This window comes from Hemiscyllium ocellatum, chromosome 17, assembly GCF_020745735.1.
Source record: "Hemiscyllium ocellatum isolate sHemOce1 chromosome 17, sHemOce1.pat.X.cur, whole genome shotgun sequence".
Taxonomy (NCBI): Eukaryota; Metazoa; Chordata; class Chondrichthyes; order Orectolobiformes; family Hemiscylliidae; genus Hemiscyllium; species Hemiscyllium ocellatum.
The window spans coordinates 70,390,312-70,534,490 of NC_083417.1; the positions used below are offsets into that span (position 1 = coordinate 70,390,312).

Genomic DNA, 144,179 nt, shown 5'->3' on the forward strand with positions numbered 1-144,179 from the left:
AACAAGGCCACACTGACCCTCTGAAGAGTTACCCACCGAGACACATTCCCCTGCCCTATATTTATCCCTGATAATGGGAAATTTAGCATGGCCAATTCACCTGACTGTGGGTGGAAACCAGAGCACCCAGAGGAAACCCACACAGACACAGGGAGATTGTGCAAACTCCACACAGACAATCCCTTGAGGTGGGAATTGAACCCGGGTCCCTGGCGTTGTGAGGCAGCAGTGCTAACCAGTCGGTCACTGTGCCACTCACAAGCCAGGAGGTCACATCTGGACAGGAAGATGCTTGGGCCATGATTCGACCAGACACACACAAACTGGGAGCAGGAAGAGTCCACTTGTCTCTTTCAGCCTGTTCTGCCACCCAGGCTGACCATGGCCCATGGCTGACCCCTCGATCTCAATGCCACTCTCTTCCCATATTTTTTTGTCAGACTCAGGAAAAGTGATTTTCAAATAAGTCCCAGGCTGTGTGAGATATGGATAGCTGTTGTAATTATTCAATTTTTTTGTTTGAAAGTCGTGCTTATTAGGAACCTGAATTTGGAGCAAACGGTGTTGAAATCTCTTAAGTTCTGTTTCCTTCAATGAAGCATCTCATTTCACTTCGATTCCGCCCTGGATTGTGATCCCTTGGGTGATTCGGTTAGTGCAGGGAAGGCTGGTCTTTGTGCTAATGCCGTGTCCATGTATTTGCACAATACCATGGCCTCAGGCCCTAGCAACAACAGCAGGGTAATAGGCCTGGCCTCAAGATAGGCCTTGCAGCTGCCATTTTGAAAAGCACACCCTGTGTTAGCAGCACCCTGCTGATCTTTGGAGTGTCTTGAGATGGAGACCTCATTCATGCTGTGGGTAACTGTTGGCACCTTCCTGAAGGTCAAGGGACACTTTGGAGGGAGCCAGGCTGCCTGGGGTGCTTTGTCTGTCTCTGTCTCTCTCTCTCTCTGGTCCCTTGTCACTGACACTCCTTCTTGCGGCTATAGTGATGGATGCCGATCTCAGCAATCTGGATGTGGACCTCCCCAAGGTGACCACGACTACTTCCAGAGCGGCAGCTACATGAATCAAAGATTAGAAGTATCAAAGGGTATGGGGAGAGAGCAGGAGCAGGGGATGATCAGCCAGGATCCTATTGAAAGGCAGGACAAGCTCAACGGGCTGAATGGCCTCCACCTACTCATATTCTCTAGGTTTCCAAATGTGTTACAGGAAGGTGGTTAAAAAGGTGTTTAGCTTGCTTGCCATCATTGCTCACATCTTTGTGTACAGTTGGGTATCGTTGTACAGGATACTCTTGTTCTGGCCACCCTGTTTAGGAAGGATATTATTAAGCTGGAGAGCTTTCAGCAAAGATCCATCAGGATGTTGCCATGAGTTAGGGTTCGAGTGATAAAACCTGGATGGATGGGCTGGGATTTTTTTCACTGGGTGTGTAGAATGCTGAGGGGTGAGTGTATAGAGGTTAATAAAATCACGAAGGATATCGATAAGGTGAAATCCCGGACAGTGGGGGATTTCCAGACTGCCGGGAATTGGTGAGGTGGAGAAAACAATTTACGAGCTGGAGAAAATTCGTCCCGAGGTGATGTCCCAGTGCAGTAGGTAGAACTGAACGAGTGTCTCTCAGCCAAAGATTGACTAGCTCAGTCTGGTATAACTGCTTTGCCTCTTTCATTCTTGTTGTTCATAAAGACCTGCAATAATATGGTGCCTTTCACAACCTCAGAGTATCCCAAACTTATCTGTTGCCGATTAACTTCTGTTGGACAGTGGTCAGTGTTACAATGTAGGAAACATAGCCAAACTGTGCACAGAAAGCTGCTACAAATGGTGAACATCTTTAAGCAATGATGATTAAATGGTCTGAGTTACAAAGAGATGCTGGGCAGGCTGGGACTCTATTCACTAGACTGTAGATGGTTGAGAGGTGACCTTCTGGAGGTTTCTAAAATCATGAGGTGCAGAGATAAGATGAAAGACAGGGGGCCTTTTCCCCAGGGTGGGGGAGTTCAAGACGAAGGGACGTATGTTTAAGGTGAGAGGAGGAAGACTTAAAAAAGGACACGAGGGACAGTTCTTTTAAACAGAGTGGTTTGTGTGTGTGGAATGAACTTCAGAGGAAGTGGTGAATGCAGGCACAGTGACAATGTTTTCAAAGACATTTGGACGAATAAGTGAACTAGAAAGATTTGGAGGGATATGAGCCAAACGCAGGCTGGTGGGACTGGTTTAGTCTGGAATTCTGATTGATGTGAACTGGTTGGACCAAAGGGTCTGTTTCCATGCAGTGCGACACGAATATGAATTCTTTCCAAGAAATCGTCTCCTCTTCCCTCGATATCGAATGAATATTTCATAGGTGGGGAGTCCTCACTAACCATGTTCCAACATTTGAATTCACACAGCCAGAAGGGAATTCATGACAACACGTGAATAATCTCAGGTCTGAATTTCCCTACATCTGTTGCAGTAAGACACTAAAATCCATGATATAGTCCCTGGTGGTGTTCGCTGTGATGATTTTTGTCTTTGGTGACTTTGATGGTTTTTTCTGTGCACACTTCAAACGTTGTCTCCCATTGGGATACTGACAGTTAGGGTTGAGTTGGAGACAATGTGCAATTACAAACCAGGCTGTCCCACTTTCCCACAGCTCTAGCAGTCAGTATTACAGCAAGGAATTAGAAATTCACCCTCAGTAGGAATCTTTAATCACCACATCATAGAACAGAACCTTCGCTTGAATATCGAAACTCGTATTCTTCATTTCCCTTTGCTTGTTCACCCCTCCCTATCTCAGTAATTCTCTACAACCCTGTACATCGGCGATTTTCCATGTCACACTATTGGTTTCTGTGGTTGCCTCTGGATTTCTCTCTTTAAATGTTTCTGCCTCGCATTACATGGAACCAACCATCGAGTCCACACTGACCCTCCAAAAAACATCCCACACTGACCCTCCAAAAAACATCCCACACTGACCCTCCATTAAGCATCCCACACTGACCCTCCAAAAAATATCCCACTCTGACCCAGCCCTTGACACTATCCCTGTAACCCCCATGGCTAATTCACCTAGCTTGCACATCACTGGACACTCTGGGCAATTTAGCATTGCCAATCCACCGTAACTTGCACATCTTTGGACTTTGTGAGGAATCCGGAGCACCCAGAGTAAACCCACACAGACACGGGGAGAGTGTGCAAACTCCACACAGACAGTCACCTGAGGCTGGAATCGAACCTGGGTCCCTGGTGCTGTGAGGCAGCAGTGCTAACCACTGAGCCACTGTGCCACCCTTTTCCCCTTATGTGCAATTCTGTTTGGAACAATTTCATTTTTACTAAGTTCAAGGAGCTATTTTAAAATTCATTCAGGGGATGAGGACATCTTGAGCTAGGCCAGAATTTATTACCCATCCCTAATTGCCCAGAGGGCAGTTAAGAGTCAACCACTGTGGGTCTGGAGTCACAGGTGAGAGGTTTTAGTGAGCAAGTTTAGTGACATTAGTGCACCAGATGGGGGTTTTCTGCCAATCAATTCACGGTCAGCATTAGAATCTGAATTGGATTCATATTTCGTCATCATTCATGGTCTCCAGAACATTCCCTGGATCTCTGGATTAACAATCCAACAATAATATCACAGGCCACTGCCCCCCTCGCCCCAAGGTGTGAATTCAAGATGCTGAAAAGGACGTGTGCTGGCACCTTTCTCTCCTCGCTAAGTACCAAGGTGAAAGTGGCCTTGCTGATTAATTGCTGCATTTTACAGACTCAATTAAGAATTGCTCCAAACCCCTTTGTGTCAATTACTCAGCAAATAACAGCTGCCTGGAAATCAGCTCCCATTCGGTGTAAATATTGATTCTCATTCAGTGCTACACCTTATTGTGTGGATTTGACCTGTTAATGCATTGAGGTGCATCTAAGCAAGACAATTTGTGCTTTTTATCCTTAGAAAACAAATTGAGCAAAAGCAAGTGAGGAAGAACTCAGAATGGCTAGAACCTGTTTCAAATCCAAGTACCGTGCCTAACTAATTAATGGCAAACTAAAAATAGCTGAAAAATGTGTTGCTGGAAAAGCGCAGGTCAGGCAGCATCCAAGGAGCAGGAGAATCAACGTTTCAGGCATGAACCCTACTTCAGGAATTCCTGAAGAAGGGCTTATGCCCAAAACGTTGATTCTCCTGCTCCTTTGATGCTGCCTGACCTGCTGCGCTTTTCCAGCAACACATTTTTCGGCTCTGATCTCCAGCATCTGCAGTCCTCACTTTCTCCTGGCAAACAACTAATAGGAGAGTTGGGATTAACATTAATCACTGAACAGTAAAACACCACTCTCTCTCAAAGGAGCTGAATGAAGTCCAGGCAACTCACAATATTAAGCAATTAGCTAAGATAGACCTGCTAAGTAAAAGGTATTTGCATTATAATAGATTAGCTTTACAGTAACTCAGCCTGGGAAAAGCACTGGAGCAGGGCCATTAGCTAACCGTGAGATATCATCAGTGAATGAGTCACTTTACACAGCACAGAATTAAAAGAAGGCCTTTCAGCCCCTCAACCCCGTTCGGTTAAACCCTGGCTAGTCAGTATTTTAACTCTATCCACACAATTTTGTTCCATAACCCATTGCCAAACAGAAATCGTTCACCGTCGGTTTTGGTTTTAGTATTTGCCTCCAGCAGTGACAGAAAGACAGCAGCAGATGTCCACCAGGCCTCGTGTCATAAAAGATTGTCGCAAGAACTAGGCCATTTGACCCTTTGAGCCTATTCTGCCATTCAACACGATCATGCCTAATCATCGAACTCAGTCCCCTAATCCTGCCTCCTCCCTCTGCATTCCTTAGCCACATCTACCTCCTTCTTGAAAACACACATTTTAGGCTCAACCAGTTTCTGTGGCAGTGAATTCCACAGACTCCCCACTTTCTGGGTGAAAGAATTCCTCCTCATCTCATTCATAGTGTCATAGAGATGGACAGCACAGAAACAAACCCTTCGAGCCAACTCATCCATGCCAAGGAGATATCCTAAATTAATCTAGTCCCATTTGCCAGCACTTGGTCCATATCCCTCTAAGCCTTTCCTATTTATATACCCACCCAGATGCCTCTTAAATGTTGCAATCGTACCAGCCTCCACCACTTCCTCTGGCAACTCATTCCATACACGTACCACCCTCTGCGTGAAAAAGTTGCCCCTTTGGTCTCTTTTATATCTTTCCCCTCTCACCCTAAACCTATGCCCTTGAGTTCTTGACTCCCTGACCCCAGGGAAAAGACCTTGGCAATTTATCCTATCCTTGCCCCTCATGATTTTATAAACCACCCCTCAGCCTCCGACACTCCAGGGAAAACAGCCCCAGCCTATTCAGCCTCTCCCTATACTCAATTCCTCCAACCCTGGCAACATCCTTGTAAATCTTTTCTGAATCCCTTCAGGTTTAACAACGCCCTTCCCAAAGCAGGATTGAATGAGCTTTCCAAAAGTGGCCTAACCAATGTCTGTACAGCAGCAACATGACCTCCCAGTCCTATACTCAATGTGCTGACCTATAAAGGCAAGCCTACCAAATGCCCCCTTCACCACTCTGTCTACCTGCAACTATGAACCTGCATGCCAAGATCTCTTTGTTCGGCAACACGCCCCAGGATTCCACCATAAAGAGTTTTAAGTCCTGCCTTACCAAACATGCAGCACCTCAGATTTATCTAAATTAAGCTCCATCTACCACTCCTCGGCCCATCTGATCAAGATCCCATTGTACGCTGAGGTAAACTTCTTGGTTAGCCACTGTGCCAACCAATTTTGGTATTATCTGCAAACTTACTAACCATACTTCCTTAACCTTACACTATAATAGCTATGAATAAAACAGCCCATCTCAATCTCCTGAGAAGTGATAGGCTTCAGGTTGTTTCCACAGGTCGGTGCAACATCGAGGGCCGAAGGGTCTGTATTGCGTTAATGTGTTCTATGTTCTAAGTGGTTGATGGATGATTGGGATGATTTGATGGGGTTATGTTGTTCCAAGGAGTAACCATAGCAACAGTACATGATTGCTGGAAATGGGACCTATATTGCATTCTGCACCACAACACCCAAGGAATCAAAGGACAAGATTCACTGAGATGTTGTGTATTTAATGATCGGAATGTGTCTTGTCTTTTAGTCAAAATGCAGATCACCAATTCATTTGGAACTCCATCAGAGATAGTGCCCACTAAGGAAGCCCCACCTCTCCACTTGGATATTTCTGTTGTTTACCTTTGGAGGGGCAGAATTAAAGAGCGAGAAAGCTGTGCTGAACTTAGAATCATAGAATCCCTACAGTGTAGAAGCAGGCCATTTGCCTCATTGAGCCCATGCTGACCTTCTGATGAGCATCCCGCACCAGATCCACCCCACTCCTGTAACCCTGCATCTCCCATGGCTAACCCACCTAGGCTGTCCATCCCTGGACATTATGGGCATGGCCAATCCACCTAACTTGCACACATCTTTGGACTGGGAGAGGAAATCAGAGCACCCGGAGGAAACCCACGCAGACATGGGGAGCATGTGCAAACTCTGCACAGACAGTGGCCCGAGGGTGGGGTCTAATCCAGACCCCTGACGCTGTGAGGCAGCAGTGCTAACCCCTGAGCCACCGTGCCACCCATTAAGTTGCATTGAACTTTGATTTGACAACACGTGGGGCAGGGCTCTGAAACGCTGGTAGAGTTGAGACCCTATTGGGGTGCGATTTAAAAATGGTGATCTCACCTATCGCCTCAGAATCCCGGCTGAGGAACTCTGACTTCCCTTTAGTGCCGGGTTAAGGATTTTCTGGAGCTTGTTCATCGAGCAGCAAAGGCCAGGGAAAGATTTTCAGAGAACTAGCCCTCAGGTAATTTACTGGGGGTGGGAACCGAAAGCTTGTTTTCGACAGTTGAAAAGTGTCTGAATTTGAAGCAGGCCACCTTGATTTTGGCAGCATGGTCATTTCCCTTTTGCTTTAACACTGCTGGCCCTCTGAGGAACTGCTCTGTTTGGATAGGCAGTAACAGGCCCTATCATGGCTGCCAACCACCTTTCCTGTTCACATCCTTCAGGAAGTACCTGCAGGCACTCAGTGCTCCAAAGCTCATCCCTGGCCAATTAGGGCTCTTCCTTTTTGGAATGGTGTCACGTGGGATCAAGACCTTGCCATTCACCTGGCGGTTATGTTCCAGGGGAGATAGGTGGGGCTATAATCATAATGGAGGACGGAGCTCCAGCTCCCTTGTTGCTGAACTCAATGTTGTCCTCAGAGCTGCAGAGCGTCTAAGTGGGGCGTGAGGCTTTGTCCCTCCAGCTTGTGTTGTGCCTCATTAGAACATTGTAGCTGGGCCAGGACAGAAATGTTAGCCCGAGAGCAAGGAGTCTTACTGAAAATAAACTGGGAGGTGAGGGTTGTAGTGATTGTAATGAAGTCAGCCAAGTGGCCCTCAGGGAATATGAGTTCCCTGATTGGGGCTGTTAATCTACTCCAATCAGGGAGCCCTGGCTGACAGAGAGGAATAGGAGTGTCAAAGGTTCTGTTCATTCTGAGGGTGGCACTGTGTGTCAGTGGTTAGCACTGTTGCCTCACAGCGCCAGGGATCCCGGTTCAATTTCAGCCTGGGTTAACTGTCTGTGTGGAGTTTGTACATTCTCCCTGTGTCTGCGTGGGTTTCCTCTGGGTGCTCCGGTTTCCTCCCACAGTCCAAAGATGTGCAGGTTAGTTGCTCATAGTGTTCAGGGACGTGTAGGCTAGGTCCATTAGTCAAGGGCAAACTCAGGGTAGGGAAATGGGTCTGGGTGGGTTAGTCTTTGGTGTGGACTTGTTGGGATTCTAAACCTTAGGGATTCTAATTCGAAAACAAACTGACTGTGATGGAGCTGGACCAGTAAGAAGGACTTCCCACCTGGAAATAAAGGGTGACTTGGTGACAGAATGCAGCCCTCTGTGGAATTATTTCATGGGTCATTCCTACTGAGAGAGTGGAAGGGTTCTACAAAACCATTCTGTCAGTAGGAATGACATTTGAAATAACTCCTCAGAGGCGTTCATCCTGTCACCAAGTCACCCTTTAATTCTATGTAGCGAATGATCACTCAGTCTGCACTTGGTAAAGGAGATTGAATTGTGAGCAGTAAATACAGTGGACTAAATTCAAAGAAGTACAAGTGAAATACTGGAAGGTGTGTCTGGGGCTCAGACAGTGTGGAGGGAGGAGGTGAATGGGCAAGTGTTACACTTTCTGCGGTTGCAGGGGACGGTGCCATAGGGGGAGTGAAGAAGCATTGAAATAGAGGGAGGAGTGGGCCAGACTACCAAGGAGGGAATAGTCCCTGTGGAATGCTGGGAGTGGAGGGGAAGGGGAAGATGTGGTGGTATCCTGCTGGAGGTGGTGAAAATGGCAGAGGATGATCCCTTGAATGGGGATTCTGGTGGAGTAGAAAGTGAGAGAAAGGGAACCCTGTTGTCATTCAGGGAAAGTGGGGGAAGGGGTGAGGGCAGAGTACAGGAGATGTATCAGACATAGCTGTCAAACATGGCTGGGATCTTGCTGTGCGTACATTGTTACATTTACCCACAGGGCAACAATGACGGCACTTTCAACAGAATCCATTAGCGGGAAAACCGCAGGGTCTTGGCAAGGTTGTAAGGGTTTGCCCATACTGTAGTGTGGAGACAGAACCCATGGGCGCCATCCTCTACCAGTTCACACTGGCACTCTTAGAGTCAGAAAATAAGACACAAAGGAAGAGACCATTCAGCCCATCAAGTCTTTTAAGGTGCACTCTAGCAAGTCCTACACCCCAATTATTCCCCTTATCCCTGCATTATCTTCTTCATCAATATTTATCCAATTTACCCTAATAGGCTCTGTATCCATCGTTCTGTAAAGGCTGTACATTTCAGTGAATAGAATAGAATAGAATCCCTACAGTGTGGAAACAGGCCCTTCAGCCCAACAAGTCCACACCGAGTCTCTGTAGAGTATCCCACCCAAACCCTATTCCCTGCCTTACTAATTGACATTTACCTCTGATAAATGCACCTAACCTAATCATTGCTGACCACTCTGAGGCAATGTAGCATGGCCAATTCACCTGACCTACACATCTTTGGCTCATGGAAGGAAACCCACATAGATATAGGGAGAATGTGCAAACTCCACACAGACAGTTCGACAAGGGCTAGACAGGATTGTTCCCAACACCATCCCCATCACGAGTGCTGATCAGACTGGCCTGTGACTACCAGTTTTATCCTTCTCCCCTTCACCCACAGTGGCACCAGTGGTTTAACAGCTCATAGCTCCTCCAACAGCACCAACCGAACCTGCAACCTTTCCCATTCAGATGGATGAGGGCAGGAGAAACTTGGGAATGCCACACCTGTCTCCTTCCCACTCTCCCCAGCAAATTCCCTTCCAATCCACTCATCATCCTTTACGTGATTGTTTTAAAATTTAACGTTATTATTGTCACATGTACTGAGATACAGTGAAAAGTGTTGTTTTGCGTGCTATACAGGCTTAGCATGCTTACATAATTACATCAGGCTATTGGAACAGAATGCAGAATATAGACTGAAGAGGTGCAGAGGAAGATCAACTCTAAAATATGAGAGATCCGTTCAGATAACAGCGGGGAAGAAGCCATCTGTTGGCACATGTTTTCAAACTTCTGTATCTTCTCCCTGACGAAAGAGGGTGGAACAGAGTATAACTGGGGAGGGAGGGGTCTTCGATTATGGTGTCTGCTTTCCTGAGGCAGCTGAAATATATGATTTGGAAATATATCGCCATTCCTTCAGGTTTCTGGGGTTTGACACTAACTCCAAGGACTGCAATTCCGGAAGACAGCTCCCTACTGCAGGCCAGCTAGGAATGAGAACAAATGCAGCTCCAGCCAGTGACACCTACACCCCATGAACAAAAAAATAAATGTAATTCTCGAATCTGTTTGTACCATTTAGTGTCTAAGAATTGGAAAATTGTGACCAGGAGCTCAGGTCTCTCCAAACTCCATTTCCTCAGCATCCTATCAGGGACAGATAACATTGTCTCCTCAGCACATACGTTCACTCATGTGGGAACTTCCTGCTGGGTGCTGCTGTACTCACTCATCTTCCCTCATTTCCTGTTTGTGCAGCCGCTCTTCTCTGACCTCACACCTTCCCGACGCTGATGTCGCTCCTGTGGGATCTCACTGTGCATGGGCCGAAAGCATGACGTTGTAGCTCTGTCGCAGAACTCTCTGCTAACTCTATTCTTCGAGTTCACTCCGTCCTTGTCACATTGAGGTTTCAGCACAACGCTGTTTCCAGTCAAAGTCACAGGATGTCACAGAATAATCACACTGATGTTCGATTTAATACAGTCTGATACACAATCCTATCTGTGGAGGGTGAACGGTCTGTGCCAGGCTTGTGTCAGCGTTTCTTTGATCTTTACCTCATTGTGAAAAACGACAGAAGAAAGTCCTCTGTAAAAGTTAATGAAGAGAAGGATAAGGCAGAGGTCCTCAGTGAAGATTCTGCTTCTGTCTTTACCAAGTGACAAAATGGTGGCAATGGTCCAGTTGAAAATGTGGATGTGGAGCAGTATCGAGATAGATAAAGAAAAGGCGCTAAGAAGACTGGTAGCACTCCAGGTACAGACGTTACCGGGACGAGATGAGGTGCATCATAGATTGCTGAGAGAGATAAGGGAGCAAATTGCAGAGTCACTAACAAAAATGTTCCAGGCCTCTCTGAAGACCAGATTAGGCCTGGATTCTGGACAATTGCAAAGGTTTGTTTCAGAAAGTGGCAAAAGTTAACCCAGGAAACTGCAGACCCATCAGCTTGACATGAATAGTGGGAAAACCGACAGATCCCATAAAACAGAGTACGGTATAGTATACACTTAGAGAAAAATAGTCAGTCAGTATGGTTTTGTCAAGGCCAGACCATGTCTGACAAACTTAACTGAGGTGATGGATGAGGGCAGTGCTATGGATGTTGTACATTTGATTTTCAGAAAGCATTTGAGATGGTGTCACATTACAAGTTGGTTAGAAATGTTCCGGGATTGCTGCATGGATTAGAAACTGGCTGGAAGGTAGGAAACAGAAAGTTTGAGAAATGGACATTTCTCAGACTGGAGACGAGTTGAAAGTAGCGTTCCCCAGGAATCAGTGTTGGGACCCTTGCTTTTTTCTGATTTATATAAACGATTTAGAGATGTGTGCTGAGGTCAAAATCTCCAAATTTGCAGACAATACTAAGCTATGGAGAATAGTGAATTGTGAGGATGATTCTGAGTGACTTCAGAGGGACATCGATAAGTTGGCCAAATGGGCAGATACTAAGCAGATGAATTCCAATGCAGGGAAATGTGAGGTGATGCATGTTGGTCGAAGCAACAATCCAGACTCAATGCGACACCTCTGAGGGGAATACAGGAACAGAGGGACCTCGGGGTTCACGTTGACGATTCTCTGAAGATGGCCCGGCAAGTTGAATTAGTTGCTAAGAATGCTTCTAAGTTCCTTGGATTGATGGATAAGAGGCATGGTGTATGAAAACAAGGGAGTGATGCTACATTCTCCAAACCATTGGCCAGACCACACTGGAGTATAGTGTTCCATTTTGGACACCTTATTTAAGTAAGGGCATGAAAGCCCTGGAGAGAGTGGAAAGGAGATTTTCTCAAATTTTACCACGAATGAGAAATTTTAGACACAAGGAAAGATTAGAGAGTTTGGGCTTATTCTCCTTGGAAGGACAAAATTAAGAGGTGACCTTATGTGGTGTTCAATATTCGGATCAATCTGGGCAGAATAAAGAAGGGTATTCTGTTTCCGTTAGTAACTAGGGGGTCACAATTTCAAGATTGCTGGAAAGGAATGAGATGGGAGAAACTTCTTTACTCAGAGAGTTGTTAGGATTTGGCATGTGCTGACAGGGAGGCAGGTGGAGGCGGATTCCATTGGAGAATTCAAAGAGAGCTAGGTATAGATTTGAAAAGGGATACAGAGATGGCACTGGAGAGTGGTACTAGCTGAGTAGCTCCGTTGGGAGCCAGTGCAGACACAATGGGTCAAATGGCCTCCTTCTGTACTTCTATGGTTTTATGATGTTACAAGAGGTGATTCTGAGTGAGGAACTCCCCTGCCGTGGGGAAGCTGATTGGCTGGTGTGTGGCGTTGACCACAGGTGAACAAGTTTTGTGGTGAATCAGGTATTATCAGCAAGTCAAGGTTTACTGAATAATGAAAGAAAAAATCAGGTAGGTGGCAGTCCTTGAAAGATCTATCTAATTGGTCCCATCCCCATTCACCTCCCTCCGCGCCCCCCACCAACCCCCACCTTCCCCATGACCCTAAAAATATTTGTTTCCCAGTGTTTTCTCCCAATGACAATAAACGCAAACACCGCGGATGGTGGGAAGCTGAAAAAAGAAACACAGAACCCTGGAGAAACTCAGGGGGTTTGGCCAAGTGTGTGGAGAAAGAAAGCAGAGTTAATATTTTGCGTCTAATATAATTTCTTCAATGTGAACGTGTCCAATATGACTCTTCTGAAGGAGAATTTGAATTGCAAAGTACAGAGAAAAATTGGCAAGTTGCCACATTACAGCACCATCTTCTATACAAAGGTACCTAGGTACAGATTCTCTACAATGAGTTCTGTAAATATATATATATAAAAAACTTACCTGGAAACTAAATTGTCGAGTCTGAGGGGCGTGTCCTCCGCGCTCGGAGGTCACGTGGTCCTCTGATGCGCGCGCAGAGGATGATCACATGATGCTCCGAGACGCGGGCGTGGTCACGTGGTCTCCCTGTTTCGCGCTCCAGGAGGTCACATGATCGGCCGTTTCGCGCCCCGGAAGTGGGTGAGACTGCCGTTTCGCGCTCGAAAGGAGACCGCATGGTGGTCCTTTGTCTCCGAAAAGGGAAGGTCACGTGAGGTCGGACAGCCGGAAATGCGAGGAGGCGGGGAATGGAGTCGGAGCAACAGCCAATTAGAAGACAATTTCACTTGAGTGATGGTATGATGTTTTCTATGGTATAAGAGACTGTGTCAGGGACAGATATACGTCTTTTGTTCTTTCTGAACTGACTGACTGAGTAGTTTGTCAGGGACAGAAAGGTTTAGACCCAGAGCTTTATCCACTTACTGCTAGAATAAAACTAAAAGTGTAAGATTAGATATTTTTTTCCTATTGCTTTATTTAAAGAGCACGCAGGACTTGGCTCACACATAAAAGATAATAAGTTTGTAGATTGAGCCTAAAGTCCGTTAGTTCTTAGGAAAGAAAATTAAAAAAGAAATAAATGGTCCAGTATGGTAGATCATTGGAATAAATTAGAAAAATGAAGAAAATGTTCAGAATAGCAGTCTCTCCAACCCAGTCCACCTCGTCTCCAGTAAATGAAAGAGAGACCTCTACTGCTTGTGTGGACTCAAGATAGTAATCCTTTTTCTCTCTCTACAGACGCTGCTGGACCTGCCGAGTTCTTCCAGCAATTTCTGTACCGATCCCTCCCAATTCCCACATTAAATTACCTCAGGCAGGGCATTCCAAATTGTAATGACTCACTATGTCAAAGGCATTCTCCACATACTCCAGTCACCAATCCACCTGCCAGTGGTAATAGTTTCCACTGATTTGCTCTTTCAAAACTCTTCTCAATTTTGACAATTTTTCTCTATTAACTTCCCTCACAACCTTCCCTGCTCTTAAGGAGGACAATCCAAGCTTCTCTAGTTCCCGGTCTCTCACCGCAGTCTTGTGCTCACTTTGTTCATGTTGTCTGAGCTCTGATTTGTGGATTGCCTTGTCCTCAAGGTGTGCAAAGACTGTTGGGAATCCTGAGGGAAGACCCCACGTTGTAGACTGCAGCTGTACCCGTTTAGAAGTTAGCAAAGTGAAGCAAAAATGAGTCTTTAACTTCAGACATTCAGGCCCCAATCAATGGCAGACTAAATTGTTCATTATTCCCAGGGGCTCCTTCAAACTATTATGAGATACGAGGACACTACAGCACTTAATTAACCTGCTCATTAACTTATTAATCTATTACATGTTTCAGCATAAAACATTCATGTGCATCGTTCTGATAATAACTAGGAAAGGGAGACATGCAGCAACTGAAGTGATGTGATAAGTCCTGCAAATGTGTTGCATTCTCTCCTGCTTGCACTTTGCAGACAGCCTTGGCTGTGTTTAGAACATGGATCCGGGTCACGTTTGAATAAAGAAACAGTGAGACTGTGATGGAGGCCCAGAAAATGCTGGAAGAGCCCCTGTGATCCTCCAGAGGAAGGAAATGGCACAGAGTGCCTGCACAGTGAGTGAATTGGGTGGCTACTTACAACTGGTTGACTGGTTAGCTTGTCTCAGGGTCTGGGAAATTTTTGTCAAGATCAATATGGGTTTTCCTTCCATGCAGAGTAATTATCCCAAAGTTAACTTGATGGAAGGCTGTGGCAACAGCATATTCATATAAATTGAGGAATTCACTAGATGGTGATTGGTATGTGACATCTCCTGTGTGGCTCATTGTCTAGGTCCTATAAAATGGACTGAATATTTGATGGAGACAATTGTGGGGTGGAGGAATTATTTTGCAATGGACCAGGATTCTCCTGGGATCAGTGAGGCAGGAGATGGTCCCTGACAGACATAACTAATATTGTCCAACTCATCCCCAGCTCCCTCCCTTGTTTCTCAATCGTTGCCCTCATGGGTTGTGGATATTGTGGGCTGTCAGTGTGGATGTCTGTCTCTAAGGAGCAGGTTTATCTGAGCAGAGGTCACTGATGTAGTGCTATCAGGCAGCAACTGTGATTCCCATTATCATCCCATTCAGTTTCCACCAGGGGCTTAAATCAGGGTCTTTTATATAGAAAGTACAGGCCCTTGATGTGCTGCCCTGTGAAACCAATCTGAAGCCCATCTAACCTACGCTACTCCATTTTCATCCGTATGACTATGCAATGACCATTTAAATGCCCTTAAATTTGGTGAGTTTATGACTGCTGCAGGCAGTGCATTCCACGCCCCTACTACTCTCTGAGAAAAGAAACTACCTCTGACATCTATCCGATATTGATCACCCCTCAATTTAAAGCTATATCCCCATGTGCTCGCCATCACCATCCGAGGAAAAAGGCATCTAACCCTCTGATTATCTTTAATGTCTCAAAGGGCTGTGTTAGCTTCAGCGGGAGAGTCTGATCCTCCTGCATCTCACGTTCAGTATTGACATGAGATGAATGAGAAGGCATCAGTTTGCTTGCTTTGTGAAGTTGATGGAGGTTAATGCAGCCAAACCCATTTCTGAGAGGATCAAGCTGTCTTTGTGGTTCTTTAGGCTGCTCAACTGACTGAACGCTTTGGGTCTAATGGACAGAATAAAGCCTTTTAACTGATGACAAAGCACTATCTATGTAGTCAGCCATGCTTTCACAATGGTCACGTTAATTGTTTGCCGTAATGGAATTGGAGTAATCTCTCGATGCCTGCCCTCCTTTAGTACTGAAGCCTTGTTTTCATCTCCCTCACCAACGGAGGGGCTTCCTTCATGTCTACGCCCATCAAAGCCTTTCACAACCCACCATTCATCAATTCAATGGCTACCCATTTCCCAGAGAAAAGACCCCAGACCCATTTCCCCAGGTCATTGCCTTCACTGGGCGACTCTCTGTGTTGTCTTTATCTGTTCAGATGTTGTTGCCACCATGGCCTTTTAGGGCAGGGACCTCCAACACTAGCCAGGTCTAGTGTGGTACTGGGAAATGACTCACTAGTCTGACCAGAAAAGACCCTTGGTCTTAAACAAGCTGGAGTCTATTGAATGTCAGCATCTGTCACACATTACATTGAGATAAAGCCATTGGTACAGAGACTGAGGACCACCAAGGGTGCTCTCACTCCTCACGTGTTCTCCCACATCCAATTGGCATCATCATGATGTATCTGGAGTATCAACCCTATTAATTCATCACACAACATCTCCCCTCAAGCATTTTTTCCATTGTTAATGTTTTAGACTTGTGCATATAATTATGCTTAACACAGCACCATCTCCCCCAGTTCTCTGAATTCGCAAATATTCTGGAGGTTTCGCTATACTCCGAGTGCAACTCTTCCAATTTGGAATAGTGGTCAATCTCTGGGTTGAGACCATTCCTGACAGTCTGAGGACAGAAAGTTATTTTTGACCAGAGGACCATTGGCCTCTTTGAGTCCCGTCAGGGAGGACGGCTTCCTTTTGAAATGGGTGGCAATTTTGCTTGAACCAGGCAATTCTGACTTGATCCTGTCATGGATCTCTGAGCATTGGTCATCCCCTCCATCATGGATCCCTGAGCATTAGTCAGCCCCTCCATCATGGATCCCTGAACATTGGTCATCCCCTCCATTATGGATCTCTGAACATTGGTCATCCCCTCCATTATGGATCTCTGAACATTGATCACCCCTTCCATCATGGATCTCTGAACATTGGTTATCTCCTCCATCATGGATCTCCCAACATTGGTCATTCCCTCCATCATGGATCTCTGAACATTGGTTATCCCCTCCATCATGGATCTCTGAACATTGGTCATCCCCTTCATCATGGATCTCCCAACATTGGTCATTCCCTCCATCATGGATCTCTGAACATTGGTTATCCCCTCCATCATGGATCTCTGAACATTGGTCATCCCCTTCATCATGGATCTCCCAACATTGGTCATCCCCTCCATTTTGGATATCTGAACATTGGTCACCCTTTCCATCATGGATCTCTGAAAATTGCTCACCCCCTCCATCATGGCGGTGGTTTCTGTGGAGTGGAATACATCATGTAGTGGAAGATTGTGTATTGAGTCGGAAGAGATAGGAGAGGTCTTGAATGAGTACTTTTCTTCAGTATTTACGAACGAGAGGGACCATATTGTTGAAGAGGAGAGTGTGAAACGGACTGGTAAGCTAGAAGAGATACTTGTTAGGAAGGAAGATATGTTGGACATTTTGAGCAACTTGAGGATAGACAAGTCCCCCAGGCCTGACGGGATATATCCTAGGATTATGTGGGAAGCAAGAGAGGAAATTGCAGTACCGTTGGCAATGATCTTTTCGTCTTCACTGTCAACGGGGGTGGTACCAGGGGACTGGAGAGTAGCGAATGTTGTGCCCCTGTTCAAAAAAGGGAATAGGGATAACCCCGGGAATTACAGGCCAGTTAGTCTTACTTCTGTGGTAGGCAAAGTAATGGAAAGAGTACTGAGGGATAGGATTTATGAGTATCTGGAAAGACACTGCTTGATTAGGGACAGCCAGCACGGATTTGTGAAGGGTAGGTCTTGCCTTACAAGTCTTATTGAATTCTTTGAGGAGGTGACCAAGCATGTGGATGAGGGTAGAGCAGTGGATGTAGTGTACATGGATTTTAGTAAGGCATTTGATAAGGTTCCCCATGGTAGGCTTATGCGGAAAGTCAGGGGGCATGGGATAGAGGGAATTTTGGCCAATTGGATAGAAAACTGGCTAACCGGTCGAAGTCAGAGAGTGGTGGTAGATGGTAAATATTCAGCCTGGAGCCCAGTTACAAGTGAAGTTCCGCAGGGATCAGTTCTGGGTCCTCTGCTGTTTGTAATTTTTATTAATGACTTGGATGAGGGAGTCGAAGGGTGGGTCAGTAAATTTGCAGATGATACGAAGATTGGTGGAGTTGTGGACAGTGAGGAGGGCTGTTGTCGGCTGCAAAGGGACCTAGATATGATGCAGAGCTGGGCTGAGGAGTGGCAGATGGAGTTCAACCCTGCCAAGTGTGAGGTTGTCCATTTTGGAAGAACAAATAAGAATGCGGAATACAGGGTTAATGGTAGGGTTCTTAGTCAGGTGGAGGAACAGAGGGATCTTGGGGTCTATGCACATAGATCTTTGAAAGTTGCCACTCAGGTGGATAGAGCTTGTAAGAAGGCCTATGGTGTATTAGCGTTCATTAGCAGAGGGATTGAATTCAAGAGTCGTGAAGTGATGTTGCAGCTGTACAGGACTTTGGTTAGGCCACATTTGGAGTACTGTGTGCAGTTCTGGTCGCCTCACTTTAGGAAAGATGTGGAAGCTTTGGAGAAGGTGCAGAGAAGATTTACCAGGATGTTGCCTGGAATGGAGAATAGGTCGTACGAGGACAGGTTGAGCGTTCTCAGCCTTTTCTCGTTGGAACGGCAAAGGATGAGGGGTGACTTGATAGAGATTTATAAGATGATCAGAGGACTAGATAGAGTAGACAGTCAGAAACTTTTTCCCCGGGTACAAACAGAGTGTTACAAGGGGACATAAATTTAAGGTGAAGGGTGGAAGGTATAGGGGAGATGTCAGGGGTGGGTTCTTTACCCAGAGAGTGGTGGGGGCATGGAATGCGCTGCCCGTGGGAGTGGTAGAGTCAGAATCATTGGCGACCTTTAAGCAGCAATTGGATAGGTACATGGATGGGTGCTTAATCTAGGATAGATGTTCGGCACAACATCGTGGGCGGAAGGGCCTGTTCTGTGCTGTATTGTTCTATGTTCTATGTCTGTGTCTTCAGTCTGTGTTGAAAGGTTGGTGAAGCAGCTGTGTTCCCTTCCTGTTACTTGAGGATTGCTTCTTGCTGAACATCATTGTTCCGGAAGATTCTCATTGGAATGAAAAGGAAGTGGTAAGGACTCCGAAACGAAGTGGAAAATGGATGTTGGGAATGCATTACGGCAGAGAATGAGCGAGCTGTGTTTTACAACATGTACCAGATGTGGAGTGTTCACTCACTGGTCGCATGTGAACTACAGATGAGCTCGATTGGATTCTTTTGTGAGAATGGCTGGCACCAGAGGAATTTACTTTAAAACAAAAATGCCCAGTGAAGAAGCCTACAAATGGGTTTCCTCTAGGTGCTCCGGTTTCCTCCCACAATCCAAAAACATGCAGATTAGGTGAATTGGCCATGCTAAATTGCCCGTAGTCTGGGCGGGTTGTGCTTTTGCGGGTTGGTGTGGACTTGTTGGGCCAAAGGGCCTGTTCCCACACTGTAAGTAAGCTAAACTAATTTTAAAAAAATATATAGACTATCCTCAATAACAGGGCAAATAATTGGATGATTTCACCCTGGAGAGACAGTCGACTGCTTCTCTCTTCAAGAATTCCCCGTAGTGTTAGGTAAGGGGTATATGTAGGGGTATGGGTGGGTTGCGCTTCGGCGGGTCGGTGTGGACTTGTTGGGCCGAAGGGCCTGTTTCCACACTGTAAGTAATCTAAGTAATCTAAGAAGAAAGTGTTAGTTGAAATGGTTTTCGGAGGCAGTAATTAGATTAGATTAGATTACTTACAGTGTGGAAACAGGCCCTTCGGCCCGACAAGTCCACACCGACCCGCCGAAGCGCAACCCACCCATACCCCTACATTTACCCCTTACCTAACACTACGGGCAATTTAGCATGGCCAATTCACCTGACCTGCTCATCTTTGGACTGTGGGAGGAAACCGGAGCACCCGAAGGAAAGCCACGCAGACACGGGGAGAACGTGCAAACTCCACACAGTCAGTCGCCTGAGGCGGAAATTGAACCCGGGTCTCAGGCGCTGTGAGGCAGCAGTGCTAACCACTGTGCCACCGTGCCGCCCATATTAAGGCCATGACCTGGTCAATTAGTGACCACATTGGGCTCAGGCCAAATTGTCAGAAAAATGACTAATATGCACAATGAGGAAGCAGGGTGCCCTTCCTGCTGGATTGGGAGGTATGGAATGCCTCAATATAGCCCACCCTGGGGCCAGTAGGGAGTCCGAGACGGTCAAAGGGAAACAGTGCGCGGTTCCCAAAGCTAATGCTCTTCCCGTGCTTCCCAACCTCAGCCATGGCCAACGACACCTAGGAAACGACCAACCTTCTCACCATTGGATCCCCTCAGGATTTGACCTCCAGCACCAATCCCTGAAGATTCCAGATTCTCAGTAGTGCAGTGGGCCTTGACTGTTGATGCTTGTGATTGGCCGAGGAGCTCACCACCATCCCATTGGAGCTTGATCTGACAAGCTTTCCCTTTGGTGAGGGCGGACAGTCAGTCAAGTCAGTCCGCAGTGAACATGTCTGAGGCTACAGGACACAACCGCTCGGCCAGTGTTTGAGTGGAAAGTTCTACTCTGAATGGAATTCTTAGCTTCATCAGCAACACACTATCACGGAGTTGTTAAGTTGTTGTAACGAGTGATTTAAACAAATTCACTGAGAAAAGCTCATGTAAGTATTTCGACTAAGCCCATTTGAACTGTGCCTGCCTTTTCTCTTTAAGAAGCCGTATGTCTCCAGAAAGTTTTGTTCTAATTCCATGTTGTAATGTCTGGAACTCCCCCCTCTCCTCTTTGCTCCGAGCAGATGCTCGATGCTGCTAGCCCTGAATGTCTCAGCAAGTTCTTTCTGCCCAGAACCTCCTGATTTTAGCCAGTTGCCACCAGTCCACACTGCCCTGGATGGAGAGCAACAAACCGCTGTGCATCATGGGATCCCCACCCACCAGTGACATTGTCCGCTGCTCTCTCTGACCAGCTCCCCTGGATCACATCTGAGGCTAGCAGGTACAGCTTCCAGTGTGGGACACCCAGTAGTCTGTTTGATTGCAGGGTTGCGTGGAGAGGTTGGAATTCTCAGACACCTAACAGGAGTGCCCGAGAATAGGCATCATGCCAGGCAGCTGAGCACACCTCGGTGGAGTGGTTTTCCCTCCCTGTGGATGAGAGTCAGTGCCTGGCATGTGTGTGCTTCAGCGACTAAATGGGTGCAGTCTATCCCCGGGGAAACTGGCAATGTCCCTGAATTCTCACCTCCTCTCCAGACTGGATGAGTGTGAGCCCAAATTTATTGAGTGGCTGTCCCAAGGAGAACAACTCTCACCAGCTCGATGTAAATGATGTGCAGCTCATTGGGAGATGCCAGCCATGCCCCTAGTTGGTTCCTGGAATGAGTTAGAACTGCCTGTGGCATGAGGTGAGCACTGGGACTCACTCTGATCTGTGCCAACCTCTTAGGACACTGATTAGATTAGATTAGATTACTTACAGTGTGGAAACAGGCCCTTCGGCCCAACAAGTCCACACCGACCCGCCCTAGCGCCACCCACCCATACCCCTACATTTACCCCTTACTTAACACTACGGGCAATTTAGCATGGCCAATTCACCTGACCCACACATCTTTGTGACTGCGGGAGGAAACCGGAGCACCCGGAGGAAACCCACGCAGACACGGGGAGAACGTACAAACTCCACACAGTCAGTCGCCTGAGGCAGGAATTGAACCCAGGTCCCTGGCGCTGTGAGGCAGCAGCGCTAACCACTGTGCCACCGTGCCACCTGCTGCTCTGAAATCTAGAGTTAGCTCATTAAGTCACAGCACTCATGAAATAGGGGTATAAATGGGATTTCTAATGTCTGATTTTAATACCTGGGACTTGCATAGACTGAGATGATTTCTGAAAGGTATTAAAACAAACACTAACTTTCAAACAGCACAGTAATCACCTCACTACAGGTTGCATCGTGCATCATAAAACCATCGTTAGACAAGTACTAGTCTGAACTGAAATTGATGGGTTTTTTTCATCAAGAAATTCACTTGTTGGAGCCAAAAAAAAAACACTTGAACTTATCCAGTTTAGAGCCAAGGAACCCAGACACAGGAATGCATGAACAAATTGCATTTCAAACAACAGCTTTGGGGAGGTGGATTTGGGAATAGAACTAGAAAGGGCTTCCTCTCCCTCTTGTGAAGGACAAAGCCACTGCTGACAAAGTAAATTGGAGAAACATTCAAACACAGAGAGTTAAAACCATAGGTATAATCTCCAAGGCTGCTAATGATCTTGGATATCCAGAACCAGTCATAGTCTCAGGTTAACATATAACTCCTCAAGAATATCATAATGACTGCGCACACAGATAATACTTTAAATAAAAGTGAACATTGTGTATGAATCTGAAAGTGTCAATATCTGGAAGAGTGTGATAAGGACTCCTCACTATAACAATGTCAGAGTGTCCAAAAAATAGAAACCTACAATATGACCAACAGCATTGACAGAAGTACACTTCTTGCTTATTGCCCAACTCTTTGATATCCTAACTAGTTATACAAAAGGCTCATTCCTTACCAAACCACAACATCGGGATGACATTAAAGTGACAGAGGATATCAATGGGAGCATTCTCATGAGTAAACAATGCAGTGAGCCTGAGGATGAGGTGAAAGGTTATTGTCACTGAAGGAACAGGGGACTGACTTGCAAAAGACAGCTCAGATAGGTAAAGCTCAGTTCATCTCTTGCAGCTGTCAGGGAGAAACACACATGAGTTAGATTGTCCCAAAACAGCTCTTTGGAAAGTTGGTCAAGCTGGGGTCCTTGGCTCTAAGAAAGGGAACAATGATTAAGGCCTCAAGGCTATGAAGAGCCTGACTCCATTAATGCGGGCCGAAAAACAAAAAGTACTGGAGAAACTCAGCAAATCTGGCAGCGACCATGGAGAGAGAAGCAGTGTTAACATTTCAAAATGACCCTTCTTCAGAACTGGCATCCTGGGCACACACGCAAGCACGCACACACACATGCACGCGCGCACACATGCATGCACACACATGCGCATGCACACACATGCATGCACACACGCACAAGCACACACACACGTACGCACATGCATGCACACACACGCACACATGCACTCACACGCGCATGCACACACACGCACATGCGCACGCACACGCGCACATTCACACACACGCGGACACTCACAAACACAAACGCACACATGCACATACACAAGCATGTGTGCACACACGCACGCGCACACACAAACGCACATGCACAAATACACACACGTGCACGCACACACAAATGCACGTGCACACATACACACATGCGCGCGCACACACGTGCACATGCACACACATGCATGTGCACACTTACACATGCGCACACACAAATGCACATGCACACACACGCACGTGCAAACATACACACACGCGCAGACACAAACGCACGTGCACTCACATGCATGTGCACACATACACACACACACACAAATGCATGTGCACACACATGCACGTGCACACTTACACACACGTGCACACACACATGCACACACACGCACATATACAAACTCGCACACGCGCGCACACACACGCGCACGCGCATACAAACACACACACCTTTTTTGGCAAGTTCCACGTTTGCCCTGTACAGGACAATGTTGGAGAGATTATCTGGGGAAGAGGGGAGAGGTTTAGGCTTCACCCCTGTGTAGAACTCCAGGGAAAGAGTGGGCAAGAGAGAGAGATAGGGCGGGAGGTTGGTCAGTTGGAGACGGTGCCTGGACTATCCAGGACTGTTCTCTGCAGCATTTCAGTGAGCCGAGTTCGTTTCTAATCATTGTACCAGTAAAGAAAAAGACGTGATCAGTGTTGAAACAGCACTTTGATGTAACGTTTCTATCAGGTTTTGAGATCCCCTTCAGATAATCCGATAATTGATATTCGGAATATTGAGGTTCCTCTGTATTTATACCCCGAGCCTATGAGCATGTTGAGAAACGTTGTTGGGAATACACATGGGCCATGTGAGGTGTTGCATGGAATGCACAAACCACCAAACAACCAATGGACATCAGCCTTCAACCACCATCCCCCAAACACACACATACTCACACAGACACACACACTCACACACAGAAAGACACACATACACTGACACAGGCATACGCACAGACACATACACTCACACATATACACAGACACACGCTCATACACAGACACACATACACAGACACACATACACACACTGCCACACAGAGACACACATACATTGATACAACCACACACACACATTGATACAACCACACACACAGATACACATACACACACACACATACACTGACACAGACACACACACACACAGAGGCGCACATACATACACATACACAGACACACACACACACTCACATATATTGACACAGACACACACACACAGACACACATACACTGACACACACACATTCATATAAACAGACACATGCATATACTGATACACACAGACACACTCTCACACCTCAACACTCAGGCACTCAAATACACACTCAGAGACTCACATGCGCACACTTACACAGAGAGACACAAACACACACACACACATACACATAGTCTTCACACTTTGTTCTTGGACTTATCATCATCCTGGAGCCCATCAAAGCTGAGTGATAGCAATATGCCTCCCTGCCGAGGGTCTGCCTGAGAAAGGAGACACATCAAACAGCAATGCATCATTTGTAAAAGTGCTTTAAAGTGTTAGTTGCAAAAAAGTGCGATACAAATGCAAGCTTTTCTCAGTAGAAACTTACTTGTCCTTTATCTCCAACAATATGTTAGAAATAAATAATAATTATCTTGCAGACTTATATTAATCTTAGTCTAAAATACATATATTAGAAGCAAGATGGATGTGGAATTGGACAACAGTGGTGATCAAGACAGAATCACTTGGACCAATCAGTATATTCCACATTATTGTGTAATCCACAGTCAACAGTCAATGGGAGTGAACACTGGGCCAAGGTTATCAGCAGGTCAGCCCAGCAGGGGCAGGGGAGGAGCTTATCAGATGGAGGGAGGATATAAAGAACAAGCAGGGCACAAAGTGGGTGGGTGTGATTAGGGACCAATAAAGTATATGCTGGGTAGGTGGATGGGAGAGTAGGTGTATGAGGAGAGAATGGGGAGATGGGATTATAATAGTAGGTCGGGGTACTCAACATAGTGGGTGAGGTTCATCCACTGGATAGGGTAAGTGTCATGTGAGGTGGGGTATATCAACTGGAAGTGGTACATTGGCAGGATGGGGATTTTAGCACATTGACTCTTTGGGGCACTGCTGCCTGACAGGGTCAGAGTTCGAATCCAGCCTGGGGCGACTGTCTGTGTGGACTTTGCACATTCGCCCCGTGTCTGTGTGGGTTTCCTCCGGGTGCTCCAGTTTCCTCCCACAGTCCAAAGAGGTGCAGGTCAGGTGGATTGGACATGCTACATTGCCTGTCAAGTTCAGGGATGTGGAGGTTAGGTGGGCTGGCCAGGGGAAATACAGGGTTACAGGGACAGAGTGGGGGCAGGGAGAGTGGGATGCTCTTTGGAAGGTTGGTGTGGATTTGTTGGGTCAAATGTGGACTGTGTGCTTTGGCATGAGCTGGACTGTCTAAGACAAGTAGTCTGGTTGTCGATTATCTGGTGTGTACAAGGACAAGCGATTTGACTGTGTATTTTGCATCCTCCCCCACATCCGATCTTACTCCATGTTTAGTAATAATATTATTGCTACAGCGTCCTAGGGAAGAGTGGGCGGTGCTACGTTCAGTCTATCTTCGCCACCAGGTGACTGATGAGCCTCTGCAAGGCCTCAGCCCGATCCTTCGAGGTCTGCAGCACTTCCTCGTGGTTGGCTTTCTGCTGGCTGCTGTAGTCTGTCACGACCTTGTTGGTGATGAGCGAGATGCCAAACACTCGCAATCCGCAGTGACGGGCAAGGATCACCTCGGGCACTGTGCTCATTCCTACAGAGAGAGAGAGAGAGAGAAAAACACACCTTCCACATGAGTCCCTACTGAATCCAGGCTGAACATCAGAACGAGGAGCCAGGAGTAGGCTGTCCAGCCCTTCGAGCCTGCTCCACCATTCAGTAAGAACATGGCTGACCTTTTCATGGCTTCAGCTCCACTTACCCACCTGCTCATCAAAACTCTTAATTCCTTTACCCCCGTTCAAAAATCTATCTATCTTTGCCTTAAAAGCATTCAACGAGGCAGCCTCAACTGCTTCACTCGGCAAGGAGTTCCAGATTCTCAACCCTTTGGGTGATGAGGTTCCTCCTCATCTCAGTCCTAAATCTGCTCCCTGTTATTATGAGGCTATGCCCCCTAGTTCTAGTTTAGATTACTTACCGTGTGGAAATAGGCCCTTCGGCCCAACAAGTCCACACCGACCCGTCAAAGTGCCACCCACCCATTCCCCTACATTTACCCCTTTACCTAACACTACGGGCAATTTAGCATGTCCAATTCACCTAACCCCCCATAGTGGAAACAAGCTCTTTACTTCTATCTTATCTATTCCCTTTATAATTTTATATGTTTCTATAAGATTTCCCCCTTAAATTCCAATGAGTACAGTCCCAGTCTAGTCAACCTCTCCTCATAAGCCAACCCCTCAACTCCGGAATCAACCTCTGCACCCCCTCCAGTGTCAGTACATCCTTCCTCAAGTAAGGAGACCAAATCTGTACACAGTCCTCCAGGTGTGGCCTCACCAACACCTTGTACAGCTGTAACATAATCTCCCAGTTTTTAAACTCCATCCCTCTAGCAATGAACGCTGATCTGAGTTCTGATTCCCCCCGCCCCACATCTCTCTCTCTCTCTCTCTCTCAGACAGCAGCAGCAAGGATAATGTCAGAAATTTCAGGCTGTCTGTTATAAGACAACACCACCATAGTAGAGTAGGAAACAATTCAGCCCACTGTTCTGGTGTTGGCTATTTGGCACATCTTTCCCAGTTCCCCATAGCCCTTTATCAATGACTTAATCCAATTCCCTTTTGACAGTTCCTATGGAACCTGCTTCCACTCCATTTTCTCATCACTAACTTGACTTTGTTAGAGCCGAGAAACTTAGCTGCAGCAGTGTGGTGGGTTTGTTGCTTGGGTCAGTCCAAACCTGATCTAAGAACTGAGAGGAACATGAGCTTCAGTCCTCCGTATGAGTCTGATTGAGTATTAACGGCCAAGTGAGCCAGTTTCTCATTCGGAGGGACAGGGCGTGCTGGGTCAGTGGAATTCTCCAGGGAATTGAAATGAAGGCACCCATAGAAAGGGAAGGGACTAGGGGTCAGGACAGATCACTGGAGCCTATCCCACTGACATCCAAGTCCAAACACCAGAAGCCAAGATGACTCAAGTGTTAGGAGATCTGAGAACTCTCGCCTGGAACTTTTCACATTTGAACCTCGGAGTAAATGGATAGTTTGAATCTATGACAGCTGCAGACCTGTCATTGGGGAATAAATCAGTTCAGTTTCTGGGGGGTGCCTTTCTTTGTTTGTGGTGGAGAAAGGCACATTCTGCAGAGATCTCACGAACATCGGGCCCCCTGTGCCTGTTGAATAAGGTCACGGCTCTGAAAGGGTCAATGCTAATGTAGCATTGGCTCCACCCATTCTACTGATGCCATGCACACATTGTGGTTGGAGATGTGGAGCTCTACCCGAGCTTTCAGAGGGGGCAGATGTATTTGCATTAACTCACTAAGATCTTAGTGATCATATCTGACCAAACAGGGTGGCGGTTTGGCTCAGTAGTTAGCACTGTTGCCTCCCAGTGCCAGGGACACGGGTTCAATTCCACCCAAAGGTGACAGTCTCTGTGGAGTTTGCACATTCTCACAGCTTCTTTGGTTCCCCACACACTCTGAAGATGGGCAGGCTGGGTGGGTTGCCCAGGGATGTGCAGGCTAGGTGGATTGCCCAGGGATGTGCAGGCTAGGTGGATTGCCCAGGGATGTGCAGGATAGGTGGATTGCCCAGGGATGTGCAGGCTAGGTGGATTGCCCAGGGATGTGCAGGATAGGTGGATTGCCCAGGGATGTGCAGGCTAGGTGGATTGCCCAGGGATGTGCAGGATAGGTGGATTGCCCAGGGATGTGCAGGATAGGTGGATTGCCCAGGGATGTGCAGGCTAGGTGGATTGCCCAGGGATGTGCAGGCTAGGTGGGTTGCCCACAGATGTGCAGGCTGGGTGGGTTAGCCATGAGAAATGCAGTATGGGAGGGGTGGGTCTGGGTGAGATGCTCTTCAGAGTGTTGGTGTAGACTCAATGGAATGAGTGGCCTGCTTCCACACTGTGGGGATGCTATGAACTAAGTTGTACTTAATGTTATCTTTCAACTAATCTACCTTTTATCTCAGAATAATGCCTCTTCTCGAGATACTCATTGGCTGTAGATATTCTAGGGTGATGCATCCTCTAACACTGTTTACGAGATGGGTTCAACACAAAGCAAAGACAGAGAAGAATCTGTGGCAGTGAACTACCACAAACAGCCCCCACCCAGTTTCACAGACTGGTACAGGGGGCAAATATCACAAGGAACTAGGAGTGGTCAGGTGGGACCATTTTGCAGCTTTATCTTTTTCCTCTCATTTCAGCTTTACTTTTGATCATTAAGTCTCGAATTCTTACTTTGTAATCAGTGTTTTAAACTTAAGAATGGTTGTGCTTTGATTAAATTGCAGCACTGTGGCTCAGTGGTTAGCCCTGCTGCCTCACAGGACCCAGGTTCGATTCCACCCTTGGGTTGTGTGGAGTTTGCACATTCTCCCCGTGTCTGCGTGGGTTTCCTCTGGGTGCTCCGGTTTCCTCCCACAGTCTAAAGATGTGCAGGTCAGGTGGATTGGCTATGCTAAATGGTTCACAGTGTACAGGTGAGTTAGTTATGGGAAATGCAGGGTCAAATAAGATAGAGAGGTGGGTCTGGGTTGGATGCTCTTTAGAGGGTCAGTGGGCTAAATAGCCTGTAGGAATTCCATGAGTCTAAGGCAAAATTATGTAACTAGTAGCAGTATTTTCCAACCATTGATTTTGGCCATGTTCCCAAGGATATTATACACAGTTGTTGCTTTGACTGGTTACTATTTTATCTCAGACGTTTTCAAAGTTGTTTAAGGAGAGAAATTGGCTCTGTTGCATTAACCTTAATGACCTTTGAACTACACACCAAGGTACTGAGTTGCCTCACACGGGGTTCAATGAAGTGGAGATTGACTGATGGACAATTTACTGTACACTTGAGGGACGCCATCAAGGATGGGTCAATATCCTGAGTTTTATGAAACAGTAGGTTTTGTCAAGTCAGTGAGAGAAAGTGACTCACAGTTTGCTCAGAGATTTTGTTTTGAGAAATTCTGAATGGAACCAGGAATCCTTTGACATTACCGGGTGTACAAACAGAGGTCAGTCAGTCGTGCTGAGGCCAGGGGCCAAGTCTCAATATCTCCCTGAGAAATCTGCAGTAATGTCGGGTTGTTTCATTGGAAATACCCTCCTATCATCACGGCAGACAGATCAGAAGTTAAAACTTTGCAAGGTTTGTGAAAAAGAGCCAAAACTAATAAAAGGAATGAGCAATGCAATCACTTGAGCTTATTCAGGAATCTTTTACTAATGTGGTTTTGAACACTTAGCCACAAGACTTGACACAGCAGAATTGTCAACACCAGTGATAAATATGGTGTGAGATAAACAACCTTTCTCGGCAATGTTAGAAGATCCACTCTCTCAGTCGAATAGGCACAGAGAAGGACTGAAAACCACCAGACTCAAGGGAGATGGGTGGCACGGTGGCACAGTGGTTAGCACTGCTGCCTCAAAGCGCCAGAGACCCGGGTTCAATTCCTGACTCAGGCGACTGACTGTGTGGAGTTTGCACATTCTCCCTGCGTGGGTTTACTCCGGTTTCCTCCCACAATCCAAAGATGTGCAGGTCAGGTGAATTGGCCATGTTAGATAAGGGGTAAATGTAGGGGTATGGGTGGGTTGCGCTTCGGCAGGTCGGTGTGGACTTGTTGGGCCTGTTTCCACACTGTAAGTAATCTTATCAGATAAAGGGGGTTAGTCTTGGCAGGACTACAGTTGGAGGACATAGTCAAAAAGAAGAAATCGCCTGGTTTCAGCATCTTCCAGAATACTATGAGAAAGATAGTGTCTGTTTTAATCAGAAAATGATGTATGGTCCAGAATTCCAACAAGAAAGAAAGTCCATACTTCCACACAGCAGCCTTCCGGGAAGAAATTCAGGAGATTAAGGATCCTCTAGGAAAGCTAACAGATAAACAACAATATCTAGAAAGCAGGGTATCTGAAAGATAAATGATACTCCAGCAAGAAAATCGTCCACAAATGAGAAGCAAAGTCAACAGATTTAGATCTCTCTCAGTTTGAAGAGAGTTTTTCTCAGCGGAGTAACATGGGAAGCTGTTCAGTTATGTACTGGCCACAAAAAAACCCACAGACCAAGTCCTGTCCTGTCAATCTGCTCTTGATCTTCAGCAAAGTAATGGAAGGCAATAGTCCTGTACAACCGCGAGGTACTGCTGTCTGATGTTCAGTGCCAGTGCCACTCAGCTCCTGACCTCATTATAGTCCTGGTCCAAACATGCACAGTAAAACTAAACTGGTGAGGATTTGCCCAAGTTACAGCAAACACATTTGGCAAAAACTGGATCCATGGTAATCAGGGCAGTGTGGATCCCGTCACTGCTTGGTATCACATCTAACAGAAAGGAAGGTGGTCGTGGTTGTTGGTGGTCAGTCATCTCAGCTCCAAGGACATCTCTGCAGGAATCCCTCAGGCCCAACCACCTTCAGCTGCTTCATCAATGGCCTTCCATCCACCATGAGGTCAGAAGTAGGCATATTCGCTGATGATCCCTCACAATGTTCAACCCATTCGCGACTCCTCACGTATTGAAGCAATTTGTGTTCACATAGATCAGGATCTGGACAATATCTAGGCTTGGGCTGACAAAGTGACAAGGAACATTCACACCATACAGATGCCAGGCAATGACCATTTTAAAACAAGAGAGAATCTGGAGATTCAAGATGGCGGCGACTCAGCAAGTCTGAGCCTACAGTGCTCCTTCCAAGACTTGGGCAAAGTGGATCTCCCACCCCCACCACACTCACCAAATCATCTAAAATAGCTCTTATTTAATATAATTAGTTGCTTGGTAGTGTTAGTATTAAATTTAAATAATCTAATCTCTTAGGAAAAATGGCTAAAGGGAAGAGAGCCCACAGCTCTCAGCAAGCAGGACCCCCTCCCCCATCCTCTCCCTCTCCAGCTGCAGCTGAGGCGTCCATAGCCGCCCCGGGGGACTTACCAACAATAACGAGCCTTGTGGAGATGATTACCAAGCTGGATGCGAAGATCGGCGCATTTATCGAAGAGTCCCGACATCGCTGGGAATCACTCTCGGCCGAGCTGCAGAAGCACGGCCGAGGCATCCAGGAACTGGAGCGCCGAGTCGGAGGGGCAGAGTTAAAGGCTGCAACCTCCGAGACTGCAGCTCAATCAGCTGCGGATCAGGTCCGGACTCTCGAGCAGCAAGTCCGGACCTTAGAGAATTACATCGACGACTTCGATAATCGAGGTCGCCGAAAAAATATTCGTTTGCTGGGCCTTCCCGAACGGGAAGAGAAAGGCCAGCTCACAGCATTCCTGGAGCAGTGGTTGCCACAATTTTTGGATCTGGAGGCTGGATCAGGCCAGGTGTGGGTAGAATGGGCCTACCAGGTCGCAATACGCGGGCCTGGCTCGAACCAGCACCCACGCCCGGTCCTGTTCCGGCTGCAGAGCTATAGGGAGAAGCAGATACTCCTAGATGCCTCTAGAAATCTTGGAAAAGATCCTAAAGCCATGATCTATAAAGGATCCAAGATCATGTTATTTCAGGACTTCTCCCCGGCTCTGACCCGAAGGAGGAAGGCGTTCGATGAGGTGAAGAAGTGTTTAAGGGACTTAAATATTCAATACACCCTACGCTACCCAGCGACGCTATGTTTTAACCACGAAGGATCCGGGTATAATTTTAGATCGCCAGAAAAGGCTAAGGAATTTTTGGACTCTCTTAAATAAATCATAAGAGACAATGCATGTTGGCGTGCCTTTCCCCCACTCCGATTTATATCCCCCCCCTTTTTTTATCTTTTTCTTATCTTACTGTTTATTATTATCTTGGGGGGGGGAAGAGGGAATTATTTATTTGCTCTCCATTTAACGATTTTCTCCCTCCCCATAGGGTTTTTTAAAAATTTTATTATTATACGTATGTATGTGTGTATGTACATATATGTGTGTATGCATGTATGTGTATATATGTATATATATAAACCGGGGGGTTTAGTTAATGTTGGTGGGGAGAGGTGGTTACCTTATTCTATTTTATTTTTGCCTCTAGGAGCGGGGTTATTTTCCCTTGCTATTTTATATTATTATATTTAATTATAATTTGTTGAAGTTGTAATTTTATAGTTATATATGTTTATACATGGTATTGATACTACCAAATATACTCAGGTGTGGGTGGGGGGGGGTGGTGGTGGGGGTAGGGTGCTCACTGTTAACTCTAGTTCGGTATTATATCTGAATTCTCCTCATCCTATTAAGGTGCGCCTGGGTCAAGGGTGGGGCACTGGTTGGGAGAGGATATGATGGACCGTTGGAAAAGAAGTGATACCCCCTGGGAATAAGGGGGATAATCTCCATTCAAATATGTTTTATAGTTTTTTTATTATTTAGAAATAGTTTCCTTTTTATCATACTGTTATGAGTGTATTAGAGAACCTTTATTTTTGTAAATTCTATATGCTCTTTGCTCGGGATGTTTTAGATAGGGTCTCCCCTCCCGGGGGGTCTCGGATTTACCCGGATGATTATGGTTGATCAGTCGGTTAAGTGGTGCACCTGGAATGTCAAATAGGAAGAGATTATTTTCTGTTCTCTCTTTCCATATAAGGAAAAATATTTTGGTAAACTGGGTGGTTGAAGGTTCCCCTGGATTTTCAAATTGGCATAGATTAATCATGGAATGTATTCCCCTTGACTTCCTTATAAATATGGTGCACCGAAAGACCGAATTATTTTTTTATAAAATATGGCAGCCCTTTTATATAGATATTTTGGCTATCCTAACAAGGGCTTTTATTTAATTGAGATTACAAACATGGCTGGTCCGGGGCCCCTTGGAAGAGGAATCCCATACAAATACGGGTTTTGTTATATATGATGTTAACACATTCCGAGCAAGTATTTTAATATCCAACTTCTATGTTAATCGTTGGGGTTTTTCCCCCCCCCCCCACTTCTTTTTTCTCTCTCATTTTCTCTTATTTGAAAGATGTAAGTGACTCAATTATACACTCTGGCTAATTGTAGGTTAGATTAGTAGTTAATTGAGTTTTGTTTTTTCTCTTTCGGTATTTTTCTTCTGTTATATTTTGATTATTGTATATTTAAGATTTATTTCTATATCAATGTTTGTACTTGAGCGTTTTGTTTATTTTTGTAAATTTGTTAAAATGTTAAATTTCTAATAAAAATATCTATAAAAAAAACAAGAGAGAATCTAATTTTCAATCCTTAACATTCAATGGCAAAACCATAGCTGTATCTCCCATTGAGTGGGAGTTTACCATTGACCAGAAACTGAACTAGACTAGTTCCTGAAGAAGCGCTCATGCCCGAAACGTCGATTCTCCTGCTTCTTGGATGCTGCTTGACCTGCTGCACTTTTCCAGCAACACATTTTTCAGCTCTGATCTCCAGCATCTGCAGTCCTCACTTTCTCCTAGCCATATAAATATTCATGACTACAATTGTGGACTGCAGCTGGGCATTCAGGGGCAGGTAATTCATCTTCTCACTTGCCAAAGTCCACAAATGCACAATAGCAGCAGCGTGTACCATCTACACGATGCACTGTAGAAATTCACCAAGGTTCCTCAGACAGCATCTTCGAAACCCATAACCACTTCCATATACAAAGACAAGGGCAGTAGACCTATGAGAACGATACCATCTGCAAGCTCTCCTCCAAGCCACTTACCACTCTGACTTGAAAATACATTGCCACTCCTTCACTGTTGCTGTGTCAAAATCATGGAATTCCCTCCCTGAGGGAATTGTGGATGAACCTATAGCAGGTGGGCTGCAGCGGTTCAAGAAGGCAGCTCACCACCACCTTCTGAAGGGGCAACTAGGGATGGGCAATAAATACTGGGCCCATCCTATAAACAATTAAAAAAACAAGAAGTAAATTATTATATATCCTCCAGGATAGAAAATTAAAGGGTGGTCAAACTGAACTGTTTAATATGATTAAAGGATTGAGTGAAACTGGTGGAAGGCCATGAGGAGATAAATTTGGAATTAGTTCAGGGTGATATTGGGATTCATTTATTCACATCTAGGAAACCTCTTCCACAGAAAGAAAAGCAGCTGATGGTAGGGGTGAATCATAAAGTTCAAAACTGAGAATAGTGTTCAATAAATTTACTAATGATCAGAGAATCCATGTGGGAAGACTGAGCTAAGACAGTAATCAGCCAGGATCAAATGGAATAGCAGAACAAGGTTGTGAGGCTGAATGTCAATAAGCCATGCTTTCTGTTCCATTATTCTGGATTGATGATCGAATATTCACGGAGATCTCAAGGAGAAGACTGTACCTCTCTATGGTGTGTGATTTTGGGACTCACCCACAACAGTGATGACCTTCGACTCTCTTACTCTGCCAAACATTGACCTGGTTCCTTTGACACCAGCTAACAAATAGGTTTAAAATTAACAAGTCGCAGACAACATTATGGATAAGAAGCATTATTCCGTCACATTCAGGAGCAGGCTTTCAACAAAAGCAGATGATGAGGAACTCAAGTCGGGAAGGGATAAATGTCAGGGCCGGATCTGGATTGGAAAATCAAGGATTTGCAGTGCACTGAGTGAGATGACAATGCAGAGACTCCATGTTGCTAGGTGCTGGGACCGCTCGGTGTTTGAATGGTGGACTGGGTCGATATGATTGAGGATTTGTTGAGAAGAGTCTGTAATCTATTAATCTTCCAGCGCAGCAAGAGGCCATTCAGCCCATTGTACCTTTGAAAACACCCAGCCAACCAGTCCCAACATTGCTGCTTCCCCACCCATGGACCTGCAAATTTGCGAGTTTTTGAAAATCTAATTATCTTTGGAAAATTATGATCAATCTGCTTTCAACAGAGCATTGCAGCATCCCTTAGGTTATACTGAGTGTGTATAAACTTGACGGGATGAGGTTTTTTTTTAACATTAACTGCTTTCTCATGTCTTCAAAGTTAGATGCAATCCTCAGGCCAGTTTGACTCATGCTGTGGTTTATCATAAAGTTTACGCCCTGATCCACTGTTCCTCTGGAGCTGACACAGGTCTGGTACAGCACAAATATTATACTCTTTCATGAGTGATTCTGATTTCATTTTTTTATCTCCTTTGGTCTTTCTCATCCCTTGCCTACGATCACTAATGTAACCAAGCTGTCTTCAGTGAAACCCCACATGTAATAGACTCAGAGAGTGACAGAGCTGTACATCATGGAAACCGACCCTTTGGTCCAATTCATCCATTCTACATTAATCTAGTCCCATTTGCTAGCACTTGGCCCATATCCCTCTCAACCCTTCCTATTCATATACCCATCCAGATGCCTTACAAATATTGTGTTTGTACCAGCATCCACCACTTCCTCTGGCAGCTCATTCCATACACGTACCCACCCTCTGTGTGAAAAGGATGCCCCTTAGGTCCCTTTTATATCTTTTCCCTCCCACCCTAAACCTATGACCTCTAGTTCTGGACTCCCTACCCTGGAGAAAAGACCTTGACTATTCACCCTATCCATCCCCCTCATGATTTTGTAAATTTTATAAGGTGATCCCTCATCCTCCAATGCTCCGGGGAAACTAACCTCAGCCTTTTCAGCCTCTCCCTATACAGAGGAACCTCGGTTATCTGGCATTTGATTAACTGAGTTTCAGAGTATCCAAACAAGATTGCAAGGTCCTGATGCGTGGCTAACTTTGTTATCCAGCATCGATTATCTGAACGAAAAACTCCCTGCCCGTGTCCTTTGGATAATTGAGGTTCCTCTGTAGCTCAAATCCTCCAACCCTGGCAACATCTTTCTAAAACTTTTCTGAACCCTTTCAAGTTTCACAACATCCTTCCGACAGCAGGGAGACCAGAATTGAATGCGGTATCCCAAAAGTGACCTAACTAACGTCCATTGATCCTTCAAAGTTGCCACCCAAGTTGATGGGGTCGTTAAGAAGGCGCATGGTGTACACAGATTAGATTAGATTACTTACAGTGTGGAAACAGGCCCTTCGGCCCAACAAGTCCACACCGACCCGCCGAAGCGCAACCCACCCATTCCCCTACATTTACCTAACACTAGGGCAATTTAGCATGGCCAATTCACCTGACCTGCACATCTTTGGACTGTGGGAGGAAACCGGAGCACCCAGAGGAAACCCACGCAGACACGGGGAGAATGTGCAAACTCCACACAGTCAGTCACCTGAGTCAGGAATTGAACCCAGGTCTCTGGCGCTGTGAGGCAGCAGTGCTAACCACTGTGCCACCGCGCCGCCCTACCGTGTGTTGGCTTTCATTAGCAGGGAGATTGAGTTTAAGAACCACGAGGTTATGCTGCAGCTCTCTAAAACCCTGGTTAGACCACACTTGGAATACTGTGTTCAGTTCTGGTCACCTCATTAGAGGAAAGATGTGGAAGCTTTAGAGAGGATAAAGAGGAGATTTACCAGGATGCTGCCTGCATGGGAGGGCATGTCTTATGAAGAAAAATTGAGGGAGCTAGGGCTTTTCTCATTGGAGCAAAGAAGGATGAGAGGTGACTTGATAGAGACATACAAGATAATGAGAGGCATAGGTAGAGTGGAAAGCCAGAGATGGTTTTCTAGGGCAGAAATGGCTATCATGAAGGAACATAACTTTAAGGTGATTGGAAAAAGGTTTAGGGGAGATGTCAGAGGTAGGTTCTTTACTCAGAGAGTGGTGGGTGTGTGGAACGCACTGCCAACAGTGGTAGTAGAATCAGAGACATTAGGGACATTTAAGTGACTCTTGGATAGGCACATGGATGATAGTAAATTGGAGGATATGTAAGTTAGTTTGATCTTAGAGTAGGATAAAAGGCCAGCACAAAATCAAGGGTTGAAGTGCCTGTATTGTGCTGTACTGTTCTATGTTCTATGTTTATTTAGAAAGGGTCTGGAAGGGTATGTGAAGAGGGAGGGTTTAGAGGGATGTGGGCAAAATGCTGGCAAAAGGGATTAGATTCATCTGGGATATCTGGTCAGCATAGACGAGTTGGACCGAAGGGTTATATGGCTCCTATACTCAATATATTGACCAATAAAGGCAAAACATACTAAATGCCTTCTTCACTACCCTGTCTACTTACAACTCTGCTTTCAAGGAGCTACGAACTCGCCCTCCGAGGTGTCTTTGTTCGGTAACACTACACAGGACCTTACCATTAATGGTACAAGTCCTGCCCTGATTTGCCTTTCCAAAATGCAGCACCTCACATTTATCTAAATCAAACACTATCTGCCACTTTCTTGTTAAGTAGTTGCTCCTAAACTGTGAATGAAGCCAACAGGGACATTAATGGACTCGGTGGTATCCAAGTAGGCCCTGCACATTTGGCATCCAGCCGCCAAACTATCAGCAATGTTTGCCAAAGGTCTGAGGCCTACTCTGCTCCTCATGTTCCCAGTGACTAAGAATGTCAAGTCAGGGATCGATCTGAGAGCAGATTGTCTCATAGTAACCATTAAACCTTGTTTTTATTCAGACTCAGGCGATTGCAGCTGGAATACCTGAAAAAAAAGACATTAATCATTGAAACGACAACCTGCTTCCAGAGGCCTGTAATCAAAATGTCCCTCTTTCCTGGAATGGTCCCTTTCACTTGGGGTTCACAGGCCCATCCCAACTCATCATCAGGCAAGGTCAGACCCTTGTCAATCAGGCACACTTGCTGCCTGAGGCTGTGGGAAGACAGGGCGGTATTTATGGTTATACTGAGATGCTGGCAAACTGTGGTGATGGCTCTGCCAAATTGAGGCCCGGTTTCTTTTCCTGATTCTGGGATCAGGAGAAGCTGCTGATGAAAAGGGGTAGGAGGTAACACGCATACGAATAAATCTCAGGCTGTCAGGGTTATAAATAAAGGCAAAACACTGTAGCTGTTAGAAACCTGAAACAAGCATGGGGAAATGTTGGAGAAGCTCAGCAGGTCTGGTGGCATGTGTGGAGAGAGAGAGAGAGAGAGAGAGAGACAGCGTTAGCCTTTTGAATCTGGTATGTGATTTCTTCAGAACTGGTTAAAGGTAGGCTAGGGCTGTTTGTGTGTATGACCTCAGTCCCCAGCCCAGCGACGCTGAGACTTACTGTGGCACCTGTCACTGGTGCAGCAGTGAAACAGGCCATTTGGTCCATCAGATCTCAGGCAGCTACTGCACTCCAGTCTATCCTCACATGTTTACTAATGAACCAACTCAGTACAGGGCACGGAACCTTCAGTTTCCTTACTCTGCCTGACACCGTGCCACACAGTCCACTGGCATCTTCCCACCTTGGGAGCTTGGAGGAAGATTTATCTCGAGATAGTATAGAGGCACAATGACCTGATATTGACCTCTTGAAGGCATACCCACTGGGATGAGCAAGGGAGACCAGGCTGAGAGTAATGCTGATGAAGAGCTTATGCCTGAAACGTCAACCCTCCTGATCCTCGGATGCTGCCTGACCGGCTGTACCTTTCCAGCACCACACTTTTTGACTCTGATCTCCAGCGTCTGTGCTCCTCACTTTCTCCCAGTAATGCTGGTGTGCAGTTGATAGGTATGGAGTTGTGTTTGGGTGGGAGGTCTGGGTCGGGGTGTGGTCTTGTATGTGTCTGGTTGGTCAGGTGTCAGTGTAGTTGATGGGTGGGGGGAGTGTGCCTGGGTGCAGTGCCGGAGTAGAGTTGGATTAGTGGTGAGGAGTTGTTTTTTTCAGACTGGAGGCCACAAGGATTGGGGCTGGGTCCACTTTTGTTTGTTATTTATGTAAATGATTTAGATGAGAATATAGGAGGCATGGTTAGTTGGTTTGCGGATGACACCAAAATTGGTGACACAGTGGACAGTGAAGAAGGTTAGCTAAGATTACAAAAAGATATTGATCAATTGGGGTGACACAGCGACTCAGTGGTTAGCACTGCTGCCTCACAGCGCCAGGGAACCAGGTTCGATCCTGCCTCAGGCGACTATCAGTGTGGGGTTTGCACGTTCTCCCTGTGTCTGCATGGGTCTTCTCCGGGTGCTCCAGTTTCCTCCCACAGTCCAAAGATGTGCAGGCTAGGTGAATTGGCCATGCTAAATTTCCCATAGTGTTAGGTGCATTAGTTAGGAGTAAATGTAAGGGAATGGGTCTGGGTGGGTTACTCTTTGGAGAGCCAGTGTGAACTTGTTGGGCCGAAGGGCCTGTTTCCATACTGTAGGGAATCTAATCTAAACTGAGTCAATGGGCTGAGGAGTGGCAGATGGAGTTTAATTTGAATAAATATGATGTATTGTACTTTGATAAAACAAACAAGGGCAGAGCTTGTACAATTAAAAGTCGGGCTGTGCGTAGTGCTGTAGAACAAAGAGACTGAGTGGTTAAGGTATATAAATCTTTGAAGTTTGCATCACACACAGATGGTGTGGTCAAGGAGGTGTTTAACACACTTGTCTTCATTTGTCAAACCTTTTGAGTATAGGAGTTGTGAAGTTGTGTTGAGGGTGTACAGGACGCTGGTGTGTCCATTATTGTGTCCAGTTCTGGTCTCTCTGTTACAGGAAGCCATGATGTAGAGTTGCCGTGACGGACTGGGGTGGACAAACTCAGAAGTCACATGGCACCAGGTTATAGTCCAGCAGCTTTATTTGGAATCACAAGCTTTCGTGGTTCTGCTCCTTCACCAGGTAAAGCAGCAGCGCTCCGAAAGCTTGTGATGTCAAATAAACCTGTCGGAATATAACCTGGTGTCAGGTGACTTCTGACTTTGTGACAGGAAGGATATTAAGAAGCTGGAGAGGGTTCAGGAGAGATTTACCAGGTTGTTGCCAGGAAATGGAGGGTTTGAGTTATAAGGAGAGGCTGGATAGGCTGGTATCTTTTTCATTGGAGTGGAGAAGGTGGAGGGATTACCTTATAGAGGGTTAATAAATCATGAGGGGTAGAGTTAAGGTGATTGGTAGATGCCTTTTCTCTATAGTGGGGGATTTCAAGACAAGGAGGCATATTTTTCAGGTGAGAGGAGAAAGATTTTAAAAAGTCATGAGTGACAATTTTTTTTTTAATCATAGAGAATCGTTCATGTGCAGAATGAAAGTCCAGAGGAAGTGGTGGATGTGGGCACAGTTACAACATTTAAAAGACATTTGGATAAGGACATGAATAGGGAATACTTGGAGGGATATGGGGCAGACGCAGGCAGGTGGGACTTGCTCAGTCTGGGATTATGACCAGCATGGGCTGGTTGGACCGAAGGGTCTGTTTCCATGCTGTACGACTCGGGGATTTGGAGGGCTAGACTGCTCCTGGTTCACAAGAGAGCTTTGCATTTTTTTTTTGTCAAGTTAGACGAGGATCTCACCGACTGCATCAGCTCCCAGTTTCTTCAGGAAGTGGCATTCGGCAATGGTCTCGTACGAGGGGCCGGCCAGCATGCAGTACACGCCGTTCCGGATGAAATCCTGGTAGCCCAGCTCCTGGGCACATTCAAAGGCCATCTGCCGGAGACTCTTGTCGTAGGCATCTGACATGCACGGGAAGCGTACACCAAACCTGCAACAGTAACAGCCAGGAGGGAGGGTCAGTACTGAAAACCCTGCAGGAGGCTCCCAAAACACATCAAACAATACACTCCCCAATAAACTGCAACATTCCAGGAAATTGACTTCAAAATCCTCCTCAAATAACTGGCTCCCAAATTCAGAGGGATCCCTCAAAAACAGACTTCGATAACCCCCTAAAACTCACTGAGATATTCCCCTAAAAATACATTGATATCAGCCCCCATTGAAATGTCTGTTGAAAATACACTGAGGCATCCTCCACAATTACACTAAAGATATACTGAAATATCCCCCTAAAATACGCCAAGATGTTCACTAAAGTACACGGTGATATCCTCGTAATGTGTTCTAGAAGTTTACATGAAGTTTGAAAATGATATGCTTTATTGCATAACAGAGAAAGAGAGGTGCCTTATCGACACTGTGAATTGAGAGTCTGAAGAGTTAATTTTTAAATCTTGACTCCAGTATTTGCCTTCATTCAACAATGAGCTAAACAATACACTTTGTACTTTAATTGCAGCCTTAATTCGCAGTGTTCACAGTAATCTTCAGCCAGATGTGTCAAGTGGATGATCCATCTTCTAGAGATCCCCAGCATGAGAGATGACAGTCTTCAGCCAACTCAATTCACTCCAAGTGATATCGAGAAATGGTTGGAAGTGGTGGATACTGCAAAGGCTAATGGGCCCTGACAACATTCTGGCACCAGTATTGAAGATTTGTGCCATTCCCCTATCCTAGATGTTCCAGAAAAACCATAACATTGGCATCTACTTGACAATGTGGAAAATTGCCCAAGTATGTCCTGTACACAAAAAGCAGGACAAATCCCCCACTATCAACATCCTGAGGGTAGACTACTGACCAGAAACTCAACTGGACTCACCAGATAAACACAGTGGCTACAAGAGCAGGTCAGAGGCTAGGAATACTGCAGCAAGTAACTGATCTCCTGACTCCCCAAAGCCTGCCCACCATTCACAAGACATAATTAAGGGCGGCACAGTGGCACAGTGGTTAGCATTGCTGCCTCACAGCGCCAGGGACCTGGGTTCAATTCCCGCCTCAGGCGACTGACTGTGTGGAGTTTGCACGTTCTCCCCGTGTCTGCGTGGGTTTCCTCCGGGTGCTCCGGTTTCCTCCCACAGTCCAAAGATGTGCGGGTCAGGTGAATTGGCCATGCTAAATTGCCTGTAGTGTTAGGTAAGGGGTAAATGTAGGGGTATGGGTGGGTTGCGCTTCGGCGGGTCGGTGTGGACTTGTTGGGCCGAAGGGCCTGTTTCCACACTGTAAGTAATCTAATAACTCAGGAGTGTGAGGGAATACACCCCACTTGTCTGGTTGGGTGCAACTTCAACAACACTCAAGAACCATCCAGGACAAAGCAGTCGCTTTATTGGCACCACATCCACAAACACCCACTCCCTCCACCGCCGACACCCAGGAGCAGCATTGTGTGCTATCTACAAGATGCCATGCAGAAATCCACCAAAGATCCTTAGGCAGCACCATCCAAATCCACAACCACTTTCATCGAGAAGGACAATGACAGCAGAGTTATGGGAGCACCACCCCTTGCAAGTTCCCTTCCAAGCTACTCACAACCCTGACTTATATATCATTGTTTCTGTACTGTTGCTGGGTCAAAGTCCTGGAATTCCCTCCCTACAGGCATTGTGGGTCAACCCTCAGCGGTTTCTAAAAGCACCTCACCACTACATTCTCAAGGGCAACTAGGGATGGGCAATAAATACAGGCCCAGCCAGCAGTGCTTATGTCCCACAAGTGAATCAATAAAATTAGTGTCTGGATTCATCTGGTCTTCGAACATTGTCAGTTGCTTCAGCAAAGTGTAAATAGAGACCTTCCTCGGTGCTACCTTAGCTGCACTGAAATTAGCATTGCAAATGGTGTATGGGAGCATTCTGATGAATTGGAAAGAATTCCATGAGGTGTGGAAGGGTTGTTCTTTCTCTCTTCTATTGTTTTCAGTCTCTAGCAGTCGGTTCTTAGTTTGATAAAGAGAAGAACTGATCAGTGAGGGCTGTTAAGATTTCTACTATTCTAACTGAAATAAATAGTTTTAAACAGTGACAGATGGCAGGTCAGCTCAGCTGTGTGGAATGCACATCCTGTGATATGAAGTCTTAGCCACACCACGATGAACACATCTACATGAAGTATCACTGGTTACATAAGCTTTATAGAACCTGAGCAGCAGCTGGAGATGCCATTGTGTATCCATGGATAGGGAACTACATGCATAACACATTCAAGGAAACACTTATACCACAAGTTCAGACTCCATTTGCACCACACAAATGCCAGACAATGGCTACTTCCACTAAGAGAGATTTTAATCACTGCCCCTTGATATTCAATGGTATCACCATCACTGAATCCTCCACTAACAACATCCTGGGCGTCACCATTGACCAGAAACTCAACTGGACTAGCCAAGTAAATGCAGTGGCAACAAGCGAAAGTGAGTAATATTAGTGAGGAAATTAGATTATATGAAAGAGAATTGTGTGGTGGAGGTGAAGAACTTATTAACAAATGGCTGATTGTGCTCCCTACATAGAATGGATGGTCGTCTCTAACTCACCTCTCCTCATTGCTGCCTCTCAGTGGGTTCAATCCTGCAAAGCCGGGCAAATTGATGTGGTCATTAATGAACATGATATCACCGACATTAAATTCTTCATTCAGGCCTCCCGCAGCGTTGGTTACTATCAGAGTCTTGATGCCCATCAGGTGGAAAACACGAATAGGAAAGGTTACCTGTGAGCAATCAGTGAAGATAATTATAATCCCAGAGTGAGAATCTCTTACCATGCTGTTAAGGGAATGTCCCCATTGTAATGGTGGAAGCTACTACAGTCCTAGTAATGGAGGAAACTATTACAGTGCTGGCTATGGTGGAGTCTGTTATAGCCCTGGTAAATGTGGAACAGGGTAAAGTCTGGCAGTGGTGAAGCTCGTTGAAGTTACAATAATGGTGGAATCGATTGGAGTGTATTCAGTGTTGGCAATACACATATGGGGAACTGGAATATGGAACAAAGCAGAAAGTGCTGGAGAAACTCAAGCAAAATGTTTTACAGGAGCACCATGATAAGGTTTGACACTGAGCCATTAGGGAGATGCTGGTCAAGTGATAAAAACCATGGTCAGAGGTCACAAGCCTGACAAATGCCTTTAAAGTGAGATGGAGAGGTCAGGGCCCAGGCAACTGAAAATCATGACTAGCAATGAAAGGTCAGAACTCCCTCGGGTGGTGGTGGGACTGGACTGGGTCACAGACACAGGCAAGGGCAAGGTCATCTGAGGTTTCAGAAACAAACGAGGTCAATCTTTGTAAAAAGCTCGATGCAGGTCAGAGAGCACGAGGAGAAAGGGGGGGAGGGGGAGCAGGAGTTGGCATGAAGCTGGACCTAAGCCCCAGAGTTTTCGATGAGCTCACATTTGTGGAAGATGGACAATGCATTGGCATGTGTTAGAGGACTGTGCATTTCCGCCAAACACTGAGGGACCGGCCAAACTGACATTGTGATATTCTGGGCACAGTGGGGAGGTGGGGGTCATTGTCAATGATCGAGTGGCAGGGGACAGTGATGACAGGGCGGGGGTCAGTGATAAGGGACTGGGCGTCAGCAATGAGAGGATGGGGGGTAGTGATGAGGGGGCAGGGGGGTAATGATGAGGAGCCAGGATTCAGTTATGAGGGATTGGGAGGTAGTTAGGAGGGGCCAGGGAGTAGTGACGAGGGGCTGGGGTTCAGTGATGAGGGGATGGGAGGGAGTGATGGTGGGGCAGGGGTCAGTGATGAAAGGGCGGGGTCAGTGATGAGGATTTGGGAGGGAGTGATGAGGGGACGGGGTCAGTGATGAGGGGATGGGAGATAGTGATGAGGGGCTGGGGGGAGCAGTGGTGAGAGGATGGGAGGGAGTGATGAGGGGACAGGGGTCAGTGATGAGGGGATGGGAGATAGTGATGAGGGGCTGGGGGGAGCAGTGGTGAGAGGATGGGATGGAGTGATGAGGGGACAGGGGTCAGTGATGAGGGGATGGGAGATAGTGATGAGGGGCTGGGGGGAGCAGTGATGAGAGGATGGGATGGAGTGATGAGGGGATGGGAGATAGTGACGAGGGGCTGGGGGGAGCAGTGGTGAGAGGATGGGATGGAGTGATGAGGGGACAGGGGTCAGTGATGAGGGGATGGGAGATAGTGACGAGGGGCTGGGGGAGCATTGGTGAGGGGATGGGAGGAAGTGATGAGGGGGGGTGGGGTCAGTGTTGACAGGGAGGGGCAGTGATGAAGGACCGGAATAATGGCCTGGCCTCTAGATACCTCTAAGAAGAGTGAGAGATCCTGCCATACAGCTACCTAGACAGGGCTGGGTGGTGGTGTTTCTGGGTGGTTGGCTAGTGGAGCCAGGCCTCTGACACTGACAGGAGGTCCCTGGGCTACGCCTGTCCCTGTTCTCAGGACCTGAATCTGCAGTGTTTCTGATTTCACCAACTGGCCACCACCGGTGAGTACAAAGTGGGACAAACACTTACCTCATTGATCGGGTAACCCTCGTAGAAATGGAAACGACCCTGCATACAGACACACTGCTTCCCACGGAGCTCCCCAAACACCAGCCTCCCAGCATGACCTACAACTAAAAGGGTTTCGCCAGATTTAGTGCATAGAATCAAACATTACCTTCAAACTCCAAGTGACTGTTGTTAAACATGACAGGGTGCAGAACAGATTTACAAGGATGTTGCCAGGGTTGGAGGATCTGAGCTACAGGGAAAGGCTGAACAGGCTGGGGCTGTTTTCCTGGCGCATCGGAGGCTGAGGAGTGACCTTATAGAGGTTTATAAAATCATGAGGGGCAATGATAGGGTGAATAACCAAGGTTTTTTCCCTGGGGTGGGGGAGTCCAAAGCTAGAGGGCATAGCTTTTTCACGCAGAGGCTGGAGCGTGTCTTGAACAAGCTGCCAGTGGAGATGGAGGTACAACATTTAAAAGGCATCTGATGGGTATATGAATAGGAAGGGTTTAGAGGGATAGGGTCCAAATGCTGGCAAATGGGACTAGGTCAGTTTCAGATATCTGGTCGGCATGGACGAGTTGGACCAAAGGGTCTATTTCTGTTCTGTCTGTCTTTATGACTCTGGCTCTGACTGGACTGGACAGTAGAATCCATACAGTGTGGAAACTGGCTCTTCGGTCCAACAAGTCCACACTGACCCTCCAAAGAGTCTCCCATCCAAACCCATTACTCAATATTTACCCCTGGCTAATGCACCTAACCTACACATCCCTGAACACTGTGGGCAATTTAGCATGGCCAATCCACCTAACTTACACATCTTTGGACTGTGGGAGGAAACTGGAGCACCCGGAGAAAACCCACACAGACGCGGGGAGAATGTGCAAAATCCACACAGAAAGTCGCCTGAGGCGGGAATCAAATCCAGGTCCCTGGTGCTGTGAGGCAGCAGTGCTAACCACTGAGCCACCGTTCCATGCACAGAGTGTAAAGTTTGCCCAATGAGGGAAAATCCCTGAAGCCACTTTTACTCCCTCATCCCACTCCGACAGTGTCTGGGTTAAAATCGAAGCCAGTTCCTGACCCCTGAAATGACAGCAGGGATTGGGGGGTAATGGGATGTTGGGTGTGTGTGCTGCCTGACTCACAGTGTGTCAGTAACAGTGCTGATCACACCCTGAACTGACCTGTACTTTTTGGGAAGCGGGGGATCTTCTCATATGGAATGATGGTCTGGTCACTCAGCAAATTAGCGAGGCCCCCGAGGCCAGACCCACAGATCACTGCTATCGTTGGCTGGATTGGAATCTGGGCCATCAACCAATCAGCCGTCTCCTTATACTCTTCATAGGAGAACCTGGGTAAGGGAAGAAAGAGAAAAGGTCAGAGGTGGGGACTCAGTGAATCCTCTATACCTCGGGTTTCCTCATCAATTTAGATGTGTGTGCGAAATAACAGGTGTCAACGGTACTGAAAATATCTCCATGACAACATCAAACTCTCCCAAGACAGGTACAGCATGGGGTTAGATACAGAGTAAAGCTTCCTCTTCACTGTCCCCATCAAACACTCCCAAGACAGGTACAGCATGGGGTCAGACACAGAGAAAAGCTCCCTCTACACTGTCCCCATCAAACACTCTCAAGACAGGTACAGCATGGGGTTAGATACAGAGTAAAGTTCCCTCTACACTGTTCCCGTCAAACTCTCCCAAGACAGGTACAGCATGGGGTTAGATACAGAATAAAGTTCCCTCTACACTGTCCCCATCAAACTCTCCCAAGACAGGTACAGCATGGGGTCAGATACAGAGTAAAGCTCGCTCTACACTGTCCCCCGGACAGGGACAGCACAGAATTAGATATAGAGTAAAGCACCATCTACTCTTTTAAACTGAAGGTAAACTCCCTTTACATTGTCCCCCATCATATATTAGGCTAGGTAGAGTAAAGCTGTATCTTGTAGATAGTAGAAAGTAATGAGGGAGCATGTCCTAGAAGAGCCATCAAATGAGGTTATTTGAGTTTAAAAATTTTTAAAAAGCCAATTGTCATGCTGAGATTATACTGTAGGCCTGCTAACAGTCAGAGAGAGAGAGAGAGACAGACAGACAGATAGACAGAGAGAGAGAGACAGACAGACAGAGAGACAGAGAGAGAGAGAGAGAGAGAGAGAGAGAGAGGGAGAGGAGTAGATATGTAACACAGACAGCTGTGAAATGAACAGGGCTATAGTTGTAGGGGATTTCAACTTTGCTAACGTCAACTGGAGTTGTCGGAGTGTGAAGGGATTAGGCAGGCTTGAATTTTTGAATTGAATCCAGGAGGGTCAGTATGTAGATAGTCCAACTAGAGATGGAACAGTGCTTGATACAGTCCGAGGAAATGATGCCAGTCAAGTGGTCAAAGTTATCTGTGTCCCTCATGATTTTATAAATCTCTCCAAGGTCACCCCTCAACCTTCTATGTGTCAGTGAAAAAGGTTCCAGCCTATCCTCATAACTCAAATCCTTCAATCCTGGTAATATCCTGGTAAATTATTTTTCTGAACCCTCTCTACTTTAATAACAGGGCAACAAGAATTGCACACAATACTCCAGAAAAGACATGGTAAAATGGGTTATGGACCGAATGCATGTGAGTGGGATTAGTGTGGCCTGGTGTTGTTTGGTCAGCATAGACATGGTGGGCTGAAGGGCCTGTTTTTACACTGTCTGACTCTATGTAAAGCTCTCTTGACACTGTCCCCAGTAAACACTCCCAGGACAGGGACAGCAGTGGGTTAGATACAGAGTAAAGCTGTTTCTACTCTATTAAACTGAAAGTGTTCCACAGAAACACTCCCAGGACAAGGACAGCATGAGTATGGGTATAGAATAAAGTTCCCTCTATGCTCTCCCAGATCATGTGTTTAGACTAACTAAGGTATCAATATTAGATCCAGCTTTTATTTTCACCCTTGGCAATATTATGGTCTGGTAGGGAAGACCTTCACATTTACATTCCAGTTAGCTCACCGATACTCTTTCACATTATTTCTAGGTCTCTGTTTGCAGTAAGTGGTCTGTCAGGAAATGCTGTGGAAAAAGGAGACTCCTGCAGTAACTGAGGATCGGGAGTTTGTGTGGGACTGGTGGATGCAGCCAGAGTGATAATCGAGCTTCTCGGCTAAATCTGTCTCGTGCTGGGAGCTGCAGCTGGATGTCCCACAGGGCCTAACTGCCTGTGACAGTTAGTCTCATTTCAAACGTTATGGCTCAAGTCCTACTCCAAGGACCTTTTCATAAAAAGCTAGGCCGTTGTTCCAGTGAGCCATTGAGGGTGTGCTGCACTGTGGCTCAGATGAGACATTAAACTTTGCTGTCAAATGATTCTGAAAGGTGCTACGAATGCCGTGTCATTGTGGCTGGAGTACGGGTGAATATTTATCCCTCAGTCAACATCACGGTGACTGCACTCTAAGTATTTCATCAACTATAAAGCAAAAGTCATCACAAAGCCTTCTGTGTGGCCCATAGCCAAATCCAAGACAGTTTGTCCCACAGGAACGAGCAATCCTGCAGGACACAGATTTCCCTGGCGACAGATCCTTCTGAGGCACATTAGAGGGCAGGCAGGCAGACTCTAGTTCCTGTTATATTTACACAGGCCATCACTTCTCCCTTGGCCTCAACACACAGCTCACCCTCAGCATTTCCTTCAGTGACTAGTCCCACCTGCTGCCTGTTCACACATCAGCTCCATCCCTTCCTATCAACCCACTGAGATAAGAAATCTCTCCTCGTCTGAGTCTATATTGGTGCCCCTTTATTCTGAGACTATGCTGCTTTGGTTCTAGACTGTCCCACGAGGAGAAACATCCTTTCAGCATCTACTCTTCAGGGTCCTATGTCTTTCAATGGGATCACCACACGTTCTTCTAGACTCCAAGAAGTAGAGTCCCAACTCATTTAGCCTTTCCTCATAAAGGCCAGACCAGGGATCATCCTGATGAACCTTCTCTGAACTGCCTCCAACAAAATTAATATCGCTCTTTAAATAATGTGACCAAATCTGCTCACAGTGCTCCAGCGGTGGTCTAGGAGAAATTGAGAACTGCAGATGCTGGAGATCAGAGCTGAAAATATGTTGCTGGAAAAGCGCAGCAGGTCATGCAGCATCCAAGGAGCAGGAGAGTCGATGTTTCGGGCATGAGCCCTTCTTCAGGAATGCTCCTTGGATGCTGCCTGACCTGCTGCGCTTTTCCAGCAACACATTTTCAGCTCTGATCTCCAGCATCTGCAGTCCTCACTTTCTCCTAGAAGATTTTAACCGACTACGAATCCTCTTGCAAGGATGCCTTCCTTGAAGAAGCTCTCTGCCTCCCTCTACAAGATTCCTGAAGAAGGGCTCATGCCCGAAACGTCGACTCTCCTGCTCCTTGGATGCTGCCTGACCTGTTGCGCTTTTCCAGCAACACATTTTCGGCTGCAGCAGTGGTCTCACCAGCTCTTTGTATAGTTGCAGTAAGATTGCCCTACTCCTATACTCCAACCCCCTTGAAATAAGGGGCCAGCGTCCCAATAGCCTTCCTGATTACCTGCTACCTCAGTGTGCCATCTTTCTTTATTTCATGCACAAGGGCCCACCTAAGTCCCTTTGGGTTGCAGCTTTTCTCCATTTAAATAACATACTGTTCTTGTCATTTCCTGTGGTGACATCATTTCCTATGGTGATGTCATTTCCTGTTCTTTTCTCAGGGGTTGGTAAATAAGCGAACAACTTCACATTTTCCCATGTTAAACTCTTTTTTTGTTCACTTAAAAACGTGTGAGCTGTTTGTATCCCTCTCACAACCTGCCTTTTACACCTATTTACTGTGGTCCAAGTCATTAGTATATATTGTAACCATTATGAAATGCTTCCAGAGGTTAGTAATGACACACATCACCTCTAGCCTCCCAGACTGCTTTCATCCACCACAATTCACCTACTGTCACAACAGGTCCACGGCAGACACCATCTCCCTGGCCCTCAACTCATCCCTGGAACATCTGGATAACAAGGACACTTATATCAGACTCCTACTTATTGACTTTCACTCCACCTTCATCACCATAATTCCAACAAAACTCATCTCCAAACTCCAAGACTTAGGACTCTGCTCCAACCTCTCCAACTGGATTCTTGACTTTCTGATCCACAGACTGCAATTAGTAAGGATTGGCGACAACACCATCTGCACCATGATCCTCAACACCAGTGCCCCACAAGGCTGTATACCTGGCCCCTTCCTATCCTCTCTTTACATTCACAATTGTGTGGCCAAATTCAGCTCCATTTCCATTTCCAAATTTGCTGACGACACCACCGCAGTGCATCGGATCTCAAACAATGACGAGACAGGATACAGGAAGGAGACAGAGCTTAGTGACATGGTTGTAAAGACAACAATCTCTCCCTCAATGTCAATAAAATGAAGGAACTGGTCATCGACTTCAGGAAATGGAGTGGAGGACATGCTCCTGTCTGTATCAATGGTGCTAAAGTAGAGGTGGTTGACAATGTCAAGTTCCGAGGAGTTATTATCACCACCAAACTATTCTGATCCATTCGCGAGTTTTGAGAAGATTTGCAGCTCAGGTTGAGGTTCTGGATGTAGGTTTGCTCGCTGAGCTGGAAGGTTCGTTTTGAGGCGTTTCATCACCATATAGGTAACATCTTCAGTACGCCTCCAGTTGCAGCACTGGTGGTGTCGCCTGCTTTCTATTTATATGTTTGATTTCCTTGGGTTGGTGATGCCATTTCCTGTCGTGACATCATTTCCTATGGCGATGTCATTTTTTTTCTCTCTGGGGGTGGTAAATGGTGGTAAATAAGCAAGTAAACCTATAACCAGGATTCTGATCCATCCTGGTGCAGGCATTCAGCACACCAGTGCCACTACCTCCTCAGGAGGCTAAGGAAATTCAGCACGCCCACAATGGGCTCTTACCAATTTTCATAGACGCATCGTAGAAAGCATCCTATCTGGATGCAATACATTTTGTGACAGTAACTGCTCTGCCCAAGACAACAAGAAACGACAGAAAGTTGTGAACACAGCCCAGTCCATCATGCAAACCGGCCTTCCTTCCAAAGACTCTGTATATACTTTCCACTGTCTTGGAAAACAGTCACCATAATCAAAGACCCCTCCCACCCTGGTGGTGCTCGCTGATGCTCTCTTTTGTTGGGCAGAAGATATAAAAGTTTGAAAAACACGTACCAACAGATTCAAGAACAGCTTCTTCCCTGCTGTTATCAGATTTATGAATGGGCCTGCCCTATATTAGAGTTGATCTTTCTCTGTATCTTCTCTGTCACTCTAACACTATATTCTATTACCCTGATGTACTCATGTAAGGTATGATTTGTCTGGTGAGTGCACAAAACAATACTTTTCGCCGTATCTTGGTACATGTGACAACAATAAATCAAACCAAATCACACCACACAGTTGTGTTCCCAGCAATGATCGCTGTGGGAACCCCTCCCGTTACAGGTCCCCAACCTGAAGAAGAGCCCCTTACACCACCTCACTGCTTCCTGCTCAATGGCCAATTTTCTACCCATGTTAAAGTACTACTCCCGACATCATGAGCTTTTATTTTAAGACTTTTGTGAGGTCAAACCCATTTGGATGTCTAAATACAATACATCTGGTTCCACTAAGTGTTTACTCAGCTTGTTCAGAGGATGATTAACAGTTAACCCACTTGATGTGAGAACTGGAGTCATCTTTGACCAGACATATCAAGCCAGAACTTCATTGAGGTACCACCCACCCTCCACCCCTATCTCACACTGAAGGAGTGAAGATAGATCACCTCGGCTCAGTTACTTCACCAGCTCTCCAGCACTGCCACCACCTTCTAGAGAAGCGTGTGTACATAATGTGGGCACAGTAAGGGAGTATAAACACCCCACCCCCCACACACACCCCACTCTTACACATACACCCCACACACACACACACACACACACACCCCACTCACACATACACCCCCCCACACACATACCCTAAACACTCTCACACACTCCCCCCACACCCCCATACCCCCACACACTCTCACACACTCCCCCCACACCCCCACACCCCACACACACTCTCACACACTCCCCCCCCCCCCACACACACACCCCCCACACACACACACACACCCCCCCCCACACACACACACACCACACACACCACACATACCACACATACCACACACACACACTCCCCATACACACCCCACATTTGTATGGCTCCTCAAAGTCAGTTGTCAGTGAGGGATTCACTGATGGTAATGATATTAATGTCAAGGGATAATGGTTAGATTTTCTCTTGTTGGAAATGAACATTGCCCGATATTTCTGTGGCACATGTTTTATCTGCCACTTGTCAGCCCAAGCCTGGATATTGTCCAGATCTTGTTGCATTCGAACATGGGCTCCTTCAATACCTGAGGAATTGCAAATGGTGCTGAACATTGTGCAAACATTGGTGAACATCCCACGTCTGACCTTATGATGGAGGGAAGATCGTCGATGAAGCAGCTGAAGATTGTTGAGTCTAGATTAGAGTGGTGCTGGAAAAGCACAGCAGGTCAGGCAGCATCTGAGGAGCAGGAGAATCGACGTTTCGGGCAAAAGCCCTTCATCAAGATTGTTGAGCCGAGGACACTACCCTGAGGAATTCCTGCAGAGATGACCCGGAGCTGAGATGACTGACCTCCAACAACCACAACCATCTTCCTTTGTGTGAGATATGACTCCAACCAGCGGGAAAGTTTTCCTTCTTATTCCCAGTGATTCCAGTTTTACCGAGGCTCTTCCACGCCACTCGATCAAATACAAACTTGATATCAAAAGGTGTCCCTCTCACCTCAGCCCTGGAATTCAGCTCTGCTGTCTATCTCTGAGTGGTCCTAGCACAATTAATGATACCTTCCATCTGATGATCGAGGGAAGAGTGAGTTTCTCACAGGGTAAATGTGGAGAGGATATGCTACTCTTGTGGGAGAATTTAGAATTGGGGTCACTGTTTAAAAAGAAGTGTCCTTCGTCTAAAACAGAAATTAGGTGACTTTTATTTGGTGGAGGCAGAGTCCTAGAAGACTTCATCTGACAAAGGAGCAACGCTCCGATAGCTTGTGATTTCATATACACGTGTTGGACTATAACCTGGTATTGGGTGACTTCTGACTTCGTCCACCCCAGTCTAACACCGGCACCTCCACATCATGAATAACTTTAAGGCAGAGATGGATAGGTTCTTGTTAAACTAGGGGGTGAAAGGTTATTGGGGATTGCAGATGTAAGGTTATATTCGGATCAGCCATGCTCTGATTGAGGGGGCCTCGAGGGGTTGACTGTCCTCCCCGCTGTTTCTTGTTCGCATGTTTGTAACATCTCGTTCTCATGCCACAAGGATTTGGGCACATGCCTTTGCTCAATGGCCACCTCTGCCCCACAGGCTGCCAGCTATGCTGCCAATAGAACATGGAACACAGTACCTAGAACGCTGAACATGGCATGTTGAACCTGGACCATGAGTCCTGCGCCTCCTCCACCGCCAAATGCAAGCCACCCGATGCCTGGAGGAAGAACACCTCACCTTCCGCCTTGGGACCCCCATATCCACACGGCATCAAGGTCAATTTCATCAATTTCCTCATCTCCCCTCCCCTCCACCTCATCCTAAATCCGACCCTCCAACTCGGCACCATCCTCTTGAACTGTTCCAACCTGTCCATCTTCCTTCCTGCCTATCTGTTCCACGCTCCCTCCAACCTATCACCATCACCTCCCTCCTTCATATATCTGTCACCATCCCAGGTACCTCATCCCCAACTGCACCCTCCTATTTATCTCACAGTATCCCCCCAGCCCCCGACATTCCTGATGAAGGGTTTATACCCGAAACGTCAATTCTTCTGCTCCTCAGATGCTGTGCTTTTCCAGCACCACACTCTCGACTCCAATCTCCAACATTTGCAGTTCTCACTTTCTCCCAGAACATGGAACATTGAACCTGGAACGTAGAACACAGAACAGCACAGGAACAGGCTCTTCAGCCCACCATGTCTGTGCTAACCATGGTGCCTGATTAAACTAATTCTATCAGCTTGCACATGGTCCATATCCCTCTATTCCCAACCATTCACGTGTCGGAATGCCTCTTAAACAGTGGAATTATATCTGCTTCTACCAGCTCTATCCAGCAGCATGTTCCAGGTACCTACCACTCTCGATGTAAATCCATGGAGGATGCCTTAAGATCTTACCACCACCACCCCATTCATTTTTTTGTACCTTCTCCAGCAAGACATCTCACATGGATCCATATCCCCATTGCAAATGACCTGCTGACCCTCACACCTTCCCTATTTCATACTGAGTGTAGCCCTGACAGAATGATATCCCTGGTTTGGATCATATCGCCTGAGAAATCGGCCAAACTGGGTATAATCTGCCCTTCTGTGCCAAGCGGAGGATCAAGCAGGTCCAGCGCAAATGGCAATAGCTGCTCAAACCAGCTGGATGTTTCACAGAAGGTTTAAAGGTTTGGCTTGGAGTTGAATGTCAAATTTAATGTCACAGCCGAAGTTTTATTCCAGAGTTAAAGGTGCCTGACATTTTGCAGGAACCTCAACTCCACACTTAAAGGGTTATGTAACTCACACGCAAAGTCTGACATTTTGAATTTGACACAGGGGTTAGGCAGTTTGCTGAATATTTCATACCAGCTCTTAACAAAAGGTTTCTGTGGTATTATTTCAGGGCAATGTAACATGGGGATGTATAAAGGGTCGTGTACACTTGCCCAGGGGATGTCACTTGCTGGGTGAATTACAAATAAAATCTGCACTGGTATCCCTCCCAGAGTCACAGCCTGTGAACAGAGAGCACTTTAAAACATTAACTGTAGTGTTTCCCAAAGGGTAAGGTGCTTTTCATAAAGTATAACATCCTTCTCAGTGAAAAGGACACCATTTTGGTGAAAAAGCGTTTGCTGTACCTTGCAAATTTTCATTGATAGGCAATTCATTTGAATGCATATCACGCATATGACATTAGCTTTAATGAGCTGGACATGCTCTCACCCTGAGTACTTAAAAGGTTAGCCAAACACTTTTCTCATGCAGATGGAGTCTCATTTATAACTGATGCCATATAGAAGGACCTTTAATGTGCAATTAACCATCTTCCATGTTCTGTTGACCCTGAGTTACTAAAAAGGAATGTTTCTCATTCTCTATTAAAAGTCCCTAAATTTGATGTGGTCATAATTCAAAGTCAAAAACACACACTTTCGTACAGACACATGCACTCATTTGCACACACACATATTCACAAACAAACTCATTCTCAGACACACACACACACACACAAACTCTCACACTTCCACATTCGCACAGACACACATTCACACAAGTTCACATACACTCACAGTCACAGATATATCCAGACACAAATTCACACACACACACTGCTCATTTTTACACATTCACACATGCTCACTCGCACACATTCCACACATATTGACTCTCTCACACATTCTTGCGAGCGAGCGCGCGCACACACACACACACACACACAACAGGGCATGGTTAGGAACAGCATTGACAATGAGATGGGCGCCATGCTTTCAGCTAACACAGCCAGAAATTCCGGGATCCACTTCCTAAACCTCTTACAGCTTTATGCTCACTCTCCTTATATGATCCTTAAAATCTATTCTTTGGCCATTTCCCTTCCTTGTGTAAGTCAGTCTTTTTTTTTGACATTTTTGGAATACTGCATACAATTCTGGTCACCCTTCTATAGAAAGTATGTTGTTAAACTTGAGATGGTGTAGAAACGTTTCACACGGATGCTGGGACTGCCTGAGATAGGCAGAAGGAATCTGGCAGCTAAAGAATTGAAAGAAATGAACAATATTGTCAAATAAAACAAAAATGTTCATGAGGGTAGCTTAATTTTCCCTTTGCGATGGACGGGGGAGGGGGTTGAGGGGGGTGGGGGATGGGGGGGCGGGGGGCAGAGGTGCTTCAGTGGTTAGGACGGCTGCCTCAAAGCATCAGGGGACAAGGTTTCATTCCAGCTTCAGGTGACTGACTGTGTGGAGTTTGCACGTTCTTCCCGTGTCTGCATGGGTTCCCTCTGGGTGCTCCGGTTTCCTCCCACAGTCCAAAGATATGCAGGTTAGATGAATTGGCCATGCTAAATTGCCCACAGTGTTGAGGGATGTGTGGGTTAGGGGTAAATGTAGGGGAATAGGTTTGAGTGGGATACTCTTCGGAGAGTTAGTGTGGACTTGGGCCAAAGGGCCTGTTTCCGCACTGTAGGGATTCTAATTCTATTTGATGTATCTATTCACTGTTTTAAAATAAGAATAAAATGTTAACCAACACGATGTGCATTCAGTTCGAAAGGATCGTCGGGCTCAGTCTCCACCTGAAGGTTTTTTCATGGCATGTGAAATGGGTTTAGCATCCATTTTAATTTTGGCCATAACATCATCCAAATCAGCCTCCAGAGTACTTGGGAAAGAAACAGAGAGATAGAGAAAGAAATAGAGAGAGAGAGAGAGAGATCGCGAAAGAGACGGACAGAGATATTAGATTAGATTACTTACAGTGTGGAAACAGGCCCTTCGGCCCGACAAGTCCACACCGACCAGCCGAAGCGCAACCCACCCATACCCCTACATTTACCCCTTACCTAACACTATGGGCAATTTAGCATGGCCAATTCACCTGACCCGCACATCTTTGGACTGTGGGAGGAAACCGGAGCACCCGGAGGAAACCCACGCAGACACGGGGAGAACGTGCAAACTCCACACAGTCAGTCGCCTGAGTCAGGAATTGAACCCGGGTCTCAGGCGCTGTGAGGCAGCAGTGCTAACCACTGTGCCACCGTGCCGCCCACAAAGATATGGAGAGGGAGAGAGATAGAGACACAGATTGAATGAGATAGAGACCAAGAGAGACAGAGACACAGAAAGTGATAGAGACAGACACAGACTGAGAGCGAGAGAGAGACACACACATATAATAAGAGAGAGAGAGAGAGAGAGAGATAGGCAAACAGTGAGAGAGATAGAGACAGAGAGAGATAAAGAAACAAAGAGAGAAAAACAATGAGAGACATAGAACCAAGAGAGTCACAGAGAGAGAGACAGAGACAGAGACAGAGACAGAGAGACAGAGACACTGATTAAGAAAGACAGAGAGATGCAGGAAGACAGAGAGGGAGAGAATGAGAGTGATAGAGACAGAAAAAAGGAGAAAGGACAGAGAGGGAGAGACAGAGTGAGAGAGACAGAGAGAGAAAGAAAGAAACAGAGACAGAAACTGAGTGAGAGTTACAGAGACAAAGACGGATTGTGAGAAAGGAGCAAGAGAGATAGATATTGAGTGAAAGAGACGTTGACAGACAAAGGGAAAGAGAGAGAGAGCTCCCAATGTTGACATCTGTAAGGCGTTCATTTACTTCTCATCAATCTTCATGAGGTTGGTCAGGCTGGTTTGCTGGAACATTCCAGAAAAATCTATTTTCAAAGCTATCAGACTTCACAGTGTCATAGATGGGTTTAAGTGGCTTGAACTGTGTGTGGTGTGTGTGTGTATGTGTGTACTGTGAGAGCCTGTTGTGTACAGTACTTGTATAGTGTATACATGCAGTGTGTGTAGTGTGTATTGTTTGAGAGACAGAGAGAGTGATAGAGACAGAGAGAGATGGATGGAGACAGCGAAAGAGAGAGAAAGAGAGAGACAGAGAGATAGACTCTCTCTTATTTTTTCAGTACTGAAAGGCCAATATCCTATCAGCTGTATGCCCCATATACATCCAGATGACAGACCCTGCCATATTTACCACTTGCCAACAGAGTGTAAACATGGGACCTGGTCTTGAAACATCCTAAGCATCGCTTCAGCATCCTAACTGTGCTCCTCTGAAATGGGCCATTTCTGACTGGATGGCTATGCAACAGATAAGGTCGAGTCATTTCCAAAGAATGGGATTTCTGTGAAGTGACCATGGGCTGTACAGAAATTGTCTATTTACACAAGATGAGGCAGCACAATGCTGTGGAATGTAAAATGATGCAGAAATATTGAACCCTAGGTTTACTTCACTTACCAGCACAGAACAGCAGAGAGTTAATGAAACAACAGTTTGTGCTCTTAAAACCAACAGCCAACAAGATAGTGTTGTCAAAAGCGAGTGGACTCTATGTGCAGCAGTGAAATTCTTTCTGTCTCTCCTCACAACATTTAAATTCTCCCTTAAAACACTGACTCTCAGGTGAAATCTGGAGCCCATGAACATGGTGGGTAGCGGGTGGGGAGGGGGTACATGATAACTGATGATAATGTCAGTGCAGTGGAGCCTGTGGGTCCTCTTTGCACTTTAAGGTCAGTACATTCAATCAGAAGTTGGATAAACATGGAGGAAAGAAAGAAATGGAGACAAAGCTGATATGGAGCATAAACAGCAACTAGTTAGATGCAATGTGAATGTAAGTTTGCCTCTGAGCTGGAAGGTTTGTTTTCAGACATTTTGTCACCAAGTTAGGGAACATCATCAGTGAGCCTCCGGTGAAGTGTTGGTGGTACGTCCCGCTTGCTATAGGTTTCTTTGGGTGGGTGATATCATTTCCAGTTCTTTTTCTCAGAGGATGATAAATGCGATCCAAGTCAATGTGTTAGTTGATAGAATTCCAGTTGGAACGCCATGCTTCAAGGAATTCTCATGTGCTTCTCTGTTTGGCTTGTCCTAGGATGGATATGTTGTCCCAGTCGAAGTGGTGTCCTTCCTCATCTGTATGTGAGGTTACCAGTGAGAGAGGGTCAGGTCTTTTTGTGGCTAGTTGGTGTTCATATATCCTGGTGGCTAGTTTACTGCCTGTTTGTCTAATGTAGAATTTGTTACAGTCCTTGCACAGTATTTTGTAAATGACATTAGTTTTGCTTGTTGTCTGTATGGGGCCTTTCAAGTTCATTAGCTGCTGTTTTAGTGTGTTGGTGAGTTTGTGGGCTACCATGACGCCAAGAGGTCTGAGTAGTCTGGCAGTCATTTCTGAGATGTCTTTAATGTAGGGGAGAGTGGCTAGGGCTTCTGGGCACGTTGCGTCTGCTTGTTTGGGTTAGTTGCTGAGAAATCGGCAGACTGTGTTCAGTGGGTACACATTCTTCTGGAATGCACTGCACAGGTGATTTTCTTCTGCTCTCCTCAGTGCTGCAGTGTGTGGTGGCTCATTGAAATAGTGTCCTAATGCAGCTCCATTTGTGGGTGCTGGGATGATTGCTTCTGTAGTTAAGCATTTGGTCTGTGTGTGTCGCTTTCCTGTAGATGCAGACTTGAAACTCCCATTGATTGGTAGTGTGGATGAGCAGAGGGATCTTGGTGTCCATGTACACAGATCTCTGAAAGTTGCCACTCAGGTAAATAGTGCTGTGAAGAAGGCATATGGCGTACTGGCTTTTATTGGTAGAGGAACTGAGTTCCAGAGTCCTGAGGTCATGTTGCAGTTGTATAAGGCTCTGGTGCGGCCGCATCTGGAGTATTGTGTGCAGTTTTGGTCGCCATACTATAGGAAGGATGTAGAGGCACTGGAATGGGTGCAGAGGAGGTTTACCAGGATGTTGCCTGGTATGGTAGGAAGATCGTATGAGGAAAGACTGAGGCATTTGGGGCTGTTTTAATTGGAGAAAAGAAGGTTTAGGGGTGACTTGATAGAGGTGTACAAGATGATTAGGGGTTTAGATAGGGTTGACCATGAGAACCCTTTTCCACGTTTGGAGTCAGCTATTACGAGGGGGCATAGCTTTAAATTACATGACTTGGAAAGGGTAGATGCTAGGAAATTGTTTCCATTAGGTGAGGAGACTAGGACCCGTGGACACAGCCTTAGAATTAGAGGGGGTCAATGCAGAACAGAAATGCGGAGACATTTCTTCAGCCAGAGGGTGGTGGGCCTGTGGAATTCATTGCCACGGAGTGCATTGGAGGCCGGGACGCTAAATGTCTTCAAGGCAGCGATTGATAGATTCTGTTGTCTCGAGGAATTAAGGGCTACGGGGAGAATGTGGGTAAGTGGAGTTGAAATGCCCATCAGCCATGATTGAATGGCAGAGTGGACTCGATGGGCCGAATGGCCTTACTTCCACTCCTATGTCTTATGGTCTTATGGTCTTATTAAGGGGTGGTAGGTATAGGACTGATGTTAGGGGTAGATTCTTTACTCAGCGAGTCATGAGTTCACGGAATGCCCTGCCAGTAGCAGTGGTGGACTATCCCTCTTTATGGGCATTTAAACGGGCATTAGATAGGCATATGGAGGATAGTGGGCTAGTGTAGGTTAGGTGGGCTTGGATCGGCGCAACATCGAGGGTCAAAGGGCCTGTACTGCGCTGTATTTTTCTATGTTCTCTATGTTCTATGATTGCTCACTCAACTGTGGCATCCTTACTGGCATAGAGTTCACAAAACAGGCGCATAACAATAACAAACCACCATTCCTAGATGTCATAGTCGAGCAGACAGTTAATGAGGAACTTCAAACCAGCACCTACAGGAAAACAACACATAGGGACCAAATACTGAACTATAGAAGCAGTCATCCCAACAGTGAAAGGCGAATGCAGATTGGTACTGAGAATATTACAGTTGATTAATGTCCTTGATTTGAATGCCAGGAACAGTGTTCCTCGGTGTAAAAAGAAAATAGTTTGCTACACTACATCAACTTGCAAGGACAAACACGTGACATCTTCACTGTTTCTGCATACTTGTACAAACGTATGATTAAAAAGGCTCAAAGATCACCAGCGGATAGTTTAACATCCTTCTCCAGTTCACTGGGAACAGTCACTGCTCAGGAATTTTATTTCATAGAATCCCGACAGTGAGGAAACAGCCCTTTGGCCCAACAAATCCACACCGACCCTCTGAAAAGCATCCCACACAGATCCATTCCCCTATTACTCTACATTTCCCCAACTAATGCACCTAGTCTATACTTCCCTGGACGCTTCAGCATGGCCAATTCACCTAACCTGCACATCTTTGGACTGTGGGAGGAAACTGGAGTGCCCGGAGGAAACCCACGCAGACACGGGGAGAATATGCAAACTTCACACAGACAGTCGCATGAGGCTGGAATCGAAGCCGGGTCCTGACACTGTGAAGCAGCAGCGCTAACCGCTTATGGTGACACTGGTGTTCAGTGACATTGGCTTTTATTGTACCTTTAGTTTGACAAAAATCCAGACATCGACAGTCTTATATTGGGAACACTGGCTTGGGTATTTGTATTTAATGACAGATCCAAGTGAAAGGCCAAGGCAAATACTGCAAGACTGGAAGGGGTTAAGGCAACAGAAGCTTTTACAGCACTGTCAATTTCACAAAATTCCCAATGTGTTTCCTATTGGGGATGGGGGAAATGCATAGCAGGATTGGATTTAGTGTTAGATTTCCAGTTTGGTATAGATTTCCAGTTTGTGGAGGGTTTATGGGTGGCACGGTGGCACAGTTGTTAGCACTACTGCCTCACAGTGCCAGGGACCTGGGTTCAATTCCTGACTCAGGCGACTGACTGTGTGGAGTTTGCACGTTCTCCCAGTGTCTGCGTGGGTTTCCTCTGGGTGCTCCGGTTTCCTCCCACAGTTCAAAGATGTGCGGGTCAGGTGAATTGGCCATGCTAAATTGCCCATAGTGTTAGGTAAAGGGGTGTGGTTGTGTTGTGGGTTGTGGGTGGGTTGTGTGTCGGTGTGGATTTGTTGGGCCGAAGGGCCTGTTTCCACACTGTAAGTAAGCTAATCTAATCAGGTTCGAAAAACAAGGAGAAGTTTAGACTGAAAATTTCAAGAATGCGGCAATGGTGGCTGAGAAGGCCCAGAATACCCTGGAATAATGTCACCAAGTTTGGCTTTTCAAAATTGGATGCACTGCAGGAGTGTCAATGGGTTGGCGAGGGGAGAATTAAAGTAAGAAGATAGAGAGAAAGAAAAACAAAGGAATCAATAATGGGGAGACGGATAAAGTTAGAAAATGATGCGGAAAATCATCCCAGGCAGTGGAATATATTTGTGGCACTTGATGTTTGCTCAACCCAGAAGATCTAGCGTTTTTCTGATGTGATTTGCTTTATTATTGTCACATGTACCTAGGTTTTGTTTTGTGTGCAGTACAAGCAGATCATGCCATATAAGGTGCAATAGGACAGAGCGTGGAATACCATGTTACAGCTTAAAATCTGATTGAAGATTTGTAGCTCGGGTGTCCGTTGTTGTGGTTCTGCTCGCCGAGCTGGAAGTTCGGAAGAGCTGGAAGAGAAGAGGAAAAGGATAGCCAACTCCCATTCCTAGGCGTGTTAGTAGAGAGAACACCCAACGGAAAATTCACCACAAGGGTACACAGGAAACCAACGCACACAGACCAAGTCCTAAACTATGAAAGTAACCACCCCAACACACACAAACGAAGCTGCATCAGGACACTATTCAAAAGGGCCACAACACACTGCAGTACACCAGAACTGCGAAAAGAGGAAGAGGAACATCTATACAAGGTATTCGCCAAAAACGGATACCCACGCAACTTTATCACCAGATGCCTAAGAGATAGACCGAGGAACGAGGACATGCCACAACCAAAAGGACTAGCCACTCTACCATACGTCAGGAGCGTCTCAGAACTGACAGCCAGACTACTGCGACCCTTAGGACTCATAACAGCACACAAGCCAACATCCACGCTCAGACAACAACTCACTAGAACAAAGGACCCAATACCCAGCATGAGCCAAACTAACGTAGTTTACAAAATACCATGCAAGGACTGCACAAAACACTATATAGGACAAACAGGAAGACAGCTAACAATCCGCATCCATGAACATCAGCTAGCCACAAAACGACACGACCAGCTATCTCTAGTAGCCATACACTCAGACAACCAGCAACATGAATTTGACTGGGAAAACACCACTATCATAGGGCAAGCCAGACAGAGAACAGCCAGAGAATTCCTAGAAGCATGGCATTCATCCCCAAACTCCATCAACAGACACATTGACCTGGACACCATATACAAACCACTACAGCTGAAACTGACACCCGGAAACGGCAAGAACATCCATCAACAGACACATCGACCTGGACCCCACATACAAATCACTGCAGCTGAAACTGACACCCGGAAGCGGCAAGAACAAACCACTATAAATACCGGAAGAAACATCAAAGCAGCGCTTCACACGAGGCTCCAACAGCACTGATGATGTTCCCTAGCCAGGGAACGAAACGTTTGCAGCAAAAACTATGCAGCAAAAACTTCCAGCTCGGCGAGCAGAACCACAACACCATGTTACAGCTGCAGAGAAGGAGCACAAAAAAAATGAGAAAATTTAAATTGAAGACATCTATTCAGAAATCCAATAACTTGAATCTGTTGGTATGTGTGTTTAAGCTTTTACATCTTCTCCCACCCCAGTTATAATCGCTTCCAACCTATTCCATCAGGCAGAAGGGTCACAAAGCTAGTCCTTTTTTTGTCTAAAAGCTCAAGCAGACTCAGTCCTTGATTTTTTTCAGAGGGGTAATAAACCAGGCCGGGGTCCCATCAGTCTGGTTTGGTACAGAGGTGAAAAGGATTTTGAGAGGCCTTTTGTTTATATATAAACAAATGAGACTTCAGGCCAAAGTGGTCATGTTTAAGAAGTGACCTGTATAATGAAAGGGGAGTGGTCAGCTCTCTAGCTGAGCTGAGCAGTTTAGTTCAGTCCAGAACTGGTTGAGAGTTCAACAGTGAGCTGTGTGGAAACTCTCTCTTCTGCCCTTCTAACTTCAACCTGTAAACATCTGACCCTTTTTTTTTGTACTGTGTTTTAAAGGGGGTTTGCTTATTGGGATGATTTTGTATATTCAGAACAGCATACTTAAATCTAGTTTGGATAGACTGAGTTCTGTAGGGGCTCTTTATTCTGTTCTTTGTATTTCATTGTGTAATTCCATGAATAAATGTTTTGTCTTTTTTAAACCTGGTAGTCAACCTCACTAACTTACTCTGGGTAATTTTCACTTTTCACTGTACATTTACAGTGAAATTGCAAAGTTATGGTCTGGGCTGCCTGCTTAAGAATGTTTTGAGTGGTCTGGCTTAGTCCGTAACAGAAGATACAAGAGCTGCAGCACATGTACCAACAGATTCAAGAACAGCTTCTTCCCTGCTGTTATCAGACTTTTGGTTGGGCCTCTCAAATTTTAAATTTAATGTTGACCTTGCACTTTGAGCACCCTTTTCACAGCTGTGAGATTGTATTCTTCACTCTGGACCTTGGTAACTACGAGGTTCTTGATTGGGGTTGTTCACGTGGACTAATCAGGAAAGCCTTGGCTGACCAATGTGTAACCAGGAGTTAGGAAAGCGGCCCAGGGTAGTCCGGTCAGTACACAGGGCGACTGGGAGCTGTCAACCAGCATGGAGGAAAGCGGGCCTGGGGAGGGCCGGTCAGTATGCAGAGTGGACGGAGACCGGAAGGCCAATGACTGTCCTGCAGGAAGGCTAGCTAAGGATGGTCTGATCAGTATGTGGTGTGGATAGGTGCCAGGTGTGGTTTTGTTTTGCTATGTTGGGTCCGTGTTCTATGCACTGTTTCTCATTTACTAGACTGCCTTGTCTGTGCTTGTCATTGTTACTTTGCTGATGACTGAAAGTGGGATTTAAGGTTTGTCTTCATTTTCCTGTAGACTGATATGAACGGTGGTGTTTGGCCTCGCTGCCCCTTCCCCTGTAAATAGTGGCTTTTTAAGAACTACTGCTTTCTGCTTATTATCAACTGTCGGTATTTTGTACGGTTTCATAAAATAAAAAAAAGAAACGTAGCCAGGTGATTAGAATCTCCTCAGTTGAGGACTGACTCTGAGCTGGCTGGTCATAGCCTGTGGACTGTGCACTAATTAATAAAGGGTGATGGGAAACTGGCCTCTGTACATGCATTACCCTCTAACGTTCAATACGATGGTATGACCAGAGATATGATAGGATATAACTTGTAACAATGAAAGCACTTGTTAATTGAACTGTAGACTATAGCATCTTCCACATTACATCACTTCCGTTTCTGCTTTATCACATAAAGTAGGCAAATCATTATTTCAATAGAACAAAGGTCAATTGAAACCAGTGCAATGATTTATTGCAGAAATATTATTTGAAGGGACAAAGTAACATTTATAATTCATTTGAATCAATTCCTTCTCATGCATAACAAAAAGCATGACACTTCTGTGGGCTAGATGCACTTATCTAACCATTAACCTCGCTAAAACTGGTCAGCAGAAACAGTGGAATTCTCTTGAGGGTTGACTGACTTCAGTTCACGCTAATTAACTGACTGTTTCTCAATTTCTTTTCTGGAGAAATTGGGTTTTAATAAGTAGCAGACCAGATATGGTCTGACATAACCTGTGGTCTCAGTTGTCACGTGAGAGAGACTGTGCTAGAAGTTTGGAACGAGAGCAGCGGAGGGTGGCGATGCCTACTGCCATATCAGCATCTCGATGGCATTTAGAAATAATGCTTGAGTGCGTATCTGAACAGAAGATCCCACACTCAAACGCTGTCCCCATTACTGTGCAGGGAAAGGTGGACTCTGTCCCCACCCACTCTGGTCAGGTATTGGTGAGTGGAGCTGCTCATTAAACCCACAACTGCCTTCCTAGGATGTGCTCTGTCCTAACGATACTTATACAGGATCACATCATTCAATCAGTTACATGATAATATCACCCAGGCTCCTCTACCTGATTACATCAACAGGTTTGGATTTGATGGGCTGAATGACCTCCTCATGTTAGAATGATTCTCTGGCTTAAGAAAGCAGTGACTCTGTGACAAATAAGAAATCCCAATCTCAGCATCAGCCTTACCTCGGTTACCTGTCCAAATGCCTCTGGGTCAGAGAGTCTTGGTTAAAGACCGAATCCAGAGGGCTGAGCATTTCATGTCGGCTAACAAAACATTTACCCAAAGTTCAAGGGGCAAGAGGCAAGCCACACCATGTAACCATAGCGAGGGCAAGGCCAAGGGGTTTTGTTGCTGGACTGTTAATCCAGAGACTCAGGTTTTGTTGTTGGGGTATCTGGGCTCAAACCCTGCCATTGCAGAGTGGTGGATTTGAATTCAATAAACTCTGGAATTAAGAGTCTAATGGTGGCCATGAAACCTCTGTCAATTGTTGGAGGAATCCATCTGGTTCACTAATTCCCTTCAAGAAAGGAAACTGTCAACTTAGCCAGCAATGCCCTCATCCCGCGAACATATAAAAAAAATCCACCAGGCCGATCTTTCAAACTGTCGTTTGCAAATCGTTTCTCACATCCAGTTTGTGGCGAAGATGTTTAAACACATGAAATGTAATTGCCAGACTGAGAAAAAGAGACACCCCAGCTCCTTTCACAAATATAACACAGCCTCAGCACAGCACTGCAGTGACGGCCTGGATTTTCTGGCTTAATCCTGTAGTATTTCCTCAACAGAAATGTCTGGAGTGAGGGGGAGAAGGTGTTACCAACTGGTCGGCAGTTCAGGAGACAAATGGCCAGTGGAAGTAAAACTAACAGTCAGTTGGCGAAGGGGAGGGCGGGGGGGGGAGTGTAAACAAAATTAAGGAAACTCTTTCAAACCTCAGCGTAGGAGCAAGGAATGGGCTAATTATGGAGTTCCTTCAAACAGCTCACACAGTCAGAATGGGCAGGAAGGTGTGATTTTAGGATGAAGAGTTGGTTGACCTGAAAGTACCACACTTGATTGGTGGGTCCCTGTCCCTGAACTGATCTTTGATTTGCACAAGATGGTTCCAAGAGACAGAATAGGAGACGATTTGTGCTGTCACACTTTTAGAGCTGGTCCTTCTGAAGACCATGTGGGAAGTAAAGGCTGTTAATCAGTAATATTTTTAGGAGAGGAAATATTTTTGAGGAGTTATCTGGCATTGATTTTCTCATTCTGAAAATACAGAAATAATTCCAAGCAGTCAAGGACTGAGTCAAGGAGAAAAAAAGATTATACTCCCACTGTTGAGATTGCATATTGGATAAGGGAGTCTTAGGCATCTTCTCTGCTGCCTTATCTGTTCAAGCATTTAAAAAAAGGCCCAGGTAATGACCCTCAGCACAAAATAACAAAAAGAATCACCTCAAGGTGTGCGACTGACGGACAAGGAGGAGGTGATTGTCCTGATATTTTGGGTTTCTGTCATGTGCCGGCACTGTGTTTGGATAATGTGCCGATCTCATTTGAGCAGCTGGAGATACGTACAGGCCTTGGAGCTGGGTGTGAGGCTGCCAGCATTGATGGATGTGTGAGGGTGAGGTGGACAACCTGAATGATCAGTGTGAGTCCGGACCGTTGGACTTACTGATGGGCGAGTGATGCGGGTGTGGGATGTTTAGCAGAGTGAGAGTTCAGAGATGTCGTTGACACCTGGTCTTTGAAGGTGCATTCACATACCTTGACCACATAGCTGAGGTCATTCAACTTCTGACAGCCAGATCTTTGGGGCCACATACTTGTATTGACCTCTCTCAACACATACAGCATAAAGTCATACAGCACGGTAATAGGCCTTACAGTCCAACTCATCCACGCCAGACTTCCCAAATTAAACTAGTCCCACTTGCCTGCATTTGGCCCATATTCCTCTGCATCCTTCCTATTTATGTATGCATCCATATGCCTTTTAAATGCTGTAATTGTACCAGCCTCCACCACTTCCTCTGGCAGCTCATTCCATACACGCACCACCCTCTGTGTGAAAAAGCTGACCCTCAGGTCCTTTTAAATCTTTCCCCTCTCACCTTAAACCTATGCCCTCTAGGTCTGGAGTCACCCACTCCAGGAAAAATACCTTAGCTATGCACTTCATCTATGCCCCTCATGGTTTTATAAACTTCTATAAGGTCACCCCTCAACCCCCATGCTGAAAATGATCCCAGCCTATCCAGCTTCTCCTTAAAATTCAAACCTTCCAGTTCCAGTAACATTCTTGTCAATCTTTTCTGCGCCCTTTCCATTGTAATAACACCCTTCCTATAGCAGGGCCACCTTTCACTCTACATGCATCCTACATGTCCCCCTCAAAACCCCTCCTCAGAAATATGACTTCTTGCCTCCGGTCCACCTCATGGCTAATGCCTGTCATGTTGTATCTGTGAACCTGGGACTTCTCCTTCTCACTGTCCCACTGTTCCATTTCTGCTACTCCTACACACACCCTGGGTCAGTGCAGGTCACCAGTAGCAGCACCAAAGTCCTCAGCCTGCTTGTAAAAGCGACAAGCTTGCCTGTACCTTGTGCTATCAGGGCAAGCTGCTGAGTCCACCAACTGAACACTGAGGCAGCTAGACCTGGGGGTTCCCACCCCTCAGACTAACGCTGCAATCAGAACAACGAGGGGGTACGACTAAGGTGGTCTTTTGCTTGAGTGAACGCCCACCTATAGCTGCTTTATCAATGACTTTCCCTCCACCACAAGGTCTGATGTGGAAATGTTCTCTGACAGTTGTTAGGCACCATCCGCAACTCCTCAGATACTGAAGGGGCCATATCCAAACGCAGCAAGACCTGGACAATATCCAGGCTTGGGCTGCCAAGTGGTAAAGTGAGTCGAGTAAGTGGTGCTGGAAAAGCACAGCAGGTCAGGCAGCATCTGAGGAGCAAGAGAATCAACGTTTCAGGCATCAGCCCTAGAAGTGCCAGACTATGACCATCACCAATAAGAGACAATCTAACCACCATCCCTTTACATTCAATGGCATGACTATTACTGAATTCCCCACTATTAACATCCTGGAGGTGACCAGAAACTCAACCATATTAACACAGTGGCGACAATGGCAGGTCAGAGGTCAGGAATACTGTGGTGAGTAACTCACCTCCTGACTCCCCACAGCCAGCCCATCAAGTACAAAGCACAAGTCAGAGGTGAGATGGAATACTCCTCGATTGTCTAGATAGGGGCAGCCCCAACAACATTCAAGAAGCTTGACACCATCCAGGACAAAGCAGCCAGATTGATTGGCACCTTAACCGCACCCATTCCTCAACCATCGATGCTCAATAGCAGCAGGGTGTACCATCTTGTATGCAAGACGCATTCAGAAATTCACTAAAGACCCTCAGACAGCACCTTCCAAACTCAGGGCCATTTCCACCCAGAAGGACAACAGCAGCAGGTACATGGGAACACCGCCATCTGCAAGTTCCCCTCCAAGCCACTCCCCATCCTGACTTAGAAATATATTGCCATTCCTTCAGTGTCGCTGGACCACAATCCTGGAACTCCTTCCTTAGCAACATTGTGGCTCCATCTGCACTAAAACCCGGGTGGCATGGTGGCACAGTGGTTAGCACTGCTGCCTCACAGCACCAGGGACCCAGGTTCAGTTCCTGCCTTGGGCAGCTGTCTGTGTGGAGTTTGCACATTCTCCCCATGTCTGCATGAGTTTCCTCTGGGTGCTCTGGTTTCCTCCCACAGTCCAAAGACCTGCAGGTCAGGTGCATTAGTCAGAAGGAAATGGGTCTGGGTGGGTTACTCTTCGGAGGGTCGGTGTGGACTGGTTGGGCTGAAGGGCCTGTTTCCACACTGTAGGGAAACTAAAAAATGGATAGGAGCCTCAGCTTCTGTTTCCATTGCTCAGACTGGGACCTTGACTCAAAGCCTAATTTCAAACACAAATGTCCAATGCTGGCACTAAAATACATCCCCACACCGACAAAATAACATTTCTAGCAGCAACCACCCTGCTGTCAATGACAGCTTTCATTCATTTAGCATCTTTCATGAACTGCAACTCTGTCTGAGGGTGTGTTGTGTGAATCAAAAGCAAACAGACACTGAGCCCCATAATGAGACAGAAACGTTGTGTCAAGTCGGAAGGTTTTAAGGTGGTTCTAAAAATGAAAGAAGGGGTTGTTGAGGTGGAGGAGTCAAAAGGGCGGAGATTCAGAGTCAAGGTTAAAGTCCCTGCAAGCTTGTTGGCCTTGTATGAAACTCTGTACAAGATGTCTCTGTTCACTGCTTCAGAGCAATGACTGGGATGATCTGTGATGGCGTGGGTCTGCTGTAATATTCTGTTGTCAGAATTTCTCGTTGCTGTGGAACCACAGAAGATAACGCCTGCATTTCGGGCTCGAATAGAGACTTGTAACCTTCTGACACAATTTAACAAGGAATGAACATTACTTGTGAGTTCTTCTGTTTTATGTCCCGCTGCTGCTGGCAACAAGTCAGAGAACCTGTGAAGCTCCTTCAACCACTGAGAGCTCACTCTACCGACTTTCTGGTTGCCTTGGCAACCATCAGTAAAAAAAATATACTTCAAGTTAAATTTAGACAGAATTTCAGCAACCCGACAGAGGCAAGGCAGAGAATACAATGAGGTCAGATGCAGGTGGAGAGAAAAACACACAAACATACAGACACAAAGAGACACAGACAAATCAAAGAGCGAGGTTTCTAAATAAAAGGAGCTGTGTTTACAAAATAATACACATTTCAGAACTCTAAAAGAATCTTCCTGGAGCTGTGTCTAAAATCAAGGCAGGCGGGAAACTTTCAGATTCATTTCCAATTTTACAGGAGAGTTTTCACCATGGGCTCTCACCAAACTCTGCCTCAGTGATGACTATAACATATAGGAGCAGAATTAGGCCATTTGGCCCATTGGCTCCGCAATTTGATCGTGGCTGACATATTCCTTAACCCCATTCTCCTGCCTTCTTCCTGTAACCCTCGATCCCCTTACTAATCAAGAAATGACCTATCTCTGTCTTAAATACACTGATCAACTTGGCATCCACAGCCCCTCTGTAGCAATGACAGATTAACCACCCTCTGACTGAAGAAATCCCTCCATATCTCAGTTGTAAAGGGTTGTCTCTTCACTCTGATACTGTGCCGTCAGGTCAATAGACAATAGACAACAGACAATAGGGACAGGAATAGGCCATTCTGCTCTTTGAGCCTGCACCACCATTTATTATGATCATGGCTGATCATCCTCAATCAGTATCCTGTTCCTGCCTTATCTCCATAACCCTTGATTCCACTATCCTTGAGAGCTCAATCCAACTCTTTCTTAAACGAATCCAGAGACTGGGCCTCCACTGCCCTCTGGAGCAGAGCATTTCACACACCCACCACTTGTTGGGTGAAGAGATTTCTCCTCATCTCTGTCCTAAATGGCCTACCCCTTATTTATGAGCTGTGTCCTCTGGTTCGGGACTCACCCATCAGCGGAAACATGTTTCCTGCCTCCAGAGTGTCCAATCCTTTAATAATCTTATATGGCTCAATCAGATCCCCTCTCAGTCTTCTAAACTCAATGCTATACAAGTAAAAAATGAGGTCTGCAGATGCTGGAGATCACAGCTGCAAATGTGTTGCTGGTCAAAGCACAGCAGGCCAGGCAGCATCTCAGGAATAGAGAATTCGACGTTTCGAGCATAAGCCCTTCATCAGGAATCCCAGTCATTCCAATCCTTCAACATAAGATAGTCCCCGTCATTCCAGGAATTGACCTCGTGAATCTACGCTGCACTCCCTCAATAGCCAGAATGTCTTTCCTCAAATTTGGAGACCAGAACTGCACACAATATTCCAGGTGCGGTCTCACCAGGGCCCTGTACAGCTGCAGAAGAACCTCTTTGCTTCTATACTCAATCCCTCTTGTTATGAAGGCCAGCATGCTATTAGCTTTCTTCACTACATGCTGTACCTGCATGCTTATCTTCATTGACTGGTGTACAAGAACACCCAGATCTCTCTGTACTGCCCCTTTACCTAACTTGACTCCATTTTGGTAGTAATCTGCCTTCCTGTTCTCTTTTGACTTTATGTGTTTCTTAACTTCCCTCGTCAGCCACGGCCACCCCTGCCTCCTCAACAGGATCTTTCTTCTTTTTTGGAATGAAATGATCCTGCATCTTCTGCATTATACCCATTGTATAATATCCGCCATTGTTCCTCCACTGTCATCCCTGCTAAGGTATTGCACCATTGAACTTTGGCCAGCTCCTCCCTCATAACTCCATAGTTCCCTTCATTCAACTGAAAAATTGTCACTTCCGATTGTACCCTCTCCCTCTCAAATTGCAGATTGAAGCTTATTGTATTATGGTCACTACTTCCCAATGGCTCCTTCACTTTGAGGTCCCTGATCAATTCTGGTTTGTTGCACAATACCAGATCCAGAATTGCCTTCTCCCTGGTAGGCTCCAGCACCAGCTGTTCTAAGAATCCATCTCGGAGGCACTCCACAAAGTCTCTTTCTTGAGGTTCAATACCATCCTGCCTAGTCCTAGTCTTGCCACTAATGGAAACATCTTCCCCACATCTACCCAATCTGGGCCTCTCAATATTCGCTAAGTTTCAATCAGATTCCCCTCCCCCACCCCTCATCATTCTAAACTCCATGAACAGAATCCTCCATTCTCAGGATCATTCTTATAAACCTCTGGACCCCTCCAACACCAGCACACCCTTCCTCAGATACATGGCCTAAGACTGCTTACAATATTCCAAATGCAGTCTGACTAGAGCCTTCTATCTCGGCAGTACATCTCTGCTCTTATATTCTCACCCTCACAAAATTAGATTAGATTAGATTAGATTAGATTAATCTAATCTAATCTAATCTCTGCTCTTATATTCTAGCCCTCACAAAATCAATGCTAACATTGTATTTGCCTTGCTAACTGCCAACTGAACTTTAAGAGAATCCTAACTGAGACCTCTAAGTTCCTTTGTGCTTCAGACTTCCGAAATCTTTTCCCATTTGGAAAATAGTCTACTCTCTATTCTTCTTATCAATGTACATTACCTTACACGTTCCCACACTGTATTCCATCTGCCACTTCTTTGCCCACTCTCTTAGCTCATCCATGTCCTTCTGCAGCCTCCCTACTTTCCCAACACTACCTGCCCCTCCATCTATCTTTGTGACCTCTGCAAATTTAGATACAATGCCCTTGGTTCCTTCATTCAGATCGGTAATGTGTAACGTGGTTCCAATACAAACCCTTACAGAACTCTATTCATCACCAGCTGCCATCCTGAAAAAGACCTCTTTATCCCTACTCTCTGCCTTCTGCCAGTTAGCCAATCCTCTATCTTTGCCAGTACCTTGCCCCTAACCACATTGGGCTCTTATTTAGCAACCCCCTGTCCAGTACCTTGTCAAAGGCCTTCTGGAATTCCAAACAGATTGTGTCCACTGGCTCTCCTTTGTTTAACTTGCTTGTTACCTCCTCAGAGAATTCGAATAGATTTGTCAAAGCAATGTTAACTGAGCCTTAGTTTACCATGCACTCCCAAGTACTCCACAATCTTATCCTTAATAATGGACTCTAACATTTTACCAACAACTGAGGTCAGGCTAACTGGCCCATAATTTACCATCTTAAACAGGGGTGTTATATTGGCCGGAGGTGGAAATGTGTTGCTGGAAAAGCGCAGCAGGTCAGGCAGCATCCAAGGAGCAGGAGAATCGACGTTTCGGGCATGAGCCTTTTCCTCTAGAATCCTCCCCCACCCCGACTCCAGTGATGCCTGAAAGATCACCACAGTGCCTCTCCAATCTCCTCAGTGATCTCCTTCAGATCTCAAGGGTGTATTCATCCGGTCCAGGTGATGTATCCAACTTCAATCCTTTCAGCTTCCCCAGCATCTCCTCCTTAGTAACGGCCGTTACACTTACCTGACTCTCTTGAAGTCCCTGATTCTCCTGAAGTCCAGGTATGCTGCTGGCTTCTTCCTCTGTGAAAACTGATGCAAAGTACCTTTCTCTGTTCCCCATTACTGCTTCTTCAGCTTCATTTTCCAGCAGTCCAATGTCCACTTTTGCCTTTCTCTTACCTTTTACATATCGGAAAAACCTCTTGCAATCTTCTTTTATATTACTAGCCAGCTTGCCCTCATATTTCAACTTCTCCCCTCTTATTGCTTTTTTTAGTTGGCCTCTGCTGGAGATTTTGAAAACTTCCCAATCTTCTGGCTTCTCACTAATCTTCACCACTTTCTGTGCTACCTCCTTTGCTATTACACTGTCCTTGTTAGCCATGGTTGCTTCGCCCTCCCTCAAGTATTTGGGATGTTTTTCTGCTGTCCCTCCCAAATCACCACAAGAAACTCTTGCCATTGCTACTCCAACTTCTTCCCTGCTGGACTTCCTTTCCAGTCAACTCTGACCAGCTCCTCCCTCATGCTTTTGGAGTTGCCCTCACTCAATTGCAATAAAGTGACATCTGATTCCAGCTTCTCTGTCTCAGACTGCAGGGTGAATTCTGTCACTTCATGGTCACTGCTCCCTCGAGGTTCTTTCACCTTGGGGTGGCACAGTGGCTCAGTGGTGAGCACTGCTGCCTCACAGCACCAGGGACACAGGTTCGATTCCGGCCTTGGGCAACTGTCTGTGTGGAGTTTGCACATTCTCCCCGCATTTGCGTGGGTTTCCTCCGGGTGCTCCGGATTGCCCATAGTGTTAGGTGCATCAGTCAGAAGGAAATGGGTCTAGGTGGGTTACTCTTTACGGGTTGGTGTGGGTCAAAGGGCCTGTTTCCACACTGTAGGGAATCTAATCTAAATTGCCTGTAGTGTTAGATGCAGGGGTTAATGTAGAAGAATGGGTCTGGGTGGGTTGCTCTTCAGAGGGTCGGTGTGGACTTGGTGGGCCGATGGGCCTGTTTCCATACTCTAGGGAATCTAATCTTAAGCTCCTTAATCAAGGTGCCATGGTAAGGCAATTTATAAAACTTTACATCGTACAGATCATTCTGATATAAGCACGTTTCATCAACGCAAATTGGCTGTAATGCGATTGACGAATTCTGGACAATGTTTGGATAATGCACACTTTCTACTGAATGGGTATAGCAACTTTCTATTAGCGAACTTTAATAGTGTGATTTTCTACAGCGGTTTTCTGTAGCTCAATTTCCTATAGCATGGAGTGGCAGAGGAACACAACTGTCACGTTATAGCAGAACGATCTGTATTTTTCATGCAAAAATACCAATCACCAATAAATTTCTTTATTTCTATATATTACATTTCACCAAATGCAGAATTGCCTGTTTCCGAGTGGGCTGTACCACAAGCTGCTCCAAACAAAAATCTCGTAGACATTCCACAAATTCCTCTTCCTGGTACCCGCTACCAAACTGATTTTCCCAGTTCACCTGCATATAGAGGTCTGCATTATTATTGTAATAGTACCTTCTCTACCTCCTGATTTATTTTCTTTCCCACATCCAGACTACAGCTTGTACAGAACTCCCAACAAGATATGTTTTAGATTAGATTAGATTCCTTACAGTGTGGAAACAGGCCCTTCGGCCCAACAAGTCCACACCGACCCGCCGAAGCGCAACCCACCCATACCCCTACATTTACCCCTACCTAACACTACGGGCAATTTAGCATGGCCAATTCACCTGAGGAAACCCACGCAGACACGGGGAGAACGTGCAAACTCCACACAGTCAGTCGCCTGAGTCGGGAATTGAACCCGGGTCTCAGGCGCTGTGAGGCAGCAGTGCTAACCACTGTGCCACTGTGCCGCCCACAAGCTTTCCTTTGCAGTTCTTCAACTCTATCCGCCTTCTCATCCTATAACACTTCTTGCTATTGAACAAAGAACAAAGAAAATTACAGCACAGGAACAGGCCCTTCGCCCCTCCAAGCCCCCGCCGACCCAGACCCTCTATCTAAATCTGTCGCCTATTTTCTAAGAGTCTGTATCCCTCTACTCCCTGCCCATTCATGTATCTGTCTAGATATATCTTTAATGACACTATCGTGCCCACCTCTACCACCTCAACTGGCAACGTGTTCCAGGCATCCACCACACTCTGCGTAAAGAACTTTACACACATATCTCCCTTAACCTTTCTCCCTCTCACCTTGAACTCGTGACCCCTCGTAACTGAGTCCCCCACTCCGGGAAAAAGCTTCTTGCTTTAGACCTCAATCAGGTCCCCCCTCAACATCTACCTTTCTAATGAAAATAATCCTAATCTACTCAATCTCTCTTCATAGCTAACGCGCTCCATACCAGGCAACATCCTGGTGAACCTCCTCTGCACCCTCTCCAAAGCATCCACATTCTTTTGGTAATGTGGCAACTGTAACAAGACCTGCCAACCTTTGTACTCAATATCCTGTCCGATGAAGGAAAGCATGTCTTATGCCTTCTTGACCACTCGATTGACCTGTGTTGTCACCTTCAGGGAACAATGAACCTGATCTCTCTGTACATCAACTTTCCCCAGAACATTTCCATTTACTGTACAGCTCTTGAATTGGATCTTCCAAAGTGCATCACCTTGCACTTTCCTGGATTGAAGACCATCTGCCATTTCTCTGCCCATCTCTTCAATCTATCAATATTCTGTTGCATTCTCTGACAGTCCCTTTCACTATCTGCTACTCCACTAATCTTAGTGTCATCCGAAACCTGCTAATCAGACCACCTAGTAAAAGGCTTTTGCCCAAAACATCGGATTTCCTGTTCCTTGGATGCTGCCTGACCTGCTGCGCTTTAGCCAGCAACACATTTTCAGCGCGAATCAGACCACCTACAGCTTCCTTCAGATCCTTTATGTATATCACAAACAACAGTGATCCCAGCACAAATCCTATAGAACACATTGGTCACAGTTCTCCATTTTGAGAAACTCTCTTCCATTACTACTACTCTGTTGCCGAGCCAGAAGGGCTTTTGCCTGAAACGTTGATTTCGCTGCACTTTGGATGCTGCCTGAACTGCTGTGCTCTTCCAGCACCATGGATCCAGTTCTCTATCCATCTAGCTAGAACACCCCGGACCCCAAGCGACTTCACTTTTGTCATCAGCCCACCATAGGGAACCTTATCAAATGCTTTAGTGAAATCTATGTATATGACATCTACAGCCCTTCCCTCATCAATCAACTTGGTCACTTCCTCAACAAATTCTAGTAAGTTGGTAAGACACGACCTTCCCTGCACAAAACCATGTTGTATAACACCGATAAACCCATTTTCTGCCAAATGTAAATAGATCCTATCCCTCAGTATCTTTTCCAGCAGCTTCCCTACCACTGACATCAGGTAGGGAAGCTGGATAATTACCTGGATTATTCCTGCTAATCTTCTTAAACAAGGGGACAACATTAGCAATTCTCCAGTCCTCCGGGACCTCACCCATGTTCAAGGATGCTGCAAAGATATCTGTTAAGGCCCCAGCTATTTCTTCTCTCGCTTCCCTCAGTAACCTGGGGTAGATCCCACTCAGACCTGGGGACTTGTCTACCTTAATGACTTTTAGAATGCCTAAAACTTCCTCTGTCCTTATTCCAACTTCACACAGAGTAATCAAACATCTATCCCTAACCTCAACATCCATCATGCCCCTCTCCTCAGTGAACACTGATGCAAAGTATTCATTAAGAATCTCACCCATTTTCTCTGACTCCACACATAACTTCCCTCCTTTGTCCTTGAGTGGGCCAACCCTTTCTCCAGATACCCTCTTGCTCCTTATATACGAGTAAAAGGCTGTGGGATTTTCCTTAACCCTGTGTGCTAAAGGTATTTCATGATCCCTTTTCGCCCTCTTAATTCCTCGTTTCAGATTGGTCCGACATTCCCGATATTCTTCCAAAGCTTCATCTGTTTTCCAGTTACCTAGACCTTATGTATGCTTCCTTTTACCTCTGAGCTAGTCTCACAATTTCACCTGTCATCCATGGTTCCCTAACCTTGCCGTTTCTGTCTGGCATTTTCACAGGAACATGTCTCTCTTGCACTCTAATCAACCTCTCTTTAAAAGCCTGCCACATATCGAATGTGGATTTACTTTCAAACAGCTGCTCTCAATCTACATTCCCCAACTCCTGCTGAAGTTTGGTATAGTTGGCCATCCCCCAGTTTATCTCTCTTCCTTTAGCACCTGTCTCATCTTTGTCCATGAGCATTCTAAAACTTAAGGAATTGCGATCACTATTCCCAAAGGAATCCCCTACTGATTCATCAACCACCTGGTGGGGTTCATTCCCCAACATTAGGTCCTGTTTGGCCCTTTCCCCAGTTGGACTATTCCCATACTGCTCTGGAAAACCGTCCTGAATGCTCCTTACAAATTCTGCTCCATCTAGACCTCTTACACTAAGTGAATCCCAGTCAATGTTAAAATCTCCCATCACCACCACCCTGTTGTTCCTACACCTTCCCATAATCTGTTTACCTATTTGCACCTTTATTTCATGCTCACTGTCGGGAGGCCTGTAGTACAGACCCAACATTGTTATCACACCCTTCCCATGTCTGAGCTCTGCCCATATTGCGTCACTGCTAGAGTCCTCCATAGTGCCCTCCATCAGCACACTGTGATATCCTCTCTGACCAGTAATGCAAATCCTCCACCCCATTACCTCCCTCTCTATCCCGCCTGAAGCATCAATATCCTGAGATATTTCATTGCCAATCTTACCCTTCCCTTAACCAAGTCTCAGTAATAACAATAACATCATACCCCCAGCTACCAATCCAAGCCCTAAGTTCATCTGTCTTACCTACTACACTTGTTGTATTAAAACAAATGCACTTCAGACCACCAATCCCTTTGCATTCATCATCTGCTCCCTGCCTAGTCTTCCCCTTAGTCACGCTGACTTCATTATCTAGTTCCTTACAGGCTTTAGTTACTACCACCTTCCTGTTCACTAACCTCCTCATTTGGTTTGTCATCCCTCTGCCACGTTAGTTTAAACTCTCTCCAACAGCATTAACAAAAGCACCCCCAAGGACATTGGACACCTAAGTGTAGACTGTCCAATTTGTAATAGCCCCATCTACCCCAGAACCAGTCCCAATGTCCCAAAATTCTGAACCCCTCCCTCTTGCACCATCTCTCAAACCACACATTCTTCCTGCCTATTCTTTCATTTCTATTCTGACTAGCACATGGCACTGGTAGCAATCCTGAGATTACTGCCTCTGAAGTCTTACTTTTTAACTTTGCTCCTAATTCCCTAAATTCTGCTTGTAGGACCTCATCCCATTTTTAACCGATATCATTGATGCCTATATGTACCATGACAACTGGCTGTTCACCCTCCCCCTTCAGAATATTCTGCAGCCGATCTGAGGCATCCCTAATCCATGCACCTGGGAGGCAACATACCATTTGGCAGTCTTGTTTTTGACCACAGAACCACCTACTCACTCCCCTGACAATTGAATCCTCTCTGACTGGAGCCCTTCCACTCCTTTTCCTGCCCCCTCTGTAGAGCAGAGCCAGCCACGGTGCCATGAACCTGGCTATTGCTGCCTTCCCCTGGTGAGCCACTCCCCCACCCCCATCAGTATCCAGAACAATATTCCTGTTTTGGAGGGAGATTTCTGCAGGGGACACCTGCAAGGCCTTCCTACTCTTTCTCTGCCTTTTGGTTACCCACTCCCTTTCTCACTCAGCAATCCTAATCCACGCTGTGACCAACGCACTAAGTGCACTATCCACAACCCCCTCAGCATTGCGTACGCGCCAAAATGAGTCTGACTGCAGCTCCAAAGCCGTCATGCGGACTAACAAGAGCTGTAGCTGGACATACTTCTTTAACTGAATGTCATTTTTTTACTAACAAGTCAATCACCTCACTGCCAACCCCCCTTCCCCCCCAGCCAACCCCTGCACAACTGCCTGTCTTTTTGATTGGACATGTATCCTTGGATATTTAGTTCTCAGGAGAAAGTGAGGACTGCAGATGCTGGAGATCAGAGCTGAAAATGTGTTGCTGGAAAAGCGCAGCAGGTCAGGCAGCATCCAAGGAGCAGGAGAAGAAGGGCTCCTGCCCGAAACGTCGATTCTCCTGCTCCTTGGATGCTGCCTGACCTACTGCGCTTTTCCAGCAACACATTTTCAGCTATTTAGTTCCCAGTCCTGATTCACTTGCAGCCGCATCTCTGTGATGCCCACACCATCTTACCTGCCAATTGCAATCTGAAGTCCAACACATTTACCTTGTTTCCTGTACTGCATGCATTTAAGTACAACACACTCAGTCCTACATTAACTGACCTCACTTCTCACAGCTCGAAGAGTGTGGCACTGGGAAAGCACAGCTGGTCAGGCAGCATCCCAAGGAGCAGGATTCCTGAAGAAGGGCTTATGCTTGAAATGTCGATTCTCCTGCTCCTTGGATGCTGCCTGACCTGCTGTGCTTTTCCAGCACCGCACCTCTCGACCCTGATCTCCAGCATCTGCAGCACTCACTTCCCCCACTCTGCTCATAGCTGTCTCCTTATAAAATGCACCTGAACTTAGATTCCTGACCCTTTCCATCCCTTCTGCCCTGTTATTTGTTCTAGAAACTTTAATAAACTCTGCTGAGCTCTCCACCACTTCAGCTTGTTTACTTCGACTTGCATCAGCAATTTGTCTACCTTATTGCAAATGCTTTGTGCAGTCAGATACAAACTCTTTAAGTTTGTTCTATGATTGAGGTTCCCAACACTGTTATAGCTCCTTGGTACAATATGACATTCACACATTCTGTCCCTCCCTTTTACTTTCCAGCAGCAATCCACCCCATCCCTAACCAGCAATCCTACCTTCTCATTTACTGTCAGATTTACAATTCTTCATGTAACAACCCACCCTCCTACTCTTTAGCTTCAAGTCCTAAGTATGACATTCACCAAGACTCTGGTCTGAGCATGACTCAGGTGGTACTTGTCCCATTGGAACAGCTCCCTCCTTCCCAAGACTGGTGCCAATGTCCCACAAATCCAGGCCCGCTTCTCCCACCTTAATCTTTGAGCCACGCATTTACCATTTTAAGTCTGTTTAACCCTGTGCCAGTTAGCTTGTGGCTCAGGTCCAAACCCAGCGATTGTTACTTCATTCCCTCTGCTTTGGAATTTAACCGCGAGCTGTTCATATTTCCTCAGCAGATCACCATCCTCTTTCTACCTACAGTTAGTTCTTCGATAACACGGGTTTCGTCAGTGCAAATTGGCTCTACCGCGATCGATGAACGGTTGTTTGCATAACACAAACTTTCTGCTGAACGGTCCAACGGGTTTTCCATTGCGCGATTTCTACAGAGATTTCCCAAAGCACGATTTTCGACAGCGCGAGATTGCACATGAACACAACTGCTGCGTTACAGCAGAACGACCTGCATATCGTTGCTTCCTACTTCGAACACGACAACTAGATCTTTCCCCGCCCACTCCATGATCCTCTGCAACCCGGATCAGACATTCGGAACCCAGGCACCTAACACGGCCTTCGGGACTCTGGATCCTGGCCACACATAACGGTGTCTATTCCCCTGACAATAGTATCCCCAATTACAACCACGTTTCTCTTGATTAGCTCCCTGCACCACGAAGCTATGGTCAGTTTGACCATCCTCCCTACAGCCTCCACTCTCACCCACACACAGAGCAAGAATCTCAAACCTGTTAGACAAGCTCAAGGGCTGAGGTTCCTTCAGCACTACCTCCTGGATCCATCTACCCCTGCCTCACTTATAGTCATACACTTCTACCCCTGACCGCTGTCTGAATTCTAGACAGTGAATCCAAGAGATGTGATTGCCTCCTGATACACAGTGTGCAGGTAACTCTCCCCCTTCCTGATACATCAAAATGTATGGATGATAAACCAAGCTTTGACAATGAGCCATATAAGGAGGTGTTAGTGCAGGTGGCCAAAAGCTCTGTCAAAGATGGAGGCCTTAGGGAACACAGGTGAGGCCCTTTGGCCCAATGGGTCAGGACCACCAAATGGACAATACTACCTACACACGTCCCACTTTCCTCCACTAGACCCACAGTCTTGATTGTTGTGATATTTCAAGCTTTCAACCTTTTAAAGGTTGTAAGGTTTCCCACCACAACTATCCTCCCATTGCAGACCCCACTACCCTCTGGGCACAAAAGCAATTTCTATCACTTCCCCTCTCAGCCTTCTGCCTATTACTTTCAAAGCATTTTTCTTGACCCTTCAAATAAACACCCCCACATTCTCATCGACATCATTTCTGAATATCAATAAACAATAAAGGACCCAGCACTGATCCCTGTGATACACTGCTGCACACGGAACCCTACTCCAACCAGAAGTCTTCCAGGAGACCACCCTCTGTCTCCTGTCGCTAATCCAATTTTGGATCCATCTTGCCAAGTTACCCTGGATCCCATGAACTTTGACCTTCTTTATCAACTTCCCATTTGGAACCTTGTCAAAGGCCTTGCTGAATTCCATCCGAACTACATCAACGGCCCGACCCTTAGCCAGTGACTCCTTGAAAAATTCCACTAGATTTCATCAGCACGACCTCCCTCTGACAAAGCCGTGCTGCCTATTCCTGATTAAACCTTGCCTTTTTAAACGGAAATTAATTTTCTCCTTCAGTATTTTCTCCAATAGATTTCCTACCACCGATGCAATGCGAGAGTCATGACAGAGGAAAGTGAGGTAAAGAGGAGGAGAAGTCGATGGTGGCGTGTCCAGAGCTTAGCTCATTGGTGGCTGCTCCTCCTGCTGCCAACGCTGGGTGATCAAATTCAAGAGATCCTCAAAACTGCAGGAGTTCAGAGAACTCGCAAGGTTGTGAGGATGGAAGTGTTTACAGATACAGAGAGGGTGAAGCCATGTTGGAATTTCAAAACAAGGATTTTTTTCAGGAATCAGCTCCTTGCTTGACTGGAAACAAATGTAGTTCAGCAAACAGAGGTGCTGGGGAAATGTAACCTGGCGAGTGTAAGGACATGGACAGCAAAGGTTTGGATGACCACAGGCTCATGGCAGCGAGACAATGGGACACAGGCAATGGGATTGTCAAGAGTCCAGGAAACAAAGGCATGATTTGGGGGGTGGGGTGAGAGGTTTCAGCAGGAATGGCATGGTGGCTCAGTGGTTAGCACTGCTGCCTCACAGCACCAGACCCAGGTTCAATTCCCATCTCAGGTGACTCTGTGTGGAATTTGCACATTCTCCTGGTGTCCATGTGGGTTTCCTCTGGGTGTTCCAGTTTCCTCCCACCATCCAAAAATGTGCAGGTTAGGGTGAATTGGCCATGCCAAATTGCCTGTAGTGTTAGGGGAATCGGTCGGGGTCAGTGTGGACTTGTTGGGCCGAAGGGCCTGTTTCCACGCTGTATGTAATCTAACCAAGTGAGCTGAGGGAGGAAACAAAGTCATGTGATTTTTTTTATTTCTAAATGTTACATAGATGCAAGCTACAAGCGCCGATAAACTGCTCAGCAGAAATCCCTATCTTTTAACCAACCCTATCTGATCAGGGGGTAAAAATGCAGGAACGGATAAAGAGGATATGACTTTATACTCGGGAAATGAATTGAAAAGGGTACAAACATATCGTGAAGGAAGAGGGAAAAGTTCATTTCCAATTTACATTATTTTGGGTGAACTATGTTTGAAATGAGAAAGTTTTGATTCCAAAATGTTGGCAGAAAGTAGTGTAAGGCATTGTTCTGACCTGGCAAAGACTCAAAGCAGAAAGTTCTCCCTGAGGCCAGGGACATTGAGCCATGAAAATGTGATCTCTGCTGTGACAAAGCTGTCTTTATCCAGAGAACAGGCTGAACCTGGAGTGGATGAGATAAATATTAATATGGCTAATGGGATGCAAAACCTTCATGACAAGAGAAAACGAACATCAGAGTGAGGATGTTACGCTGCAGTCCGGGCGGCATGGTGGCTCAGTGGTTAGCACTGTTGCCTCACAGGGGACTCTGGTTCGATTCCAGCCTCGGGTGACTGTTTGTGTGGAGTTTGCATATTCTCCCCGTGTCTGTGTGGGTTTCCTCCCACAGTCCAAAGATGTGCAGGTTAGGTGAATCGGTCGTGCTAAATTGCCCATTGTGTCCAGGGATGTGTAAATTAGGTTCATTAGTCAGGGGTAAATATGAAATGGGGGAAATGGGTCACTCTTCAGAGGGTCAGGGTGGATTTGTTGGGCCAAAGGGCCTGTTTCCATGCTGTAGGGGGATTCTTCTATTATACAGGGCATTAGGGAGACCATATCTTGAATCCTGTGTTTGGTCTCTATTTTTAAGGAAGGATGTAGATAGGTTGGAGGTGGTTCAGAGGGACTTGAAACTAGATTGGTCAGTGTGGAAGCAGGCCATTCAGCCCATCAGGCCCAGACCAACCCTCCAAAAGCATTTTAGCCAGACCCACCCATCCCTGAAAGCCAGCTTTTCCCATGGCCAATCCACCTAACCTGCACATTTCTGGACTGTGGGAGGAATCCCACGCAGACACGACAAGAACGTGCAAACTCCACACGGACAGTCGCCCACGGCTGGAATCAAACCTGGGTCCTTGGCGCGGTGAGGTAGCAGCGCTAACCACTGAGCCATTGTGATGCCGGGAATGAATGGGTTGTCTTCTGTGGACCGGTTGCACAGCACGCCATTGGACGTGAGGGGTGATTTGATCAAAGTGAATAACACCTTGAATGGTCTTGACAAGGTGGAAGGGGTTTTTCTTCTTATACTGGATGAGAGTGGAGGCTGTAGGGAGGATGGTCAAACTGACCATAGCTTCATGGTGCAAGGAGCCAATCAAGAGAAATGTAGTTGTAATTGGGGATACTATAGTCAGGGGAATAGACACTGTTCTGTGTGGCCAGGATTGAGAGTCTCGAATATTTTTCTCTCCGGAGGGTTGTGTGTGGAAGGGAGTTTGGAATTCTCTGCCTCAAAAGGTGGTGAATGTTGAGGGGGTGTCATTAAATATTTTTAATGCAGAAGCAAATAAATTCTTGTTAGGCTGGGGAATCAAGGGCAATTGGGAATAGTTGGGAAACACAAACAGATCATCTCTGATCCTATTGAATGACAGAATAGGCTCATAGGGTGAAGGGGTCTACTCTTGCTTCCATTTTGAGCATTCAAAAATTCAAAAAAGGCTTTAATCTCAGAGCGAGTACAATTCTGGAAAAAACAAAATTCATTTACAGAGTCCCAAGTATTGGTGAAATAATTGTTGATTTTATCAATGGTCTCTACAGATTAGCTAATAAATGTGAATATGGGATTTAAGTACTGAATTGATCAGAGACTATATAGTTTTGGATCTGCTGTTTAGTCTTTATCAGAGTTATTCCAGGAATATGATTTCACTGAACAGGCTCAAGATCCTGAAGTCCTTCCTCTTGTTCCTACCCAATTGTCAATAATATCAAGCTGATAATTAGTAGAGCATGGCAGAGAATGAAAACAGCATGTTTACATTAATTGAATGAGTGATCTTTAAAATAGTCCGATCACGGGGTTTCAATAATTTAATCTCCTGCATTCCAGATTCAACCTTCCTCTTTATAAAGCCACCCAAACTCTTGGATTGTTTTATTGCACTGTCGGTAATTTTCCTGCATGTTCTTGTTATTTTGTTTACAGAGCAGAAATATTGTGATTCACACACACAAATACACACAAACACACACACACACACAGACACAAACACACACACACACACAGAGAAACACAGACAGACACACACATACACACACACACAAACACACACAGACACAAACACACACACACACACACAGAAACACAGACAGACACACACATACACACACACACACAGACACACACAAACACACACAGACAGACACAGAAACACAGACAGACACACAGACACACACACACAGACACACACACACACACAGACACACACAGACACACACAGAAACACAGACAGACACACAGACACACACACACAGACACACACACACACACAGACACACACACAAACTCAGACAGACACACACACAAACACAGATACACACATACACACACAAACACACACGCACACAGACAGGCACACACAGACAGACAGACACACACACACAAACACAGACAGACACAGACAGACACACACAGACACACACACACACATAGACACACACAGACAGACAGACAGACAGACACACACACACACACATACACACACACTGACACACTCAGCAATGTAACTGTCTGTGTAAAAAGGAGGTCGACAAATATATAGGCCATGATCAAATGGGGAGCTGACTTGATGGGCCAAATGGCCGAATTCTGCTCTTATGGTGTTATTTTCTATTACATCCTTTATAACCCTTATTACGAATTAAAACTCTGTGTACCTCCTCCTTAAATTGATTCAGTGTCCCAGTGTCCACCACACTCCAGGGAGTGAATTCCACGGATTTATATCTGAAAGAAATAATTCCTCCTCATCTCAGTTTTAAATCTACCAAGCTTTAACCTAAAACTGTCACCTCTCGTTCTCATTGGCTAAAACCCATTTTCCACAGCTATAATCACATTCCTCTGTGACTGCCTCTGACTCAGACTCACCCCATGTGGATTCTAACTCATGCTTCAACCCTCGCTTTGAGACCCTCCAAGCTTTGAGTCCACCCAGGATCACAGGCACCTGCGTGATGGTCAACGTTCCACAGGTAGCTGCTCTCGATGCATCCTGAGATCCATACTCAGTGCAATGTCCATCATATAGAATCATAGAGTAATGGAGATGTACAGCACAGAAAAAGACTCTTTGGTCCAACTCATCCATGCCAATCAAATATCCTAACTTAATCTAGTCCCATTTGTCAGCACTTGGTCCATATCCCTCCAAACCCTTCCCATTCATATAACCATCCCGATGCCTTTTAAATGTTGCAATTGTACCAGCCTCCACCACTTCCTCTGGCAGCTCATTCCATACACGTACCACCCTCTGCGTGAAAAAGTTGCCCCTTAGGTCTCTTTTGTATCTTTCCCCTCTCACCCTAAACCTATGCCCTCTAGTCCTGGACTTCCCCACCCCAGGGAAAAGACTTTGTCTATTTATCCTATCCATGCTCCTCATGATTTTATAAACCTCCATAAGATCACCCCTCAGCCTCCGACACTCCAAGGAAAACAGCCCCAGCCTGTTCAGCCTCTCCCTGTAGCTCAAATCCTCCAACCCTGGCAACATCCTTGTAAATGTTTTCTGAACCCTTTCAAGTTTCACAACATCTTTCCGATAGGAAGGAGACCAGAATCGCATGCAATATTCCAACAGTGGCCTAACCAACATCCTGTACAGCCACAACATGACCTCCCAACTCCTGTACTCAATGCTCAAACCAATAAAGGAAAGTAGACCTAACGCCAGGTCACCAGATCTAAAATGCCAACTCTTTGCAGATGCTGCCAGACCTGCTGAGCTTTTCCAGCAACTTCAGTTCTTGTTTATACTTTTATTTTTGGATTACCCCAAAAAGGGAAACAGCTCCACTCCATCTAGATACATGAAGAGGAGAGGCAGGTCAGACAAAATAAAGAGCAACAGTAAATGAGAAAAAGGATAATCAGAAAGAAGAAATTAGAGTTTCAGAGGTCGTTTGCTAGCATGTAAAAATTAATAGCAAGTGTTTTCCACAGGGATTTTACAAGTTAAGGTATAAGTTTTAATGCATCTTAAAAGAGATTATCAATGAGCTAGTAGATGCAATGGTGTTAATTTTCCAAAACTCCCCAAGTTCAGGGAGGGTTTCCCTTTCAGAACAGAGATGAAACTCCACTTGACACAATGAATAGTTACGATAACATGCACTAATTACGCAATGCCTTGCGATATAACTCACAAAGAAGAGAGGAAACTAAGAAGGGGAAAAGCAGGGCATGGAACATGTTCATCTGATGCATGATTATCACATGACATATTCAATTTAATGCCACATCAGTTACACTGGCAATTTGCAAATAACAGCAAATGCATTGTCTAAAGCAGCAATTGCTGGGGTTACGTTGCTGGGGCAAAGACAAGTTTCATGAAGAAATTGAGTTGTATTCCCAATGGCACAATGGACAGCAAGTCGGATTATACACAAACAAGTTCATCAGAAACGGATGCAAGTCCAGGATGGCATCAAAATTCATCAATACTATACAGAGATTTGGCCAAAGCTTGCTATAGTCTTTCTTACAGTGTGGAAACAGGCCCTTCGGCCCAACAAATCATGAAAACCCTTCTTCTTAACACAGAAAAGAACTTCACCAATGAGATCTTGAGGGATTAGTTGTTACAATCTAGGAAGATTAAGAATTGGTTTTTAATTGTTCACTCAGAGAAGGGATTTTCGAGAGACTACACAGAGGTCATGTGGGCAGCATTAACTCCAGAGAAAGGGCTCAGTCATCTGTGTGTCTCCCTGGGATTTCAAAGGACATTGAAGAAATTATTGTATTTTCAACTGTCAAATTTGTGCAACACACCAACCAGAACAGATTGGATGACAGGAGAGTTGTTTGAAGCAAAAATACAGGCATGGATCAGTTGGGCTAAGTGGCCGAACTCTGTGCTGTCAATTCTATGGAATTTTACATAAAAGTAGCAAAAAACACTTTCAAATCGCTAAACATTAGCTACGAAAGGAAATAAAAGAAGGTTCAAGAAGTGAAAGGCCGGATAAGAGATGTGCATTAATAGCACTCAGATACTCACTGCCATGCACTTAATTGGTGGTCGCTCTCACTCGCATTCATTGTAAGGAGAGAGTAGATGCGCCCTCTCAGACAGGAAAAGAAACGACTAGCTCTTCTGGTCTCTCTACGCCTGCACCCACCACGAACTCCTCAGTAAGGGATTTTGGAGAATTCGTTGAGGTGAAGCAATAGAATTGGTCGGGACAAGCTTGTGGTTTGACAGGCAGTTGAAGCTGACCACTTGGAATCGTTCCTTTAGAGGAATGCATGAATTTGTAAACTGCTTTCTCTATACTGTCCAGTTTTGAAACTGTCTCCTCTCCTTCCAAAAACAGTCTGATTTCTAATCGTTGTTCCCGGACTGTTTATTTTATCTGAACAGCGAGGTTGGTTTTGCACGTAATTGACAAAGGACCTGCACACTAATTAAGTCTTGCCTTTATAACACCCACCCTCGAAATCACGCAGGGCAAGCTGAGACACTGCTCTTATTCAGACATCATGGTATACAGCTTGGCTTTAACCCAATCATTGAACTGATTATCCAATAAAACTTTCTTAACAACACAGCTTCCATTTATGGGAATACCATCAATCCAGGAAAAATATCTCAAACCAAAATGCAGAGGCATATAGTTAAGCAACAGACAAGCTTTTGTCCACAAACTTATTCAGAGGTAATTTTTAAGGAGTATCTCCCAGGAGGAATGGGAATTAGAGAGACAAAGAGAGTCCTAGACAAAATTCCAGAGACTCAAGGCAGTGATCGAGTGATTGAAATCAGGAAAGCAATAGACCAAGACTATGGAGCTCAAACATCCAGAAGGATTGTAAAATAGTTGGAGAGAAATGAAACCATGGAAGGATTTAAAAGAATAATTCCGTGAGCATTTCAGGCAACATCCCTGGGACAAACGCAGCAAATAACCCCAACGCCCTGTGGCCAACCATTTCAACTCCCCTCTCCCACTCTGTCACATGCAAGTCCTGGGCTACCTCCACCGCCAAATCCCAGCCACCCAATAACTCGAGGAAGAACGCCTCCTCTGCCAACCCTACAATCACACTGCATCAACATCAATTTCACCAATTTCCTCATCTTCCCTCCCCCCATCTTATCCCAGATCCAACCCTCCAACCCGGAACCACCCTTTGGACCTGTCCATCTTCCTTCCCAACAATCCGCTCTACCCTCCCTACTGACCTATCACAATCAGCCCCCACCTGCATCCACCAATCGCCTTCCCAGCTACCTTGCCCCCATTCCCACCTCCACCCCCAGTAACCCCTTTCCCCTCCACATTCCTGGTGAAGGGCTTATGCCGCCAACATTGACTTTCCTGCTCCTCGGTCACTGCCCTATTTGCTGTGCATTTCCAGCACCACACCTCTCGACTCAGGCAAATGAATAGGTAAAGGTCAGCCTGGGAGAATGAGTAGCTGCTAATGAGGACTGTTGGTGGCTGTCAATGGATTGTTGTGGTAGCAGTCCAAGGATGATTACAAGGCCTGGTTGTGTGGGGGCTGGGGTAAGGAGATGGGGGAAAGTACACACGAATATCCACTGACAATGGGGCCTCCCAAAACATCCACCTTCTTCCTCAACTGACAATCTCCCTTCACCATGGTTGACTGGGCCCTCAGCAGTGTCCACCCCATCTCCCACACTTCGGCCCTCATCTCTTCTCTTCCCTCCTACAACAGCGGTACGATCCCCCCTGTCCTCATCTACCTTCCCACCATTATCCACATCCATAGGATCATTAGCCGCCATTTCCGTGGGATGCCACCACCAGACACATATTCCCCTCCCCTACTTTGTCAGCCTTCCACAGGGACCAATCCCTCTGGGACACCCTGGGTCAACTCCTCCTCCTCCTCCTCCTCCTCCATTCTCAACATCTGCCCACACTCCCACGACACCTTGCCCCTGCAATAACAGAAGCTGCAACGCTTGCCCATTTACGTCCTTCCCTCTCACTATCCAAGGGCCCAAACACACCTTCCAGGTGAAGCAGCACTTTACCTGCACTTCCCTCAACCGAGTCTACTGCAATCGCTGCTCACAATGTAGTCTCCTCCACACTGGGGAGATGATACGCAGGCTGGCTTTACCTATGTTCTGACATAAAATGACCCTAAGCTTCCAGTTGCCCACCACTTTAACACCCCACCCTGTTCCCTGGTCAACATCTCTGTCACGGGCTTGCTGCAGTGCTCCAACGAAGCTCAACACAGGCTGGAAGAACAACCACCTCCTTTTCCGTTTGGGAACCCTGTGGTCTCAGGACTCAGTACCGAGATTAGTGCTGCTTCCCCATGCGACAACGCCACTCCTTTAACAAAGTTTACTCCGTTCTTAGCTTTATTTTCACAGGCTGGCCCACCACCCAGCAATGGAAACAGAGATAGCGAGGAAGAGGAGAGAGGAGTCAGAGTAGGACCAGGTGAAGGTGACAGCGAGGTGAAAATTGAAACAAAATCGATAGACCTTTTCAAGTCCAGATGAGGGAGGTGTTATGGGCCAGGCCTGACCCCCTCAAAACATTTCAAGAAGGCAGCCCAGACATTAATTTTGCTGGTTGTTTTGAGTAGGTGTAGAGTGGATGGGGGTGGCTTGGGGAGGATGGGGGTGGATGGGGAAGGATGGGGGACGATGGGGGAGGATAGGGGAGGATAGGGGAGGATGGGGGAGGATGGAGAAGGATGGGGGAGGATGGTGGTGGCTGGGGGAGGATGGGGGTGATGGGGGAGGGTGCGGGAGGATGGGGGTGGATGCGGGAGGATGGGGGAGGATGGGGGTGGATGGGGGAGAATGGAGGTGTATGGGGGAGAATGGGGGAGGATGGGGGAGGATCGGGGAGGATGGTGCTGCTTCCGGGCCCTTTTCCCCAGGAAGAAGTGGAAAGCCCTGAGGACCATCCTGATGTGGGATGAACGGGTAAAGGGATTGCAAGTCCATGGTCAAGAGGAGACAGCTGGGTCTTGCTTGGGAACCCTGCAGCCTTCAGAGCTCAATATCGAGTTCAACAGCTTTAGGGCCTGAGCACCTTCTTCCATATCGTCATTGCAACCCCCAATCACCAGGCCTTGGCATCACAGTGGAAAATGTGTTGCTGGAAAAGCGCAGCAGGTCAGGCAGCCTCCAAGGAACAGGAGAATCGACGTTTCGGGCATGAGTCCTTCTTCAGGAATGAGGAAATGTCGATTCTCCTGCTCCTTGGATGCTGCCTGACCTGCTGCACTTTTCCAGCAACACATTTTCAGCTCTGACCTCCAGCATCTGCAGTCCTCACTTTCTCCTTGGCATCACAGTGGTTGCAACCAGAAACAATCCGTTAATGGTAGCCATTAGCAGCTATTCATTCTCCCAGGTTTATCTTTACCCATTCCTTTGTCTGTCTATCTCTCTCTCTCTCTCTCTATCGTTTTCTCACCTACCCTCCCTCCCCATCCTTCAGCATAAATACCAAACTCTACCTAACTACAATCAGCTCTGAAGAGGAGTCACCTGGACCCAAAATGTTCATTCTGATTTCTCTCCAATAAATGCAGCCAGGCCTGCTGAGTTTTTCCAGAAGTTTCTGTTTTAGTTTCCCATCCATCCCATAATGACCAGAATATCATTGTGATCTCCTCAGAGAGGCAAAAAAAAAGCATTGAGCTTTCTCGGGTTATGCTGACATTTGTGAAGTGGGGAACCTCAGTCAGACAATAGGGAGCAACGGTTACAACAACATAATGTGAATCCCACTTGATGTTCCCAGGGTAACGAGAGATAGACAATAAATATTGTCCACTCACAAATATATTGCAATAAGCTTCACAATAAACAACTCAGTTACACTTCTAAAGGCAAAACTAAAGCACTCAATTTTCCAGTCATTTACTGGAAAAGATTGAACTCACATGACACTCATACACAGTGATCCATATTAGACACGGTGATACTATTTATACACCCAAACAAAACCAGAATGTTGGAATACTGCAGGAAAGAAACCCTAACAAGATGTACAGCACAGAAACAGATCCCTTGGTCCAACCTGTCCGTGCTGACTAGATATCCTAACCTAATCTAGTCCCATTTGTCAGCATTTGGTCCATATCCCTCCAAACCCTTCCAATTCATATTCCCATCCAAATGCCTTTTAAATGTTGCAGTTGTACCAGCCTCCACCACTTCCTCTGGCAGCTCATTCCATACACGTACCACCCTCTGCGTGAAAACGTTGCCCGTTAGGTCTCTTTTATATCTTTCCTCTCTCACCCTAAACTATGCCCTCTAGTTCTGGACTCACCCACCCAAGGGAAAATACCATGTCAATTTACCCTGTCCATGCCCCTCATAATTTTGTAAATCTCTATAAGGTGACATCTCAGCCTCCGACGCTCCAAGGAAAACAGCCCCAGCCTGTTCAGCCTCTCCCTCTAGCTCAAATCCTCCAAACCTGGCAACATCCTTGTAAATCTTGTCTGAACTCTTTCAAGTTTCACATCATCCTTCCTATAGGAAGGAGACCAGAATTGCACACAATATTCCAACAGTGTCCTGTACATCTGCAACAGGACTCCTATACTCAATGCTCTGACCAATAAAGGAAAGTATACCAAATGCCTTCTTCACTATCCTATCTACCTGTGACTCCATTTTCAAAGTGCTATGAATCTGCACTCCAAGGTCTCTTTGTTCAGCAACTTCCCAGGACCTTACCATTAAGTATATAAGTCCTGCTCTGATTTGCTTTTCCAAAATGCAGCAACTCACATTTATCTAAATTAAACTCCGTCTGCCACTCCTCAGCCCATTGGCCCATCTGAACAAGATCCCAGTGTTCTCTGTGGCATCCTTTATCCCTGTCCAATACACCTCCAATTTTGGTGTCAGCTGCAAACTTACTAACTATACCTCCTGTGTTCACGTCCAAATCATTTATATAAATGACAAAAAACAGTGGACCCAGCACCGATCCTTGTGGCACACCGCTGGTCACAGGCCTCCAGTCTGAAAAACAACCCTCCATCACCACCTTCTGTCTTATACCCCCGAGCCAGTTCTGTATCGAAATGGCTGGTTCTGGCCTGTATTCCATGAGATCCAACCTTGCTAACCAATCTACAATGAGGAACCTTGTCAAACGCCTTACTGAAGCCCATACAGATCACGTCCACCACTCTGCCCTCATCAATCCTCCTTGTTACTTCTTCAAAAAAACTTAAATCAAGTTTGTGAGACATGATTTCCCCCACACAAAGCCACATTAACTATCCTTAATCAGTCCTTGTCTTTCCAAATACACGTTCTTCTCTTTATTTGGGCTCCGTCTCCACCTATCATTTACTCCTAATCTGCCTCTCTGCAACCTACCTTCTGCATATAAACTGACATTTTCCTTTCTACCATCGGTTCTGAGGAAGGGTCACTGGACCCAAACTGGATTTTTCTCCACAGATGCTGGCAGACCTGCTGAGATTTTCCGGCAATTTCTGCTTTTGTACCCTCAAACTTTGCCACAGTTTTGCACATTCACCTCATCTATGAAAGTCCTTCTGTAATTTTAATTATACATTCCCCACCCCCCCCAAAAATCCAATATATTTGCCGTCCTCGTCTGCTGCACTTAAGTGTCAACTTTCTTTGTTGCTTGTCCGAGTACAGCCTCTGAACATCAACATGTACAAGTTTCACACTTTTTAAAATATATTCTGCTTCATCATTCTTATGACAAAATTGAGTCATCACTTACTTCCTCAAATTGATTGGCAAAGGGGTCAAGGGTTATGGGGAGAAGGTGGCAAAATGGGGCTGAGAAACCTATCAGCCATGATTGAATGGCAGGGCAGACCTGATGGGCTGAATGGCCTAATATCTGCTCCTATGTATTATGGTCTTAACTCTATCTGCCAACCTGTTGCCCATCTATTCAACTGTCTCGATTTCTTTCCAGCTTCTGCAATCCATTCGCAGGTTCCATCACCATCAAGCAATGTATCGTCAGCAATTTAAGGTGCATTCCCCTCAGGAGTCACTAATATAGATTGTAAATAGCTGAGGCCTCACCTCTGATCCTTGCGCCACTGCCTGCCAATTGATAGTACCCCCATTTATCCCTGTTTCCTGTCTGTTAACCAATCTGTGGTAATATATTACCCAATACTCCAAGAAGTCTTATCTTGCAAATTAATTTCTGGTCTGGCACCCTACTGAATGTCTTTTGGAAATCGAAGTACACTGACTCTCCTTCACTTACCCTTCTTACATCCTCAAAAAACTCATCCAACACAATTATCATTCCTAAAGCTATGCTGACTCTGTCATATTGAATTATGATTTTCTAAGTGCCTTGTTAAGACCTCTTTAATGATAGACTTCAGCATTTTCTAACTGGGATACAGCTCCTGCTTCCTCTCTTCTTCTTGTCTTGAATAAGCACATAAGGGAGAAAGGAATAGAAGGATATGGGATCCAGTGGGATTAAGGATGGGTGGAGTGGGTGTTTCTGGTGTTAAGTCAATTGTACCCAAGCTTGGACAAGTATTGCCACCGAGCTAATAATCAAGGGGTCAGGCTAATGGTCTAGAATTATGGGTTCGAATCCCACCACTGCATTTGGAATCTCAATCTTGTCTCAATAATAATCATAGACCAACGTGGAAACAGGCTATTTGGCCCAACAAGTCTACACCGACCTGATAAAGTATAGGGGAATCAGCAATTAAAAGTGTGCATTTTAAACCTCCATCTTGCAATAACAATTTGTCTTATAAGCTTAAAATGGCTACTGCAGTAACAGTGACAAAATTGAATTAGGAATGTAAGAGTTTCGGCATAACCTTGCAGCTGTTCATTCTCACAGGGTGGCACGGTGGCTCAGTGGTTAGCACTGCTGCTTCACTGCACCAGGGACCTGAGTTCGATTCCAGCCTCAGGCAACTGTCTGTGTGGAGTTAGCATATTCTCCCCGTGTCTGTAAGGGTTTCCTCTGGGTGTTCCAATTTCCTCCCACAATCCAAAGATATCCAAGTTAGGTGGGTTGGCCATGCTAAATTGTCCAGAGTGTTCAGGGATGTGTCAGTTAGCTGTCTTAGTCAGTGGTAAATATAGGACAGGGGAATAGGTTACTCTTCAGAGGGTTGGTGTGGACTTGTTGGGCTGAATGATCTGCTTCCACACTGTATGGATTCTATGAACTTACAATGAAAAAAAATACTGATAACTCTTTAGCTTTATCTGCTGCAACACAAGAGAAAGGCATCAGATGTAGAAACATTTTAAATCTATAGCTACATTTGATCTATAAGACTAAAATGTATTAATCAACTCATTTGCTAATCGTGAGAAATTATTAGAGAAAGAAAGTGTGGAAGGGGAACATGAGATTGCTATACATAAGGGCTAGTAAATGTGCTACCTTCTTGCTAAACATCAGAGATCTCTTATTAGTCCATCCAGAGACATCTTGATTGATACTCTGGACAACACACTATTTGATCTCTTGCCGGCTTAATGACAATAAAGTGTGGTTTTGGTAACTTACGTGTGATCTGAAATTTTTGACAGTCAACATAGGGAGCGTTTCAACATCAGGAACATTTCTCTGGGCTGAATAAGTGACTGATTGTCTGAATTAAGCATAATAGGTGGCCGGGTGCCCCAAGGTATTTTACCTCAGACCACTCCTCACGTTCAAACAGACGATCTGCCCCTCGCCCAGTGAGACTTGTACCTTGAAGGGATTGACCGACCCGCTCAGACCGGAAGAATAAGGTACGAAGGTTGTTTTAAAATGAGGTTGCTCCAGGTGACATTGGCTATTCTGTATTGTACCTGAGATAAAGAATCAGGATTGGGGACCCTGGTCAGGGAAATAGTTGCCCCTATCTGACGGCTTCAGCTTGGAAAGCTGCCTCCTTTGGATATGGCCAGTGGAATTTATGAGATGTTAGGAAAATGAGGACAGGCTCCGTAAATTTCTCACTCCGTTGTGTTAATATGGTTAGTTGAAGTTATGAGGTCATAGAAAAAGAAGAAGAGGGTTGTTAAGTTTCTCACTCTATTTTATTGGTTGGTCCAATTGAACTTTTTTTTAAAGACTACAGAGTCATAAGGTATAATGGGACAGTCCTTCGATGTCGTTGGAAAGGGGTCTCCCTTTCAAACTATGTGTGTGATAATACCTGATGAGGAAAATGGTTTATAGTGTTTGGAAGCCCCTCAGATAAATTGGACATTTTGTTAAATCCTTTGTGTGAATTGGGCAACTTGTTAAATTGTAATTTATGTTTTAAAGGACATGTTGTTTGGATCATTGAATGATTGTGATAATGTGCGTGTGAGAGACATCTTTCACAGAATGGGGAACTGATTCCAAAACAATGACTTTTTTTTTAAAAAATGGGTGAAATGGACAGAATAAACTGAGAAACCACTTCCACCCGATGGCACTTTTGATTGTGATCACATAAAACAATTGGCAGAAACTTTGAATTCTTCAATTAGGCAAAGGAAACAGAGAGAGAGAGAGAGAGAGACGCTGCTAAACGTTAACTTTTTGTGGTTTGTTGTGAATGTACCTTTTGTTTGTTGGTAGTCACTTGTGGTATTTTTTTTTCTCCTTTGCTTTGTGTCCCCCTGGAACCCATGATCTGGGAATATTTTGATTGAAATCTGCATTTTGGATATCCTTGGTGATTTCAAAGTGTTGTCTGTGCCTTTTATTATTTTTGATTGTGCATGTTTAATTTTCCTTTTGAAGGACTTCATCTCCTAATACCTGCCAGGAAAGATTCATTTAAATAAATTGCTTTCTGATCGTTGGTTTAATTTATCTCTTGGAATTTGATTTTCCCCTGTTCAGAATTTCATTTTCTGGCCAGAGTGAATTTCCAAATAAGATAAGCTAATCATTTTATTTTCTGGGAAAGCTATCCCTTTTTAACTTGATTTTGGTAAAATTTTCAAATCTCTTATAAGATCATTGTAGATGTCAGGGTGACATTTAATGAATTCGGGTTTTTGAGGGAGATGTGGGAATACCTGTGCCTTATGTGCTGTTGTAGATCTATATTCATTTATGCGATCATTATAAGAATCTCTTCAGGCTATTCCTAAAATAAAACTCTCTCTTCTCTGGAAATAAAAGGTAGTCTTTTGCTCTGGTACTAAGATACAGGGATTTCAACCAGTATTCATGGATATGGATGTTTTTTTTTACTTCTTGACCCTTTCAGATAGGTTCACGTGCAAATATATCATTTACTCAAAATATTTCATGATTACGATTATGGTAACCAATGAAATTAGTCATTTATATTTCATTGGTTTATCTATACAACATATTTACTGGAATGAACAGATTGTGCTGATAATTCTAATCATAATCTGTTGAATCACTGGTTTAGTTTTTTTCAAAATTATTAGGTTAATGTCATTTTTTTTGTCCTTTTTTTTATTTTAGACATTTACCTCATTATTCTATTATCTCTAAGGTTATAAATTAGTTGGTTTGTTCTCACAAAAATTTAAATATTCATTTCCGTTTTGGCCTTTACCTTTTTATTTTTTATTTCTAGGCTTGGTGCCTTTTAAAATCTGTGAGATTAGATTCCCTACAATGTGGAAACAGGCCCTTTGGCCCAACAAGTCCACACCGACCCGCCAAAGAGTAACCCACTCCCCTCTGACTAACACACCTAACACTAGGGGCAATTTAGCATGGCCAATCCACCTGACCTGCATATCTTTGGACTGTGGGAGGAAACCCATGCAGACACAGGGAGAATGTGCAAACTCCACACAGACAGTCATCCAAAGCAGGAATTGAACCCAGGTCCCTGGTACTGTGAGACTGCAGTGCTAACCACTGTGCCACCTACAGTGAGGGTTAAATTGGAATTCCAGTGGTTTCTCTGACCGTCAGCTTCTACAGCTTTTCGGAATGCTTTAAGTTCCCTTTCCCTCTTTTGAATGCAGTGTTAAAAGATATTTTAGGTGTGGATTGTTTAATTTGTTTCAGCTATGCTTTGTGCACAGTCCAGCTCCATCTGAGATATGTATGTTAGGTTGTTTAATTAACTAACTTGTCTTATGTTAATTATCCACAGGAGCTTTCACACAAGTGTTTTGGATTAATTTTAACCTATTTTACGTTTTTTTAAAAATAACTTGTTTTCTAATAACTGAGTGCAATTTGAGTTATTTTGATGCAGATTAAATTTTGATTAGTGTCCATTTATCAGAGCAACCCTTGTACTGTTTCCTGTATACAACTCTAACCATTTTTTATTCAGTTTGGGACATTTAAGTCCATTTGTTATTCTCAATTGACAGTGCAGTTTCTCAGCCATTTGTTCAATACCCATCTCTCAATTGTAAAATGTGGTTATTTTAATTTTTTATCACCATTTTTATTAGTCCTGATTGGAAAAACAGAGTTAATTGGCATGTTCAATTGGCTTTTATAGAAATTGAGCTTTGCACATGCAATGCACAAGAAAAGTTATGTAGGGAAGGGAAGATGTAGGTAGCATAGCAGGAGAAGAAGCATTAAGGGAAAGTGAGACTTTCTGTGTCCATCAACACTGACACTGAAACAACAGGTTGGATTACCTTCTGTGCTGTTGTCATTTTTTATTTTTACTTGATAAGCTAGCCGAAGAGTAGGACAAATCTAATTGTTGGGATGTTATACACTGCTATTTCTGGATAGTATCGTCATTACTTCTCTTAGATGTTCAAATTGAATATATTAATGACAGTTCAAAAAGTAATATTTTATTGAGTTACATCAGAAGTTGTGAAAATGAAGTCACTTTTTGGGAAATTGCATCATTGGGCATTAACACACAGGTCAGCAGGCAATATTTCTGTGACTTAGCAATATTTCATTAACTTTTTTAGATTTTTGATATTTTAAAATGGACATGCTAGATTTGTTACTTATGACTGAACACTTTATTATACTCTGTATATGACATTTAAATCTTGATTCTGTACTCTCTGTATCGGTCAGGAAACTCGGGACCTGGGACTGGGACTCTTGTGAACAGATGGTAAACCTAACTTGAAATACAAAATTGTGAGTAATTGTGTTGATTATTAATTAAATAATGAAGGATGGAGCCAATATTAAATGGAATTATATCTTGCTGGCCTTTTAGAAGAATAATGCATGTGATAGGGGGATAGAGGCATGTGCAACTGATGGAACTTCCCAATACTGGGAGATGTTCAGAACGGAGTGTGAATGGGTAGACGGGAAGTAAAAAAGGGAACAGGAGAAACATTGTAAGGGCACTCAGATTGAGGAAGATAAAAAGAAGGGCTGAAGCAATAGCAGTGTAAATGTACTCAGGATTCAACTCAGGATTCCTAGCCTGTATCTCACATACTGACACCTTCTGGGCAAGGGGTTGACACTGATAGGGATGAGGAATGGGGATTTTACCCCAGGATACCCACTGAGCTCCAGACATCTCCTGATAGTCCCCGCACACTCCCTGATTCTAGACCTCCCTCTTATGCTGAGGATAAGTGGTCCGGTATCAGTTACCAGCTTTCTAGCCCACATCTTGGGGAATAGCTGCCTGGATCATCCTCAACCAAGGGCCATCCCAGGAAACAGAGTAATGATAATGAACACATAGCCCTGGCTGCAAGGACAAACCGGCCCTATTTGCTCAATATGTCCAAGGGCAACATGCCCAAAGTCAGTCCTCAGGACTTGTTTGCTCTTTGCTGTTTGATCCTGTCCCCTGAAGAAGTTACCAAGTGGCAAAGACAGAGGGGCCAGACTGTTGCAGGGCCTGTCTGCAGTTACGATGACTTGACTGAGAGGTTCCATACCAATGATACCTAGGTGGATCACTTAATCCAGTCATTAGTAGGAGCCTTACACAACCCGTGTAAGTGATGTACAGAGGAACCTCGATTATCCAAAAGGACACAGGTGGAGAGTATTTTGTTCAATTAATCAAATGCTGGATAACATAGCTTAGCCAAGCATCAGGACCTTATGATCTTGCCAGATAATCTGATATTTAGATAACTGAATGCCGGATAATTGAGGTTTCTCTGTATTGGAATGTAAACCCAAGCCTGGGGAGTTGGGAGGTGATTTTTGGGAACAATTTGTTGCCTGTTAATGTACATTTGCAGGTGATCAAACCTTTATGACTCACCTTTGTTTAATGCTATACTTTTGTTATGTATTCCTTCCGGTGTCGCCTACATTATCTGGACAGTCAATAAGAACTGGTCCAAGAATTACCAGTCGCAAATGAGGTAAGCGGTGGTTTTCTACCGGGATGGCCAAACTGCGATCCACGTTACAGGTAAAAATCGAATATGTCCAGCGACCTCACAATCCATATAAGCCGTGTGCCAGCCCTGATGGGGTTGAATAGGACCAGGATACCTGCTGGGGGTGGAACCTACCTCCGATACCTGCCTAGCGACACCGCTGGGGACCCTGGAAAGGGGGACATGCATGCCCCAGTACTACACCAGTATTGGGGCATGCATGTCCCCCTATAGTTGCACTACCCGGAACACCAACTTACAGACTGGCCAAAGAACTGCACGTAAGACTGAAGTACCAGTAGAAGAGTCACAGCACTCCATCCACTCCACCCAGGAATTCCTAAAAATCATCAAAAACACCAAAATAGAGGAAGACGAAGCAATGATCTCATTTGATGTAACAGCACTGTTCACCTCCAACAACATTGACCTGGCAAAGGAAACACTTACCACACTTTTAGAAGAGACCATCACAAACACACCAACCACCATCAATCACATTACCAACGAAAACATCATGAAGCTAGTGGACCTGTGCCTCACCACCCACTTCACTTTCAACAACATAATCTACAAACAACCCAACGGCACACCCATGGGATCTCCGCTATCAGGATTCATAGCAGAAGGGGTAATGCAAAGGCTAGAACAAACAGCCCTACCAACCATCAAACCAAAAATCTGGGTCTGCTATGTAGGTGACACCTTTGTCATCACAAAACAAAACAAGATAGAAGAGACATTTAACATCATCAACAACACCCCCACAGGCATAAAGTTCACCAACGAGGAAGAAACCAACAACAAACTCGCATTCCTGGATGTCACAGTCGAAAGAAAGGACAACGGAGAACTACAAACCTGTGTATACAGAAAACCGACAAACACTGACCAAATACTTAACTACACCAGCAACCATCCCAACACACACAAACGAAGCTGTATCAGAACACTATTCCAATGAGCCACCATACACTGCAGCACAGACGAACTTCGAAAAACAGAGGAGAACACCTATACAATGTATTCAAGAAGAACGGATACTCAAAAAACACAGTGCACAGATTCCTCAAGAACAAACCACGACAAGCAGACAAAATACATCCAGAAACTCTAACCACCTTACCATATATCAAAGAAGTTTCAGAAATGACAGCCAGACTACTGAGACCACTCGGAATCCTTGTAGCACACAAACCGACCAACACTCTTAAACAAAAACTAACAAACTTAAAAGACCCAGTACAACCCATGGACAAAACCAACATCACCTACAAAATTCCATGCAAGGACTGCCACGAACACTACGTAGGACAAACAGGAAGAAAGTTAGCCACCAGGATACATGAACACCAGCTAGCCACAAAAAGACACGATCCCCTCTCTCCCTCGTAGCCCTACATACGGATGAAAAAAACCACCATTTCGACTGGGACAACACATCTATCCTGGGACAGGCTAAGCAAAGACATGCCAGAGAATTCCTAGAGGCCTGGCACTCCAACCACAACGCCATAAACAAACACAGATCTCAATACCATCTATCAACCCCTCAGAAAACAAACAGGAAATGACATCACCACAAACCCCAGGAATCCCATCCAGGAGAAAGATATAAATAGAAAGCAGGAGACAACAGCATTGCTCCGCTTGGAGCTCGCCACTGATGATGTTACCGAGCCAGGTAATGAAACGTCTGGATATCAAACCTACAGCTCAGCGAGCAAACCTACACCCTAAATGGTTAATACTTTACTACAAACCTGGCAGTACTCGGATCTCCAGAAAGCAGTTGAGAAACAAACTAAAGCGTGCATGATTCATAAAAAGACAAATGTTGGAAAAGGGATGCCCTGTGGTTCTGGAACCACCCCCCTTGCCTGGTGGGTCTTTTACTTGTCTAAAACTTGATTTTTGTAGAATTACTTAGAATGCATTGTTATCAATCTTGTCCAGTAATAGTAGGTGTATTTAGTAGATGAATCAAAACAATTCCAACTACTGATAATACTGCTGTAACAGGAGGGAACAAGTGGGGAAATACCTGCATAGGTTCATCAAAACTCTTCAAAGTTTACATTCACAGGGACACCCAGCCTATTGTTTTAGAGAGACTACCCTACTGTAGAACCTGGAGATTTTGTCCTGATTAAGAACTGGGACCAGGGAAAATCGGAGCCAAGGTGGAAAGGACCCATTTCAGGTGTTGCTGACCACCCCCACAGCTGTGAAAGTGCAAGGACAACTCTGCTGGATTCATAGAACTGCTCGTGAATACTTCAGTGAAGGAACAGACAGGGATGAAGAAAAACAATGCATTGGATACCAGTCATGATTCAGAGATGCCAGTGTTGGACTGGGGTGTACAACGTTAAAAATCACACAACACCAGGTTATAGTCCAACAGGTTTAATTGGAAGCACACTAGCTTTCAGAGCGACACTCCTTCATCAGGTGGTGGAGTCCATCACCTGATGAAGGAGCGTCGCTCCGAAAGCTAGTGCTTCCAATTAAACCTGTTGGATTATAACCTGGTGTTGTGTGATTTTTAACTTTGAATACTGGTGACTTTGATGACTTTTGGGGATTTATTCTGTGGGCAGAAGGCATTCATGCTAACACTGCTTTATCCTCGGGAGAGCGACCAAGACAATCTGTGTCATAATCCCTTGGCAAAAGTAGGCGCTTCTCCTGTGGCTTATAGATGGGGACCAGTCCCTGCTCCTCCCCTACCCGATATGGATTGAACCCCATCCAAAATTTGACTAAATTCAGGTATTTTTGTTTGATTGGTCTGCCGTCCTTAACAAAACTTCCAGCGCATGTGAAGATGGACATTCTAGCCTAACTGCCCATAACTTGCGGACTCAAAGCCTATCCATAGTTCCCCTTGGACTGGTGTGGATCATGTTATATAGGGTTGTAATACCTCTCATTTAGATATGTTACCTTCACCCCCAAGGACCAAGAGGAACCTCCCTGGTCTCCTCGCCTTTATGGGGATGGCAAATTGGATTCCATTTGGAGGGTAGCGAGTTAAGGACAATACTGGAAATTGTTGCTAGTAATACTGCCAATGGCCTGACTAACATCAATGCTGAAATGGTCGCAATAAGGACAGTGGCCATTCAGAATCATTTAGCCTTGGACTTTCTACCAGCTAAGGAGGGTGGCATTTGTGCCATTGTAGGAAAGGAATGTTGTACCTACATTCGCAACAGATCGTCCAATATCACTGGTCTCTCCAGGCACATTACCCAGGAGGTTCAGAAACTCCAAGGTATAGATTTTGGTGAATTTGGTAGTATTACAGGATGGTGGCCATATAAGGATCTCTTTGGGAATATTGGAGGCATGTTTTTACATTTTGGTACGGCTGTATTCACCTGCATTTTCGAATTCAAATGCCTGTGTTCACTAATATCTAGTCGTTATCATCAAAAACTTTAGAGATGGCCTGGTTGATCATAAAAATGATCAAAAGGAGGGAATGATTAGGCATAGATGAATCAACAATTAAAAGCACCCATTTTAAACCTCCATCTTGCAATAATAATTTGTCTTATAAGTTTAAAACAGCTACTGCAGTCACAGCGGCCATGAGAATGAATGAGGAATGTAAGGACCTTGGCATAACCTTGCAGTTGTTCTTTCTCAGAACTTATAATGAATAAAATACTGATAAATGATTAGCTTTATCTGCTATGTCGCAAGAGAAAGGCACCAGATGTAGAAACATTTTAAATCTTTTGCTATGTTTGATCTATCAGAATAAGACTAAACTGTATTAATCAACTAAATGCTAATTGTGAGAACTTAATTAGAGAAAGAAACATTACACGGTGTGGGAAAGGGAACATGCAAGATTGTAATGAAAATAAGGGTTATAAAATATATTGCTTTCTTGCTAAAAACAGATTTCTCATTAGTCCATCCACAGAGATCTTGACTGATACTCTGAGCTATAGACTATTTGATTTCTCACCAGCTTAATTACAATTAAGTATGTTTTTTGTAACTTATGTGTAGTCCAAGAAGTTTTGAGATTCAACAGACCCACTGAAGAGTAACCCACCTAGACCCAATTCCCGAACCATTGTGTAGGAACCCCTGACTAATGCACCTAACCTACACATCCCTGAACACTAGCATGCTGATTGCTGTAACTCATGCGAGGGAAGGATAAATGACGAAACCTGGTCTGATCGACATACCATTCCTCTGAAATGGCCCAGCAACCCAGCAGAGTTCAAGCTTGGGCAACAAATGCTTGGAACACCCAAATCTCACAAAAGAATGAAAAAAAAAGGTGGAGCTGATCTCTGGGCTGGGTTCCCAGCTTCGTGAATCAACGATTGCATCCAGATGTCTCTGCACTTTCACAGACAGCTTTGGAGACAGGGCAGAGACCCTCCCGAGTCACCACTGCCTGTGACTGCAATCATGGAGAGTGAAGTTGTTCATAATCAAAGGCCCCGGGAGTCACTGCAGGATTTGTGTAAGAGAATTGGTTTGTAAAGGTGACTGCCTCGCGGGCCCTTTCAAAACAAAAACCGATTAACATCCGGATTTGGATCCGGATCAATCGTAATGAACTTGTGAGCACAGACACACAGACAGACAGGGACACAGACAGACAGACAGGGACACAGACACACAGGGACACAGCTCCCTCTGATCCCAGAGACACACTGGGAGGAGCATCACGCGCCGTTTCTATGGGGATCGCGCAGTGAAATTGACACAGATGTTAGTTACTACCTGAGCAGTGACTGGGAGCGAGGGATTGGAGGCAGGGAAGGGGTGTGTGTGTGTGTGAGAGAGAGAGAGACCCTCCTTACCTGCAGCCTCCCTCAGCCATGGGTCCAATGCAGCTCCGGCAGGATGCGCGTACACACACACACACACATACACATACAAACACTCACAAACACCTTCAGGTTGTTCTCGCTGTTCCGCCCTCCACCCCTCCCACCTTCCTGGGATTAAGTCACCGAGGCTGACGTCTGGCGAGGGGGAAGGGTGAGGCACACAATGACAGGATCTCATTCGTTTTTCCCACAACAACAGCAGCAGCCCGGCATTCCCCGGGGAACGGTAACCCCATCTCTCATTGTTTTGCTCACTTTCACTGCAATAAAATCAGAAATCATTTTCCTTCAGTTTAATACCATTGATTTGCAAATTGCGAGTTGCTTGCATATTTACATTTTTTTTGAGTGTAAGGGTCATAGAGATGTGAAGTACAGCACGTAAACAGACCCTTCGATCCAACTTGTCCATGCAGGCCAGATATCCTGACCTAATACAGTCCCATTTGCCAGCATTGGTCCATATCCCTCTAAACCCTTCCCATTTGTATACCCATCCAGTCACCTTTTAAATGCTGTAATTGTACCAGGATCCACCACTTCCTCTGGCAGCTCGTTCCTCACAAGCACCAGGGTAAGGTTCGTTATTTTTGCAGGAAATGCCATAAACACTGACCTGAAATAGGAAGTGGAAAATTCCACTCAGTGATTGTGACCAGCAGCTTCCACAACATTAAAACAGGAAATACTGCAAATAAGTGTAAAACCGAGAGAGAGAGAGAGAAAACATATCTCTGGCACAGAGCAGGAGGCAGCAAGAATAGGCAATAAAATCCTCCGGTCGCTTGAGGTGGTCACCCAGCTAGCAATGCACTGGCAGAAGCACAGTGGGCAAGGCTGCGGGGTCAGGGGTCAGGGAAAGCAATGAGGGCATCTTTCTCAGTGGGCCAAATAGCCTACTCCTGTTCCTATCTCCCACAACCTGTGCTGAGTGAGTGTCATCCATCAACTTCCTGTCTGTCAGTCCTCTCCTCTACCCTCCAGTTGGACAGTCCTGTGGGAGATGTTGCCGTTCATCATCACAGAGCCCAAACTGCAAGAGTATTGCTCCAATTGTCGGCTGCTGCCTTCCTTGCATTGATGGTTTGCGCTACTTTCATCACTCTTATTATAAAGGTCAACATTCCATTTGCTTTCCTAATGACCTGCTGTGCCTGCGTGCTAACATTGTGTTTCAAGCACAATGACACCCAGATCCCTCTGCACCACAACATTCTGCACCCTCTCTCCATTTCAGTGATCTGCTTCTTCTCTACTCTTCCTGCCAAAGTGGACAAACTCGCATTTTCCCACTTCTTCTGCCAAATCTTTGGCTGCACCTTTATCCTCTTTGTATCTCTTCCTTCAATCTGTGTTTCCCCTTCCCAGCTTGTTCTGCTATCCCAGCTTTGTATCAGCAACAACCTTGGCCACTATTCAGGCAATCCCTCCATTCAATATGTATCACAAGAGTCTGAGCACGGATCACTCTAGTACTTCACCAGTTTGTTTTACAACCAGAAATAAAAATCCATTCATATCAACTCCCTGTTTGCCAGTAGTTAGCCAATCCTCTGTCCCTGCTTTTATATCAGACACTTACAACATTCCTCTCTCCACCTTCTCCAAACATTGTGAGCTCTTGTCCATAAACTTCTCTACCTTCAAATACCTTTCGGAAGTCCAAACACATTAATCATTCCCTTTCATCTGTCTTTCACATTACATGCTCATAGAATTCTAATAATCTTGTCAAAGACATCTTCACTTTCATCAAACCATGTTGACTGTCTGGTTGTGTTACAATATTCTAAACATTGAGAACTACTTTCTTAAGAATGGACTCCAGCACAATCCCAATAATGATTTTAAGCAAGTTGTTTAGTTTCTGCTTTCTGTCTCCCTCCTATCTTTAGTACGGAGTGTTTTTTGTGCTGTTTCAATCTGTCAGGTCGAGAGAATTTGGCAGATTGCAACCACAATGCATCTATTATCTTTGCAGTAATGTCTTCTCCAAATGAGCGCACCTTCCAGACTTCAGTCCCTTTAGTTTTCTGTTATATTTTCTGTAGTGCTTCTGATTCCTTTAAGTTTGTATCTTCTTTTTAACCCTGTTTTTCTATTATTCATGGGACATATTTTCTGTCTTCTCTTATGGAGATAAACTTGAAGTACTTTTTCAAAGTCCCTGCTATTTCCTTGTTTCCCATTATTAGTTGGCCAGTCTCACTGCCGAAGAGACCAACATTTACTTTAATTATTTTCTTCCTTTATAATGCTTCTTGTAAGTGCTTTAAAAATATTTCTAGTTAGTTTTACTTTCTAACCAAATTTATTGCATTTTTCATTATCCTTTATTGGTTTCTAAAATGTTTTCAATTTCTGGGGCTACCAAGGACCTTTGCAGAGATTTCACTCGGTTTGAAACCAACATTTTCTTAACTTGCTTAGTGAACCACATATAATTCATCCAAGACTTTATCTGTGTTGAAAGTCATGAGATATGTCTTTGAATGCCTGCTACTATTTCTCTACCATCTGCCCTTTTAACCTATTTATTCAGTCTGCTTTAGCTCATTCTGTCTTCATATCTTTGTAATCGCCTTTATTTCATTTTAGGGTTCGAGTGTCGGTCTCACATTTCACATCCCCAAATTCAAAGAAAAATGTCTTCATATCAAGTTCATTCTTGCTGAGAAAAACTTTTATCATGAGGTCAATAATTAATCCTGTCTCTGCTTTCAAAATTACTAAGAGTGAGGAGGTGATAGCCTAGTGGCATTCTTGTTAGACTGTTAATCTAGAGGACCTGGTGATGTGCTGGGGACCTGGGTTCAAATCCTGTTATGGGATGGCATGGTGGCTCAGTGGTTAGCGCTGCTGCCTCACAGTCCCAGGTTCAATTCCTGCCTCGGGTGACTGTCTGTGTGGAGTTTGCACATTCTCCCTGTGTCTGCATGGGTTTCCTCCCACAATCTAAAGACGTGCAGATTAGGTGAATTGGCCATGCTAAATTGCCCATAGTTGGGGTAAATGTAGGGGAATGGGTCCTGGTAGGTTACTCTTTTGGAGGGTCAGTTTGGGCTGAGGGGCCTGTTTCCATACTGTAGGGAATCTAATCATATAGCTGCTTCCAACAATGACACATTATGTCTATTTAAACTGAGGCTATGTCTTAATTTTTTACACCAACATCTTTTCTGATGATGGTACTGATCTCACACTTTGTTAACATAGCTAACTTACATCCTGCTCAATTCATCCTGCCCTTCTTAGATGTCAAATTACTCTGAAATATCTTTGGACACTTTGTAACCAGACCTATGTAATAGCAATCATATAATACTCATTCATTGCTATTAATTCATCTACCTTGTCAGGAATACTGTATGCTTTCAGATAAAAAGCCTGTCTTTCTTTCATTGTTTTTCTAACTCTGACTGTATTGCCTGATGCTCTATTATGTTTCTTGCCTTCTATCCACTCCTGACAAGGCATCTCATTGGCAATTTGACATCCTACATATCAATGTTGGATAATCACATTTGTTTGACATCAGATGCCTGCTCACAGGGACAGAGGACAAAGGATTTTATGCCATCACTTAATGCCCTCAGGGGCAGGGCACCATCAATGGCAACCATGTGGTCGTCGATGTGCCCGGTGGTGGACCAGTGAGATTTATCAGCAGGAAGAACCTCTACTCATTCTGTTCAACCATCCTGGTAAGCATTTCCCCCCCCCCCCACTTGTGCTGGCATTCCTGGCAGCTGGCATGACTTGGTCATTCTCCAGCAGTTCAGGCAGTTGCAGATCTTCATTTGAAGCCCCCAAGGAATGTGCCTTGAGGAGACAGTTATTCATCTGGTACAGGAGCTCCAGACAGGTCCAACACAAAACAATGCCCCCTATTCAGGAGAACAATGGATGGGCTCAGCAACAAGCTTTCGAAGATGTGGTTCTGGTGCCTAGACCAATCAGGTGATGATCTCCAATGCTTTTTTGCAAGGGTCTCAGTTGTCATGGTGCTTTTTGTATAAGCTCATGGTTCTGAAAAGTTAATATTGGTAGAGATTTATAAGATGATGAGCAGCATGGATAGGGTGAATAGCCAAGATCTTTTCCCAGGGTGGGGGAGTCCGAAACTAGGTTTAGGGTGAAAGGGGAAAGATATAAAAGGGACCTAAGGGGTAATTCTTTCATGTAGAGGGTGGTGCATATCTGGCATTAGCTGCTAAAGGAAGTGGTGGAGGCTGGTACAATTACAACATTTAAAAGGCATCTGGTTGGGTATATGAATAGGAAGAGTTTGGAGGGATATGGGCCAAATGCTGGCAAATGGGACTAGATTACTTTAGGGTATCTGGTTGGCATGGACGAGGTGAACATAGAACATAAAACAGTACAGCATAGTATAGACCATTCGGCCCTTGAAGTTGTGCTGACCTTTTATCCGACTCTAAGATCAAACCAACCTACATACCTTACATTTGACCATCATCTATGTGCCTGTCCAAAAATCATTTAAATGCCCTTAATGTATCTGACTCAACTACTATTGCTACTACCCACTCACTATTCTCTGTGTAAAGAACCTCCATCTGACATCTCCCCTTGATGATCTATAAGTCATTCAGTTCCACGACTGGTCAATCAACATACCTGTAACGACCCTTTGTCTAACATGCAGCCAATCGTTTATTTTATGTTACTGCGCTGGGTTGGCAGACTCTGATTCACCCAGAAGTATGAAAACGTCTTGGCAATCAAAAGAATCCAACAACCTTACAGAGTTTGCATAAGGTTTATCTACATTAATCATCATCAGACATGGAGCATGATCGCATAGTAACAATTGCTGATTGTTATAATCTGTTATAATCCATAGTAATAATTATAATTATCTCATGGGTAGTGACTGGAACCAATGGTATTGATTAAGTTGTAATGCCTTGTGTCACCTTTTCACAGCTTGCAAAATGTGGTTAGTTATTTAAATAGCTTTGGAGACTACTTGTAGATGGGCATGTAGCGTGCAGGGAACCGTTTTGTCTCTAACTGCAATTTAGAATTAACCGTCATTTCTGTTTTTTTATTGAAATTACATCAATCTGCAGTTTCTTGTTTCTGCCTGGTTCAGAGCAATTTAATTTTAGCAGTGCAGAAACTTTTTGTGCATTTTGCAGAAGCCATTTTGTGCAGCTCCTTTCTCCATTTTGTCCTACTCCCCCAGAGGCCTGCATCCTCACCATAAACCTTCCTCCAATCACCTTAAAATTATGCCTCCTCATGACAGCCATTTCCACCCTGGGAAAAGGTCTCTGGCTATCCAATCTATCTATGCCTGTCATCACCTTGTACATCTCTATCAAGATACCTCTCATCCTTCTTGATTCCAATGAGAAAAGCCCTAGCTCTCTCAACCTTTCTTCATTAGACACATCCTCCAGTCCAGGCAGCATCCTGCTAAATCTCCTCTGCATCCCCTCTGCAACTTTCACATCCTTCCTATAATGAGGTGACCAGAACTGAACATGATTTGGAGATGCCGGTGTTGGACTGGGGTGTATAAAGTTAAAATTCCCACAACACCAGGTTATAGTTCAATAAGTTTATTTGGAAGCACTAGCTTTTAGAGCACTTCATCATGTTGTTGTGGAGTATATGATCGTAAGACACAGAACTTATAGCAAAAGTTTACAGTGTAATGCAACCGAAATTATATATTGAAAAGGATCTGGATTGTTTGTTAAGTCTCTCATCTTTTAGGATGATCATGTTGGTTTCAGTTCTTTCATATGTAATTCCCAGAACTTTTTTTTAAAGTTACATGCTCAAGTAAAGTTTAACAATAGGTGCCGAGTCAACTCAAATGATGCATTGAAGGTATAAGGTTAAAGTCTGTCTGTCTGTGTCCCAGTGTTCAGACTGATTCTATTTTTAATTCCAAGTGTGGTCTAACCAGGGCTCTACAGAGCTGCAGCGTAACCTCACAGCTCTTAAATACAATGCCCTGTTAATGAAAGCCAACACATCATATGCCTTCTTAACAATCCTATCAACTTGGGTGGCAATTTTGAGGGATCTATGGACATAGACCCCAAGATCCCTCTGTTCCTCCACACTGCCAACAATCCTGCCTTTAACCCTGTGTTCTGCATTTAAATTTGACCTTCCAAATGAATCAGTTCCACTTGTCCAGGTTGAACTTCATCTGCCACTTCTCAGCCCAGTTTCCTATCCTGTCAATGTCTCATTGCAACCACCAACATTCCTCCACACTATCCACAACTCCACCAACCTTTGTGTTGTCGGCAAACTTACTAATCCATCCTTCCACTTCCTCATCCAAGTCATTTATAAAAATCACAAAGGCCAGAGCTCCCAGAACTGATCTCTGTGGAACACCATTGGTTATTAAGCTCCAAGCTGAATACTTGCCATCTACTACCATGCTCTGTCTTCCATGGGCCAGCCAGATTTCCCTGTATCCCATGCCTCCTTACTTTCTGAATGAGCCTACCATGGAGAACCTTATCAAATGCATTGCTAAAAGCCATACCATTGCCACACTCACTGCTCTCTACCTTCATCAATGTATTTTGTCACATCCTCAAAGAATTCAATAAGGTTTGTGATGCATGACCTGCCTCCTCACAAAGCCATGCTGACGATCTCTAATCAAACTATGGTTTTCCAAATAATCTGAAATCCTGTCTGTCAGAATTCTCTCCAATACTTTGCCCACCACAGACGTTAGACTGACTGGTCTGTAATTCCTATTCCCTTTCATGAACAAGGGAATACCATTTGCCACCTTCCAATCATCTGGTACTATCCAGTGGGCAGTGAGGGCTCAAAGATCATCGTGAAAGGCACAGCAATCTCTTCCCTCACTTCCTCTAGTAACTTAGGGTATATCCTGTCTGGCCCAGGGGATTTGCTTATCCTTATACTTTTCAAAATTTTCAGCTCAACCCCCTTCTTAACACCAATCTGTTCGAGCATATCAGTCTGTTTCGCGCTGTCCTCAGAAACGTCAAGGTCCCTCTCAATAGTGAATACTCAAGCAAAGTATTCATTAAGGACCTCCCCTACTTCCTCCAACTCCAGGTGCATGTTCCCTCCACTATCCCTGATTGGACCTACATTCACTCAGGCCATCCTCTTGTTTCTCACATAATGCCTTAGAGTTTTCCTTAATCCTACCCACTAAACCTTTCTCATGCCCCCTTCTAGCTCTCCTAAGTCCATTCTTCAGTTCCTTCCTGCCTACCTTGTAACCCTCATTTCACCCCTGGAAACTGGGTACAAATGCTGATGAGATTCTAATTAAACCATAATCATCTTATTTGAAATAAAGAGCTTTATTCTGTGAGTAACCCCACACTGTACCTATCCTGGGAATGTTTAATGAGGACAATTTAGAGGCAACTTTACTTTCAATTTAAAAGAATAAAGGGAGCTTTATTTTTAGCTTAAATGAGTAGAGAGCATTCCTCCATATATAACCGCTACAGGAATGTTTGTTGGAGGTAGTTTAGAGGCCATTTTACTTTAAATTTCTATGACGAGAGGAAGCTTTACTATATTTCTAACCCTGTGCTGTAAGTATCTAGGGAGTTTGATGGGCACTGTACAGAGAGAGCTTTCCCATAGAATCATCGAATCCCAACGGTGTGGAAACAGGCCATTTGGCCCAACAAGTCCACACCGACCCTCTGAAGAGCATCCCACCCAGACCCAAGAAGGCTTTACTTTCAGTTTAAAAGAGTAGAGGAAGCTTCAGTCTGTATCTAACTCTGTGCTGGACCTGTCCTGGGAGTGTTTATTGAGGACAGTGTAGGGAAAGTTTTACTTTCAGTAGAAAAGAGTAGAGGGAGCTTTATTCTGTATTGAACCCAGTGCTGCATGTGTCCTGGGAGTTTGATGGAGACAGTGCTGAGGGAGATTTACCCTGTGTCGAACCCAGTGCTGCACATGTCCTGGGAGTGTTTGATGGGGACAGTGCTGAAGGAGCTTAACCCTGTGTCGAACCCTATGAAGTAACCTTCCCTATGAAGGCCACGAAGAGATTATATGAAGAAAATAGCTGCACGCCACTGAGCTGCACTCTGCATTGTCTCAGTTTGTCTGGGAGACTTGAAGATAATAGTTAGAGCAGGGCATTAAAGGTTCTGACAGCACCTTAACCAAGAGGAATTTCTTGATGTGGCTGCATGATCAGAGCGTGAAAGCTTTTGTTGGATGGAGTGTCACTTCCTGTCATGTGACAGGGATTGCAAGGTCAGATGTGCCCTACGCTATTGGAATGCCCAATACTCTGTTGGTGGCATGGTGGCACAGTGGTTAGCACTGCTGCCTCACAGCACCAGAGACCCTGGTTCAATTCCCAACTCAGGCAACTGTCTGTGTGGAGTTCGCACATTCTCCCCGTGTCTGCGTGGGTTTCCTTCGGGTGCTCCGGTTTCCTTCCACATTCCAGGTTAGGTGAATTGGCCAGGCTAAATTGCCCGTAGTGTTAGGTGTAGGGGAATGGGGCTGGGTGCGTTGCTCTTTGGAGGGTCGGTGTGGACTTGTTGGGCTGTAAGTAATCTAATCTAGTTTCCTCTTCTCTGTCAAGAGGTTCTGATGTCTGTCAGATACATTTGTGGACAGTGAACCCTGGGATGTTGCTGACATCACAATCTCTAGAAGGATCTGATTGTACGAAAGGAAAAGGTGATGGTAATCTTCGGTAACACTGGGATGGCTATCCTTACCCTGATTGAGCACTACTCTGTCACCACCTCTTCAGCAAAGTGGGATCTCCTGAGACATTGCCTGGCTCACCCAGACTGGGGACATGTGAACCTTTTGAGAAGAGCCCTCCATTCCATCCTTCCTCACAGAGTTTCCCCTCTGTTTGCTGTTGCACCTGTCCTGCATGGATGGCTGAATTCCAACCGCATTGTCCCACTTGAATCCTTCGAATTCCTCCAGGAACGGGCCTCAATGCCTCCACCGACTTTGAGCAGTAGGGCTTACAGTTCTAGAGCAAGGAGCACCTGAGCTAAGGAAAGATAAACCTCCCATTGACAGAGTGCAGAGAATGTTCACCAGATTAATTCCTGAGCTGGTAGATTTGTTGGAGGGAGAGAGGTTGCATTGACTGGGCCTGTATTCACTGGAATTGAGAAGAATGAGAGGGGATCTGATTGAAACGTTGACAATTCTAACAGGACTGGACAGATTGGGTGTAGGGACTGAAAAGAGGAGAAATTGTCTTCACTTAGAGAGAGGTGAGCCTGTGATAATCTCTAACCCATAAAGTTGTGTGGAGGCAAAATCATTAAATATATTGAACAAAGAGATAGATAGATTTCTAGAAGGTAAGGGCATCAAGGAGCTATGTTGCAGTTGGACAAAACATGACTTAGACTTCAGTAGGAGTGCTGTGAGCAGATCTGGGGACCACAACTGAAGATGAATGTATTGGCCTTGGAGGGAGTATAACATAGGTTTACAAGAATGCTGCCTGGGCTTCATGGGTTAAAGCAAAAGGCGTTGTACAAACTAGGCCTGTTTGTTTGAGAATTCAGAAGGTTAATGGGTGATCTGATCAAAGTCTTCAAGATATTAACAAGAAAAAAGAGTGTGGTTGGCAAATCTAGAACTAAGGGGTATAGCCTGAGAATTAGGGCCAGACCATTCCGGGCAGCACAATGGCACAGTGGTTAACACTGCAGGGTTACATGGGTATGGTAGGGTGGTGAATCTGGGTGGGATGCTGTTTGCAGCATCAATGGAGGATTCAATGGGCTGAATGGCCAGTTTCCACACTGTAGGGATTCTATGATTAACTGCAATCGCTATAGTGATTGTAATGAGGTTAGCCAGGTGGACCTCATAGAATATGAGTTCCCCGATTGGGGCTGTTAATCTGGTCTGATCAGGGAGCCCTGGCTGACAGATATAAACAGGAATGTCAGGGTTCTGTTCACTCTGAGAGCTGGCTCTGAGGGAGAGGAATTAATGTGAAGGCTTCTCCATTTGTAAATAAAGGATGACTTGGTGACAGGATTCCAGTCTCTGTGGAGTTATTTTAATTGCCTTCATGTAAGAGAATTAGGTGGGGTGGGGTTTTTAAAGTACATCTGGAAGAGCTATTAGTGCTGGTATACAAAGATGGGACTATGCGAGATCAAGTCCAAGGGATTGAAGCCAGTTGAGTAGTTGAAATGTCAGTGATTGAGCATTTTGGGAATAGTGACCATAAGTTTCACAAATCATGATGGAAAGGAAGTTGTGTCTAACTTGGGAGTAGGCCAATTTCAATTTCATTTGACAGGATTTGGCAAACATAGACTGGGAGCAGCTATTTATTTATTGTCACATGTATTTTGTTGCAAAATACAGTCAGAAGTATTGTACAGTGTTGTCACTCTGCAATTCTGGTCTCCTTCCTATCGAAAAGATGTTGTGAAACTTGAAAGGCTTCAGAAAAGATTTACAAGGATGTTGCCAGGGTTGGAGGGTTTGAGCTGTAGGGAGAGGCTGAACAGGCTGGGGCTGTTTTCGCTGGAGCGTCGGAGGCTGAGGGGTGACCTTATAGAGGTTTACAAAACTATGAGGGGCTTGGATAGGGTAAATAGACAAAGTCTTTTCCCTGAGGTCGAGGAGTACAGAATTAAAGGGCATAGGTTTAGGGTGTGAGGGGAAAGATGTAAAAGAAACCTGAGGGGCAACTTTTTCACACAGAGGGTGGTACGTGTATGGAATGAGCTGCCCGAGGAAGTGGTGGAGGCTGGTACAATTGCAACATTTAAGAGGCATTTGGATGGGTATATGGATAGGAAGGGTTTGGAGGGATATGGGCCAGGTGCTGGCAGGTGGGACTAGATTGGGTTGGGATATCTGGTCGGCATGGATGGGTTGGACTGAAGGGTCTGTTTCCGTGCTGTACATCTCTATAACTCTATGGCTGTAATGGTATTTAAAACAGAAAAATAAAACAAAACATTCAATATAAAGGCAGTAAAGCAAAGAAATAAAGAAATACTGTTCAGCTTTCCTGTCCTTTTTGTTAAGTGCTCTGCTATGGGTCTGGTGACTAGCCACATGTCACCGTTACCACAATGCTGCTAAAACAAGAGGCACCATTCTTCAGCGCCATCTTTCCTCCATCGACGCCCTCACCACAACAAATCCTCACTGGACCTCACCGATGCAGATGCCACCAGATACCACAGCTACTGGCAGGTCAATGAGGTGAGTGTAGTTTGTTGGCCAGCATAGATATGGTGGACTGACTATTCCTTTTTTTTTTGCTTTACTGCCTTTGTTTTCAATGTTTTGTTTTATTTTTCTGTGTTTTAAGATGGCATTGGAGAGTGCCAGTTTCTATGCTGTCTGATTCTATTTCTCACCCCCTGTGTCTCGAAGTGCGTCCTAAATCTCTCCTGAATTATAGAATCCCTACAGCACAGGAAGAGACCATTCAGCCCATCAGGTCTGCACTGACTTCCAAAGAACATCCCCTGCTGTCCCCATAATCAGACATGGGGTGTTAACCATGGATAACCCACCTGGCCTGCACAGTTCTGCATACTATGGGCAATTTAGCATGGCCAATCCACCTCACCTTAACATGCTTGGATTTTGGGATGAAACTAGTGCACCTTGAGGAAACCACGGAAACATGGAGAGAATGTGCAAACTCCACAGACACAGTTGCCCGAGGGTGGAATTGAACCCCGATTCCTGATGCTGTGAGGCAGCAGTGCTAAATTGAGCCACTGTACCGCCCCCATGTCAGCAAAGTTGAAACCCCACTCCTGTAACATTATTCCTGTTACAGCTCTCGATGGTTTGCCTGCATATCAGCTCCTCTATCTCTGTCTGATTGTTGGTAGTATAATCCTAGCCAAGGGATCATCCCTGTTTTATTTCTTTCCTGATAGACTCATTTGAAGAGCATTCCAAGACATCCTCCCCAGTCACTGCAGCGATGGTCTGTTTTATCAATAATGCCCCCACTCTCTTGCATCCCCCGCTCTGTCACACTTGAAACCTGGAATGTTGAGCTGTTAGTCCTCTCCTTCCTTCAACCAGGTCTCAATGATTCCAACAATGTCACATTCCCACGTGCTGATCAATGCTTTAACAGTCAGGTTCCTTGTATTAAAATAGACACAGTTTAGATTTCCTGACCTGCAATGTGCTTTATCATGCCCATGTTTTTTCTGCCTACTGGATTGTTCTTGTATTCCTGCCCATATCTAACTGAGCCTTGCTTCTGACTTTACATCCACGCTGTGCCCCATCTTGCTAAATCAGGTTAAAACTTGCCTAACAGCAGGATCAAAGTATTCCAGTTCAGCTTGTACAAATCCCATCCATCCCAGGAGCCATCCTAATGATTCAAAAATCCAAAGCCTGCCCCCCAGGTATATGTTTTATTGATGTGAAATTTTAAAATATAAAAACATAGATGCTAAATTAGCTTGGAGCAGCATTTCTAAGAGCAGTAAGATGGTGCTATTTTCTGTAGCTTGTTAAGGTGATTGTTAAGGAAGAGTAATGTGCTCTTCCTGTCGGATGTGGGAAATTAGGAAGAATTTCTGTGCTCCTGATGAAAATGTCGACAGTAAGTGTGTTTGGTTGCGAATCCTATCAGATGGCACGGATCGGTTGGAGCAGCAGTTAGAGGCAATGAGGAATTTACAGGAGCTAGGGGTGTGATGGATGGCAGTTATAGGATGGGGGAAAAAATTACAGATACTGTCAGGTAGATGGGTTACCTCCAGAAGAGGTAGGAGAGAGAGGCAGGTAGTTCAGGAGTCTCCTGTGGCTGCTTTGAACAACGTAGGGGGTGTTGGACTCTTGGGGCAATGTAGCATAAACAGCCAAGTTTCTTATACCGATAACGTCTCTAACGTAACGACGGGTGCGTCAGGTTCCAAGTGATCGATTGTGATAGGGGACTGTCTAGTCAGAGGCACAGCCAGATGTATCTGTGGCTGGCAGTGAGAAATCAGAATGGTGTGTTGCCTCTCTGGTGCCAGGATCAAGGATATCTCAGAGAGAGTGCAGAATGTTCTCAAAGGGGACCGGGACCAGTAGGAGGTTGTTCTCCACTTTGGAACTAACAGAAGGAAAAAGGATGAGATTCTGAATGGGGAATATAGAAAGTTAGGCAGAAATTCAAAAAGGAGACCCTTGAGTGGAGTAGTATCTGGATTACTCTGGATGCTCCGAGCTAGTGAGGGTAGGGAAGGAAGATAGAGCAGATGAATGTGTGGCTGAGGAGCTGTTGCATGGGAGAAAGGTTCACAATTCTGGATCATTGGACTCTCTTCTGGTGTAGCAGTGACCTACGTAAAAAGGATGGATTGCACCTGAATTGGAAGGGGACTGACATACTGACAGGGAGATTTGCGAGAGCTGCTTAAGAGGATTTAAACATGAAGGTAGGGGTGGGGGGGGATGGGACCCAGGGAGAGTGTGAGGAAAGAGGTCAGTCTGAGACTGGTGCATTGTGAAAAGGATGAAATCAAACAGTCAGAACAGGCAGGAGCAAAGCAGAAAACGAGGTAAATCAAATTGCACTTATTTCAATGCAAGAAGCATAACAGGGAAGGCAGATGAACTCTGGGCATGGTTAGGAAGATGGGACTGGGATATTATAGCAATTACAGAAACATGGCTCAGGGAGGGACAGGACTGGCAGCTTAAAGTTCCCGGATACAAATGCTATAGGAAGGATAGAAAGGGAAGCAGATATGGGGGAGTGGTGTTTTTGTTAAGGGATAGCATTACGGCTTTACCTATTTAGAATATTCCTGGGAATATTTTCAGGGAAGCTATTTGGTGGAACTGAGAACTGAGAAAGGGATGATCCCCCACTGGGATTTTATTATAGATCCCACAATAGCCAACGGGAAATTGAGAAACAAATTTGGAGAGAGATCTCAGTTATCTGCAAGAATACTAAGATGGGAATGGTAAGGGATTTTAACTTTTCAAACATAGACTGGGACTGCCATAGTGTTAAGGGTTTAGATGGAGAAGGATTTGTTAAATGTGTACAAGAAAAATCTTCTCATTCAGTATATGGATGCACCTACTAGGGAAAGTGCAAATAAGGCAGGGCAAGTGACTGAGGTGTCAGAGGGGGAGCACTTTGGGGCCAGCGACTATAATTCTATTAGTTTTAAAATAGTGACAGTAAGGATCTAAACATTAAAGGTCTAAATCGGAGGAAGGCCAATTTTGGCAGTATTAGGCAAGAACTTTTAAAAGTTGATTGGAGGCAGAAGTTCACAGGTAAAGGGACAGCTGGAAAATGGGAAGCCTTCAGAAATGAGATAACGAGAGTCCAGAGACAGTATATTCCTGTCAGGGTGAAAGGCAAGGCTGGTAGATGAGGGAATGCAGGATGACTACAGAAATTGAGGGTTTGGTTCAGAAAAGAGGGAAGCAATTATCAGGTATAGACAGGATAGATCGAGTGAACCCTTAGGAGGGTATAAAGGCAGTAGGAGTATACTTAAGAGGGAAATCAGGACGGCAAAAAGGGGACATGAGATGGCTTTGGAAATAGGATTAAGGAGAATCGAAAGGGATTTTATCAATACATTAAGGACAAAATGGTAACTAGGGAGAGAATAGGATCCCTCAAAGTCCAGCAAGGCAGCAGTGGCGAAATAGAGGGTGACATCTTTAAGGTGGCACAGTGGTTCAGTGGTTAGCACTGCTGCCTCACAGCACCAGGGATCCGGATTCGATTCCAGCCTCGGGCGACTGTCTGTGTGGAATGTGCACATTCTTCCGTGTCTGTGTGCAGTTCCTCCCACAATCCAAAAATGTGCAGGTCAGGTGAATTGGCAATGTTAGATGCATTAGTCAGGGGTAAATATAGGGTAGGGGAATGGGGCTGGGAGGGTTACTCTTTGGAGGGTCGGTGTGGACTTGCTGAGCTGAAGGGTCTGTTTTCATACTGTATGGAAGCTATACTAATCTTGAAAAATATCCAAATTACAGAGGAGGAGGTGCTGAATCCCCAGGACCTGATCAGGTGTACCCTAGAACTCTGTGGGAAGCTGGGGAGTTGATTGCTGAGCCTCTTGCTGAGATATTTGTATCATCGATAGTCACAGGTGAGGTGCTGGAAGACTGGAGGTTGGCTAATGTGGTACCACTGTTTAAGAAGGGTGGTAAGGACAAGTCAGGGAACTATAGACCAGTGAGCCTAATGTCAGTGGTGAGCAAGTTGTTGGAGGGAATTTTGAGGGACAGGATGTACATGTATTTGGAAAGGCAAGAAGTTTTTGATTCAGGATAGTCAACATGGCTTTGTGTGTGGGAAATCATGTCTCACAAACTTGGTGGGGTTTTTTGAAGAAGGTGACAAATGTTATTCCCTTGTTCAAGAACAGGAATAGAGATAACCCTGGGAATTACAGAACAGTCAGTCTTAATTTGGTGGGGGTAGGGGAGCGCAAATTATTGGAGTGGATTCTGAGAGACAGGATTGATAATTATTTGGAAAACCATAGTTTGATTGGAGATAGTCAGCATGGCTACTTTCATGCCTCACAAGTCTTATTGAATTCTTTGACGATGTGACAAAACACATTAATGAAGGTAGAGCAGTGGATGTAGTTTATACGGATTTTAGCAAGGCATTTGATAAGGTTCTCCATGCTAGGCTCATTCAGAAAGTAAGGGGGCATGGGATACAGGGAAATTTGTCTGTCTGGATACAGAATTGGCTGGCCCATAGAAGAAGGGAAGTATTCAGACTGGAAGTCAGTGACCAATGGTGTTCTACAAGGATCTGTTCTGGGATCTCTGCTCTTTGTGATTTTTATAAGTGGCTTGGATGAGGAAGTGGAAGGGTGGGTTAATAAGTTTGCTGATGAAATGATGGTTCATGGAGTTATGTATAGTGTGGGGGGCTGTTGTAGGTTGCAACAGGACATTGACAGGATGCAGAGCTGGGCTGAGAAGTGGCAGATGGAGTTCAACCTGGAAAAGTGTGAAGTGATTAATTTTGGAAAGTTGAATTTGAACGCAGATTACAGGGTTAAAGGCAGTTTTCTTGACAGTCTGGAGGAAGAAAGGGATTTTGGGGATCACATCCATAGACCCTCAAAGTTGTCACACAAGTTGATAAGGTTGTTAAGAAGGTGTATGGGCTGTTGGCTTTCATTAGTGGGGATTGAGTTTCAGAGTCGCGAGGTTATGCTGCAGCTCTATAAAACCCTGGTTAGACCACACATGGAATAGTGTGTTCAGTTCTGCTCACCTCATTATAGGAAGGATGTGGAAGCTTTAGAGAAGGTTCAGAGGAGATTTACCAGGCTGCTACCTGCACTGGAGGGCATGTCTTATGAAGAACGGTTGAGGGTGCTAGGGCTTTTCTCATTGGAGCGAAGAAGGTGACTTGATCAAGGTGTACAATAGCCAGAGACTTTTTCCCCAGGGCATAAATGTCTATCAAAAGGGGGCATAATTTTAAGGTGATTGGAGGAAGATTAGGGGAGATGATGGAGGTAGGTTCTTTACTCGGAGAGTGGTGGGTACGTGGAATGCACTGCCAGCGGTGGTAGTAGAGTCAGATACATTAGGGACATTTAGGCTACTCTTGGATTGGCACATGGATGATAGTAAAATGTAAGGTATGTAGGTTAGTTTGATCTGACAGTAGGATAAAAGGTCAGCACAACGTTAAAGGCTGATGGGCCTGTACTGTTCCATGTTCTAAGTAATAAAGAGGATTGATGAGGACAGAATGGTGGATGTGATCTATATGGACTTCACTAAGGCATTTGACAAGGTTCCTTACGGTCAACTGGTTAGCAAGCTTAGATCACATGGAATCCAGGGAGAATTAGCCACTTGGCTCGAAGGTAGAAGACACAGGGTGGTGGTGGAGGGTTGCTTTTCAGACTGGAGGTCTGTGACCAGTGGTGTGTCACAATGATCAGTGCTGGGTCCACTGCTTTTCATCATTTATATAGATGATTTGGATGTGATCATAGGAGGTATAGTTAGTAAGTTTGCAGATGACACCAAAATTGGAGGTGTAGTGGACAGTGAAGAAAGTTACCTCAGAATGCAATGGAATCCTGATTGGATGGAGCAATGCCACGAGGAGTGACAGATGGAGTTTAATTTCGATAAATATGAGGTGCTGCATTTTAGAAGGGCAAATCAGGGCAGGACCAAAACACTTAATGATAGGGTCCTGGGGAGTGTTACTGTACAAAGAGACCTTGGAGTGCAGACTCATAGTTCCTTGAAAGTGGAGTCACAGATAGATTGGATAGTGAAGAAGGCATTTTGGTATGTTTTCTTCATTGGTCAGAGCATTGAGTATAGGGGTTGTGAGGTCATGTTATGGCTGAACATGACATTGGTTAAGCCAGTTTTGGAATTTTGTGTGCAATTCTGGTCTCCCACCTAGGGGAAGGATGTTGTGAAAGTTAAAAGGGTTCAGAAAAGATTTACAAGATATTGCCAGGGTTGGAGGGTTTGAGCTATAGGGAGAGGCTAAATAGGCTTGGGCTGTTTTCACTGGAGTGTCTGAGGCTGAGGGGTGATGTTATAGAGGTTTATAAAATCATGAGGGGCATGGATAGGGTACATAGACAAGATCTTTCCCCTGGGTTGAGGGAGTCCAGGACTAGAGGGCATTGTTTAGGGTGAGAGGGGAAAGATTTAAAAGGAACCTAAGGGGCAACCTTTTAACGTAAAGTGTAGTGCGTGTCTGGGATGAGCTGCCACAGGACAATGTAGGCTGGTACAATGATAACATTTAAAAGGTATCAGGATCAGTAGATTAGATTCCCTACAGTATGGAAACACACCCTTCAGCCCACCAAGTCCACACTGACCCTCCAAAGAATAACACACAAACAGTCGCCTGAGGTACTGTGAGGCAGCAGTGCTGACCACTGCGTCACCATGCATATGAATACAGGATAAGTGCTGGCAAATGGGAGGAGATTAACTTAGATATCTGGTTGGCATGGACTAATTGGACCGAAGAGTGTGTTTCTGTGCTGTACTCCATGACTCCATGACTCTGCACCATCCCTTTAGCCACACATTCATCTGACCTATCTCACTCCTGTCGTACACGTTAGCAAAGTGGCATTGGGAGTAATTCGGAGATTACAACCTTAGCAGTCTTCCTCTTTAATCTGCCACCTATCTCTCTAAATTCCTATTGCAGGACCTCGTTTATTTTGTCACCCATGTGGTTGATATTGACATGTACCATGACTGCTGGTCGTTCACCTACTACATGCAGAATGCCGTGTAGCTGCTCTGAGATTTCTCTGGACTGGTACTGGGGAGGCAATATATTATTCAAGAGTCTCATTTCCTGCCACTCAAAAGCCTCCCAGTTCTCCTTACAATCAAATCCCGTATCACTAAAGTTCTCCCTGTCTTTTTCAACCTCTGCTGTGGAACAGAGCCCAATTTTGTGCCACAAATTTGGTGGTTGCTTTTCCCTGAAAGGCCATTCCTCCCAACATGATCCAACATGGTATATCTGTTTGAGAAGGGGATGCCCACAGGGGCTCCTGCATGCCCTGCCCAGCTCAGTCTTCCCGGTGGTTACCCAATGCTTTTCTGCCAGTGTAGGCCTCACTGGTGATGTGGCCAGCTTGTGAAACAGTCTGAAGTCTCATGGATGCTCTCCAATGAGTCTATCCCCAGATCCAACCGCTCCAGATGTTTGGAACATTCTTCCTTAAAGGGAAAGGATTCCTTGGAGTGGGAGGGTGCCATTTGTTAATTTTTGTTTTCACACCTTAAACAGCTCCATTTATTTTCCATTTATGGGATTTGGGGATCATTTATTACCCATCTGTATTTGCCTTGAACAAAGTGGGTTCCTGAGGCTTTTTCCAAGTCAACCACATTGCAGTGTGAATGGAGTCATATGTAGACTCCAAATCAAGTAAGGTCAGCAGAACTCCTTCCTTAAACAGCACGAGAGAGGGGATTTTTCACAATAATCAATGGTAATTCCCTGGTCAACTTTGCTACATTTCCATTCCAGAATTATTGATTAATTGAAGCATGGTGGCTCAGTGGTTAGCACTGCTGCCTCACGGTTCCAGGTTCGATTCTAGCCTCGGGTGACTGTCTGTGTGGCGTTTGCACATTCTCCCCATATCTGCGTGGGCTTCTACCAGGAGGTCCGGTTTACTTCCACTGTCTAAAGATGTGCAGGTTAGGGTGAATTGGCCATGCTAAATTGCCCATTTTGTTCAGGGATGTGTAGGCCAGGTGCATTAGTCAAGGGAAACCAAAGATAGGGGGAATGGATCTGGGTGGGTTACTCTTCGGAGCGTCGATCAGGACTTGTTGGGCCAAAGCGCCTGTTTCCACACTCTACGGATTCTATGAAAGTAAACTTCAACGGCAGCTAGGATATGACATGAACCTGGAGTGTTGGTGTGGACCTCTCCATTACTAGCCCAGTGACATACCACAACACCAACTTTTCTTCCTATGTTTTTAAAGGTGGTAAAGGGTACAAGATAATTTTTGAATCTGAGGGCTGCAGAAGCCAAGTGGAAAGTTTTATAATGACAACAAAGTTACATTGTGTGACATGCATCAGGCAATATGTGGAGTCTCCCCCTGTGGACTAGAGAGGGAATAACAGCCTCCAGTCCATCAATAAATGCCCATCTGCCGGTAGTTACAGAGCATTTTAGATTAGATTAGATTAGATTACTTACAGTGTGGAAACAGGCTCTTCGGCCCAACAAGTCCCCACCGACCCTCCAAAGAGCAACCCACCCAGACCCATTCTCCTACATTTACCCCTTTACCTAACACTACGGGCAATTTAGCATGGCCAATTCACCTAACCTGCACATCTTTGGACTGTGGGAGGAAACCGGAGCACCCGGAGGAAACCCACGCAGACACAGGGAGAATGTGCAAACTCCACACAGACAGTTGCCTGAGGCGGGAAATGAACCCGGGTCTCTGGCGCTGTGAGGCAGCAGTGCTAACCGCTGTGCATTCCAGAGATAGGGATGGACAAATTCAATATTGTGGCATTGAGGGGCCAGAACGTGTGAGTGGGCAATCTTGTGAGAACGTAATTTGTAATCGAGAGAGAGCCAGGGTCTGTTACTCTGGGAATACAGGTTAAAACCTTCCACTATCATAGAATTCCTACATTGTGGAAACAGGCCCTGCAGCCCAACAAGTCCGCACTGACCCTCTGAAGAGTAACCCACTTAGACCCATCCCCCTACTATCCTATATTTTCCCCTGATTAATGCACCTAACCTACACATCCCTGAACACTACGGGCAATTTAGCATGGCCAATTCATCTAACCTGCACATCTTTGGACCATGGGAGGAAACCAGAGCACCCAGAGGACACGGGGAGAATGTGCAAACTCTACACACACTGTTGTCCGAGGCTGGATTCAAACCTGAGTCCCTGGTGCTGTGAGACAGCAGTGCTAACCACTGAGCCACCATGTCACCCTTATGGCTAACAGAACACAAATTCAATTAATAAATGTGGAATTCAAAGTTAGCCTCAGTGATGGTGATCATAAAATTGTCATAAAGACATACCTGGTTCACGAATGTCCTTTAAGGAAGGAACCCTTGCCATCCTTCCTGGTTTGGCTTACATGGGGGTCCCAGCCCACAGCAATGTGGTTGACTCTTAACTGGACCTGAAAGTAGCTCAGTTCTAGGTCAAATAGGGATCGACAATAAATATCAGCCTTCCCAGTAATTCCCACAACTTGTCAAAAAATATAAAGAAATGGTGGTTCGGTGGCCAGCACTGCTGCCTCACAGCACCAGGGATCTGGGTTCGATTCCAGCCATGGGCAACTATCTTTGTGGAGTTTGCACATTCTCCCCATGTCTGTGGGGGTTTCCTCTGGATGCTCTGGTTTCCTCCCACAGTTCAAAGATGTGCAGGTCAGGTGGAATAGCCATGCTAAACTGTCCATAATGTGCAGACTAGGTGGATTAGCCATTAGAGATGCAGGGTGACAGGATAGGTAGAGGGGCTGGTCTTTGGAGGGTTGGTGTGGACTTGATGGGCTGAATGGCCTACCTCCAAGTGTAGGGATTGCGTGCAAAAAAAAAATGCTGCTTTTCATTCCTCACACCTTGATACCTCTAGGAACAAATTTTTAAAAAATAATTGGACTTATGCAAATTTGAATGCAGACAGCACAATTTTATTGGAATTAAAGTTTACAAAAGGCAAGGGGTTGGAGCATTGATCTAAGTATTTGAGTTCAGTGGGTAATAGGGAAGGTAAACGAACTGTTGGCCTTTATTTCAAAGAGAAGGGTGTACGAAAGTAAGGAGGTTTTGCTAAAACTATACAAGACACAGATTACATTTTTTATTCACTTGTGGGACGTGGGTTTGGGAAAGTTTCATAGTAATGGAAGCAGGGGTAGACCATTTGGCCTGTTGAGCCTGCTCCATTATTCATGAAGACCATGGCTGATCTATTCATCTCAGCTCCTCCTACCTGCATTATCCCCATGACCCGTAATTCTCCTACCAAGCCAGAAACACATCCAACTGTGTCTTGAATATATTTAATGAAGCTGCCTCTATTCCTTCCTTGGGCAGAGAATTCGACAGATTCACTACTCTGGGAAAAACAGTTCTTCCTCATCTCTGTCCTAAATCTACACCCCCTAATCATGTCCACTAGTCCAAGTCTTACCCAACAGCAGAAACAACTTGCCTGCCTCTATCTTATCTGGCCCTTTCTTAATTTTATATGTTTTGATAAGATCCCCTCTCATTCTTATAAGTTCTAGTGGGTACAATCCCAAGCGGCTCAACCTCTCCTCATTGGGTAATCCCCTCATCTCCAGAATCAACCTGGTGATCCTCCTCTGCACTGCCTCCAAAGCCAGTATACCCTTCCTCAAGTAAGGAGATCAGAACTGGGTACAATACTCCAGGTACAGCCTCACCAACACCTTGTACAACTGCAACCGAACCTCCCTGCTCTTAAACTCAATCCCTCTAGCATTGCAAGCCAATATTCCGTTTACCTTCCTGGTTACCTGTTGCACCTGCAAAGCAACTTTTAGCGATTTATGTATGAACACTCCTAAGTCTCTCTGGACAACCGTGTGCTGCAACCATTTAAATAATACACTGACCTACTATTTTTATTTCCAAAGTGGATAACCTCACATTTACCAACATTGTACTCCATCTACCAGACCCTTGCCCACTCACTTAACCTATTTAAATCTCTCTGCAGACCCTCCACATCCTCTGCACAGTCTGCCCTTCCACTCAGTTTAGTGTCATCAGCAAACTTGGATACGTTACACTCTGTCTCCTTTTCCAAATCGTTTACATACATCATGAGCAGTTGCAGACCCAACACTGAATCCTGCAGCACCCCGCTCACCACTGATCTCCAACCAGAGAAACACCCATTTATTCCAACTCTCTGCTTTCTATTGTTTAGCCAGTCCTCTTCCCATGCTCGTCCATTCCCTGCAACTCCTTGCATTCCTATCTTAGGGATGAGTCTTTTATGTGGCACCATAACGAACACCTTCTGGAAATTCAAGCTTACAACATCCACCTGTTCCCCTCCATCCACTGCGCTTGTTACATCCTCAAAGAACTCCAGCAACTTTGTCAAACACGACCTTCCCTCCCTTCCAGAATCCATGCTGCATCTGCCTGATGGAACCCATTCCATCCAGATGCCTCACTATTTCTTCTTTAATGAAGGCCTCCAGCATTTTCTTGACTGCAGATGTTAAGCTAACTGGCCTAAAGTTATCTGCTTTTTGCTTATACCTTTTTTTAAACATCAGCATGATATTTACTGTCTTCCAGTCCGCTGGGACCTGCCCAGAGTGAATTTTGGTAAATTACCATTAACGTATCTACTATAACTTCCACCATTTCTTTAGGTACCCTGGGATGTATTCCATCAGGACCAGGGGACATATCCACCTTTAGACCCTCAATTTTGCTCAACACTACCCCTTTAGTGATAACAATTCAATTGAGGTCTTCACTCCCATAGTATCCTTAACATCATTCTTTAGTGCGTTAGGCACATCTTCCACTGTGAAGACTGACACAAAATAGTTATTCAAGGTCTCAGCCTTTTCAGCATTACCCAATATTAATTTCCCTTTCTCAACCTGCAAGGGACCTATGTCCACTTTAACCACCCTTTTCCATTTTATATAATTATAAAAACTTTTCCTACCTGTTTTGTATTTTGTGATAGTTTGCATTCATAATTTAGCTTTCCTTTCTTTATCGCTTGCTTTGTGGTTCTTTGTTGCTTTTTAAAGTTTTCCCAATCTTCCTGTTTCCCAGTACTCTTGGCTACTTCGTAAGCCTGAGCTTTTAATTGGATGCCTTCCTTTATTTCCTTGGTAGTCCAAGGCTGGCTATTCCTACCTTTGCTATCCTGGTTTTTGATTGGAATATACTTTCCTTGAGCACTGTGAAACATTTCTTTGATGTCCTCCACTGTTTCTCAACTCTTCCACCATATAACTTGTGCTCCCAGTCTAATTTAGCCAACTCCTTCCTCATCCCTTTATAATCTCCCTTGGTTAAGCACAACACCCTTGTTTAGATGATTCTATTTCACCCTCGATTTGTGTCTGAAATTCAATCATACTGTAATCACTCTTACTGAGAGGATCCTTAACTATGAGATCATTAATTTTACCTGCCTCGTTACACAGAGACAGATCTAAGATTGCATGCTTCCTTGTAGGTTTGGTAACATGTTGCTCAAGAAAGTTCTCATTGATAAGTTCAATGAACTCCTCTTCAAGGCTGCCTCTACCTACTTGATTCGGTCAATCGATGTGCAAGTTGAAGTCTCCGCTGACTACTGCCAATCCATTCTTACATTTGTCAGATATTTCTTGATTGGGCCACTGTTGCATTATTATTGGGTGACCTATAGACTACTCCCAGCAGTGACTTCTTCCCATTACTATTTCTAATCTCCACCCAAATGGATTCAACATTTTTGCTCCTTAGATCCTATATTGTCTCTCCCTATCGCCTTAGTCTCATCCTTAACTAAGAGTGTGGCCCCACCCCCCTTACCTTCTTGCCTATCCTTCCCAATTACCTGGTACCCTTGGATATTTAAATCCCAGTCATCCCCACCCTACAACTATGTAATGGCAGCTAACTCATAACCCTTTGTACCGATTTATACAACAAGTTCATCGATTTTGTTTCAAATACTGTGGACATTCGGATAAAGTGCCCTTGTACTCATTGTCCCTTTAGCATCTAGCAATCTCCCTGTATTTTGCATATGATTCTGTCCTCCAGTTTTACTTTTTTCTTTTCTAACTTTTGCTCTGGTCTCTGCTTCCTTCTGCCTTTCTGCCTGGACTCCCATCCTCTTGCCATTTCAGTCTATCCCTTCCTCACAGACTGTCTGCTCGATGCATCTACCTTAACACCAACTGCTGCATCTTCTGACCTGATGCCCTGGTTCCTACCCCCCGCCAACTTAGTTTAAAGCTTTCCCAACAGCTCTGGCAAACTTAACTGCAAAGATATTGGTCCCACTTGAGTTCAGGTGTAACCTACCCCTTTTGTACAGGTCATACCTTTCCCAGAAGAGAAACTAATGATCCACAAATCTGAAACCCTGCTGCCAACTCTTCAGCCAAGCATTTGTCTGCCATATCTTCCTATTCTTGCCATCACTAGTGTGTGGCACAGGCAGCAGCCCAGAGATTACTACCCCTGAGGTCCTTCTTTTTAGCTTCCTATCACCTAAATTCACTTTTCATGATCCCACCCCTTTTCCTAGCTATGTCATTGGTACCGATATGTACCACAACTTCTGGCTGCTCACCCTCCCCTTTAAGAAAGCTGTAGGCATGATCCAAAAGCTTTTATTGCTCGTCACTAGTCACCCTTGGGAAGGTGGTGGTGAGTTAATGAGATCAGTTTACGACCCCTTATCGAAGGAGAAAGTGAGCACTGGAGATGCTGGAGATCAGAGTTGAAGAGTGTGGGGCTGGAAAAGCACAGCTGGTCAGGCAGCATCCGAGGAGCAGGAGAATCAAGATGAAGGGCTTATGCCCAAAATGTCGATTCCCTTGCTCCTTGGATGCTCCTTGACCGGTTGTGTTTTTCTAGCACCACACTTTTCGACCCTGATCTGAGGGAAAATAGACTGGCAGTACAGGCAGTTCAGAGAAGGTTAATTTGCCTGATACCAGGTAAAAAGGGATTGCCTTATGGTAGAGGCTGAGTTGATTTGGCCTGAAGTTGTTTGAATATAGAAGAGTGAGAGTGACCTTATCGAAATATCCAAGGTTCTTAGATGGCTTGATAGAGTTGATTGATACAGAAAGGTTGTTTCCCCTTGTAGGGAGGGTAAGGGCCCAGATGGTATCATCTCAGAATAAGACACTAAAGACAGAGACATGGAGGCATTTCTTCTCTCCAAGCGTAGTGAGTCTGTGGAATTCTTTAGTGTGGAAGGCTGTTGAGGCTGGGTCATTTAGTATATTTAATGCTGAGATAGACAGACCTTTAATCAGGAAGGGGATTCCAGGCTCACAGGGAAAAGACAGGAAAGTGGAGTGAAGGATTATGGGTCAGCTATGAGAGCATTGAATGCTGACACAGACTCGATAGGCTGAATGGCCTACTTCTGCTCCTACAACTTATGGCCTTAAAGGAGGACACATTTAAATGTTGAGGCATGTTATGGGCAGGTGATCCGATATTCTGCAGAGCTGTTTCGTTGCCATGGAAATATTAGCACAGGTGAAATGCAATCTTTTGGATCTCACTGGGTCATACGTAACCTTTGGACGTCAGCCAAAAATTCTGCTCTTGTTTACCAGTATTTTCCACAAGCTTTGATCATTTGGGTGATTAAAACAAAAGTGAGAGCGGGGTCAGTGATTGAGACTGAGAGAGATAGGACGGGGGTATGTGAGAGGGTAACACAGCTACAGGGAGGAAGCTGACACTTAAACAGCCAATATAGTTATTAAAGAACGTCAGCAGTGAAGTTACTGTAAATATGAGATGAGGAGGTTGTCAGATCACAGGGAGGGTTGGAGTAGGGCAGCATGGTGGCACTGTGCTTAGCATTACTGTCTCATAGTGGCAGGGACCCAGGTTTGATCCCACACTGTGTGGAGTCTGCATATGCTCCCTGTGTTAGTGTGGGTTTCCTCTTGGTGCTCCACTTTCAACCCAAATGGCCTCCTTCTTTAAAGACCGCAATTTCCCCTCCGACATGGTCAACGATGCCCTCCACCGCATCTCCTCCACTTCCCGCACCTCCGCTCTTGAACCCCGCCCCTCAAATCGCCACCAGGACAGAACCCCACTGGTCCTCACCTTCCATCCCACCAACCTCCGGATACAGCGTATCATCCTACGTCATTTTCGCCACCTCCAAACAGACCCCACCACCGGGGATATGTTTCCCTCTCCACCCCTATTAGCATTCCGGAGAGATCATTCCCACTGCGACTTCCTCGTCAGGTCCACACCCCCCACCAACCCAACCTCCACTCCCGGCACCTTCCCCTGCAACCGCAAGAAATGCAAAACTTGCGCCCACGCCTCCCCCCTCACTTCCCTCCAAGGCCCCAATGGATCCTTCCATATCCGCCAAAAATTCACCTGCACCTCCACACACATCATTTACTGCATCTGCTGCACCCGATGTGGCCTTCTATACATTGGGAGACAGGCCGCCTAATTGTGGACAGTTTCAGAGAACACCTCTGGGACACCCGCACCAACCAACCCAACCGCCCCGTGGCTGAACACTTAAACTCCCCCTCCCACTCCACCAATGACATGCAGGTCCTTGGACTCCTCCATCGCCAGACCCTGACCACACGACGCCTGGAAAAAGACCACCTCATCTTCTGCCTAGGAACCCTCCAACCACACGGGATGAATGTAGATTTCTCCAGCTTCCTCATTTCCCTTCCTCCCACCTTATCTCAGTCCCAACCCCCGGATTCAGCACCGCCCTCTTGACCTGCAATCTTCTTCCTGACCTCTCCGCCCCCCCCCCCTCTCCGGCCTATCACCCTCACCCTCACCTCCTTCCACCTATCATATTCCCAGCGCCCCTCCCCCAAATCCCCTCCCCCCTACCTTTTATCTCAGCCCGCCTGGCACACCAGCCTCATTCCTGAAGTAGGGCTTATGCCCGAAATTTCAATTCTCCTGCTCCTCGAATGCTGCCTGGCCTGCTGTGTTTTTCCAGCATCACATTTTTCAACTCACCCCACAATGCAAAAAATATGCAGGTTAGTTGGATTTGCTATGCCATATTGCCCATAGTGTCCAGGAATGTGCAAGCTATGTGGAATAGCTGTGGAAAATGCAGGGACAAGGTAGGGTGGTGTGGGCGTGATGCTCTTTGGAGAGTTCTGTGGACTCAATCAGCCAAATGGCTTGATTCCACACTGCAGGGATTCTATGAGTGATAAATTACATATACATTTTTGAGGATTGCTGAGCAAAAGAACATGTTTGGAACCTTTTAACTCACACTCAATAGAACCCTCGCAAGAATATCAGTGGAATTCCAGCATGTGGGAACAATGGGGATGCTTCTGGTGTCCCAGACGACCTCATGCAGGGAATGTGGCAAGCTGTGGTCTTGGTATCACATTGGGTCAATTCACAAAGCTGAAAACTATGCATGAATACATTTCTGGATGTGGTCATCGCACAATGTAAGGGTGTACAGGCAGAGGAGGAACATGTGACAGCTAAACAGTTAAGGCAAGTTGGGGGAGAATCCTTCTCAGAACCCCTCACTCTCCAAACAATATTCAGTTCCTCTGGGAAATGCAGGAGGGCTAAGTCCATGATAACGTGCTGTTAATCCCTTCATGCAGAGGTGATACAGTCCTTAGTAGTTAAGCCTCCATTAGCTCGAGTTACATAGTCCGCCTGCTACTGGGCACTAGGTGGTAGTTCAACAGAGTGGCCGAAATGTAGTGGGGTGCAGAGAGCTGGAGAGTCATGGAGCTGGAGGAAGTTACAGAGATAAGGAAGAGTGAAGCCATGGAAGGATTTGAAAATAAGGATAAGAATTTTAATAGCTGAAAATGTGTTGCTGGTTAAAGCGCAGCAGGTCAGGCAGCATCCAAGGAACAGGAAATTCGACGTTTCGGGCACAAGCCCTTCATCAGGAATGAGGAAAGTGTGTCCAGCAGTCTAAGATAAAAGGTAGGGAGGAGGGACTTGGGGGAGGGGCGATGGAGATGTGCTAGATGGAAGGAAGTCAAGGTGAGGGTGATAGGCCGGAGTGGGTTGGGGGCGGAGAGGTCAGGCAGAAGATTGCAGGTTAGGAGGGCGGTGCTGAGTTCGAGGGAATCGACTGAGACAAGGTGGGGGGAGGGGAAATGAGGAAACTGGAGAAATCTGAGTTCTTCCCTTGTGGTTGGAGGATTCCCAGGCGGAAGATGAGGCGCTCTTCCTCCAACCGTCGTGTTGTTATGTTCTGGCTATGGAGGAGTCCAAGGACCTGCATGTCCTTGGTGGAGTGGGAGGGAGAGTTAAAGTGTTGAGCCACGGGGTGGTTGGGTTGGTTAGTCCGCGCGTCCCAGAGGTGTTCCCTGAAGCATTCCACAAGTAGGCGGCCCGTCTCCCCAATATAGAGGAGGCCACATCGGGTGCAGCGGATGCAATAGATGATGTGTGTGGAGGTGCAGGTGAATTTGTGGCGGATATGGAAGGATCCCTTGGGGCCTTGGAGAGAGAGGTAAGGGAGGAGGTGTGGGCGCAAGTTTTGCATTTCCTGCGGTTGCAGGGGAAGGTGCCGGGAGTGGAGGTTGGGTTGGTGGGGGGTGTGGACCTGACGAGGGAGTCACGAAGGGAGTGGTCATTGGGGAACGCTGATAGGGGAGGGGAGGGAAATATATCCCTGATGGTGGGGTCTGTTTGGAGGTGGCGGAAATGACAGCAGATGATACGCTGTATACGGAGGTTGGTGGGGTGGTAGGTGAGAACCAGTGGGGTTCTGTCCTGGTGGCGGTTGGAGGGGCGGGCTCAAGGGCGGAGGAGTGGGAAGTGGAGGAGATGCGGTGGAGGGCATCGTCGATCACGTTTGGGGGGAATCTGCGGTCTTTGAAGAAAGAGGCCATCCGGACTGTAAGGTATTGGAACTGGTCCTCCTGGGAGCAGATGCGGCGGAGACGAAGGAATTGGGAATATGGGATGGCGTTTTTACAGGGGGCAGGGTGGGAGGGGGTGTAGTCCAGGTAGCTGTGGGAGTCAGTCGGTTTATAGTAGATGTCTGTGTTGATTCGGTCGCCCGAGATAGAAATGGAAAGGTCTAGGAAGGGGAGGGAGGAGTCTGAGACAGTCCAGGTGAATTTGACTCAGCACCGCCCTCCTTACCTGCAATTTTCTTCCTGACCTCTCCGCCCCCACCCCACTCCGGCACCCTCACCTTGACCTCCTTCCACCTATCACATCGCCATCGCCCCTCCCCCAAGTCCCTCCTCCCTACCTTTTATCTTAGCCTGCTGGACACACTTTCCTCATTCCTGATGAAGGGCTTGTGCCCGAAACGTCGAATTTCCTGTTCCTTGGATGCTGCCTGACCTGCTGCGCTCTAACTAACAACACATTTTCAGCTCTGATCTCCAGCATCTGCAGACCTCACTTTTTACTCTAAGAATTTTAATAACAAGGCATTGCCTGACCAGAACGCGATGTAGTTAGCATAGACGTGTTGACAGCTGAACAAGACTTAGCATGCATTACAGTGCGGGCAGCAGAGTTTTAAATGAGCTAAACGTTATGGAAAGTGCGAGATATACAGGTTGTACATTGGAAAAGCCAAGGCGAAGGCGCAGTAGGATGGTGCTACAGTGGTGGAACTAATTGGTCTTGGTGATGGAGTGCTTTTGTGATTAGAACCTCATCTTGGGGCCAAAAACAATGCCAAGGTTGAGAACTGTCTGGTACAGCTCCAGTTTCTTCATGCAAACAGTGATAGAACAGTGATACAAAAAACTCGTCAGTTCGTAATTAAAAATCTGAGCTCAATAAATTGTTCAGAATAAGAAAGGATATGGAGCCAAGGCCAGTGAATGGAGTTTGGATGCAGATCACTAGGAGCCTGTTGAATGGCAGAGAACACTGAAGGGCTTACTCTTGTTCTCGCATTGCTATCCTCATACAGCACAGAAACAGGCCCTTCAGCCCACCATGTCTATGCTGACCAACAAACACCAAGCTACACTAATCCCATCTCCCTGCAATTGGTCCATAGCCTACTAGCCTTGGCATTTTAAGTACTCATCCAGATGCTTCTTAGATGTTGCAAAAGTTACCTGCCTCCATAACCCTCTCAGGCAACGTATTCCATATTTCAACCACCCTCTGGTGAATAAATGTTTCCTCACATCTCCTCTAAAATGTTTACCCCTCACCTTAAACTTTTGCCCTCTGGTCTTAGACACACCTGCCATGAGGAAGAGATTCTCATAATATATGCCTCTCATGACTTTGTATATTTCAGAGTTGCATAGCAGTAGACACAGGAGTAGGCCATTTGGCTCATTGAGCCTGCTCTGCTATTATCCCCCCCCCCGCCTCCTCTGCGTCATGGAAAGCCAATCCAGCCTATCCAGGGTCTCCCCATAACTGAGACTTTTCAGCCCTGCAACATCCTGGAGAGTTGCCTCTGCAATGTCTCGAGTGCAATCACATTCTTCAATAGTGTGGCGGTCAGAACGGCACACAGTATTCCATCAGTGGCCTAACCAATGTTTAATAAAGTTGAAACAAGATTTCCTTGTTCCTGTATTCTATGCCCTGGCTAATGAAGGCAAGGGTCCCATATGCATTCTTCACCATCCTGCCTATCTGTGCTGAAACCTTTAGGGAGCTCTCGACTCGTACACTAAGGTCCTTTTTCTCAGTACTCCTTGGTGATCTACTATTCGGTGTGCAAGTCCTTCCCTTATTAGACCTCCCAAATTGTCACCCCTCACATTTATCAGGATTAAATTCCACCTGCCATTGCTGTGCCCAATTTACCAGCTGATCAATATCAGGCTGTAGTGTAGCCTGAAACCATCCTCCTCACTATCAATGGCATTACTAACTTTTGTGTCATCTGCACACTCACTAATTTTACCTTCTACACTCACATCCAAGTCATTACAAACACCAAGATCCAAGCATTGATCCCTGTGGTCCACCACTGCACATCAACTGCATTACCCTCATCAAACATTTCATAACCTTATCAAAAAGCTCAGTTAAATTAGTCAGACAGGATCTTCCCCTCACATGTCTGTACTGACTATCCCTGATGAATCCCTGCCTTCCCAAGTGTTGATTAATCCTGTCCTTCAGAATGTTTTTCAATAATTTCCTTACCACTTATGTCAGACTAACTGGTCTGTTATTACCTGGCCTATCCTTGCTGCCCTTTTGATCAAAGGAACCATATTAGTTATGCCCCAGTCATCTGGCACTTCACCTGTGGCTAGTGAGGTATTAAATATCTCCACCAGGGCCCTAGCAATCTCTGCCCATGCCTCCCATAACAGCCTGAGATACATCTCATCAGGCCCTGGGAATTTATGCACCTTTATGCATGCTAACGCATCTACTGTAGTAGACAGTCAGGAGGCTGGAAGAACATGAGGCTGGAGGCTTGGGTGGCACAGTGGTTAGCACTGCTGCCTCACAGCACCAGAGACCTGGGTTCAATTCCCACCTCAGGCGACTGACTGTGTGGAGTTTGCACATTCTCCCCGTGTCTGCGTGGGTTTCCTCCGGGTGCTCCGGTTTCCTCCGGGTGCTCCGGTTTCCTCCCACAGTCACAAAGATGTGCGGGTCAGGTGAATTGGCCATGCTAAATTGCCCGTAGTGTTAGATAAGGGGTAAATGTAGGGGTATGGGTGGGTTGCAGGTCGGTGTGGACTTGGTGGGTCGAAGGGCCTGTTTCCACACTGTAAGTAATCTAATCTAAGCAAAACAGGCAACATCAGGAAGTGGAGAAGTCAACATTTCGAGTATAACCCTTCTTCAGGACTGGGGCACCTGCTATGTCCATCTTATTAATCTTAACAGGCTCCAGAATCTTGCCATTCCAAATGAAATTTCCAGCTACAATGTCTTTCTCCTTTGTGAATACAGATGAAAAATATTCATTTAAGATCTCACCTATATCCTCTATCTCCACACAGAGGCTTCTCTTTTGATCTCCAATAGGCTCCACTCTTTCTCGTTCATCCCATTTGCCTTAATGTACCATGAAAATGCCTTGGGGCTGTCCTTAATCCGAACTGCCAAAGATATTTTGTGGCTCCTCTTTGCGCACCTAATTTCTTTTGGGAACATCCCTCTACACTCTCTCTGCTCTTGAAGGGCCTCCCTGTTTTTGGTGTGCTGTACTGAACATATACAGGACACGAAATGATACAGCACAGGAACTACGCTTCCTTCTTTTTCTTGATCAAACTCTCGATATCCATTGACATCCAGGGTTCCCTGGACTTGCTGCCCTTGCCCTTCACTCTTCACTGAAAAGAACACAGTGGACCTCAATTCTCACTGCACTGTTTTTAAAATACTCCCACTTTCTAAATGAGATAAAAATTCCTGATAAGAATTGAAGTGCAAATGACTGAAGGGAGCCAGTACCAGGGCATGTAATGGGATTACAATGCCAGGAGGTATTAAATTTATCTTATTCCCAAGATACAGTCAGGGATACCTCTATCTGAAGAGCAATGTGCGAGTGTGGTTAATAAAACAGCACTTCCACTGGCTGGTCAGTACCAGCTGCAGTGAGGAGGGTCCTATTTCTTCTACCGACGGTCTGTAACCAGCAGGAGCTATGAGGAAACCTCTCCTTTCCAAAATGGCAGCAGACCTGACAGACAGCTGTAGGCAGGGGACTGAAGTGTTAAATCTGTCTCAGCTATACATCTTTTCTCCTCGTTATGCTCCCTTTTTTTCTCAGCATCTGATTATTCATGTCTCTCTCTTTACAATGATTTCTCTCTTTCCCCTGTTCATTTCTTTGAGACATTGCACCTAGACTTGGCCCCTTGTTTGGGACTGGCACTTACCTCGAACCATCCCGGATTGAAGCTCCAATCCTTGCTGTTTTCGAGTAGAGTGAAGCACCCATTAAAAACAGTTCTCCACAATAGGTAGCCCTGACCAAAAAGGTTACGTCTATTTAAGATTGGGAATTGCCAGAGAAAAAGTAGGGTTCAGGATTCTATCGGAAGGGCCTAAGGATATGCTACTGAAGAGCAAAAGGATTTTTTTAAACAGTTATTTGCATTAGGGATTTGAACATGTCATCCAAGTTGGTACACCAGTACAGGACTGAGGGAGTGCCACACTGTCAGAGGAGCAGTCCTTTATATGAGACTAAAATTCTGAGGGTGGGGGTTCACAAAATGGAAAATGTCAGTTGAATGTTAAGAATGACACTGCAGCAGTGGGGCCCAAAGTGAACAGTCTAATTTAGCTTGCAGCTGAAAATGTGTTGCTGGAAAAGCGCAGCAGGTCAGGCAGCATCCAAGGAACAGGAAATTCGACGTTTCGGGCATAAGCCCTTCATCAGGAATAATTTAGCTTGCACACAAATAACAGTAATGTACACCCAGACTTAAAGGTAAGTGTGAGGTCTTGCATTTTGGTAAGTCAATTCAAGGCAGGAGTTTCATGGTGAGTGGTAGAGTGTTAACGAGTGTCGGGGAATAGAGGGACCTTGGAGTTCAGGTGCATGGTTCTCTGAAAGTGGAGTCACAGGTAGATAGGGCAGTGAAGGCGGCTTTAGGCACACTGGCCTCCATCAGTGAGAGCACTGTGTATAGAAGTTGGGAAGTTATGTTGCAGTTATGCTGGACATTAGTATTGTGTTCAGTTTTGGTCACCTTGCTACAAGAAGGATGTTATTAAACTGGAAAGAGTGCAGAAGAAATTTACAAGGATGTTGCCACGACTGAATGGTCTGAGAGGTTGGACAAGTTCAGTCTTTTTTCTTTAGAATGTGGGAGACTGAGGGCGGATCTCATAAGATCCTGAGAGGCATGGATAGGGTGAATGCACTCAGTCTTTTTCCCAGGGTTGGGGAATTGAGGACTAGAGGGATTGGTTTAAGGTAAGAAGGGAAAGAATAAAAGGAAACTTGAGGGGTAACATTTTTTACACAGGGAATTTTACGCATTTGGAATGAGCTGCCAGCAGAAGTGGTTGAGGCAGGTACATTAACAACATTTAAAAGGCAATTGCATTAATAGATGGAAAGGAAAGGTTTAGGAAGATATGGGCCAAGTGCAGGGAAATGGGGTTAGCGTTGATGGATATTTTGGTCAGCATGGATGGGTTTGAGCCAAAGGGCCTGTCTCTGTGCTGTAGGCCTCTATGACTCCATGACTTCACAGCCACAATGTAAACAGGGTTAATTCTACTGTAGGTCTACAATAGTGTTAATTATGACTGTACACTCACATTGTGAAGATGAATGTTTTGGCAGAAGAACTTTAGTGAAGTAGTCCCTGTTCAAATGCAACAAGATCTGGACAATACCCAGGCTTGGGCTGATAAGTGGCAAGTAACATTCATGCCACACAAATGCCAGGCAATGACCATCCAACCCCTGCCCCTTGACATTCAATGGTGTTACCATCACTGAATCCTCCATTAGCAATATCCTGGAGGTTACCATTGACCAGAAAACCAGTTGGGCTCACCACATAAACACAGTGGCTCCTCGAGCAGGTCAGAGGCTAGGAAAACTGTGGCAAGTAACTCACCTCCTGACTCCCGAAAGCCTGTCCATCATAGAACATAGAACAATACAGCGCAGAACAGGCCCTTCAGCCCTCGATGTTGCACCAACCTGTAGCTATTCTCAGCTCATCCCCCTACACTATCCCTTCATCATCCATATGCTTATCTAAGAATTACTTAACTCTCCCTAATGTGGCTGAGTTGACTACATTCGCAGGTAGGGCATTCCACGCCCTTACCACTCTCTGCGTAAAGAACATGTCTTAAATCTATCACCCCCCAACTTGTAGTTATGCCCTCTTGTACAAGCTGATGTCACCATCCTAGGAAAAAAGACTTTCTCTGTCTACCCTATCTAATCCTCTGATCATCTTGTATGTCTCTATCAAATCCCCTCTTAGCCTTCTTTCCAGTGAGAACAGGTTCAAGTCTCTCAGCCTTTCCTCATAAGACCTTCCCTCCAGACCAGGCAACATCCTGGTAAATCTCCTCTGCACCTTTTCCAATGCTTCCACATCCTTCCTGAAATATGGGGACCAGAACTATACACAATATTCCAAGTGTGGTCGCACCAGCGTTTTTTATAGTTGCAGCATGATATGTTGGCTCCGGAACTCAATCCCTCTACCAATGAAACCTAACACATTGTATGCCTTCTTAACAGCACTATCCACCTGGGTGGCAACTTTCAGGGATCTATGTACATGGATTCCAAGATCCCTCTGTACATCCACACGACCAAGAATCTTTCCATCGATCCAGTACTCTGCTTTCCTGTTATTCTTCCCAAAGTGCATCAACTCACATTTAACTGCATTGAACTCCATTTGCCACATCTCTGCCCAATTCTGCAGTTTATCCAAGTCCCTCTGCAACCTGTAACATTCTTCCACACTGTCCACTACTCCACCAACTTCAGTGTCTACAAGGTACGAGTAAAGAGTGTGGTGGAATGCTTCCCACTTGCCTGGACAAATGCAGCATTAACAATACTCAAGAAGCTTGACACCATCCACGACAAAGAAGCCTGCTTGGTTGACACCACATCCACAACAGTATGTACTGTCTACAAGATACACTGAAGAAATTCACCAAAGATCCTCAGATGGCACCTTCCAAACTCACAACCACTTCCATCTAAAAGGGCAAGGCAGCAGAAAGATGGGAATAGCACCCCTTGCAAGTTCCCCTCCAAGCCATTCATCATCCTGACTTGGAAGTATATCGCCGTTCCTCCACTGTCGATTGGTCAAAGTCCTGGAATTCCCTCCCCATGGGCATTGTGGGTCAACCCACAGTAGGTGGACTGCAGCGGTTCAAGAAGGCAGCTCACTACCACTTTGTCAAGGGAGCTGGTGTGGGCAATAAATGCTGGGCAGCCAAAGATGCTTACATCCCACAAAACAAATTTTAAAATCTGAGACAGCCAGTTGGGGTGAGGTTTTAGCTTCAGGTCTCTATGTCCTCATACCATTTGTTTGGGTGAAGGGGGAATGAGGGAAGGCAGTTACTTTGTGGAGAGTGTACTCCCCAGAGTCTGTTTCTTTGGTAAAATCCCAAACTGTATTGCAGTGATGGATAGGGGTGGGGTGGTGGGGCTGGGGTGCTGCAGGGATGTAGGGGAAGAGTGTAGAAGAAATGGGCTTTGATTAAAGGGGCTTCCACAATAAATTAGTCCCTGGTACAGATCATCATGGATATTTGAAAAGTCCACAGATGCTTCTTTGAGGGATTTCCTTTCGCTCAGATTCCCTATTGCTGTGAGGTGGAAGTGATTTGACAAACATTGGTTCTGACAGAGTCTGATTATTTCTGCCTCCTATCTGCATAAATCCTGGCCTCTTTTTGTAGCTCAATCATGTTTAAAAGATGAATGCCATCTGCTGCATTCGAGGGAATACGAAGCTGACACTGAAGCCTTGATGCCTGATGATATTCTGATTTCACCTTCTGGAAACTTCCAGGGAGTATAAAACTCCTTTGCTCCATAAAGGCTGTGGTCCTTCTCAAAACATAGGATCCCTACAGTGTGGAAAGAGGCCAAATGGCCCCTTGAGTTTGCACCAACCCTCCAAACAGCATTGCACCCACGCCCTCTATCTATCCTGGTAACCCCACGTTCACCTCGCCTGCATATCCCTGGACACTATGGGTAATTTAACATGGCCAATCCACACCCATCTTTGGACTGGGCTAGGAAACCCACACAATCACAGGGAGAATGCACAAAATCCACACAGACAGTCTCCCAAGGCTGGAACTGAAACTGGATCTCTGGAGGTGAGGTAGCAGTTCTAACCACTGGGCCACCATGCCACTCACGGATGCCTGGTGACCTAACCCAGGAAGTAATGTCTCAGGGGACAAAGTTGAGTGTTACAGTGGTTCCCTGGTACATATGTACCACCTGGAAAGGTACTGAATGCCGCCCAGAAAACTCAGCTCAGGCATAACGTGTTTCTGAAACTTGTAAATCTGTGCCTGGGACTGAATTATATGTCTTTTTGACAGAGTCCATGTTACAGTTGTAGTTTTTGGAAGGATTTCCACCATGAGGCCTAGCGAGTTTTCTCACTGTATCTTACCGAAAACAGCTCTTTAACTACCTACCCTGTCCCAATGGTGTCCTTCACATTCTAGAGCGTAAACTCTTCATCAGCAATGAAGTTCTTCCACATTCCTGATGAAGAGCTTATGCTCAAAACGTCGACTCTCCTGCTCCTCGGAAGCTGCCTGACCGGCTGTGCTTTTCCAGTGCCACACCTTTTGACTCGGATCTCCAGCATCTGCAGTCCTCACTTTCTCCTCCTTTACGTTTAACTCCAGTGCCAGAACTCATGGCCATTCTTTGTGCAACCCACCGCCCCCCTCCACTCCTCCCATCAGCTGTTTTTAAAACTGCTTTGTGGACCCAGACAAGTGCCGTCAGTCCTGACATTAGCCCCAGACATGGCAGGCATGGGGCAGTCAGTGCTACCCTCGGACTGGCAATGTAGGCCACATCCATGCCGCCTGTATCAGCGAGGTTTCAGCTGTCTGGAGTAATGACCAGCGCTGTCAGAAGACGGTCAATGAACTTCACTCTATAAGTGCCACCATCTTCTCTGCAATATCTCGCATTGACTCTATCTGGACTCACCTTCCACTGACGCTCTTGCTCTACCACTCACTCAGAAAGAGTCAAGGCGGCTGGTGGGCTGCCTGCCATTTAATTCTCCACCCTCTTATGTGGAATGTATCCAGCCTCTGACTGGATAAAAATCATTTTCCTTATATCTGTCTCAATCCTCTGTCCCTTACCTTCAAGCTATGCCCCAGGTCAGTGATCCCTCCATCAAGGGGAAAGGTATCTCCTGTCATAATTTTATACATCTCAATCATGCCCTCTCTCAATTTTCTCTGCTCTACGGAAAACAATCCCAGTCTATCCAATCTCATTTTGTAACTGTAACTCTCCAATCCAGGCTGTCATATCCCTCCACCAATGTGGATTCCAGAACTGAACACA

The 144,179-nt window shown here is 45.5% G+C and overlaps 1 protein-coding gene across 2 annotated transcripts; it reads right to left on the reverse strand.

Annotated features, from left to right (window-relative positions):
* Positions 1-24,258: 24,258 nt before the first annotated feature.
* Positions 24,259-105,977, reverse strand: pnp6 (purine nucleoside phosphorylase 6). Of its 2 annotated transcripts, none has more exons than XM_060837845.1 (6): positions 105,852-105,977; positions 46,329-46,498; positions 45,157-45,260; positions 43,200-43,375; positions 40,387-40,577; positions 24,259-25,640 (listed from the first exon to the last, which is right to left on the reverse strand). In XM_060837845.1, exons 1-6 carry the CDS (start codon positions 105,869-105,871, stop codon positions 25,441-25,443), a joined length of 861 nt encoding a protein of 286 aa, XP_060693828.1. In that variant the 5' UTR covers positions 105,872-105,977; the 3' UTR covers positions 24,259-25,440. The 2 variants fall into 2 exon arrangements, with proteins under 2 accessions (XP_060693828.1, XP_060693827.1); XM_060837844.1 differs by lacking the exon at positions 105,852-105,977 and adding an exon at positions 88,729-89,023.
* Between the last annotated feature and the right edge of the window lie 38,202 nt (positions 105,978-144,179).

Bases quoted from the DNA above. Each gene is read 5' to 3' on its own strand.
- pnp6 (XM_060837844.1), bottom strand. From the start codon at position 88,769: ATGAATGCGAGTGAGAGCGACCACCAATTAAGTGCATGGCA. The intron at 46,499-88,728 runs GTGAGTATCTGA...TCCCTTACCCAG, and splicing joins CACCAATTAAGTGCATGGCA to GTTCTCCTATGAAGAGTATA. The intron at 40,578-43,199 runs GTGAGTTAGAGA...TTACTGTTGCAG, and splicing joins AGAGGCAGCAATGAGGAGAG to GTTTGGTGTACGCTTCCCGT.